The sequence below is a fragment of the Simochromis diagramma genome, unplaced genomic scaffold, assembly GCF_900408965.1.
Source record: "Simochromis diagramma unplaced genomic scaffold, fSimDia1.1 OVJJ01000463.1, whole genome shotgun sequence".
Taxonomy (NCBI): domain Eukaryota; kingdom Metazoa; phylum Chordata; class Actinopteri; order Cichliformes; family Cichlidae; genus Simochromis; species Simochromis diagramma.
Genome location: NW_024386941.1, coordinates 2,306,466 through 2,450,644, shown reverse-complemented (window position 1 = coordinate 2,450,644; position 144,179 = coordinate 2,306,466). Strand labels below are relative to the sequence as shown.

General features: G+C 39.5%; 4 protein-coding genes across 9 annotated transcripts; 1 reads left to right on the top strand and 3 right to left on the bottom strand.

Moving 5' to 3' along the window:
- Nucleotides 1–63,433: 63,433 nt before the first annotated feature.
- Nucleotides 63,434–71,925, bottom strand: treh (trehalase (brush-border membrane glycoprotein)). Of its 4 annotated transcripts, XM_040037548.1 has the most exons (15): nt 71,657–71,924; nt 70,846–70,946; nt 70,612–70,759; nt 70,445–70,532; nt 70,121–70,221; nt 69,864–69,956; nt 69,563–69,679; nt 69,194–69,316; nt 69,040–69,089; nt 68,416–68,616; nt 68,109–68,326; nt 67,486–67,597; nt 65,889–66,001; nt 65,743–65,796; nt 63,434–65,413 (listed from the first exon to the last, which is right to left on the bottom strand). In XM_040037548.1, exons 1-15 carry the CDS (start codon nt 71,737–71,739, stop codon nt 65,327–65,329), a joined length of 1,689 nt encoding a protein of 562 aa, XP_039893482.1. In that variant the 5' UTR covers nt 71,740–71,924; the 3' UTR covers nt 63,434–65,326. The 4 variants fall into 4 exon arrangements, 3 of the variants coding, with proteins under 3 accessions (XP_039893482.1, XP_039893483.1, XP_039893484.1); XM_040037549.1 differs by lacking the exon at nt 65,889–66,001 and having other exon boundaries at nt 71,657–71,925; XM_040037550.1 differs by lacking the exons at nt 63,434–65,413; nt 65,743–65,796 and having other exon boundaries at nt 65,895–66,496; nt 71,657–71,925.
- Nucleotides 71,926–72,275: 350 nt separating this feature from the next.
- ddx6 (DEAD (Asp-Glu-Ala-Asp) box helicase 6) lies at nt 72,276–83,772 on the bottom strand. Its single transcript, XM_040037551.1, has 14 exons — nt 83,642–83,772; nt 82,341–82,908; nt 82,172–82,235; nt 81,868–81,972; nt 80,776–80,905; nt 79,706–79,852; nt 78,470–78,564; nt 78,226–78,348; nt 77,992–78,120; nt 77,766–77,882; nt 77,279–77,342; nt 76,924–77,025; nt 76,610–76,789; nt 72,276–75,163 (listed from the first exon to the last, which is right to left on the bottom strand). Exons 2-13 carry the CDS (start codon nt 82,532–82,534, stop codon nt 76,614–76,616), a joined length of 1,446 nt encoding a protein of 481 aa, XP_039893485.1. The 5' UTR covers nt 82,535–82,908; nt 83,642–83,772; the 3' UTR covers nt 72,276–75,163; nt 76,610–76,613.
- An 8,784-nt stretch (nt 83,773–92,556) lies between these two features.
- LOC120737079 (C-X-C chemokine receptor type 5) lies at nt 92,557–96,109 on the top strand. Of its 2 annotated transcripts, none has more exons than XM_040037546.1 (3): nt 92,557–92,607; nt 93,407–93,582; nt 94,865–96,109. In XM_040037546.1, exons 2-3 carry the CDS (start codon nt 93,550–93,552, stop codon nt 95,966–95,968), a joined length of 1,137 nt encoding a protein of 378 aa, XP_039893480.1. In that variant the 5' UTR covers nt 92,557–92,607; nt 93,407–93,549; the 3' UTR covers nt 95,969–96,109. The 2 variants fall into 2 exon arrangements, with proteins under 2 accessions (XP_039893480.1, XP_039893479.1); XM_040037545.1 differs by having other exon boundaries at nt 92,577–92,988.
- Nucleotides 96,110–96,260: 151 nt separating this feature from the next.
- On the bottom strand, nt 96,261–127,203 carry bcl9l (bcl9 like). 2 transcript variants are annotated; one of them, XM_040037544.1, is made up of 9 exons: nt 127,081–127,203; nt 108,233–108,306; nt 107,718–108,131; nt 102,246–102,368; nt 101,656–101,830; nt 101,489–101,573; nt 98,570–100,952; nt 98,196–98,450; nt 96,261–97,914 (listed from the first exon to the last, which is right to left on the bottom strand). In XM_040037544.1, the coding sequence occupies exons 3-9, from the start codon at nt 108,043–108,045 to the stop codon at nt 96,755–96,757; spliced, it is 4,509 nt and encodes a 1,502-aa protein (XP_039893478.1). In that variant the 5' UTR covers nt 108,046–108,131; nt 108,233–108,306; nt 127,081–127,203; the 3' UTR covers nt 96,261–96,754. The 2 variants fall into 2 exon arrangements, with proteins under 2 accessions (XP_039893478.1, XP_039893477.1); XM_040037543.1 differs by lacking the exon at nt 127,081–127,203 and adding an exon at nt 125,761–126,240.
- Nucleotides 127,204–144,179: the final 16,976 nt, after the last annotated feature.

The following is a 144,179-nucleotide window of genomic DNA, read 5'->3' as shown; positions in this document are numbered from 1 at the left end:
CAGAAGTGATAGCAGAGCTGTGTGTTTTACTTTTTCAGAAATCCCTCAATCAGAACATGGTATATTATTTAATCTTAACATTTTTTGGGAGACTCCCCGCGTACCACAAGAGGGAGCAAACATACCAGCAGTACGTAGGCTCCCTCTTGATCTCGATCTCACCAAATATTCTTTATATAACCTACTTAACCTCTATTTAACATATACATTTTCAAGTAATTTCAGCTTGACTTTAGTATTTCTCTGTTTTCTTTAACAGTTTTAAGTGTTAATCTTTAATTGACAACTTATACATTTTTTGAAATTTCTATATTAGTTTAAATAGGGTCCAGTGTTGGGAGAAATATCACTCAGATTGGATCATTTCTAATTCCTTTAATTCTTGGGTGGAATGTATATCACTGTTATCTCACAGAAAGATGGTGCCGGGTTTAAACCGTGGTGAGGGTTTCCTCTGAATTCTCTGGCTGCCTCCCACAGTCCTTAATTGTACTCAACCAAAGTGAACTGAGAAAAATATGGCTTCTTTGCTGAGATTACATGAATATACCTTATTAAGGAAAAAACAAACAGTGTCTTGTGTTTGACCAAACACAGATAAAGATAAAAGATTTACATTTATTATTATATATCGTTGTGTAGTTGATTTAATTTCTCTAAAATGTGTTGTGATAAGGTTGATTTATGTTTTAGTTCATATATTCTGTGCTCACTTGAGTGTTGTTAATCTGTCTGCTTCATCAGATTGTTGTTATTAACTTTAAGATTTTGCTAAACGGAGCTTAAACTGAATGTCAGAGAGGACAGTGTTTACATAAACAACTACTGATTAATAAATTGGATTTATCATCTCTGATATTATGCCAGCGTTGTTAGGCAATGTGATTTTGTCACCCTAAAATAGCTTGAAAATGGATACTGTCTCTTTAATTACTGGAAAGGTTTTTCATGCTAGTTGTTATTATGTCTCCCCTAATGGTAGTGGGATGGAGCCTGCCCCAGCTGTAATAGGGGAAAAGATAGGTCACCAGTCTGTCTATTGTGATAATTCAGTTTTAAAGTAAAGTCACCTCCACTGGCTCCGTGAGGAAGTTGAAACCATACTGAGGCTGAAAAAGGAAGTGCCAAAAACTGCAATTTCTCTAAGTGCCACTTGAGGCTGGATCTCATAGGTTTCCATGTAGAAATAACCAATTTTATAGCATTAAATTCATATTTGCAGCCTTGTAAAAAAAAAAACAGTTTAGGGGTCTATGGATAGCTTTCCCCAACTCTGAGTGGGGTGAATTTTTTTATAACTCATTCACCTGGATACTGGAGATAGGCGCATGGCTGCCTTAATTGGCAGTTATCCCGACACAGCCAGTTAGAGCCCACTGTTGTCTACAAAGTGTCATTCACTGCTCTAAAGACCTCTCTGCTGTGTTTGTGCTGTTGGTGCCATTTGGAGCATTTTATCTGGCTCTTAATATGCCTTATTGTTTGGCATTGACCGTCCAATATGTTTGTATTTCATTTTCGGTGAGTGAAATTCTATTATTTCCTGCACTGCAGTCATTAGCCGATATCTATGTCTGATGTGTTTGTGCACATATAGAGTGTTGTTGACAGTAACCACAATAACCAACTTGGTGGCAGCCAAAATATCGAGTCCAAAACCAACGAGTGACATCTTGTCCATTTTTCATGGTGTCTGTGCTTAAAATTGATTTTTAAAAACAGTATATTAACCCAAGTTGTTTTGCAATCTAAGCATAACCAAACAACAACAAAGAAAACCAAAAAAGAGTGAAAGCAAAACATAAAAGAGGTCCCAGACAATATTCAAACTCCAGTCTACTGTGTTTCTGTTGCATCCATCAGATATGAGTGTACACGCTCATGAATGTTTACCTAGTCCTTATCAGGAAACGGTAATAAATAAGTGCTGTTACTATTAAGGTTTAAGGATTCAAGAGACAAAAGTAATTGTAGGTTTAACCACATTTCCTTGTATGTCTAGTATCTTAATTATCCCTTAGGTAAAGTTAGATTTTGAAGTGGAAAAAATGAAATATCATTATGTTCAGAGCATTTCTTAAAGTTGGTAGTATTCTATGAATAATTTTGTGATACAGAGGTATTTTATTCCAGTAGTAAAGTGTATATCTAGCAAGTCTCCTTATTTTAAATTGTAAAATAAAATCGTAATGTTAAAATTCAGTGTACCAAATAAAAAAATGATTTACCAACATTATCTACTTAAATACCTATGACCCACTTTATTATTATTATTTTTTGCGTGTAACTTATTCCTGTAATATACAACACATGTTCTGTGACTGTGATGGTGATTTCTTAAAGTGTATTCTTCCAGATGATTTTTTTTGCATAAAGCTGTCTTGTATTAGCTCTCTTTATTCAGGATCTGAATGGCAAATTATATTCATGGAGATACTGCTCCCCAAGAGAGAGAGAAAAAAAACGATTTAAGGGGATGCGATAGCTGCTGCAGTCCATTACTGCAGCAGAAATGGAAGAGATGCACTGACTCCTCCAAAGGCTTTTTCATTTATGTGCAGGAGGCTTATTCATTTACACAAACTTATCAAGTGGGTTTTGTCTTACACTGTTTATGTGCACACAATCATTTATGCCCCAGTGTGGATTATGAGAAGAATTTCAGTAAGCTGTTTAAATGCATTGCAGTGGAAGTTAATATTTTCACTCAATCATCCACACTGCAGTTTTTAATTCAATAGATTTGTCGCATAATGTCTGCCTTATAGCACACAAGCCCTGTCAGTCATTTCCCCCCTCATATTCCATTGCATCACTTCTTTCTGTGCAACTTTTTTCTCTCCCAGAATTATTTATTGCTCAGGCTCCAGACTAGAAGTGTGGATGTAAATACAGATAGTGGCTATAAAAATTAACAGCCCGGTGAATGTTGGGCAAGTGTCGCAACTTGCATGATCGGTGTGAGTCAGAGTGAAACATCAACATCTGTACAAACTGTTCAGCACTTGATGTCTTAATGCTTGAGCTAATGCTCTGAATATCGCCTTAATTGAAGCTACATAATTAGATTAACATGTTCACGTGACATAAAGCGAGTCTACCTCATCATTCTCATAATCACATTAACATCAAAGCGTTAGTGTGCGTGGAAAAAAAAAAAGAAGCTCGGATTTCTTTATCGAATGCCTGCTTCTGTTGAATTTAATATCTTAAAATGCCAAGCTTTACCTCCCACCGCCAGGTTTTCCCTCAGGCAAGTTATTATGCAACAGAAAGTGGACCGGCTATGTGAGGCACAGTGCGCTTTATATATATCATGTGCACTTTAATTTGAAGCTTTAGAGACTGCAAGAGAAAGACAAGGCCACTTAAAGACCCTTTCACCCTCTTCTAACAGCATTCTGTTTTCCCTCCACTACTCTGAGCTGTGCATTCAGAGGCTGCATTGGTGACCCCACTCAAAACTGTGAGAGAGAACTGAAAACATGAAAAAAAGCTTCTCGAAAATTCCTTCATCCACGGGGAATATTCTGCTGTTTTTTAAAGTTTTCTTTAAGCGAACGGAGTAACAACAGCCTCAAACTTTCTAGTGTTTCAGTTTCTCTTCTCTGTAAATTTCATGTATTTCTGTTTGAAACTTTTGTGTGGAAAAAAACAAGACACTGAAGTCGCCACCATCACTTTCTGCAAGCTCATGTAGGCATCCTGCTCTCCTCGAGTCTGCACCTTCACACTTCATTAAATTTTGTGCTGGTTTTTTTTATTCTTTATTGGAATGTTTAAGGATGTGTAAAATACACTCACTGACCACTTTGCTAGGTACACCTATTCAGCTGTCTATTAATGCAAATATCTAATCAGCCAATCACATGCCAGTAGCTCAGTGCATTTATGGATGTGGACATGGATAGAAACAGGAAGAAAGGTGATAAGTGACTTTCAACTTGACATGATTGTTGAAAGTTACACACGAAATTGGACAATAGATTGGAAAAAGGATCAAACTCTGCTGCGGCGTTCAGATGTTAGGGTCAGAATTTGGCTTAAACAACATAAAAGCCTGGATGAATTCTCCCTCCTATCAACAGTTCAGGTAGTTCAGTGGGGTGGTGGATGGCTCCCTGGTCCACTTTGAGCCCCTTAATACCTACTTTGCGTTTTTAAATGCCACAGCCTACCCTAGTATAATTGCTGACTATGCCCACCCCTTTATGACCACAGTAAATGGCCTGTATTTGTATAGCTTTACTAGTCCCTGAGGACCCCAAAGCGCTTTACACAACCAGTCATCCACCCATTCACACACACATTCACACACTGGTGATGGCAAGCTACATTGTAGCCACAGCCACCCTGGGGCGCACTGACAGTATACCCATCTTGAGGACACGTGCACAATAACATGCATGTGTACTCCTCAGTTTAATCATCTCAGAATGCTTGCTCGAACATGACAGTGTTCATGATACTCAAGTGGCCTCTAAAGTCCCCTGATCTCAATCCAACAGCACACTTTTGGGATGTGGTGGAATGGAAGATTGCAGGCAATCGGCAGAAACTGTGTTATGATACACAGTTGTCTTATGCTTAGGAATGTTTGCAGTGTTCTTACAAACCATCCTACTTTTGGAAATTGTCCTACTGTACGTAGTTTATGCACATGTCTGCTGTCACACAATAATTCCAGCATAAATTTAAGTAGGTAGAACAGTCTGCCACTTAATTTTACCCATCAGGTTATGCTTCCAGCTCATATTCACAAAAGTAGGACAGTTTGCCACTTAATTGTGTGTTGTGCGCATGCAGGCAGAAACAATGGGTAGGGTGGTTTGTGAGGTAGGTTTGTGTGTTGTCTATATCACATAGACATAAGGCACTTCTGAAGGCAAAAGGAGGGTTCAACTTAATACTAGCTATGTGTGCCTAATAAACTGTCTAGTGAGTGTAAAACATCCCACAGTTAGAAAATGGTAGCATTTGGGGACTGTTCTAGCTTCTGCTAATATTCATTTAATCCAATATAACTGTATGTAACTGCTCTTTCAGTGGTTACGCACAACAATCATGACTAGAAAATGTCTCAATTTGCAGCTTGTAAACAAAGATTTCTTTTTTACATCTGTTCTGTACGACTCTGTGCACGTCTTCCAGAAGCAAGTCTCACTTGAGATAAGCAATTTAATTCCACTAGAACTTAGCTAGCCTGCAGTACCATCTTTGCAGATGCAGAATTCTCCCATGCATTTTAATTCAGGATTCTTTTAAAGCCATGTCCCTCTCTTATAAGTCTGTGTTTATATCTTAAGTCTTACCCAGAATGAACAGTTCCATGTTCATTCTGCATTACAACAACAAGTCCAAACATATAGCCTTGTCATAATGAGTCACAAATCATCTTCAGAGAAATGAAAAACAAGAAACATTACAACAGATGGTTTGCCCCACACAGAGCCTAATCTCAACATCATGCAGTTACTGTAGGATTACATGAAGAAGTAAATGAAGACTTAATTCATTACTTTTAAAACCTTTAAAGTGGATAACTGATTTCTGTACCCCCACAAAATTAGTAGGAAATCGCACTAATAATGATGAAATTCTTGCTTTTTTCGATTTACAATACTTTGTGCGGTGTTTAGATATACATTCTGTTGTGTTCTACTGTATTCTACAATCTCTCTTGTACAGATTTAATCCAGGCTCAAATATTGGCTGTGGTGCAGCACTCAGTTACCTCTGTGTAGAGTGTTTGTATGTGTGGGTGTTTGGTTAGTGGCATTAGAAGAGGATATGAGAGAAGCTGACATTGTAAACCTGGATGTTGTTTTTACCAGACATGGTGGTATTAATCATGCGTATTTTGCCAGCCTAAGCTCTGCTACGTCATATATTTTTTGCTCCTTATTTTGTGAAGCTGGTCTTGGCCTTTGCTGTAAGTGCACCGATTTCTTGAATGTCAAATCCAACTTGCTTATTTGCTTATCGCAGGATGTAGTTTCAGTTTCATCAAAGCTTGTTCGATGAGACAACAACACCTGTTGCTAATATGTATTCTTATCATTCTATCTAATAATTTATAAGTGCTTTTATTGATGAGGCTGTTGGGTTTCAGCTTACACTCAAAGAAATCTTAGTTTTTTAATTAGCAATTCTCACTCATAAAATAATCTTTTGAAAAAAAAAAGAAAAAGTTTACAGCCTACAGCAGATTCTTTTTTGATATCTACACTGAAAAGTCAGCTTTATCTTCAAAACAATTCCTCAAATATACTACCTAAACAAAAATAATAATAATAAAATTATAATCATAATGTATTAGATAAAATATATAACATTTTCTAATACGTATGTGTCTTCCTTAAGCTCAGGTCCCTTACCACAGACTCTTAGCTGTTCCTATGACTGCAATCTTCTGAATAGGTCTGGAATATGCCGGAGCACCAGTAGACCTAGTTTTAGTGATACAGCTCCTCTTTCCTATTTTCTCATGCTCTTTCTTTCTGGTGTTGCTGGGGAATTGAAACATCTATCACAACTGCAGTCTTCTGCTCCTTGTCAACCATCACTATGTCTGGTTGATTGGCCAGCAGTTGCTTGTCTGTCTAGAGCTTGAAGTCTCATGGGACCTTAGCCCTCATCTTTTTCAACCACCTTGATGTTTCCCATTGGGAGCTGGGACTTCTAATCCATATGCAGCACAGATGTTCCTGTATCTACTATCCCAGCCACTTGGTTGTGCCCCAGTGTACACTTTCACAGTTCGCATATGACATCCTGCTTCTATGCGGTGGACTGTTTCCGGAGTATTTTTGCACAGCCTGCAATTTGAGTCCTGTCAGTCCTATTTGAGTTCTACTGCCTCTTTGGATCTGGTGCTTAAGGCATGTTCTTGTGCTGCCATGAGTGCTACCAGAGCCTTTAGGCCAAACATTTCAAGCAACTGATGTCAATCACTTCCTCTATCTGTCATTGGTACTGTCAGTGGGAGTTTGAGGGTCTTGCACAGTATCTTTGATGTTCATAGGACTGCGCTCTTCAGGACAGAGATCTTAGGTGTCATTCCTGGGATTTGTTGGAGCCACTCACCCAATTCGGAGGTCACTGCCCCGGTTGCTCAGATTACCACAAAGACTACTGTTGCTTCAGCCAGCAAATCTTCTCAAGCTCCTCTCCGAGCCCTTAGTATTCCTCAAGCTTCTCGTGTTCCTTATTCCTGATGTTGCTATCACTTGGCATAGCTACATCTATCACTTTGGTCGTCTTCCTTTGCTTCTCCACCACTAATATGTCAGGTTGGTTAGCCATCACCAGTTTGTCTGTCTGTATCTGGAAGTCCACCAGGATCTTAGCTCATAGCCCAGGATTCTCAACCACCCAAAGAGGTGTGTCCCATTTTGACCTGTGGACTTCCAGGCCATACTCAGCACAGATGTTCCATATATATGCCACTTGGTTATATCCTGCCTGCTAGCATTCTGCACCTGGATTCTTGCCTGGTGTGATAGACCCCAGTCTCTATGGATCTTGTGCTTAGGGCTTGTTCCTGTGCTGCCATGATTAGTACCTAGATAGATAACACCCCACTCACAGAATGTACATTCTCAGATTTCAACTGTAAATTTCCAGATTGTTTTATTTTATTTTATTTATATAATGTATATAACTCACTTACTGCAGACAATGTCCTCTTTGTACATATTCACTCACTGTATATAATGTTCTCTCTCTTGTTTTCTTGTTTTTTTGCACAATCGAGGAGCGTATCAGGTCACATTTCACTGCGTGTTATACTTGTATGAACAATTTTGAATCTTGAATCTTGAATCTTGCCTCTGCGCTGTCTTTCAAGCCAGCTTTGCCTAGCCACTAATAGGATTTTCCAGTATCAGCCACTTCTTCCATCTATGCCAAATGTTTGGACACACCTTCTCATTTAATGTTTTTTCTTTATTTTCATGACTATTTACATTGTAGATCCTCAATGAAAGCATCAAAACTATGAATGAACACATATGGAGATATGTTGTAAACTAATAAGTGTGAAATAACTCAAAACACATTTTATACGTTAGCACATATTATGCACACTTTTGGCATTCTCTCAATGAGTTTCATGAGGTAGTCACCTGAAATGGTTCTCCAACAGTTCCCAGAGATGCTGTTGGCCCTTTTGCCTTCACTCTGCGGTACATCTCATCCAAACCATCTCGTTTGGGTAGGTCAGGTCACTGTGGCGGTCAGGTCATCTGGTGCAGCACGCCATCACTCTCCTTCTTGGTCAAATAGCCCTTACACAGCTTGGAGGTGTGTTTGGTATCTGTGTCCTGTTGAAAATAAATAATAGTCGAACTAAATGCAAAATGGATGGGATGGCAAGTCGCTGCACAATGCTGTGGTATCCATGATGGTTCAGTTTACCTTCAATTTTGAATGAATCCCCAACAGTGTCACCAGCAAAGCACACCCACACCCTCACACCTCCTGCTCCATCCTTCACGGGGGAACCATGCATTTAGAGACCATCCCTTCACCTTTTCTGCGTCGCACAAAGACAGGTGGAACCAAAGATCTCAAATTTGAACTCATCAGACAAAATGCACAGATTTCTACTGGTCTAATGTCCATTCCTTGTGCTTCTTGGCCCAAACAATTGTCTTCTGCTTGTTGCTTTTCCTTAGTAGTGTTTTCTTATCAGCTATTGGATGGATAGATTGATTTCACAAGGGGAATTATTGTGTTACAATAAAACTGCTACAGGTGCACAGTTTTAAATCACATTTAAAACACTTTGCAAATTTGGTTTTATTCAAAGTTTGCATGAAAATACTTTGCAGTTTCATAATTGCACTGGTCAGTTTTCAGTACTCTGCTTGACTAAGCTTTACAGTGATGCTCTGATGTTGTACTAGACACATCTAACGTGCTATTCTTTCGCTACATCAAGGGTAAAGACATCGGTTTATATCTAGGGTACTGATGCTGATTAGAGTCAGTTATTGAGTTCTACCTTTTACATTAGCTTTATATTATCTAGTGGTTGAAAAAAAAAAACTAAAGCTCATGTAACATAATGTTGAATTCAGCTGGATAAATCAGCAAAGAGCAGTGAAAATCAGAGCAGCAGCCCAGGTCAACTGATCACAGTCTGTATACTAAGAAAAATCAAATGGAGCTCACAAAACAAATTATTATGTGCCTTATTTCTAAGTAGTTTGTTTCCCTATGCTGCACTGCTTTGCCCATCTGCCGAATCTCACTATCTAACCCCTGCTTGTAGAGTCATGGAATAAAACTAGGGAGCTTGAAAAGGGCATAATAGGTCCATGTTAAGTGATACTCCTGAAAAAAAAAAAAGGTGTTCGTTAAGTGTTTTTCTAAGAAAAAAAAATCTTGGCTGAATGTACTTTAATTCCCTGAAGGGTTCACAGGTTTTAATATTTAAGATTGTTGATGGATGTTGGATTTAGACTTGAAACTGGAAGCTGTTTTGTTGCTGTTTAAAAGCAAAGAATAGAACAGACACAGGAGTCGACTTCATGAATCACTAATTTGGACTGTATCTTTTCGAACAACGGGAACATAGTGTAAAAATGTTGTGACTTTACTGAAGGTAAAGTAGTCTATTTCAGCAGATGGGTCGTGGCGTGCCCTCTTCAAACATGTTTCACTGTGATTTTAAAGTCGGCATCAAACTAAATTCAAGTGCCTGGATCTAGATCAAATCTCCTTGGCTGATGATCTGACCCTGCCCCGACATCTTTTTAAAATGTTAAACATTTCTGTTAGATATGATAAAAGACAGGAAAAAAAGATCCAGAACAACTCCTTCCAAGAGCTTTATTTTCTCAGTGGTAGATGTAATAAATTAAACCATCTGATGGATGGATGGATGGATGGATGGACGGATGAGTCGTGACTAAAGAATGCCAGGGCCACATTTTGTGCCCAGTCTGGTGTTCCTATAGTAACTCTTCTACAGGGCTCTTATTGCCACACAGTTTCTGCTTTTTCTGTCTGGTTTCCCTCCAGTTCACTCTGTGTGAGGGGCTCTTACTCCTTATTTGGCAGTGCTGTAAATTGTTTCTGTCAGCTTAGATAAACGGACCCCTGGGTTTGTCCATCTCCCTTCAACACATACACCTTTACACACACATCCAAGCACAAACATTCACACAGCAACCCTCTCCCACACAGAGACACACACACGCGTATATAGATTATGCAGTAATCAACGAGCAAGGGTTTATTCTTTACACGCTTGTTTTCGATGCTTGTTTACTTGTTTTCCACATTATTAATATTCCACCCTTCTGCAAGGTATCTAAAGGTTCACCTTCCTGAAGCAGATAAAGATGTTATTTATTCAAGCATTGGCAATGTTGTAGGACGCAAATCTTTTAAAATACTCTCAAATGGCCATGAATTTACCTCCAAAATATGAAAGGAGGTTGTAGATAATTATCTTGAAATCTTCTTCCATCGTGATCAGAAATGTCTTTACTGCAAATCGGGTGAGATCAAAAAGGAGAAAAGGCATAAGTCTTAAAGTAAGATATCATGGCAGCTTACTCTGACATTGGCAGAAAGAGAAACTGAAACAGAAAGTATTTGGGATGCAGAGTTTCCCAACTCAAAGTATCCTTCAGTTTTGTCATTTTCAACCGAAATTGATTTTCTGTGAACAAGGATATCATCTTGCTTCATGGTTTGTTGCCGTAAACCATTGTGCAAACTGATTTACCTCTTCTCTGGCGCAGTGCGATGGCAGTGATAATTTCTTTCCTCGCTTGTTTTTTCTATTTCTTTAGGGACTTTATTATGTCATTTCTGCTGAGATGCAATTTAGGCAGACAGTTTTGTTCCCTGTTGATCTGATATAATGAGATGAGGTGGCATTTCTCTTGTTTGTTGAAGCATTCGGCTTTTATCCCAGATGTCTCCAAAAAAGGAAACATTTAAACAATAAAAGCACCGATGCAGATTAAATTTCATATGGAGAAAGTGAGACGACATAAATTAAGGTATGGCATGCCGTGTAAAATGCTTCTAGATGACAAATATATTTTAAATGGTCTTATGAAGATCCCTTTTTCACGTATTGAGATTTTTTCAGTTACATTTCCTTTCTGCAGAATGTTTTCTTGAATGTAAGATAGAGATGTGGATGAATAGATAAAAACAGATGGAAGGGAGATGAATAAATGAACTAAAAGCTTTAGTAGCTGCGTTACATTATACAGTACTCAGCTGTTCTGGGAACAAGAGGAAATGACTTTTTATTTCCTTTTTCTCTCTATGATTTGGCTTTCAAAGAATGAATGCAGCATGCAGCTTATTAATTAATGCCCAATTTGAAAACATTGCTGGAAGAAGAAAAGGGTCAGCCGTAACATAATGATCGCCAGAGGCCACGAGTTTTCTTAATCATCAAGTCCCTCGTCAGCGTTGGTCATAGGAAGTAAATCCTTCATTAAGCTCGAGTTTCTCGCAGAGGTAGCATATTAGCACTTGTTTACCGCAAGCCTCAAAGCATTGTGTAGGAGAGGTCTTCTTCAAACAGGAAGTGCTCGTAGGATTGCAGGGCGCTCCGTTTCTGAGGGACTGAATTGGAAGGGATGAAAGTGCTGTTTGTTGTCTTTTGACTCAGTGCGGCTCGGTGTATGCAGTTCAGTGTCTGTCACTGTCTTTGTGTTTCTCACTTTGCTTCTCTCTCATACATACTTAGCCACATAAACACTGACACTATGATCTGCTATTATATTATACACAAGCGTACAGGCTCGTGTCCTCACACGCGCAGCTGTTAGATACAGTGAAGATGAAGCAGAATGAGGGAGTGGTTTCTCCTGTAGAGCTTAGCTGGGCCAAGTGTAATTGCATAGGTGGATATAAGCCTAATAACGGCCTTATTGAACCAAATCTGTGCTGTTCTGCCCGCAGAGATACTTCTGAGCAGTCTTTTTCATGTAGTTGTTATGTTTTGTCTTGAGGGTGTACAAGTCACCATTTTCTACCTCTCTCTTTGCCGCGGTTTTGGCTGTGCTGTCCTCCACCCCCTCAGACAGGCACTGTGTTAGAGCTGAGATGAGGAATGAATTGAAAGAGGTGTGAATACTACAGCGTGGGATCATTACAATGATGACTTCAAGGTTTTGTGCCACCATTCCTTTGGATCCCTTGTAATATGAACTGTCCTATTACAACAGCCCGGATTTCTTTATTTTCATCGTGTGTGTGTGTGTGCGTGTGTGTGTGTGTGTGCGTGCGTGTGTGTGTGTGTGTAGGTCAGTGATTGCAAACAAATCCTCTTACATTTTTTTTCCAGTGCAGCTTCTGTGCAGGGGTGTTGGTTTGACAAAAGAACCAAACTGTGGACTAGATTATGCATTCTAATGGATCATCAAGGAATCGGGATTGTCAGTATTTGAAGATATCAGCATGTCCTTGCGTGGGGAGAAAAAAAAGGGCATATATTAAAAATATATATATTTTGATGATAGTTTTCAACTCTTGAATAAATGTTTCTATTAGCATAATCAGGTATTATAGTATGACAAAGTAACAGCTTCCAAAAGTTGAACATTTTCGTTAGTTATAAGCACAGCACTTTATATATCTGATATTGTGCACTTCAACTGACACTAAAGATTCTTTGGTACACCCACAAACTGGTCAATAAGGAACAAATCAGGACATTGTTTCTGAATGACCTCAGATATTCAATTAATGACCAGCATACACACTCACGCCAATATCTCTTCATTATTATCATCTGATATATTGAGCTGACCAATTTATCATAGCTTTATGATAACAAAGAATTAAATGAGCAGCAGGAGAACCACATGAAAGATGTGTTGTATAGCTTTGCTTATAATAATGCCAGTCTTTCAGTACAGCAGGTTATTAAATAAAGGTCTAGTCTAGTCAAGTCAAATCGTTTCAAATAGGCCAATGATAGGTTCAATAAACAGACTAAAAAGACAATATTTCATCATTAAATGTTCTTACTTGCTTCTATGATGTAAGATTCATCCGGTCTGTCCAGCAGAGACAGGCCAAAACCCGTTTTAAATGCAGCCCCATTTCAAATGGGGAAACACTAGAGCTTTTTCAGATGAGTGAATTGAGTCAGAGGTATCGACTGGTAAACGGGAGAGTGGAGGAGACCTAGGGGGCCACTTCTAATCCACGGTGACCTACTCTTATCACGCACAGCCAAGGTCAAGAGTCTAATGAGGATGGAACGCCATTAGAGCAATTAGACCAAACTACCTTGTTTCTGGGGCATGCAGAGCCATGGGAGAAGAGGGAGAGGAAGAGAAGGAGGGAGAGAACTACAGGAACGACAGACTGATGATCTGCCCAGCAGCTGCCTGCTTTCTGTCTCTCTCCCCCCACCTTTCTGCAGACAAACAACGGGTAAGCACTCAGCGGCACAGCGTTGCAACAGTGACACATGGTGGCAAAGGCACTCCCTGACAGAAGTGTCAAAAGAGTGGCTGCAGGGATGTTTTACATGAACAGAGCACTTTGGAGTTTATGGAAAGATGATAGTCGAGAGTCACAATCTTACTGGTACATTTTGGTGATAACAATTCAAACTAAGGTGTCTGTATTATTGTCATTTACTGCAGGAAATCGCTGTGTAGAAGAAGGAAAGTGAGTAGTTTCAGATTTTTTAGACCATTTATTTCATACTTCATATGCAGAGTGGGAATAAACACTCTGCTGTATATCCAGCAGACATTTTCACTTCTTCCAGCTGTGTATCATCTCATTTCAAACTGAATATGCTATGATTTTGGATCCTTAGTCATGTAAAAGAAGGTTTTTGAAGAGGACATTTGTTCTGAGAGACTTCAGTTCATCCATCCGCTTCCCTAACTGGCAATTAAGGATCGCGGGTTGGCTGGAGACTACTCCGACCGTTAAAGGGCAAGAGGTGGGATACACTCCGGACAGGTTGCTAGTCCTTTGCAGGGATATAGAAAACGTACTAAGAAATATTTTAACTGTTATTGTAATACTCTAATGATATATGGACAAACAAAATCATCCTATCATTATCCCATAATTAAAAGCTAAATTATAATTATGTATTTCCTAAAAATTTACAACCACCTCTGAAAAAAAGCCCAATTTTCAGAATCTTCCCAAATATTGTCTATATGCTAATGTATGGCAAATGAATATTTGTACTATTATGCTTTATAACAAATTTTTTTTTAGACTTTCAGAGTGCATGAATTTCTACATTAGCTACTTTTATTTTAAAAAAACATGTGTTTTTTTCTCAGTCATTTAGCCTCAAATAATTCCAGAAAAACTATGAGCGGTTTGTTTGCTGTGAAGCATAGTTGTGAAGCACCCTTTTTTGCTTCTGACCATGTAATCAAAAAAAAAAAAAAGCTTACAGGCACAGACAAAAGTATCCCGGGGACATGGGAATACATTTGCAAGATTGAACTGAATAGAACACAGTAATTTTCACCTTGGGAGGTAGATCTCTGAGGGGACATGGAGACCCCAATTCCAGGCATCATGTGGAAGAAGGCCAGCACTCTGAAAACTTCAAGAGTGACTTTGATAGAAAACTGGATTACTGACAGTGCATGAAATGTTATATGTAAAAGGTTATTTAAATACTACTTAGGGTTCAACACATGCCTATTGCTTTATTTTACACAAAAACACCAGTAGGTCACAGTTTTGTGTTGGATAATATAAGTTTTAATTTGGATGACAATGCATCAGGTCATAGTGAAGGTGATTGTAGACTAACCACAAAAATAATGTGAGTAGTGTAAGCATAAAGTTCTAACTGAATAAATAAGGTAATGTATTACTTTTCTTAAAAAGACAGGTCATGTGTAATACATGACCTTTTTGAGTCAGAGAAATACTTTTAGTATAAATATTTTATTACTAAATTCTAGAAGGATCGACTAATACGCTATATTCAGCTTTAAACCTCTACCTGACCAGCTATTGTGAAAGAAGTCCATAATCTTTCTGACAGGACGGAGGGTGTTTGTTAGTGAGGTGCACTGTCACTTCAGGGGACACACACATTTCTGAACAAGTTGGTAAGAATTGAGAAAAGCCAGTGCTGCTTGAGGGATGAACCAGAATCACTCGGGGTAGTGGTGGAGAAAACGATGTTTGCGGTCTGCTATTATGGACAATGTCCTCCACCCTCTCGATGACAAAATGTCAATGCAATGGAGCACTTTCAGTCGGCAGCTTTTTCCACTGAGGCGTGCCAAGAAGCACTTCAGGAGTCCGACTGACTGCCTTCCACTACAATGCCCCCTCCCTAGAATCAGCTGCTAGCCTTTCGTTCCCCCTTATCTACTTGCCTGCAGTCTGTCATTTACTTATTTCTCAAGTGAGCTGCAATGACATTTCATCCCCTCACATATATGGAAGGCCAAAACTGCCAAAAAAAGAAAGGTTGAGAAAACTAAAAAAAATTCAAGGCAGCATCATCAGTAGCTTTTTTTAATTTTCTCAACTTTTAACTGTTGTTGTCAACTTTACTGTGATTTACACAATTAGACAAGTTTCTCAATTACTTACTTTAACCCTTTAAAGCCGGTCGGGGCAGACACGCTCTGTTTTGCATAACTATTTTTAAATCCCGGTAGCACTGCAACCACGCAAGCTAGCGCAATAATTCTTTTTGCATATGAAACGGAGGAGTTGTACTTACATCTTATGCCATCAGCTTGTCCTAGGTCACCGTTTCCTTCCACATATAGCTTTGCAAAAACTGCATAAAAAGCACTTGCAGCAACAAAGACATAATATTCCAGAAATATGCTTTGCCGATCCGATCAGCTGTTTGTAACACTTCCTATGTCCATCAGCGCGAACTATCACATGTCCGCCATGACCTGCCCGAAACCGGAAGTGACGTCATTTTGCGGAAATGTAGTTTTTTACCATCAGGGCCTTGTGAGCCTATACTGGTGTTTTTAAAAGTTATGTTTGACTTTGTGACTTTCTGTGTCATTTCTGGGATGCTTAGGACTCATATTGCACTGCTGGAAATAGTTTATTTTGATGCATATGCTGTTTTTTTTGCAAATTTGCATTATAATATTTATTTTCGTTTTTCATGCAGTATATAAAAATTGGTGTATTTCAAAAATAAAACTATGAAGACACTTAAAATAAATTTCCTGTGGTGGGAAACTATTTTGTGCAACTTTTTTGTATTTACAGTTTTGAGGGATAAGCCTCTTAAATTTTTCCAAAGATTTCTCTAAGAAATATATGTTAAAAAAAAAAAAAAGCAAAAACGATTTTCAATTTTTTTGTAGTTTATTGCACTTTTTTGCAATTTATGTAATTAATATGCACTCAATGCATACATATTATTAAAATTTGGGCTATAATGGTTGTATTGATGTATAGCAACTTGAAATGCTCCCAAAAATGGCTCCACAAAATGTAAAAATATAATATAAGCTCTGGCGGACTTGGTTCTATGGTAGGTCTTAAAGGGTTAATGCAAAAAAAATGACAAAGCTGTAAGTTGGTTGAAGGATGCTTATTCTGTGAAACATCCCATGGCTCTGAATAAGTCAGGTTTACAGTAGCCTCAAATATAATCTACCTAAATTAAAGACTGCTTCAACTGCTCCAAGCTAAACATAAAGTAATTGTTGCATTTTTGCACAGTGCTGTTGACTTGTAACAGCCAGAACAGGTTTCTTAGGGTAAAAGGTAAACGGGAAATACATGCAAATAATGCAGTTATTGATCAAAAAAGTGATCAGGCTGTGATTAAATAAATATTTTTTTCCATTTTTTTTTCTATTTGTTACTACTCAAGTGAAATGTTAGTGTTGGACAAAATGTAATAATTAATAGTGCTGCGAATTTGTCTTTCAAAGGCATAAAATTAAAGTGTGTCCATATATTTTTGTATGAACACTGAACACACCCAGTTAAAGCTAGCGCATACATCCACTTACGTTTTAGAAATCAGATGGGCTGCCACTGTAAATATAAAGTGCATCCTCGTACACTAACAAGAACTCGAAGGAAAATTATTCTACAAGTTTAAAATTCTTGTTATGCAGCTTTGAAAAAACGTGTTAGGGCAACTGACAAGCTTTTATTTGTTGCCCTTGGGAAATCTTTCAGTCAGTGTCTGAATGAACTGAAGGAGCAATTTTGCCTCAAATTGCATCAAAATGGCAAAAAAGACACACTATTCCAAACACAGAATGAGGCAGGAATGGACCAAAGTTACTGTTTTTGTCAACAGAGTCTGACACAGTAGCTTTAAAAAAGATGACATAAAAGTTTGAGTTTGCTGATGGAAAAGGGCGAGAGATGTTTTTAGACTGCTCTGCCTGTCACAATTTATAAATCAATGAATAACAACATTTTTATGTTGTTTATTTCTTTATGCATCTTTATTTCTTTAGTCATTGATTTATATTTTGATTGTTTTTTGGCAGTTCCGGTCCTCCATACTGATGCAAGTATCCATATAAAGCTTCTCCACTTCATACAGAAGCTCAGCTTCATCTGTTGGATTTAATCCTGCTCTTGTTTTTGCCCCCTTTTTATTTGTCTTTGTTTTTTGATACAAAGCTCCATGGATCTATAAAGTAATTCGCTCACATAGTAATTTATTTATTCACTATTTCACAAAAAGAGGATTAGTTAATCTGCCCCCTAGTGCCCATTAGAAGGGATATGGTACATCTACAGAGAGCACACTGAACCATCAGTCACTCTGTGTGTCTCATCTGTGACGCTGTGTCCTTGTTTTTTTATCTGTGTTTACTGTCTGTGAAGCTCTTTGTCACAGATGTTTTCCTGGAAATTGATTTAGAAATAAACTTGACTTGATCAATCCCACCATTTTTCTTAACCATCTGGAAGCAGTTGAGGACTCTTACACTGCACACACTGCCCACCTCCTTCTGTCTGTCTTTCTCTGGAGAGAAACAGATCAGCTGATCAATAAGGATAATGCTAATGATTATTCATCAATTCTGTCAGTCCGTTCTTTCTACCTTCTATCTAATCTACAAAGTCAAACAGGACTCATTCCAGTGTTAAGAGGGACATTAATACTTATATAATAGTAATAATGCATCAATAAAAACAGAGGAAAAATATGTCAATTTGTGTGACATTTTACTCAAAACAACATATTTCTAGCTGTGCCATAGAAAGAGTCGGGGGATGTGTTGCATTCACAGCCTGGGAACCATTAACGTCTGTACAAACTTTCATCAAGAACATTTTATTTACTTGAGCTGACCGAAAGTAAACACAGAAATTGGCCACCTGGAATGACCACTTGGCTTACTGAATTAGGGATCTCCATCTGGGACTCATTGCTGTATGACTTAATCACAGGCATTAATCTGCTCAGGTTGGTTTGTTTACATGTGTAATGCGAACTTTGTTGAAACTCCATAGTTAAGTGGTCTATTACGCCATGGTCACACGCCATTTCATTTTGATGGTCAGCCATAGTCATCGGCATTGGAGTCAATAAACCAAGAGAAGAGAAGGCACAGAGATGAAGACTGAGGCCCAGAGACAATGGGACTGTCCTGAAAAACAACATACAGGTGGCATTTCTCTGTTTACTGCACAGCTAATCTCAAAGAGGGGAAGAACCTCTGCTGACTAGTGCTGAATACCAATAATCTACAACAAGAAATGATCCGACTAGCTCAGTTAACTGGCAGTTTTGTTTTGTTTTTTAAGTATAAGGCTTCAACAGTGACGCCGTTACAAGTAAAAACTAACTTTATATGTTGGACAGCTCGTTTGCTTTAAGCTTTCGGCATGAACACATAAACAAACCACCTTAAGTGAAGAAATGTGTGGACTGACCTAAAACAAGGGGTAAGTCAATAGGTTACTCCTGATGCACAAAATTGCTATTTCAACAGCTAGCTTCCATTTATCCTGCCGGTTACACTCAAAAACATCTTTAAAAAATGATCCATGTTATTTTGAAAAAGCCAGAGGAAACTCCAGTTACCTGTCACACATACACTTTTACCTGCTTTTCTGAAATGTCCCCAAGGCGGTGAGCGTGACCTATAAAGCCACACTAGTCATATTATTATACTAGAGTGAATTAAACACACATTAAAGCAGCTGGATTTATCCCCTCAAGACCATTAATATTTGTAAATCTTGACAATCCATCCAACAGTCTACAGTGGACCACAGCCGTGGGTTAAATGATCACCAAACAGAATGACTAACATTTGCCTGAAGCAAAGCCAAAGTGTAGCTAAGACAAATGAAGACAAATGGACAAAAGCTACTTGATTATGAATGTTTGATCAATTTTGTGGAAAAAGAAAAGTCAGTCATACTTCTTTTAATTCATCAGGGGGTATTATTTTATAGTCTAATATTTCTTTATAAACAGCTTTCAATTGGTTTGCCTATCATTGTAAAAGATTGCTTTTTATGATTTTTCTGTTTCAGTCTGCTTCGAAATGGAATGAGTGTGTAATTTTGAATTGAAAAAAATATTATTATTATTATTGTTGTCAGTATCTCCAACTGGGATTGCTCCACAAATGGAGTCAAACTGTCAATAATAAACACTTAATGACAAATAGATCATGTGCAGAAATATGCACCTGATCTGCATCATCAATTCATGCTTAGTGGCAACATGTAGGGCAATCATATGAGACAGTCAGTGAGGAAGATGATGTTTTCACAGTAAAGGCTCAGGGGTCAATGCTTACATTGTCACTGATGACATTTAATATAATCAAACTGTGACTATTTTTGATAATTGTTATTTATTTATTTATTTGTTTTGTCCTGTATGGTTTTTAATGACTTAATTATAGCCTAGACTTATAGCTAGATATGTTTTTGCATATGAATGTATTTCTTTAGCCCTTTTCAGATTTGCAAGAAAGCATCTTTTGACATTTTAAACAAACTTTACACCTGCTTTTATAAATTTGCTGTATTTATGAATGATACTGGTTATATTTAGTAAAAGCAAAAAACCTCCACATGACATTGTGAATGGTCAGCCATACAAACTTTCTCCTCCGTGGACCCATAATCAGTGCTCTTTTTTTCCCGTCCACGTGATTTTGAAATCCTCTTCTTGTAACACATTTGCAAGGGAGAAGAATCCAGATCGTGGGTGGTGCCAGATGTTCCCTGCGGCAAACAGTGCTGAAGCTAGACAGTCTCTGAACATCTGTGGAGGTGTGCTGACTGAAAAGAGAAAATGTTCCACAAAGTTCGAACGTCAGCTTCACATTAGCTATTGTTACATCTGATTTGTGAGTGAGGCTTTATAGCCGCTGGTAAAAACAGCAAGTGTGGCTGACTTCTGTACCAAGCAGCGTGCTGTAGGTTAATTACAATACTGCTGTCCACCCAGGAAAGTGTGCGTGTTCAGAGTTGCATGTCTGGAAAATATGCAGAGAAGAAATAAGAGTTGATACCTGTCTGTCAAAGAGACTGAGAAATATCCCTCTGTGTTCAGAGTGTGTTCTGTCGTGGGCAGCTGGCCACAGGCAGTTGAACTAGCAGCAGCATATCTCTCCGGTTCATTGGTGTTGGCCTTTGCCTTCCTGGCTCTGCATATTCTGGCAGCGATTCAGCCCTTGTCCCACAACATTAGACTTCTCAAATTAACATTTCATGTGATGGCATCGTGGTGTGGGTGTGTGACAAAGCTTGCCAGCACAGAAATGAAGCAAGCTGGCACCAAATGCTCTGCTAGCTCTCTCCTTCTCTCTTTCCGTCCCACTGCAACAACCTTGAACCAGTTTGTTAGCATCCCAAATGAACAGCATTGGTGTTGAGATTTGAATAGCATAAATAAATGAATGAGCAAACAAACCAGCACAAGCCCGACGCTGCTCTAGTGGCAATCTAGGGCTTGCACTCCCTGTGTAATGATCTGCAAATAGCTGGCTGCTGAGATAAAATTCAATTGAAACTACAAACTGCCACTGTCGACCACATGGCAAATAGGCTGTTATAATTTCAACCAAGAGATTTGCCATGCACCTGTTAAAATCCAAACACTTTAAGTCAATAGGACTGCTGGGTAATATCATAACAAGGCCACATGTTGCCTTGTATTTTGCATCCCTGTAAGGGTCTCATCTCATCACCAGTGACACAAAAGCTGAAAACATTAAACGGTAAGAAGTGCAAAGTGGATGGATTCTCTAGTGGGTGCATTCAAAACTGACAGGGAGATATAATATCGTCTTTGTTAGTTAATGTCATGGAAATTGCCATAAATCTACATGGCATGTAATCTCCATTACTTTCTGTGCTTTGCAGTTTGTGTTTTTTCTGTCTTTTTAATCATTAGGCAAGATCTTGAAGGTGAATACCTTTAAAATGAAGAAAGAATAGGCCAAACCCGAGGCACAAACAGTTATGTCTGAGTAGTTCCTGTTCTGCTCAATTAGATTAAAAAAAAAAAAAAAAACCTTAACCTAAGGTAAACTATCAATCCTGTCTCTGGAGCTGTACTTGTTGGTTGTTGAAGTTATCTTAGACACCACTGAGATGGATTCAATGCCATACATTACACTAAAAGTCAAATTTTAAGCTTTCCACTTGGCTAAATTAATTTACCGCGTGGACATTCGTCCACACTAAACACTGATAATACTCTTACATCTAATAGTAACATGTTGTTCATGGACATCTGCTACACACAGTAGGTGAAGCCAGCCTGATGCTGAAGAAAAGCTCAGTTATCTCAAAAAAAGCGAAGCTCTCTTTACTGCAAACCTTCTGCTTCACCATGACCTCAGCTCTCCATCACAGTGCAATAACATAAACACATTTCGTGTTATATTTAATCATGAAATGAGGTCAACCTTCCCATCGCTATTTCAAAGTAACTGAGAAAGAGTGTAAACACCATTACTGTGAAGTATATACTTAAAGAAGGTTTGATACTGATTGGCCAGTGTTTTAGGTCAAAAATCAAATGGTTAATGTTCGGTTAAGGAGGGCATGTCAATGTGAAGTGACCGAAAACAAGCAGGTTGCATTTCCTTTGAATACCAGCTATTGTATATTACATTATTACAGTGACTCTCACCGCACTGTCCGCTTAAATGGCCATTTCTACCTCTGACAGGCTCTTTAAAATACACAGTTCTGGCTGACCTTGTGACTCACTTGGAGAACGACACAGAGATCAAGCATGTGAATGAATGTTTATCCCAGGAACACTAAAGTAAAGGGGCTCTCAAAGGGTGATGCTGAATGCAGCTAGCTTTTTTTGTGTATCAGGCGGATTGAGGGTAGATGTGTGTTGGAACAAACAAAACTACTCTTTCAGCAGTGGTCAAAGCTTTTGGTTGTAGCAGTACTGCCTTTCCATTAGACACAGCATATATAAAGTGCAGTCCTCTTGCATTGCTTTGGCTGCCGCTTTTGCTTTTTATTCCAAAGCAAATATTATGTCTCATCTATTTTTTCTAATCCCATTTATTTATTTATTTATTTATTTTTATTTGGGTAATTTTTTCTCACCCTATTTGTGTTTACACAGCTACAGAGAAAGTAAATTGGATTTCACTTCCTTCACAGTGAAAAACCAAAGACCACACAGAACAAAATGGTGATTGAATATCTGGTAATAGGAATCTCTATAAATTTGAATGTGTAAATTTCAGCCTCTCGCTCTGATGACAGATTTAGAATTTATCCTTCGAAATGGGCTCCGTCATTATCTGTTGTTTGTAACTCATCACTTTTCCCATGACAGTGCTGTGAAAAGGACTTCGCTTTTACAGCTGAGCACTCAGGAGAGGACTGATACAGAAAAGCATGTAAGCTTCAATTCTAGGTTGACATGCATACAATTTCTGGAGTGCTTTAAATGGGTTTCTTTGTAGGGAATGTTTTCTAGGGTTACAATAATTATTCACAGATGGAAAAAAAATAAAAAGTGGTGAAAACCTCTGACAAAAGTAGCAAAAATGATTAGGTTTTATTATAAAATGAGGACATCCTGTTAATTATTACCTAAAATGTGTGAACAGAACTTCTCGTTTATTTAAAATTAGAGGTGATGCTACTCAGTCAACACCTTGTATTTGCACAGGGCTGTGATGTGAAGTTTAAATTAAAAAGTGTTGCTGACGAGAGATCTCTTCCTAATAAGGCGCAGGTGATTGTTTTTAACAAAACATTGGGAAATTAAAAGGCACCCAGAGAGTGGATCCACCCGGCAAAGCTAAAACCTGCCTCGCACTTTTAAAGTGATCTGCACCTAATTTAGTGAGTTCTCTTTCCTGTCAGTGCTCCAAGTTTCCAAGTCTGCTTCATTGCTTTGGCTTAATCTTTCTGATAGACATATGGCACTGAAAATGTACCTCTATCCCAACTTCAGCCTCGGTTTAAGAGAAAAAAGCTTTAGCTTTCCTAAATCAGCTAAACCGTTCGTCCGACTTTAAAGCAGTTTGAAGCAAACGTGAAGTCCCGACCTCACAATGAATACTTTTAGTATATGTCTATGTTTAATCCTCAACAACTTCAAGAATTACCAAATCTAATTATATGTAAAAACGGAAATGATGTGTCAGCAAAATTTGAATGTTGGCTTGCTCTTAATTAGGAGAGCATCTTGCAGGGTGGCGTGTAGTCTCCTTAATTATCTCTGCGCGCGCTAAGTGTACTGTGAGACTAAATCTTAATAAGATGGGATGAGATTAAATTTTATTGATCTCTGTGGGGAAGTTGCAGCGAAAAATAAGAGGATGGTGTGCTCATATATGTGATATGTTAAAATAAATAAGCTTAAAGGATCATTCAGATTTGTGCCAAACTGGAATTATAATAGCTCTGGTGGCTGATATTACTAATTATGTGGCATTCACTGTTTTCATTTCTGAGAGTGTCTCCGCAGGTTGGTCGAGGCTACTCCAAAGGAAAAAACATTCACATGGTGGAAACTGGAAAATGTGGATGTGGTACTTTAATTATTTGATGGATTACAGGGAAATTTGCTCTGTTTTCTTCATGTATTTTGTTTTATTGTCATATTTCTCACTGTCCATTAGCTTGATTCTGCCAGAGGTTTTGTCCCGTTATATGCAAGGCTTTCTTCCCACTCCCCCAAATGCTCAGTAATCTATAATTATCTGTGGTCTTCACCCTAATACGTAAAAAGTGCTGAAATTCTGAGAGAACTTATTATATCATTTTTATAACATTAGCAGCCTCAGACACCAAACAGCTAGACAACATCAGTGTCAAGAAAATGTGCCAGCTGCTATAAAACTGTCTGCCTGTAGTTTAAAAAGGTCTGAAAAGAAATATAGAATACCCAAAGACATTAGCTTTTTATGCCACATCAAACCTTTATTACCTGCATTACCTTCAGTGCAACTCAACCTCTAAATGTTAAAAGTCAGAGAAGTCAGAGATTTGAGTGTTTTATGCAAAGAAGCCTTAATGTAGCCTTAGCCTGCTAGCTTGCAGCTTAGGGGAGTGTGTTGCTGAGTTTTTCTTTCTCTTAACCAACAGCTTCTTTCTTCTTTTCTAACCTATGCAGCAGCGTAAGACCTGATGGCAGGTGTTTAAATCAACATACTTTCCCTTTGACATAGCTGCTGAAAGTGGCTGTAGACTTTTAATCTTGTTAAATGGATTATGTAGCTTAAGAACTAGGAATTTTCTCAACTGGTGAAGAAACTTGATATAATATATGGAAATATTTAAAGGAAATACAATTCAGGACTGTAAACATAACTGATCAGTAATGAAAAAAGTACCCAGACAGTTTAGCACATAATTTGGGCGTAGCCTTCTAATTGAAAACACCAATCATATCACTCTATGTCAGACATTGAAATCAGTTTTTTTCTGTCCTACTTAATCTTAATCAACATAAAGCTGCCTGTCATTAATCCTCTTTTTCTTCATTCACTCAGATCAATGTTTCCTTTTCCTGAGCAAAGATGGTAATTAATCCCCAGTCCAACAGAGCCTTCAGGCATGACTATTTGACAAAGACCCTAATCAATGCTTCTGTCTATTCTTCTACCTTTAGTAAATGAATAGCTTTTCTTTTTTTTTATCATGTTTTACATTCCATCGAGGGAATCGATGATTCATATAACAGCCAAATAATTAATGTTTGAGCACAATCCCTGAAGAAAATCTGAACTGTTGCAGAACAGTTTTAGAACTTCGACCTGGGAGCTCATAAATGTGGTTGGAAGGGGTTTGAATTGATATGCTTCCTATTATGCTTATTAGAATTATTTCAGTAATAAATGGTCTATACGGGTGTCTTTTCACTTCATTGCCCCCCCCACCCATTGACTCACCATTAATGACATTTCTGAAGAACGATGAATAATTGATGTTATTACTGAAGAAACTTATATGGGAGAAGTGGAACTCGGAGGAATCAAGCAGGCTGAAGACTGGCAAGGCTAGAGTAGCCTGGGCACAACAGATAGGGAAAGGGCTAAAGGAGTGAATGGGCTACTGCCTATTTATCAAGAGTAAGGTGCATGAAATTGGCTCTTAACCTCCCAGTTAGAAGGTTTAATTAGAAATCATGCTTTTGCTACAGGAGGGGGAAGAGCGGGGGTGAGTTGTCCAAACACGGTGATAAATGACTTGTGGGACAGGAGGCTTTGGAGAGATGGGAGGAAACAGCTTGGTGAGAGTGAAATGTGGGTGACAGCTCTGGTCGAGGTAGGTGGTGAGACAACGGGTCGAGGCAAGCAGGAGATTGCAGCTGAAGTGCAAACGGCACCTCAAGAGCTGTAAGGGGTGTTATCGACACAAACAACCCGCAGGGCTCCCAACTAAAGAAGCTGAAATAGTGGCACACAATTTGGATGTAAGAGCAAAAATATTTATATTTCACATGAAATATGCTTTCAGTTCTTAAGAAAAGGCTTTGAAAATGAACTGAAAGGTCTGCTACCAAATATTTTGTGGACGCTGGAATGTAGTTTATGGGTATGTTTTGCCTCAACTATCTGAACCACAGATATGCTTTAAAATGATAATATTCAAGAGCTGTGACAATTATTGCTTCCTATAAACCTATACCAGTGCGTGAGTAAGGCTCTTATTCAGACCCAGTGATAATAATGTGTTACAAGGTTACCTAACCAGGTGTTGGTGTGAGCATGGATTGCAAAAACATATGACTCATCCCTTGTACTGTGGCATTAAAACAGGCAAGGTGGCAGACAGCAGTGTAGCTGAATGCACACGTCTGACCCAGGGACACAGATGCTCAATAAAATTAAAGCAATGCAGACTGCAAATGTTTTATTCAGTCTTTACAGGGCCACCTCCCCATCAAGTAGCCATGTACAGTTGTGCAGTGTGTTTCTTTTTCGCTTTTTAAGCCTTAAGGGTCATAAAATTTCTGCTGGCAACACTCAACAGTTATTTCTGCTGATTGATTTGGCGTGACATTTAGACACACCCTTTAAAGGACTGGAGCTGTGTGAGCTAAAATAGGTCACAGCCTTTATGCCAGCACAGTGAGACTTTCTGCTGAGAGCGAAGAGAATGAGCGCACTGCTTAAACCAACATCCTGTTCAAAACCTGCTCTGTGTTTAAATCTTGCCTAGGGCTTAAAATCCTACTAATGGAGCAGGCTCATGTCAAATAGATGGAGAAGACAGTATGAGGGATTAGAGGGTCTGATGGGAAAAACGTGGTGCGCTTCTAGATACTTTGTCTACACGTTGGAGAAAACTTTTTTTTTCACTTCTTGGAAACACGTCCCAAATCGAGCCTCTCCAGCACTCAGCGAGAGACGCCTCTGATCTTGCCACAGTGTGCATCGTGTGAAAAGGTCGGTGACTGCAAAAGGGCAGACTGGTTTCAAAATACAGTGAGAATGGGAATGACTTTTTGTGCCTCAAGAAGTAAAGCTCCAGCATTTCTGTGTAAATCTACCTTCAATACTAAAGTATTTATCAGATAATAATTCCATCTTTCTTTCTTTTGTTTTAGTCAGTTTCAAGCCATATGTACAATCTGCCTGATGATTGCATCTGCAAATCCAAGCTGATATTCTCTCATTTCGGGTAGGGATTATACTCCCTTGAGGATGTCCTTATGAACAGCTGCAGACACTGCTAACCCCTTGTTGTTTTTTGCTGTGCTACTTTCTATAGTGTGCATGGAAAGTGTAGTAGCCACGAGTCCCCTCGGACGCCTGTGCGCTCAGAAAATAAAGATTTCATTCAAAACTGGAAGCTCCTAACTGATTCTACTTGGGCTGTTTTTCTACCTCATTTGTTGTCATTTGATATGCAGAAGTGCCTGAAGTTTTTTTTTTGTAATTATAAATGGACAAACCTGACCGTGCTTATTTTTAATGTGAGGACCACGTCATGGTTCATCAGTTAATCTCTGCAGTGTGAGCTTAAAAGTCAGAGGCTGTGCAAAAAGGCTGATAGTAAACTTGCAGTGCAAGCCTTCACAACATAGAAGGTTAATAAAAATGCACAGGGGCTCCCGAGCTTTAATAACAGGAAGCAAATGTTGTAAATTACATAAATAGCACAGCTGGTTTGGCATCCCACTAATTCTCCTCCAACCTTGTTCCGCCCATACTTAACTCTACCTTCACCAAAAAATAAATAAATAAAAATAACTTAATGTGCTTCATCATTTAACGGCAGACATATCCTTGAATCAATGCCAAACAATAATCTGTGAGTCTCATATCAAACAAAACCTCCAGCGGTTAACTCTGGGGCAGCGATGACTAGGAGGAAAGCTGATATAAATATCTGACTCCCTGAACTTCACCACTTTCTAATTATATTAGGATTAATTGGCATGGTTCTGAGGGACTCTGGTTAGTGGTGTTAGGGTATTAATGTACAGCACACCTTGTTGGATGGACCCTGGACTCTGTTGAAAAGCCTGTTAATTAGGCCTGTGGTTAGGTGTGATAAAAAAGGGAGCAGTACATAAACAGGACCCAGCAGAGGAGGGATGCATAGGTCACCTGCTACTGGACCCCCGACAGCCTCTGCCTGTATCACACAGGGCCACATGCTGCTCCTCCGTCTCCAGGAAAGGCTGACAGGGAAACTTCACACAGAAGAGCTACAGCTACACCTAATCTTCTACCTGTCCGACTGATTTAGTTAAAGGCGTATTTCCCCGCCAACTTCTTCAGTATGTATCTGCACCGTGCAGAGATCTAATGTCTGTCATAAAGTTAAACATCGGCAAGCCACATGGAGATTTTTAATGAGACTTTTGTGCTCATTTCACGCACAATATCTGTCCTTTTTCCTTTTTTTGTCCCTGCTGGTCTCTGGTCTTTTCCTCTATCCTTCAACAGGGAGAGAAGCTCTTACCATCAATCAGCCTTTAGCTCCTGTGGACTGAGACAGTGTCACGCTGGGCTCTGTGTGTTGCCAGATAGGACCACTGTGCCCTCAGGTTACCCTTACACTTCCAGTTTGACACCCCTGATATTTACTCGCTACAGAGAAAATTGAAAAATACATGGAAGTTTGAAGTGGGCACACAGGAGTCAAACTTTTGAACCGTGTTTTCTATCAGGGTTAGGAGCCAAAGAGGCTGTTTCTGTCAATCATTAATTGCAGTCCTTTACAGCCAGAACTTTTCAGATGCAGTCAGCGAGAAACTGTTTTATCGAGAACAGTCATCTGGTCCGTAGAGGCTGTCATGATGCATCATTTAAAGTAAAAAAAAAAATTGGATTTTAGTTGTTGTCACAATGAAAAGCAGTTAGTGGGATAAAGTGAAATTGCCTTATTGTGAACAAGAACATGAATGTCTCACGATTAGAGCGCAGGGACAGAAATCTGAGGATGGAAAAATGTATGTCTATAATGTCAGTAAGATGAGTTTATTTTTGCGTATGTAACATATTTCCTTCGCATATGGCCAAGCAAATGCTGTTTAGTTGAGTTTGGATTCAGAATGATTAGCAGATTAGTGCCAGATGGTCTAAGAGGCCAAGTGAGTTTCAAAGGTAAAAGAGAGTAAAACATGCACATTATTAACCAACACTGATGCAAATGCACTTTGACACTGGACACAATCTCCTTGTGATTAGTTGCCTCAGAATGCAGTCCAAACAGTTATTGCATCTCAGTCCACTGATTATCCCGGCTAATGTCTCTGTCCCTCAACTTGTGGAGGAAACTATCCAAAACTAGACATCACCATCATCGATCTGGGAAGTACATCAAGCTGTAGTCAAGCTGTTTTGGTTTGAGTAATGCTTCTAGTACATATACAGCTGGATGCCCAGAGAAGTCAATACAGGGGGCAGTGGTATCAGAATTTACTTGCTCAGCTACTTAACTTCCCAGCCTCTGCTGAACCCTGTAATGTTCCCATCAATACATACAAAAGCTGTGCAGCCAGACCAAGAGATTCTTATTTTAACCCATGTATTTGAAATTCCATACATTCATTTTTTAAATTGCAAGTATATCAGGTTGACATTTGAGGAACAGAATGCAGGTTATGAATAAAAATAGTAAAGAGGATGTAAAATCTTTCCCTGTTCAGTCTTCTGGTTCAAATCTTGCTTTGTTTGTTTTTCCTTTTTTCCACTTAGTTGGCCCAATTTACATTACAAGGCACACATGAATCTTGGATTTACTAAAAACATAAGCTTCCCCTTTTTTGCTCATTTGATTTGGTTTTTGTTTGATTAATTTGGCTTCATTTTGCAATATAACTAAGGTAAAATATCCAACCTTGGGTTTATACATGACAAATCTCACAAATGCACGATTCTGAGGATGTGCAAACACAGCTGCCAACCTTTCAAATTATTAGAATGAATTCAGTGCCAGAACTCATCCACTGTGGAACGGCTCCATGAATGCTTTCCAATGGTAAAACCTTTGCAGCATGTTTGTCCAAGGTGCAACTTGAAAAACTGATTTGGCATCAGTTTTCCAGGGCAAACCAACTGGAGGTAATCAGCCCCCCACTTGTCTTCACACAACATGCAGCCCACTGATTGCTCCTCCTGATCCGCAGTTATTTTCAGCCTGTAGAATCTCTCTGTGGCGCTGTTGATGGGCCTCCTCGAATGCACATTCCTGATTCTGGATGGACTATCTGTGGTGCTTATGTGTCATCAGAGAGGGCCGTGGATTTTCTGTCCTTCCATTTACGGATGCTGAGTTCTAATTGAAATTGTTTGTCACACTCAGGAAACTTTGGATTTTGTTTTTTCTCAGTGTTTTACACAGTGTGAGAGTGAGCTTTTATGGTTGAATAATTATATATTGGGTGGGGGGGGGGGGGTCACTGAATAGTTTCAGTAGTGCCCACCCAACACTGTGGCTGTTAAAGCCCTTTGTTTTTTCCAAAACATCCATCCATTCTCTTCCGCTTATCCTTTTCATGGTCACGGGGGAGCTGGAGCCTATCCCAGCTGTCTTTGGGCGAGAGGCAGGGTACACCCTGGACAGGTCGCCAGTCTGTCGCAGGGCTAACACAGAGAGATAGCCTGCCCATGGGCAGTTTAGAGTTACCAATTAACCTATCCCCACTCACTGCATGTCTTTGGACTGTGGGAGGAAGCCAGAGTACCAGGAGAGAACCCACACAAACACAGGGAGAACATGGAAACTCCACACAGAAAGACCCCAGCCTGATGGTGGAATTGAACTCCGGACCTTCTTGCTATGAGACAACTGTACTAACCACTGTGCTGCCCCAAATTTTGTATGCATATTTTGTACTGCACGGTTCATCATAGGTCATTATTTACATTTGCAATTAACAATAACTTACCTGAAATTAGCACAAAGTGCGTGTCTGTCTCTGTGCAGTTTCTTAGTTCTCTGAGACATAGTTAAGAGCTCTAAACTGCATTTGAGTGAATCTCTGGCAGTGGAGACTATTGTAAAGTGCACTGCGACAACATTCTGGCTGACAGGCTTTATTCTTGCTAAAGCACCACTCCTGCGACCTGTCTTACCCACCTACACAGTGACACACATTTTTCACAGCTCAGTCTGGCTTCTCTTTTGACTGAATTCAGCAGGCTTGAGTAATTCCTCGCCCAATGTTCATTCACACACACGCACACGCACACACACACACACACACACACACATTTGTATGCAGGCAAGAAGTGATCATTAGCTACATCTGGTGATCCTTCCAGCTGAACAGAAAGTTGTTTATGGGAATACAATATCCCAAAGCACAGACACCAAAAGATCTTGAAATGTCTTCCTTACTGTGTAATTTGAAAAAAGACACTGTTTTAAACTTATGTGTCTGCCCCAAATATAACCTCAAACTATTCAATAGTTCTTCTCCAACTGTGTTTTCTTGCTTTTTACAATCCTCTGAGCTAGAAGTCTTTCAAGGTTAACTATTTGTTTCTTCTGACCGCTCTTTTCATCCTTCTGTCAGAAAAAAAAGTTTTTTCCTGCTCTCTGGATGTATTTCAGAGCAGCTGAAGAGATATTACTTTGCAGTCTCCCTATAATACAGTATATCATCACATTTTCTTGGTTGGCTTAATTGTACTTTTACTTGGTGACCACTGTGTCATTTGGATTTTTTCTATTCTATGCCTCGGCAGGTTGTGTGTAACAAACCAGCAATCTAAGTTACATGCACATTATAAATACCAAACTGAAAGTGTGAGGGCATTAAAGAAAAGATTTGTGTTCTACTCATGCGCCTCTACTGGGCAGTCTTTACACCGACGGCTGCAGGACTCAAAATAAGCAGAGACACATCTGGTGATAAAGGTCATGGAGGCAAGGAAAAGCACATGAGGGATGTTACTTACCAAAAAAAGAAAACAGCTTTCAAAAAAACTTCATACAGGGCTGATCAGTAGATACAAATTTTGACACTCTAGTATTTAAAGGATTAAAAAGACAATAAAAAAAAAACCTAGCTGTATTCAAACAGCTCTACCTTATCCATTTCATGCAAGCAGTTTAGACTTTCTCAGGGGTACCGTGGTTTGGAAATCTAATTATAGAACAACACAGCTAGTTGCTGCAGGGAAAGGGAGCTGCAATGTCCAGCAGACATACTACACTAATATGTTCATAATCCTCACTGAAATCCCAAATGGTAATGGTACAAACAAATTCAAATTCAGATACACTGAAGGTGTCTGTTTTTTTCATGTCTCATAAAACATGTTCAGCGGATCGACTGTGTTGTTCTGCTTGCTCAGTTGTTTTCAGCTCCATGTTCATGTAATGTGTTAATGGGTTTTATACGTCTTTTGTGTTCTTCCATTACTGTGAGCTTGCACAGTACCACCAGTAAGACTTGTTATTTCCAGGGTACATGCAGTTTAGTGTACATGGGGAAATATTTCATGTGAAGAAACAGCCAGTGGTTCAGACGTCGGTAGCATTCAAACTAATTTAACTCTGCTCCATTCTGCACACACTTGTTTTTTGGGAAGGAGTGGGGAAGTTCTGCACAAACGCACACTTTTCCTTTATATTTGTGAACAGTGTTTTGTGGGGCTTTGTCTTTATTGAACCATCTTTTATGTTTCTTCCAGGCAACACGTGTTGCAAAAGCAGTACTTCACGTTTGATCCTGTCACTTGATTACATTTCCTGCTTTAGTGCACATTTTAAATTTCCATTTAAAAAAAAGAAGAAAAAAAAAACAGTCAATGCTGTCGGGGAAAGTGGTGTAATTTTTCTGCCCTTGTCAATAAAGAAGCGATGCAATAAAAGCTGATGGAAGTAGTTCTTTTGAATGGACTGCTTCTTCTTGTACAATAAACGTTACCACAGCCATTGCTTTACCTGAAAGACACACACACACACATGTATATATATATATATACACACATATAAAAAGAAAAATAACACAGACTTAATGGATGACGCAGGCCTGTAATCATCTCCCCCTGATGACCTTCTGTTCGTCAGCCTTCTCTCTTTACAAAAACCTTATAGAGTGCACAAGGATACAGAAGCCATATAAAATACTTTCAAATCCCTTAATGTCATTTTAGCCAGTACACCAGACAGTGATAGAAGGTTTTCCCAATGTATTAAATTCACCATTTAGAACTTCCGCAGCCACTCATAATCCACTCCTGTGTTGTCCATCTGTGCTCACTATGTTCCAAATTCTCACCATTTTGCCAAAATATGACAAAATGTTGCTGCTTACATGTCAAGCTATTGCTTTGATCAAAGCTCAAAAGCTCAGCCAGAAATGGGATATTTAGCCATATTTGAACAAATCTATGAGTATCTGCAACATACTGAGATGGAAAGCTGACAGGTTCTGCATCTGATAACAGCTTGAGCTTGGTTTTAATTTCAGAAATGGATTTCCCATAATTTTAATGCTAATGTCACAGCTATGCAGACTTTACTTGCATTGCACCGATAAAGTCTTAATAAAGGCAAATCAAGATAAACCTGCTGTGCAGACATATAAGCATGCAGTGAGAGTGAAAATGGAAAGCCTTACAGACACTATAGCAGCCAGTCCTATAGCTTTACTGAATTTTAATTCAACAGCTCAGACTCATTCTTGCTTTAAGCCATGTGGGATACCACGGGGTACCACACTGGCTTTGATCAAACAGAGAAGGAATTAGCCTGAGTTAGCACTACTTGGCCTCAAGTGAAAACACATAACAATGATTACACTTTATTTAAACAACTGAAGGGATTGGAGATGTTACTTTATTTGGACCTGGACTGATTTCTTTATCTTCTCAACTTCAATCTCTTGCTTTGCTGTCATGTTTGGAGCCAGAAGGCTTGATCTGCCTCAGTGGTGGTGAGAATTATTCTCTTTGAACAGGTTCTACCTAGTGTCAGTAGCTACAGTGCATGGATTTGCTTATGGCTTGACTTTTTATGCTTAAACTTGAGCTGTGATCACTAACGTATTAGACAAAAAACAGCATGCATATTATTCAGACCATTTTAACCAACCTGAATAAATTTTACGTTGGCGATAAGATTCTTGTGTGTGTGCACTGCCAAGTCGATTAAGCTGAAACTTCAGTATAATGAATGCAAGGGGAAAAAACGACTTATGACAATAACTGAGGCTAATCCAGGAGACTAAGAATAATTAATTTGTACAGAAAATCCATAACGTCAGTTGTGGGGAAGATTACTAAGACTTCCCATTTATTGGTTGTCACTCTTATTTGGTGTCTGTTTGATGACACTAGATTGGCACATCAGCTGTTTACAGATGCATGTGTTTTATGGGGTCATGTGGCTTACAGTTGCTGTTCTTATTGCAACGAGAAATCCTTAAGAATTCAGAGCTAGCCATATCAAGCTTTCCATCTTTACTCTTACAATACAAAAATAAAGTCAAACTAACAAAGACTGTAAATCATGTTTAATTCCAGGCCCACACCAATATTTGTTTATCTGTTGTGTCAAATGAATACAATGCTGGCTAAATGCTCATATTTACTGTGATGGAGTGCTGAGAAGAATGAGAAGATAATGAAAAACAATACGAGAATTTCTTTGATTCTCTGGTACAAAGACGAACATGAATAACAAATACAATTAAATAGCAAACCAAAAAACATTAGCGTGGGTTAGAGTTAGGTAACTGTTGTTTTAAACATGAATAGTGACGCATCATTTCATCGGTACATCCCTAAGATGTTCCATTTACCCACATAGTGCCTTCACTTTTACCATTGTTCATCAGATTTTCACTGCTGCTACATTTTCACACCTCTCCTCTCAGTTGTTTGTATCATTGTATTAATTTGCATTAACTTGCATGCAATAATAATATTCTGTTTCTGCTTCTTCTTTTCTTCCTCATTAGAGGGACAAAAATTTTGTGAACATAAAGACTCCTTAGAATATCCTTACTTAAGTAAATCACGTTTGGTCTTCAAAATGCTCTGAAGCTGTGTACAGTAAGCATGTCAATGTTTTTTTATAAATACAGGTTTGGCAACTGTGTACTAGTTTTCAGCTAAACACAAAAATGGATGACTTTAAATATAATAAAAAATATGGACATAAAATCAGCACATTTTTAACTGTACATGTTGTTGTTTGAAGAGAAAAATACAGCATTCTTTTATTTTGGCTCATTCTTTTAGTTTTGATTTAGCTTGCAGTCAACCAGATTAATTGTTTGCAGTCCCATCACAAATAGGTTGCCAGGAGGGTTTGTGTATTGACCCATCAAGAAAGCATCTCTCAAATGTAAGCAGTGAAATATCAGAGTTCACTGTGCAGATGAAAAATTGGGGGATTTCTTCCATCAGTCAACTAAAGCTAGAGAGAGGTGCTCTGGTAAATGAGAGGTAAATAAAAGAAGGATATTTGCTCAGGCTGTTATTTTTTCCTCCTTAGTAAATTACCAACTAGAGGTTTTTGGGTAAAGTCAAACCTTAGCTTGGTTATTAAAAATCGTTTTTGCTCTCTGTTTTATCTGTTTTGCTTCATAAAATTATTTTAAAACATTATTGGCTTCAGGAAAACATGGACCTGTCAGCAGCACTTTTCTTCAATATGATACGGTCCTTTCTCTTTCCTGTCTCCTGCTGCTCCTTCCTACACCTACATCACCTTTTCTTGACACTAGATAATACACTGACAGCCCATTACTGCTTATCACATTCTGTCCTCCTTAATCAGTGATGCCACAGCCACATCAGAATATCTTATAATGAAATTTCAGCCCTTTTCTGATAGAAGCTTGGTCACATCATTAAAGCACAATCAGAAGTTTTGCCTAACCCTTTGATAAAAGTGTGTCACTGACTTACCTGATTTTTGCTGAATACTAACAGCAAGCAGTCGTTTATTCCAGACAGAAAATTTTGATTTTTTTTTCTGGAAATTTGACATTATAGCTTAAAAAAAAACTTGGATAACATAGCAGTGCAGAGAAATACATAATGGAGGCTCGGTATGGTGCTACCATTGACTGTCAATGGGTGCTACACATGCAATAAAGTTTATTATCCAGTGCATGGAGGTAATAAAATGGACAAGCACTGCACAGCATCCCTAAAATAAATAAAAGAGCTGCCTCACAGCTGACTGCTGCCTACTGCTACAATTACATGAATGGGCCCCATAGCAGCTGCTAAACTCTACAAGTGGTCAGAACGGTTGCTAAGCAAACACCAACTAAAGTAAGGCATAGATATTATTTTTGCGCAGTAGACTAATATGAGCAAGTCAATTTGCAAAGTGTAAAAAGGAAAAAGGCTGAAGAAGGCAACCCGTAGGTCTGTTTCTATCTATGAAACACAGGCTCTCTTCTTTGTGACCATCTCTGCATGTATGCTGTATGCTGTGACACATACTAGCAGTAATTTCCAAAGAAAGTGCCAATGAATAAAACTGTGCCAAGAATCTTAGATCTTTTCTTTTTAGGACTTGTAAAGACTAAAACATATGTTGCATTCAGGAAAGGTTTTCGTTCAGTCACGTGACCTATTGCGCCAGTCCGCCAGCTATACCCTATCGCTACCTGGTCTTTATGCTGAGCTGTCTCCTTTATGTGTTATTTTAAGGATCCCTCACTGTGAGCATGAGACACGGCATTGCGAAGTAAAAATGTAACAATGTTTCATATAATTTGTGAAAACATATATAAAAGGAAAAGTACAGTGAGAAAATAAATAATCTTGTGGTGGTTTTCTATCTAATTTATTAGCACTTGTCTGATATCAGTGCCTCAAAGCGACAGTCATTAGGCTGCCAACTGCTGTCATTTAGAGTCACAGTAGTTTCTCCTTTTTCTCCCTTACACACAGGTGTGACGCTGACAGGAGACAGCTGAAGTGACAATAGTAGTGAAATAGTATTTAGCTGTGTTGACAACAGCAGCTTACGTTACATTACTGTGTGAAATGAAAGCTTAACAACAACTGTTACACCGAGCCTGCATCTACCTCGCTTCTCAGTTGAGGTCTCTGACCGAAAATGGGGAGGTTGCAAGTAAACGAGCGAGCGACCTAGTGAGACAGAGAAAGCACGTTGTTGTTGGACCCTTTCAGTTATGTCAACTCTCTTTGTCCACAGTTTGCACCTAAGTAAAAGCTTTTGTAAACATACAAACAGAAGCTGCTAGTGTGAAAATGCTGACATTCTGCCGTTGGCTTCGTCCATGATACGTTAGCTCTACTGCTAGCTGCTGCTGTTGAATGGAGCTATAATTACAGATCTGAATGGATCACCTCATTGTCCCTTGAGTCAATGTCCATCCATCCACCCATCCATCCTAACTCCTCCCAGAGGGACTATGTGAAAGAAAGGGAGCTGCAAGAAAAGTTTTCAGTTCAGTTCAAACAGTTGATTCAAGTTGATTTAAGATCCTACAGTAACAGAGGAAAAAACTCAAATAATCAGACGACCTCCTTTGAGCAAACGCTTGATGACAGAGGAAAGGAAAATCTCCCTTTTAGCAGGAAGAGATCTCTTATGTATCCACTACCCTGTCAATCACAGTATATCCTGCACTCACATTGGTAATCACTCACCTCAAAGCTACGGAACATGTATCCCAAGACCTGTCCGATATAAACACTAGTAGTTCTAATACTACTTTTAATTAGTATTAAAAATTGGTTTCTCACCAGTAGTCAATTAAAGTAGTCTCTAGTCACTATGTCACAGATCTATAGCCATACTTCCTGTGTGGAAGTAGGTTAAGCTAACTGGCAAGTCTGCTTGCTCCTCTTCTCCCCATTGTCCATTTGAGGCATTGAGAGATAGATTGTAATGACAAAGGAGGGCTGTTTTCTGGGTCATAGTAGAAGAGAAGAGGTGAGGAAGCAAGGCAACATAGTCAAATGAATTACACAACAAGCTTTTTTTGTCCACCAGGAGGCAGAAAAACAGCAAAAACATATAATTGTTAGTGACTTGTTATGTTCTTGTCTCATCATAGATCGAAGAAAAGGTTTGGAGTACTGCCATGATGTAACCAAGTATGCAAATTTGTGCTGTGGAAAGTACAGTGCTAAAAGAGCTGAATGCAGATTTTGTAGTAGTATGACTAGTAACTCTCCATTCAATACCAAGATTGTTAAGAGAATTATATAAGGATTTTACAAGCACAGACATTTCAAATAAAAGTAAATAGCTATTGTCATTTTTTTTCCTCGACTTCTTCGTCACAGCTGTTCTTGTTATGCTTTTCAGAGCAGTATGAATTGCACTGCGTTTTCTAACTCTTTCTAAACCCAGCATTGATCATTTTACAAAGAAAATGAATAAATGTAATGAAATTACTGTATTTTGTGGTGTATTGAAGGCACTGCAGTTACACAGGCATAAAGGAAGAAAACAAGGAGCTGACCTCAAGACAATTTCTACTGAGGCAGAATTGGCAAATCAGTGAATGCGGGGAGAGTAGGTTGTCCTTTTTTTGAAGGCTTGCAGAGAGTAAAGTGAACAATTTCAATCTAAATCCTCAGTTTTGCTGTTGGTCCACTTTCTTTGTCTATCTCACGCTTTGTATCTTCCATTATATGAGATTTTGGATGTGACTCACTGCATGTGTGTAGCCTGTAATCATGTATGAAGGGCGTTTTAACATCAATCAATCTGCTATGAAATTGTCCGTCGTGATATCGGCAATAGCTTGTAATCTACAATAGCTTCAGAATTTGGGTTATTTATTGTTATATTTAAAAGCAAAGATAGTAAGTAATTCTTTTTTGCAATGTGTCTGTTCATTTATAAACCATGTAATTTTGTTTTGTTTTGTTTTACAAAATTACAATTACAATTACAAATTACAGCAACAGTTATTTACCTATACATTGTATAAATAAAGACCTATACAATGTATAGGTCTTTAACTATACATTGTAAGGTAAAGACTAAACAATAATACCAAGAAAACCACTACAATCAAACAACGCCTTTTTAGCAAGCATGTGGTTACAGTGGGAAGGAAAAACTCCCTTTTAACAGGAAGAAAAAACAGGCTCAATGAGAGAAGCCATCAGCTGCAACCAGTTGGGAGTCAGGGGAGGAAGACTGGACAAAAGAGATGCTGTGGAAGAGAGCCAGAGATTAATAATAATAACTAATGATTAAATGCAGAGTGGTAAATAAACAAAGTGAGTGGTGAAGAAACATTCAGTGCATCATCTTCCCTGCAGCCAACGCCTATTGCAGCGTAACTACAGGAAAAACACCAAAATGTAAAAACAAGTCATGGCTAACACATTTAAAGAATGTATACATACATTTCCCATTTGGAAGTGTATTTTTAATGAGGAAAAAAAATGTGACAAAACTGGCCCAACAAAGAGCAAAGAGTGCTTGAAAGAGCAGGTCTAAAGAAATGTGGATCTTTTTAGCTTCAAAGTCACAGTCTTAAGCCTGTGGGTCTTAAGTCACACCTTTGTCAGCCAGAAAGCAGCAGTTCGTGTCTCATTTGGGAACTTTATGTTTCCACTTTACTTTTTACTTTCTCTTGTTGGTTAGGTTTATGCATTTAAAACCGCTTGGTGAGGTTTTGGCACTTAGATGTATTTGGCAAGGATTTGGCACTAAAAAGCCTGCCAAGATTTTTAGGACTGAGGTTTATGCAACAACAACTTCTTAATAAGGTTCAGGAAAAGATTGTGGTTTGGGTTCAAATATGCCCCTTCACAACCTTAACCCACATGAGTTGCATGTTGAAAAATGAGACCCATTTCACTGCTGTCTAAACAGTACAGTGCTACAGTACAGTCACCAAAGGACAAGTCCCCCTTATCAGCGAGGTGCCAAATGTTTTGACAAAGCAGCTGTACATGATGCCCTGGGAATGAGAATGGGCTGGAATATGGGATGTTCCACTGGGTTTTCCCTTCAAACTGTCTGCTGTTGTTTTGCATGAGCGCCTTTGTTGACCTGGTGTTGCTATCAATAATGGAAATGAATTCAGTCATACAGATGTAATTTAAATGAATGACCAAAACACAGAGGACATGGGGGAGAACAATAGAGAGAGAAAGAGTACATGTGATTTATTCCTGAACCGCAAATGAGTGATTTATATGCCTAACTGTAATGAGCTCACAACCATGGAGGCAGGCAGACAAAACTTATTCTTGAAGCATTAATTTGAGTGTTTGGGAAAGCAATGACACTTTAATGAAAAGTACTTGCAGAGCAAAGTTTGGCAAGCTCTTGTGTTAATAAGCAAAGTTTAGTGGGTGCAGTTGCAAATTTGCTTAGGTTAAGTATATTTTTGGAATATGGGAAACAAAGACTGTTCAACTTAGAAGTCATTGTACTTGAAGCAATTATAACTACTGAATAGATCAAGTGATACTGCATCTTCATTTGAAAGGCCCTCATGCCTGGGTGAATAAGTGGCCTTCATACTGAATACAGGGGACGGTATATCATTTTCAAAGGAAGACTTTTTCAGTAAATCCTCCACTTTCTTCCCTGATAGGCGGTCCATCTGTAGAACCTGGGTGTCTATCAGCACTGCCTCCTCCAGGACTCAGATGGGTCTGAAACTCTCCGTGAACCCTCATGAATTATTCATCATCACATATAATGTTGGCAAATTATTTTATGTAGTGGGGAAAGATTCATCTTAGGAGCAGGAATTGGGTAGGGAGAAGCTAATGTGTTTATTATGCCAAGATAATGGCATGAAATAGAGGCCAGGGGTGGAGAATTTGGAGGAGTGTTTATACTTTATATTCATTGGAGGGTAGCATCTGAATGCCTCGTGGTCACATGATGGCAGATGTCTTTTGAATGCAGCGGGCGAGAGTGTATTTGCGTGCATGTGCGCACGTATTCACTCGTAGTCAAACCTTCGCAGACGCTTTAGATGTTCGGATGTGTGTGTGCAAGTTTTCGTGTGCGCGCACGTGCAGTGTATGTTTATGTAACGTATAGATTTGCCTAATCGAGGTTTCATTCCACAGCCAGCGTTGTCTGCTTTTATGGCTGTTGTTGAGAAAAGAGTTCAATAAGCATTACCCAGGCTCTGCTCTCCAAGTGGCAGAGAGCACCATTACAGGGAGAAAGAAGGTTGCTCTGTAACTGCTGTTTGCCTTGCTTAGCTGAAAGGAGCTGAGATCTATCCATACAGAGCTAATATCTGTGCCATAATGACATTGCGCTATCAAGAAGATAGGCTGCTTTTGAACTCAAGGCTGCCTGCTGTGTTGAAAAAGAGAGACAGAAACCCCATACAGATGTCAGGAGTGTCAGGAAGGAGATGGTATCTTGCTGTTTCGTTGTCTGGAAATAAAAGCTTAATGAATTTATCTTTAGATGCACATTTTGTCCTGTCTTTTTGATCCAGGTTACAGTACAGTTTCTCTGACCAGGCGCACAGACAACTGTTTGTCCACCGTTTTGCATCCATATAGACTACTTTTGTCTTATTTAAGTGAAGGCTGTTTGGATTTCCGACACATCCTTCAAATATAATTCTCAAATCCCGAACACAGGGCAATGTGGGATGATAATATATTCATATTGTGCTGCAGGAATGTGTCTCTTCTGTGCCTTTCATAAATTGGGGTCAGGTGATATCTGTCACAGCAGAGAATGTGCTTAGTGCTGACAAAGTCATGTTGACATTTTTTGGAGAGGAAAGCGCAAAAATATATATATATATATATAGTCTCCCAGGAGGCAGGAAGAAGAAGAAATTAAATTGCCTCTCCACAGCCCTTGTTAAAAATGAAAACCAATCAGCCAGCCCTCAATTCACACTCACAGCTCCACAAAGATTATGGGGAATATTGATATTAATATTAACAAATGCACTGTCCTTTTCGAGTCTGACGCTATGGGTCCAGTTGCAACTTCACTGATAAGAATTTTTTTTCCCCTCATTGAAAAAGCTGTTTAAACTTGATGGATTCATGGCTTTTCTACAAATATGACCATTAACTATGCCTGAATAGGCTGATATGTATTGTGAGGCAGAAGAGAAATGGCTGTAACGATGCAAAAAAGGTTCGTCAGTGTTATTTAAATTTGCGGATGTCATGTTGAAAGGATCCAGATCGTCTGTAAACCAAGAAATACCCTAATTGCAAAGCTTTGTTTGGGCATTTCTGTTTGAAACCACTATGATGAGTCTCATTTAAGAAAGAAGGAAACTGTCAGCACTTTTAACTGTATCCCCAGCGGAGAGCTTTGTGCTTTTGTTTGGCCTAATTTGGGGGGTTCTCGGGCTTATTTCCCCATGAAATCCCTTCTAGTAACATGAGCACACATTCAAAGCAGTGGGAATGGGGAATAATGAAGTGTACGGACAGAAAGACAGTCACGTGGCCTTCGGAAAGGAGCATTAGCAGGAGTTATCACAGTTAATTTCACAGTGATCAGTTCAGAAAGAATTCTGTACGACTGAAACTGTATGACCGTCAATAGAGAGTATGGCGTTATATGGCATGTTGATAGAGGCCCTGGAGTTTGTTTACAGTCAGGACCACTGAGGAACACTAAGCTAGCCAGTGATAGTTAGGAAAGCATAGCAATGAGAGGATCTGCCATTTAAGTTTAAAAATAGTCACAACATGCCAAAGCCTTGAGCTTCTGACCAGTAACCATGTTGGTATTTAAAAATAATACACGAAGAGTGGATTTGACTGAGAAACCCAGACCGCACATGCTCATACAGTGGCAAATTGTCAATCAAGTTAGATAATTTCCCTTTAAGTCTTGCCATGCCTTTTTTTGGTTTTTGCAATCAAGTGTGTGAACAGGCACAGTGTTTGCATGCTGTGTGCTGTTTTATTTGCTAACAACTGAACATCTTAAACTTTATTTAAAGCACTGTAGTTGTCACTGTCACTTTTTAACCAGTAAGGCCAAAGAATAGTAGACTGACTGACTGTGACTTGTATGAGTGTTGAATGAGTGTCTTCATATACAACCAGATTAATATGAGAAAATAATCCATTTGTCTTTGGTCGACCATTCAAGCAGCAGTCAGCTAGAGTCAGATAATTGCAGACTGCATTACCTCTCAGATATTCTGTATGATAGCAACCAAAGCATATTAGCAAAAAAATAAAAATAAAAATAATATGCACCTTCAAGCACCGCAGCTCTCTAAGGCCCTCTCAGCTGTGCATTTCCAGAAGATCGCCTGCTATTTTTACTGTCAAAAAAGGTTCCCGTTTTCGTCGTAGCCTGCTTTCTCCTACTTTTTGGCTCTAATGGAGAATAAACCTCATGCTGTATTCAGTAATATATGACACTGAGACCAAGAACCAATCAGAAAAGAGTTTATTGAGGTGAAGGGAGCTGAAAAGCATTTTTTCCATAGACAACTGGACTTTTTTTCTTTTCTTTTTCTTTACCCCCTGCTTGCTACTATAAAGAATAGAGGTGCACAGCACTTCCACGGGGGCTTCACTTTTCAGCTGTAGCTGAAGGCTGTGTCCATCTTTCACATCTTTGGTGAAGATACAAACATCTTGCTTTTAATTTTTAGTCTTAACATGTAAATTAGATAAAAATGTAATTATCAGCACGAAGCACAAAACACAGTTATCACCAATGGATAATTCGTTTGTGTGGGTTGCTTGTCAGAAATTGAACTGTTACAAAAGTTCTCAAGAAACTATAGCAAATTTCATGACAAACCACTGAATAGCTGTCAAAACATGTTCCTGAAAAACAAAGTTCTTTTGCTGAAGTATATCACATAAGTTGATTACTTCAAATATGCAATTACTTACTCCTCAGTCTTTCTCTCAGAAAAGTTAAACTGGAAATTAAACACATGCATTATACTAATATCTTGATGAAACGTCAAAGAAAAGAATCATTTGAAAGAAAATTGTATTATACATGCAAGACTAAAATGCTTTGTTTAAAACTGATGCCATGAAAACACAAGCTATCATATTAAGATGCTTGTTACTAGTCATAATATGTTTATTTTTATATTAATGTTAATATAAGTTAATTAAATCTTAGACTTTCAACAAACAGATAACCTGCCTTCAGTATGAAGTATTATAAACATGCCTCGTTTATAAATTCATACACATTTATATAAGCACTTTTTTCTATGCCTACATGCTTTCTATCAAAAATTCACACTCCAGTGGATGTATCGGAGAGCAACTTGGGTTCAGCATCTTGCCCAAGGATATTTGGGCATGCAGACTGGAGCAGCCAACCAGATCAAACCACTAAACCTTCCGATTAGTACATGATGTGTTCTTCCTCCTGGGCTACAGCGACACCATTGTGGCTGTAGCCACAGGATCCATTGTCTTAAAAATGTTTTTATGAAAGCAGTTACTTCAGTTAGTAAGTTAAGAGGTTAAGAAAACGTACTATATACCAGCTAAGTAATGTATTTGTATATATTAATAAGATGATAACCCCAACCTTTTTTTTTCTTTAAATGCATTCATTTCTTTATTCACACTGTGTTTGTGCTTCAGTATACCATCCATAACACCCCGGGGAATCCTCAGGAGTGGGCAGGATGTGGGAGGAAGGCCAGGTCACCATTTCCATCTTCTCAGCTGTACAGATCATTAATGTCAGTAGCATACTAGCCCACTAATAAACAGGTTACCTCCTCAGAGTACAGATGCGATCATGTTCTTGAGATCAGGTCTAACGCTGATCTCAACAAGCAAAATAAATTCCAGTCAAGCACATTAAAATTAACCAAACCTGAGAAAATGTCTTAATTTAAAATGTATCCAAACTAGGCAGGGAAAGTTTTTAGCTCTGGGATAATAGTCTTTATTCTCTGAGGAGCATGAATGACTCTATAAAATGATTAGTCTGGACCAACATGATAAAAACATCAGTTGTCAATAAGAATGACCCCATGCCTGGATAAGAACCACGGCCATACTTGTTACAGAGCTGAGCAGGCTTCTCAAATATTGTCCTCAGCGAGAGTCGATGCCTCTGCTGCCGATCTTGATTTAATGTTTTATTTCAAATTAAGCTATTTAATTTGGTGCCGATTTCTGAGTCTCAGGAGAACCAGCTGCCTGTGATTCGATGAAAATCCAGCTTAGTTGTTGTGTTAGACCTGATGGTGTGCACATTACTTTGTACACAGATCTCATCATCGTGCTCATTTGGGATAGCTTAGGCAAATTCCAAACACAGACGGCTGTTTGAGGCTGAATAATAACTGAGATGTTGTGTTGTGTTATCTGCTACAGCAACTAAAAAGAGATGGCAGGGATAATCCATTTTCTGGTATGTTTCTGAAAACAACAAATGGATACGCCTGAAGAAGTTCTTTAAGATTAAATTTATCAGTTTACAGCTCTGCATCAAGTACCTTGGAGAACAAGATTGCATTGTGAAAAATGTCTTCGTTTTTTTTCTCACCTGGAGCGAAAATAGCACCCTCACTTGAACTGGGTAACAAAAGCAGAAGTCACTGAAAGTCCTCTTGATATTAGACTACAAAATATGCAGCAAGGACTCGAGTGAAAGCACCCACCCTTCAGGTACTCTACATGGTACCAGACTGGGCTAACAATGGGATATAGGAATAATAAGGAAGATGGGAGGTGAGGTTTATTACGGAGGGTGGTTGAGAGGTGAGTGTGCTGATATCTACATCAAGCAATTTAAACAAGTTCTGAATCAGAGCACTTGTCAATCATAATTGATCTCGAGTTGCGGGGGTGGTGAGAGATGAGGATGAAGACACGCAGAGAGCGAGAGAAAAAAGGGAGGGAGAGAGCGAGCATCTTCCCTGGAGGCTACAAGCACCTTTTTAAGAAGGAGAGGCCCTGAGGGCCCCTACGCCTTTTCCCCACTTCAAGATCAAACCCATTCGTTCCCCATCTCGCTCGCCTCTCCTCATCTTCCTGATCAAAATTCGTCTTCATTAGAATCAGTGAAAAAGAGCCTCTTAACAGCTGGATACAAGAGCCCTGCATTAGGAAGCATACATACGGACAAACATCTATTCAGAATTTATTCTGAAGTCGCAGGGGGGGGGCATGGTGGAATACACACTGGCCGGCAGTGATTCACTTTTATCTGCACATTGAAATTCTTCTTATTTTCCACCAAGAGAATTTCTTGTACAAAATGCATTAGCAACTGCTTTTGTTAAGCTTTACTTTGGTAAAAGGGCTTATTATCCGAGATCTTACACTGTCACTGTAATTATCTTTAAGAGAAACTCTGTCAAAAGCTTTTACCCCCTGTGTAGTCACATCTGAATATGAATCCAGCAGGGCAAGAATGCACTAAAACATCATTTTAATGCATTTAGTTACTGTGCAATTCTAGAACATTTCTTTTGTCAGGAGACCTCATAGTGTTATAGTCTCATCATATGCAGAGTAAAAGTGACACTATATGGCCCAAAGAATGGTGTGGGTGTGGGTGTGGGTGTGTGTGTGTGTGTGTGTGTGTGTGTGTTTCCCCTAACCTTTAATTATTTTATCCCTTGCAGAATTTGTAAGTTTGCTCACTTAGAAAGAAATGAACAGTCTAATTGTTATGGTAGTTTCTTTTTAATGAAGAGAAAGAATATCGCCCACAAATCGTGAAAAAACACATTACATATAATTTATAAACTGATATCCATGTCATTAAGTGAAATAAGTATTTGATTCCCTACAGCTCGGTAAGAATTTTGGCTCGCACAGACTGGCTGGCTGCCCATGTGGGACATAGCTAACAATCAGTATTGCTCCTGATTTCATCTCATTAAAGCACACAGAAGCAATTTCTTCTTTTCTGACCTCTCTACCGCCATGGGCAAGACCGAGAAGCTGCCAAAGGACATCACTGATAAAATTGTAGACCTGCTCAATCCACACTGGCTTAAATGGGGGTAGAAGATCCTCAATAAGAAGCTTAGTGAGAAGACAACTGCTGGAGCAATAGAAGAAAATGCAAGAAATATAAGATGACCATCCTCAATCCCCACAGTCAAGCACAGAGGTGGAAATATTATGCTTTGGGGCTGTTTTTCCTGCTAAGAGTATGTGATTTCACCACACTGAGAGGTCATGTACTGTGAAACCTTGGATGAGAAACTCCTTCCCTCAGCCAGAACACCAAGCATGGGTCATGAAAGGGTCTTCCAGTGTGGCAATGACGCAAAACATACCACCAAGGAAAACATAACACCAAGGCAAGAATGGGGTAAAGAAGAAACACATTAAGGGTCACGAAGTGGCTTAGTCCTATATTCCTGAACTCAGTCCTATAGAGAATCTGTGCAGAGAGCTGAAGCTTCAAGTTGCAGCTATGAAGCTAGAAGAGTCAGACAAAATCCCTCCTCAGATGTGAGATATGTGCAAACCTGGTGACTAACCACCAAGTACTAAACCATGTTTTTCAAATACTTAATTCACTCAATGACATGCAAATCAATTTAATTTATTTCCTGGATTTTTGGTTGATATTCAGTTTCTCTTCAATAAAAATAAATAAATTAAAAAAAACTGCCATAACAAATAGACTGTTCATTTCTTCGTAAGTGAGCAAACTTACAAATTAAACACGGGGTCAAATGATTATTTCTCCCACTGTATCTTAACAGCTAGTTTCTCATGCCATTGGATATTCATTCTCCCAACAAGACTGATTGTAGCTGATTGTTGACATTGATATTAACAGTTGTGTTCAGTTCTGGCATCAAGTGAAACATTTTGACTGCAAATGGATGACTCACCATCTACATTTGCTGCAGAGACCATTGTTGACTCTTGGGGTTTAATTGCAATTTAATTAGTTTAACGTTAGACATTCAATGTATCCAGTACACTGGTTTATTATCAAATATCATATTATAAAGGCATAGCTGCTAACAAGCAACAGCTCATATGAAATTAAAGCACATTATCATGCTAAATGGCTAAACTAAAACCCAGAAACTACAAACATTATGACTATTGCTTATTTGTAGGCTGCACTATAGTATCGCCTTCTTTGGGATTTCTTAGCAGTTCTCTGAAAAGCCTTCAGTGGAGTGTACTAACAGCAACTTCAAAGATTATATACATCTCATATTTTCATCATTCGCTCCCTTTAAAGTCCTCCTTAAAGTCCTCAGTGATCACTCTCTATCACGTCTTATAGACCTTTATAGTACATTATTATTCTGAAGGAGCACTTTGCTGTAAGAGTGTAGGCTTACTTGTGGTGAAGTATAATGGGAGACCGAGCCCTTAGCAGGTAATCTCCTGACCTGTGGAACTAGCTCACAGTTTGTGACACAGACAGTTTTGCTGCTGTTTTGACAGTTTTACTTTTTGATCAGGTTTATAGAAAGTGTATCATGAACCTGCAGCAGCAAAATTAGGGACAGGTCAAGGTCACTGTAACCCTGAGACTACAGCTGTTTCTCTGTTCATGTATTTCTATGCCATTTTTACATGCCATTAACTTTATGTCAATCATCGTCCTTAGTTTTTTCATCGGTTGTTTTTTTTCCTCTCATTTTATTCCTCCTTTTTCCACCTCACGTTCCACTAATTGTTACAGATGGCCACTCGCCCCAAGCCTATTATATGTGATGTTTGTGCTCTTAAAAGAGTTTTTTCCCTTCACATAGTGGTTAAAGGGGGAATTGTCGATTTCCATGTACAATGCAATGTTGTGGTCTTACAATATAAAGTGCTTTGAGATGTCAACTTAATCTGATTTATGGCTAAAAATTGCACTAAACCACCATTTAGTCCCAAATAACAGCTATACCTAAAAAATAAATAAATAAAAGCAAGAACACAGAATACAGTGCATCAGTGCCAGATATCCAGAAGCATAGGCAAGAGGTGAAAAGCATCATCGCTATTTTCAGACGCAATCCTGAAGGTTTGATGAATCAGTGCAGCGCCTTGTGTCTTTTACTGAACATGCACACAAAAACAAGGATCCTTGTGAACAATCGAATGCTGCAACAATAAACTAGCTCTTTGTCTTTGCCATGGTTTGGGCTGTAAAACGTCCAGAATCTCTTGTAATGGACAGCATTACTGTTTAGCTAATAAACTGACATTTTACTGTAAAGTCATTTATAAGCTGAGAAACTGCTTACAGATAGAAAATGTCTAAAAATAACTATCTGATGTTATTAGCGCATATAATTTGATTTTGCCAAATGTTCTTTCACTGGCACGTTGCCTCTACTGACCTATGAAAAATTTAAAAAGCACAACCACATACCATGAGCTGTTTGCTTTTGACACTCTGGAGAAAGAGGGTGCTTGTTTTTAGCCACAGTTTGTATTCTTCTGAGCAGGTATGCTATGAGTCATAGTTTGTAGCTTTTACAATGCTGCTGTCTTTGGAAGTGATGCTGTGCACTTTTTTTTGCATTTGCTTTATTTTAGAATTTTTTCTTAAATAACAGCCGTGTCACAACTCCTCTGTGGCTGCACTGAGTCAACATTTGCAATTCAGCAGCACATTAAAACAAAGTATGTGAGCCAAATTTGAAAACTGTATTTTCTTTCATCTCTACGAGATTTGTTTAAAGTCACAGACGGCAGGTTGCTTTCTTTAATCAGAGTGTGCGATAAACTCAAAGGAACTGCTAGTGAAGTTGCTGGCTGAATTTTATTTACCTCTCAGCCACTTTGGCTGGTATCCAGCACGGGTTTGGAGGTTATTTTTAATCCAAAAGGTCAAACTTTGCTCTTCAATTTGTGATTCTGAAAGCTGTTTCGGCCTGTGAGCAAAAGAAGAAAAAAAAAAAAACAAGGTAATTCTTTTTCTTGCCTGGTGTGAATGTTCATGTAAGGTTCAAGTCCAGTTACTCTGAGAAAACTACACCAGGAAAAAGACTAAGAAGTAAAGAGAGCCACAGAGAGACTTAAATTTCACTCCTCAGCTACCCTTCACATTCCCCACATAAAATGACCACAAGCAAAGATCACAGAGTAAGTCTTTTACCAACAGGAATACTGTTAGAGCACAAAGAGTATCGCCCCTCCCCAGTCTCTTCTCCTGGTTAATTTCCTTGGAGCCTGCAGGGCCAGCCGGTAGGGGGATTTGACAGAGGACTTCTGACAATCCTGAGGAGAGCTGACACTGAGAGCACCAGTCTCTCCAACACTTGAGGCCAGATTGGAAGATGCTCAGCATGTAGAGAGCAGATGAGACAACCAGAGGAGCCAGGAGGGCTATCCATGCAGAGCTGGCTAAACTTGAAATGCCCGAGTGTGATACAATGAGCAAACAGTGCCACACAGAGGCTGGAACTAATACTTCAGCCACAGTCTGCAACTATGTGGCCAAAACGGTTTTTAGCTCTGTGTTATTCAGAAATTAGATAGTGATGGTGAATGGATCACCACATATCCAGAATGTGCAGCAGATCGGTATGTGATTTTTTTCCCCCTGCATCCGTTTATTAAAATGGAGCTCTGCAGAAGTGTCTTTATCACCCTAATCCAACATCCACGGCGATATATGAGCTCAGTAAGTGTGTTACTTTGCCTAGAAAGGAAGCCCATTTGAAATGCAATAACCAAATGTCAGCCTTGAGCTTACATATTTCAGTCACTTATTGTGACCTTTCTAAGAAAAAATTACATTTAAATTTATATAAAAAGCAACTTCAAACATCCGAAGTGAAATTCAAAGGCAAAAAGGCTCTTTACCCTGTCGTAATTCTCCTCATTGCAATATAAATGGAACGAAGGAATATGCATCCAGCCATTTGCTACTATCAAATCACAGATTCATGGGAATACAAGCCACTGTTTGGTACAGATAAATGTGTAGCACTCAAAGAACAGAGCGAGGCAACCTCAAACAACAGCGCCAGGAGATGCTGAGGGTCTCTGGGCAGAAAGAGGAAAATGTGTCACTCAAGTTGTTGAGTGTGATGAATTTTTAGTGCGTTATTGAAGGCTGCCAGATCAGAATCTACATGTAACAGAAAGAGCTGTTTTGATACTTGTGAAGGAAGAATGGAGAAAAATCCTGGAACGTTTTTATTATGCGTGTCGCTAAGCTGTGTTCGGGATAAAAATTAATCCAAATAAACAAAGTGAGACCTTCATCAGTCCACCAGCTGTGACACTTCAATTATTAAAATTATTGCCAAGACAAGGACAACTCTATTAAAAATCACCCCAGTCTCTAAAAGCACTCAGAATGAGAGACATGTGAATGAGCTTTCTATGAGCACAGCAAACAACAGTCGCCTTTCAGGACAGCACCGTCTGTTATAAGCAAAAAAAAACAAAACAAAAAAAGATTTCAATGATATTTTATTTTTGCCGCAGTGGTCAAAGACACCGTAGGGTCACTGGGAGGCCTGTAGGTTTAATTAAGTGGGATCATGCATGTTTAAGCTTAATCACTAGATAAATACTTTATAATAGAACAAACCACTTTGCAGGTCAGGGTTCAGATATAATTGTCTTTTTATAATATTTCATTGTTTCTCATTTCCATAGGACTCAAAACCTGCTTTAGCTGTATTATCCATCAAGTCTGCATTTCTTTCTCATATTGTCATACACTCACTCCTTATATTCAACTGCTCATTAATGAAAATATCAGCCAATCACATGGCAGCATCCCAAAACAATTAGGCGTGCAGACATGCTCAACACAACCTGCTGAATTTCAAACTGTGCATCCAAACTACTACTACTGGGATCTTTCCACACACCCATTTATCGGTTTAACAGAGGGAATAATATGAATTTAGCAGAGATTCCTGGGTGTTCATACCTTGAGTTTGATGTCAGAGATCTGAGGAGAATAGCCAGATGTTTTGAGTTGATAGGAAGGGAACAGTAACTCAGATAGCCACTCATTACAATCATGGTATGCAGGAGAGCATCTATGAACACTCAACATGTTGAACCTTGTAGCAGATGGGCTACAGTAGCAAACGATCACATGACACCACTCCTGTCAGCTAAAGCCAGGAAGCCGAGGCTGTGATTCGTTTGTTTTTTTAAACATGACAATGAGTTCACTGCACTCAACCGGCCTCCACAGTTACCAGAACTTAATCCAACATAGCATGTTTGGGATGCAGATGGGAGAGACCCGTCACGGATGTGCAGCCAACAAATCTGCAACTTTCTGATGCTCAATTATCTCAATAAGGACAAAAGTGTTGAAGGCAGAAGTCAGATCAAGTATTAACAAAACATTAAAATGAAGCCAAAGGATAAATGCACTGTTTCTGCCCAAAGTAGCAGCCAGGGATCCAACCACCAACCTTCTAATTAGCAGATGACCTGCTCTGCCTCCTGAGCTACAGCCACTTTACTATTTGAAGTATTCTTTCAAGTCATTTTCTGCACATACATGTAGAATTCATGATAAAAACAAAACTCCACGCATAGGGATTACAAAGCCGAGACGCCAAAAGTTTCAAAATGGGTATAGTTTTTAAAATTGCTCTAACATTTCTGAACTTTTTGGCAGAAATCTTTTCTAATAATAGAGAAAATTTGCAATAGATTAAAAGCAATGGTTTGTAATTGTCTATTATAAAACTTCTTTTGTCCTGACCTACAGGAGAATTGCGCAGCTTTGTGCTGAAATGAGGAGCTGATTAAATGATCAGTCACCCAACTGAAGTCGGCTAAATTGGTACTGATGCCAGCTTCTCTGTTTAGATTGAAAGTCTTGAGTGCTGGTTGGACAAAACTAGCCAAGCTTTGTAAGCTAGCTTTTGCATTAAATTAAAGTTTACTGACATCTTTAAGACTGAAACGGTTAAAACAACTGATATGTAAGAAAAGGGGGGAAAAACAAACTGAAAAAAAAAAAAAACATACCTTGGACCTATTTGGATTATGAACAATGAAAATAATGAACAATGATGCAGTAAAGTAACTGTTCTGCTGAAAGAAAACCTGCATTGGGAAACTGCATTGAACACGTGTTCACAGGTGTTTGCTCACTTTTGGCTACATATCTGTAAATGTGTTGTTACTTTACTGCTAAATTACTGTCATCACCATTAATGGGGAAATAACAGGCGTGATAATGAAACCGCATTAGAATAGTCTAATACATTTTGCTCTAATTGTGATGATTTCCAGTGAATCGAATTTAATTCCTAATTTAGCCAGAAACCTCCTGGATTCCCCTCCAGGATCCCTCATGGGGCTCTCTGGATCCCACTCAGGGAGCAGCTGCTCTACCTGTGTAGCAACGCTTTCTCTGCACCCCCTCCTCCTCCCTGCTAATCTGTGACACTCACTTATTCATATTCTAACCTGATTAAAAGCTGAGCTTGTTTCACATTCGGGTAGCAGTTAGTCTTGCTATAAACCCCCTTGAGGTTGTGTCCCTCCTCTCTCTTTCTCTCTCTCTTCGGATTCTGTACATTCACACCTGGCTTGAAGGTGAGGTAGCTGAAAAGATAGCCAAATAACGATGTGTGGGAGTGAGAATGTGTCCAGGGCAGCCCTGGCTGCTGTTCCTTCGACTAATGGTGGCCATGTCCAGCCACTGATTAATTAAACATCCCTTGGGGTCATGGAGTCATGGAAGGCGATGTAATTTATCATCTGGCCCATGTCTAATGGAGTGTGGCCTACTGCAGAGTCTCTCATTAAGAGTGATAAACTCAGTAGCTGCATCCAAGGCCTCTTCGCAATTCAGCGAGGCCAGAAAGGAACAATACGGGGACGTGTCTTCTGTAAGAGCTGCCTCTATTTTGTCCTGGAAACCAAACGGGTCCGATTGTAATCGCCTGACTTTCACCTTGAACTGAGTGCTCTGCCCACTTGAGGAGGATTTAGAATATGCTGCAGATGGTTTGGGGAAACGTTTTGCCTTCAGTCTCCATTGTCAGTCAATGTAAGAGATCATTCGAGCCCTAAATCCCCCATTAGAAACAATCCTACCATGGGAGCAATATATGTAAATCCCAACTTGTCAGTACCCATGTTCTTTGATGCAATTTGAGTTTGGCTTTCATGATGCGTGGATAGACAGTGTACCGCCCGCAGATTTTGAGTAGCCCAGAGGTGTCATATATATATTTAAGAGGGGGGGAAATATTTGTGTAAAGCCATTTGTCCTGCAACACAATAAAACTCCAAGTAATTTGTTAATTATCAGTAGTCTATAGTCTGTGTTGTTCACAAAAATCACATTTGCATGTAGTCATTGCTGCTGTTTTTAGCAAACAACGACATATGATGCATCTAAATACTGTGTACAAATAATATATACCTATTTTAGTTATTTATATTAATCACTGTGTATTTTATACCCGAGTGCTTTGGCAGTGCATTTATAGTGCAATGCTACTTTATTTAAACAGTAACAAGGTCACAACAGATGATAGTTTGCATGCATGATGCATGTGCACTATAATGATACAGTAATCATTACACATATACAGACTAATCTTTTCTAATAGTGAAATAAACATTGTTCTATCTGCTGTTTACTAATATTTTAGTTTTTAAACTTAGTTTTAGTTGATTTTGGATTCCTGTTCCTGACTGATCCTCTTTGTATCAAAGTTGTGAATCATACATGGATCCTATGAAGTTGCAGTGTAATAAACTGAAACAGCTAGAAGCAGGAAACAACAACTTCAGCTCCTGTTAGCATTTTGATAGATCAGGATTAGGAAACATTCATTGTTGTCTCATTTATAAATTCTTACTGACAGGTGTGTGTGCGCCTCTGGAAACTCGCACACCTAAACTTTAGTTTTTGCTCTTCACTGTTCATAGACCAGTGTTGGTGCTGACACATGCTCGGAATTTGCCCTGCTTGGGAAAAATAAAGCATGCTCTTTTTCTGGCCACTCTTTGAGACAGGCCTGATTACAGACTTGTTTCGTTTTGTTTTTTTACTTTGAATTCATCAAAACTGAAGCACAGACTTCTTGGACCAGTTATCGGCGTGGAGTTTAATTCAATAAATGCTCTAAAACAGGGCTGCCCAATCCCAGTCCTCGAGAGCTACTATCCTGCAGCTTTTAGATGCATCCCTACTCCAACACAGCTGAATCAAATGGTTTGATTACCTCTTCAGCATGCCATCATGTTTGGCAAAGGCCTGATAACAAGCCATTCATTTGATTCGGGTGTGTGGGAACAAGGATACATCTAAAAGCTGCAGGACGGTAGCTCTCGAGGACCGGGATTGGGCACCCCTGCTCTAAAAAGTAAATTTTAATGACTCAAATTAGCAGAGGTGAAGCCAAGCAGACAGTCAGCAGCTACATATATCAGCACAGCTGTTACATCCCTTAATTTTTCAACACTGGAGATTTCTGCTTCATACACAGCAGACAATATGAACACAAATCCTGAATCGACATGTGTCCCATCTGCACAATTATGCACCAGTTTAATGCCTCCCAAGACCAACCTGCTTCTAATACCAAAAAAAGCTAAACACTGCCAAGAATCAAGTTGTAATGCAGTCCTTCCAATATGCATAAAAAAAAAAAAAATTAAAAAAAACTGTCCTGACTGCCCCTGTCACACTTTTTCTGTAGCTAATACATTTTGCTAATTGGCGTTCAACCTAACCTTGGTGCCCATTTCTAAGGCGCTCACATTATTCTGTTGACAACCTGTATTTAGATGCTGTCTCAAAAAAATGGTCTCTCTCACTGCGGCTCGTCTTCTGCCTAAGCGGCCGCGTGCAGTTCCATAACCACAATCGGTCCGTTTTTCCCCGAGACTGAGATTTACAGGCCCCGAGAAGCTGTCTAACTCGATTAGCGACAGCTGATTCTGAAAATCCGTCAGCTGATTAAATTTGCGCGCACTGATCTGATGCTAGTCATAGACATTTTTCCTTCACTTTTCAAATCCTGGCTCATTTATTGTAACATAATGAAAATTAAACTTGATACTTCAAAAGAGATGAACTGGGACCAATATTGTGAAACTATTACAAGAAACGAGACTTTGAACTCTGTATAATTATGTGATGTGAGGGAAAAGCTCACTCTGGATGGGCGGTTTTCCCAGGTTGGACTTGTGTGGTTTAGTAAAATATGAACTACTGAGAATATCTATTCCACTGAGACTTTTACTTTGTTAAGCAATTAAGAGATTCACAGTGTCAGCAGTGGTAAACTAATTAATAGGCTTGAGTTTCCACTCCGCCTCTTCATGTCTCCTCAGATCTAACTGGCCTCTAATGAAACTAATTACTTTGTTGTTGTTTTGAAGGGTCAAAAGTCAAAAACCATTTGCGTTTATTGTACATTTGAAAGTACTGATCAACACACACACCCTCCCTAACATTGTCTGAATTATGTAGTACAGGCTGTGATCAGTTCTTCCCGTTTTGCTCTCATTGGTAAATTCAGCAACGTGACCCGAGAGGCATGCCACTGCTCACCGCCTGCCATTTTCCCCGGCTTCTCCCGCTGAGCAGCGTAGGCGTGACTCAAACGATCTTCCCCCTGCTAGGCAGAGAACAACCATGAGGCCCCGCAGCTACACTCCTGCTGGAATATCAGAGCATCTGTCCCCCCTGCGGCTTGCCTTTCAAACAGCATAAGGCCATCTTCTCCCAGCACCAGCATTTTTCAAAGCCAGAGCCAACGCTTGGGGAATATATTATCATTGCATCCTAAGCCCATCTGGTAGAACAACACCTGGGACAACGTTTGCACCGATTCTCGAGCCCACACCCACCGAGAAATGCTTGCCTCAAACACCAACACAGAATCTTTGCCATCGCATGCTATTAATTATTAAAAGTCATTTTTGCTCACCTCCTTTCTGCTGACTTTTTAAATTGACAAGATGACATCTGATAAGAAAATAGCTTTTTTTCTAAATCTGCATCTGCATATCAGATATTAAAGTAGATGAAATGAACCGAGGGCTATTTCCTTGTGGACAAGACAAAAAGAGAAAAAAAAAAAAAATCACCAAGATGCAGCAGTGAATGGCACGCTGGGGTATAATATATCATAAGACCCAGCAAATTTTCCATTTAGAATAGATGACAGTCAAACACAATAAAAGCTGTGAAGCTCCAATATTTCCTTAAAATGAAATCCTCTTTTCTTTCCCTCCTGAAGGCTGTTCTGGAAGGATTTGCTGATTACATGGTTCACACAGCTTTGACAAAAGAGGAAATTGGTTTCTTTTTATTATTCCTTTCCAATGGGACGTAACAGGTCTCCAGTGGACAAATATGGTCTTGACCTGACCTTCGTGAATATTCAGATGGTGCACATTCCTAATAAGGGGATAGGAAAGGGAGAGAGTGGCAAAAAGAGCCTCCTTTGTTTTGTTTATGCAGAGAGAATGAATTGGCTTCATCATCAAATACAGAATTTGCCAATGTGTGCATGTTAATCACAGGATGACACAGCTTGCACTCGACTACAGATATCTAGTTTGTTCATAAACAGGTACAATAGAAAGAGAGAAGCAACTGCATACTGATTAACACGACTGGAACGGGTATTACAATGTGCAGCCTAAGACAAAAAATAAGGGATGTGTACACAGGTATGCTGTATGCTCATGTGTTGGAATCATAAATCAGATGGTAGCAATCCAGACTAAATCAGAAGGACCACTTTTGATTTGCATGTTTAGACATAAAAATCTGTGCAAATAATTGGTCCTGTTTGCTCTCGCCGTTCCTGCTATTTACTCTCAACCAATGAGATTTTGTCAAACCTGCTGTCAACCAGCTCCGATTTTTCTCTGACAGATCTACGCTGCAGTTCTGTGACTCACATCCACCACCTCCTGTGCTCATAATGAGCCAAAGTGGAATTGAGCTCCAGGAGCTGCTCAGCATGCCTCTCAGGAGGTTTTGCTCTGGGTCCATCCGACCCTCGTGAAAAGAACACCACCACTACAAGGATCGTCTTAGGTCACCAAAGGGTCATTTCAGTTATCCCACACCACACTCGCACATGAGTTTTAATTTAATAGGAAATTCTACACACACGATTGTGTTTTTAGTATTTTTCTGCATGTTTTAAAATGAATATTCCTTCAGTGCATGTGACTGCAAACTTAAAGCTTTCTTAATAATCCGTATTCAACTTTGGCACAAGCTTCATACTTTCAAAATGGTTCCATTTGACTTCCAAAAAAAAAAACCATAGTAACCTAAAACTGACATTTGCATATTTGACTTATCAGCGACAAAATACTTGCTGCTGCACAGGAAGACATGCTGAGTTTCTGAATTTGTTCTGACACTTATTTTTTTCTTCCTTTTCCACTCTTCCTGCTGTTGTTATCCACTGTTGTCTCATTAAATGCTCACTTTTTCAGTTCAACAGACTATAAAAACGTTAGTTCTTGGTTCCGTAGTGTGTTGATGGTGCATCTCACCCTACTCCAGCTTTTGGGAAATTTCCAGTTTTTTGGTAAGTGATGAAAAGTGACAAGGAGGCTCCTTCCTACAACATAAATTCAATGGAAGGCCAATTAATGGTATACTATTGTTATTATCAATGATGAAGTTCCAGATTAGAGAACTTCCAAGTGAAAAAGTCAGTCATCAATTAGGTGAATAGTAATGACCATGTTTGGGAGAACCTGGCAGAACCTCTGATCCCATTATCTCACTTTCACAATCTCCAAGAAACTGTTTTTATGTAACGTAGAAATAATGTGCGTGTCATGTATCAGTAAATAAAAATGAATCACTTAGTTGTGAGTCAGGACCTGTAGAAACTAGATTTGAACATACGCTGTGTCAGAATGTGAAGATTACTATTATTCATGGTGTAAATTGACGTGTTTAATCAACATTGTCAGCATGATTTCAGATGAATTAATTTCAACAGAATGTTATTTTCAGGTTGTAGCTTGAAAGTGTAAACATCAATCAGTCAGTCAAAACTGTCTCTCTTCAAAGTTCAGCTGCAAATTTGAAGTATTTGCTGTTCTATCAACTTTATTTACTGAATCTAAACATCTCAGTTCAAACGTTTTAAAAGGATCCAGACTATCACTGCAGACTGCTAAAAATGGAATAACAATGCATTAATTAAGTATAATCTATCCCTGACTATCATCAAGCCCTAAATCTTATGTTTGAAAATTCTTCTAGTTAACAGAGCCTTCGCCCATGTCTGCTGCTGTATGTTTAATGCTTATTTATTTGAGAGTATAGTCAAATGGTCAGGGGCAGAGTGCAGACTCAGACTCCTGCTGTGACCTGTAGGTCACGTGCTCAACCAGGTGAGCTACAGCAGCGTCTCACAGATGCTTATGCTTTTAAAAGAAACGCATTAATGTCATTCCCTAAAAGAAACAGTGATTCCTTTTGTTTTCCCATTTAAGAGCATCAATTCCACATAAAGAACTTGACACAAAATGGTCAAAAAAAAAATTGCCTGGAGCACTGAGGGGGAATATCTCATCTAATAACCCATATGTTATATAGTTTAATAATAAACCTCTTCATTTGGTAACTTTATGAAGTGTGCATTAGTGTTCCAATGATTTCCCAGGATGTGCAAGTCTTATGAAGGTGCATCTTACTTTAATTAATCCATTTTGGTGGTAATTAGTTATAAACTGTACCAGTGGTTTCACTTCTATTAGCAAGGGCTTTGATAATAACTCAACTGCATGTGATAATTAATAACAGGCAATTGAAGAAAAACCACTGCTTAAACCCTGATGATAATGTCTAACTGGTAGCTCAGGTGCAGTGGGCTTTGCAAATTTTGTTGATATTTTTTTTAAGTAGGACCAGTTCACCTCAATAATCATAACATACTTTGTGCTTAAAATATACATGTAGTATTCTAATTTTGCCACACAGATTCATTTGGAAGTGTCATGTTTGTAGTTTAATTACTGGAGTGTCTACTGTGAATTTATGCATGCTTGCAAGTGCTATATACCAGATATACGTTCAGTAATACTCCAGTGAGCATATGTATGCTGAAGGAACACTTGGTGCTAAGAAAAAACATAAGGGAATCGGAAGTAACACAGTAGGTGCCAGAAGCTCAGTCTTTCCTCCACTTCCACTGAGCTGAGATCATGAATTGTGAGCATTCTCTGATTACTGAAACGCATACTGTATATGCTTTAAAAGAAGCACAATCACTTATCATTATTCATTGCTGATTGACATATAATTTAGAATCAAATCTTCTTTAATAATACTTATCCAGACTGTGCTCGGTCTAAATTTCAATGTATAAAATCAATCAAAAACGGGAAAGTAGTGTGAAGCTTTATTGCTGGTTTAATACGTCTTTTTAAATACACGTGTGAAATGTCTTTTTTGCTCTTATTACTTTGGCATTTATCTCTGGGAGACAGACAGGGTGAATATTGACTGCGTGTGGAATAATAGCTTGCAAAGCACAAAATCTGGGCTATTCAAATATGTCTCCCCTGCAGTTGCAGACTCATGGGCTTCACTAAATCCTCCTCCCAATAATTTAATTTCCTTCCTTCTCTTCCTCCACTGCCCATGTGTCCGCACTACTTCGACCCTTCCTCGTCTGTGGAGTTTGAACCCTGGCATCCCCCTCCCCCTCAGGATGTTACACCGTATGCCACTCTATACCTTCTACCTTTAGTGCTGCAATGAAATTAATATTTCACCGGCGTTTCCTCAGCCATTTTTCTTGCTGACGAATTGGAGGTAGAAAGAAAGTTTCCAACTGGCCACAGCACAATAAATATTTAAGTATTTCCCTTGGAAGTCTTCCAATTGGAGCTCCTTATGTACACTGTCAAGCACGTGCTTTGCTGCCATTTCTCCCTTTCCCTGTCTTACTTTCATTCCTCATCTATCCATCTATCCCTCCCATCTCATCTGCTGCACCATCTGTGCAGCTGTAATAAGCAGAGCTCCTCATGTGCTCTCTTTCACTCCCTTGATTTCCATTCCCTCCTGATTCTGGCTCACCCCCCTCTCCAGGCATGGCTCCCCTGCTTGGCTGTTTGACTGACTTGTTTGCATCCCGCGATGGCGCTACCATGCAGTCAAACCCACTGTGTACAAAAAAAAAAAAAAAAAAAAAAAAAAAAAAGACTCAGCTTGTGTTGTCACACAGTACCTTCTGCAGTCACTCGGCCCCAGTTAGCGCAACACTGCTTTCATCTCCGGGTGAAAGTATTCTGAAAGCAGAAATGTGATGACCTTACACCCTTACCACGTACAAAATGCACGATCACTCAACTCCATCAAAACAAAAGCGTCTCCCTCTCAGAGTGAAGAGCATGCAGTCCAAATCGAACAATTCAAGTCCTCAACGACAGCAGACTATTGATCTGAGCCAGTAATCACACGGACACCTCACTCAGCTGGGTGATGGAAAAAGATTCTATATGCTTATGGAGTGTGGGATTAGATATTTTTTTCCTACTATAAGTTCCGGGTAAAAATGGTCAGTTAGGAGGTAAGGACTCTGTGCCACTCTACAAATACTGAGAAGCTTTTGTGGGGTCCATATTGATTGTATGGCTACCAGAATCAAAAGGGCATAGCTGAGTAAACAAGGCATCCACTACAGCAAAGAGCTCTACTACCTCACAGTGGCACATTGGGACAAAGGTCCTAAGTGTTTTGGATAGGAGAGAAGGAGGGAGGGAGGGGGTATCCAACAGAAAAGAAATGCATTTATCCTTCTGAGATGTCTAGAAAGTTACTGGAAAAAAGAAGCAGTTAAAGCACAAACACAAGCTGTGCTTTAAGAGTTCACCAAGTCCTTCCACGAATTTATCAAAAATCTGTTTGTGTACAGTTCTATTTTATAACCAAATTTTCCAAATTCATAAGATTTTTTTTTTTACTGACTTTTCTTTAAATTCAAGCAGGATTTTCTTACCCATTTTAAATATGCGAAACTCAGTTACATGTTTCTGTACGCCCATCTCTTTAGCTACATCTGGATCAACATGCAGTGACAGATGTGGAGCTGTTTGCTTGTGTTGCCAGCTTTGCTGATTAAATCCATTCTAACCACACCCACACAACACTGGAGACATCGCTGAATATTTATTTTTTTTATACCAATAAGTTATTTGTGCATATTTAGTTTAGATATTTGGACATTAATTCGACACTTTAAAATAAAGTTTTTAAACAGCCTATAAAATGTTGGCCAGTTGGCTGTAGTTAGATGTGGCTGTAAACGTAACCGGTTGTAAGTAAACCAGAATATATCTGCAGCTGCACTAACAACAAATGTGTGTGAGTGCCAACAAGAAGCCTTTTATTAAAATTTATGGAATTCACAAGGAAGGTCAAATTATTTTGAGCTCTCACTTGTTGAAAAATTCCTCGCTAGATTGAACGCTGCAGATGAGCCAAGACGTTAAAGTCTCCCACTAGAAGCTCTTCGACTGTTAGACTGAATTTTAAAATCTCATGCAGGAGAAATTCTATAGAAACGATTCAAGAGTTATTGATTATAAAAAGTCAGATAGCTGGACAGTACAGAATCAATATTACTAAGCTGTCCCTTCTCTATCTGTATAATGCCTCCAATTTAGCCAATCTTTCCAGTTTAGAGGTCAAGGAGTTGCTTTCCTCTATAAACAGTTTAGCTACCAAGCTGGAGACAACATTTCTTGTGGAGGCCGCAGTCATAATTAAGGTAATATTACACAGAAAGACAGGCGTGATCCCTCAAATTAGTGATTGATTAGAGCATGCTGAATAGGAGTCAGTGGTGGCCAAGGAACCACGTCTGGCTCTTTGATTCACCATCAGAGGACAGACAGCCTCCCTCCCAGCACATCTCCACTGTGGGTCTTCACAGATTGCAGGGATGTAAGTAGGTAGGGTGGGGATTATCCTGGCAGAGCAAAGCAGGGTTCTGCAGCACAGAGTGGCACCATGAGGACTCAGTGGATAACGTGCAGTCTGTGATGTGTGCTGTAGAGGCTAGTGAAAGCTGAGCCAGGAGGCAGCACTGAAGCATGGGCTTCCATTCAAAGCCACGCAGACACATCTACCTCTATTGTCTGCCATGCCTACCTATTTTATCCCCCCACCTTCGCTGCCATTTGATAAGATTTCACACATTTTTGCATATCACCCTGCATCTTATTCTCATTATGGAAATCGGGGGCTGCTTCTGTGCCACTAGTACTATTAACATATCCAAGGCCAGAGGTGCACACAGTAGAGAAGATTAATGGGATTACATGTGGAATTTAAAATAAAATAAAAAAAAATAATCCCCAAATCCATCACATGGCTTTAAGTGCACCTTTTCTGCATCAGGTAAAAACATCACAAAAATGTATCAGATTGATAAAAAAATAATAGAAAATGTGAACTTTAAGCAAAGTTAGTATGCTGCTTTTGTACACAGGGGTTGTTACTGGATGAGTGCTGACAAGAAGACACTCTGACCTTTGCTTCCAAAACATGTAATCCAGTTGTCACCAGTACTTTACAATTCATGCACCACCCAACGAGTGGGCTTCTTAAAATAATGTCCTCAGGTACTTGTAATTAAATGCACATGCTTGTGTGCACACAAACGCACCGCCTTGTCACCTCATTGCCGCTTAACTGCCGGACGACTTTTTTCCCCCCACACTTTAGAGCTCGATCTCATTAACTGAGCACAACCCATTCCTGCTAAAACAGCATGATAATGTGGGAGTTATCAAATAGAGCAGGTTCTACTTGAGTTACTGCTGTCAGCAAGGGCTGAAAACACAATGACTGCTGCCTGCTGCTTAAACATCTCTAAACACAGCACACATGGCTGCCACTGTATGAGATACATATATATATAAAAAAAAAAAAAAAAAATAAAAAAAAAAGAAGCTGCCAGCTATATGCCTTGTCGATTGAGACCAACAATAGGACATTACTACAGTGTGATCTTTGGGGTTGCACGGACTACTGCACCTATTGGCCTTTTGCCTATTTAAATTGCAGTCAATCTGTTGTGTTCACTCATGCTAAAGAGAGGGATGCAGTGAAATCCCTGCTTAGGGCTCACATCTTCACACCAAAGGAGGATGCAATTTCTTCTTTAAAAAGGCAAATTTCTCATTACTTTTTTGACAACCATTTGAATATCTATATAGACTTAATTTCATGCTTGACCAGGATGTCACCATAGATGTAGGCATAAATGGCAAAAACAGAAAGAGTTCCTTTGTACAATCAGACCTAGGAAAAAAGGTTTGATTTGTCTTTGTTTCTTCTTCAATTATTGACAGTTTTTGTTTGAAGTTATATTCAGCAGAGTACAATGCCTCTGCAGGGTTTAAGATTTTTTTTTATTGTCTAAACGAGGCCAAATTTAAAGCCCCATAACCCATGATGACTAAATGATTTTAATGTAAAATATTTAACAGTACTGTGGTTCTTCTGGCAAAATACAGCAAAACAGTTCAGAAAACAAAGGAAAAGTGCATTGTTTTAGATTGTCATTTTAAAGAAACAATTAACAGACCGTTGGGTTTTTTCCCCACTGCAAGAGCCATTTAATTAGTTCTCTAAATAGTAGCTCGCATTGTTAGCGATGCATTCTCGTGTTCCCACGGTGGATTTAAATAGCCTTTTAAATGCACCAGGGATGCACTGAATACAATGCATGTATGTAATTCCACTGCTTTCTGTTTTGTTGTCTTGCTTTGTTGGCATATTCACTTTTACTGTGCATATTCAAAAAGGAGCAAAGGTCATTCTAACATTCAGTTATTTTTCTAATGCACAGCTGGTAGATTTATTCCCACACACTTTAATAACACATCTATTAAAACAAAAAACAAAAAACCCCCAACATTTAGCCCCCCAATCATGCATTTATAATTTTATATATTAAAACTGTCATCTAACATTTATCGGGTGCCTTGTATATAAAAAAAAAGAAAAAAGAAAAAAAGAAAAAAAAAATGAATTAAAGCATTATGATGGTTTAAAAATATTTAGTGCAAGCAGACCACATTTTATTTCTCACATGGACTCATTTCCATTCCAACTTCAGTTTACATGCAAATAAAGGGGCTCTGTGGGAGTTGAGCTACAGTACAGCAATAAACTCTATAACTGAATTAGGTGAAAAAGCCGTTTGTAATGTCAGTTCAATATCTAGGACAAGTTAATGTTGTAATCTAAGCAGCAGCGAGCAACAGCCTGCATCGCTGGAGAGAGGCCAGAAATGCCAAAATGTTCTGCGGCTTCTGATAACACCATGCATCACTTAGCTCTGAGGTTACATACTAAAATATTCAGCAACGTAATCCTTAGTTACAATAAATCATAGCTGGTTCCTTGCAAGTTATCGGGATTGTAAAATGTCTAGAAGGCGTGCAATATGCGCTTAAGTCTCATTGTCAATTTGCGTTTAAAGTCTGTCAGTAGCAGGGGTGAAACCAGGAATAATAAAAATCCAACGGGTCCTTCTGACACCTCTGACTCACTCAAGCATGATCCTAGCTAAGATGACCAGGGGCAGCAGGAGGCCAGATCAGACACGTCTCCCTCCTGAGGTGAGAGTCGCCCCATATTGGTCTAGGAGCTGCAGCGCCACGCCATTGGTCCAACCAAACCCCAGCTGCAGAACAGGGCAACACAACACAGCATGAGGGGTATTTATATATTCACTAAACCAGCAAACGACAACAGAATAAATACAGGAAATGCAGCCATTGGTTTTCTTAGTATTCCCATCTCATAAACTAAAGTAAAACTGGATGACAACGATTTTCTATCAAAACAATGTTACAAAGAAGAGGAGGAGTGAGTGTGTGTGCATGAGCATGTAAATGTGTTCAAGTTAAACAGGAGAGAAGAGGAATTTTCTGGGCTTTGCATGGAATTAGAAAGACTTGCGTGACTATAAGCACATTAGTTTTACACTGTCAACACATGAAAGGGAAATACCTGAACTTCATATTCTCCTCCACCACCAGGTTTTCCATCTCCGTTCACATCGTACTGTCAGGAGGAAGAAAATTGCACATTCTGAGCCAGCTGTGTTATCACACTGCAACATGAGCTCCAAAGTGCTGAAGCCTTCAAAAACTCACCTTTTCAAACATGGCTTCATACTTAATGTATGCCAGCCAGTTTGTCTTGATCCAGCGCTGGGCCAAATCGAATGCGAGTTTTTTAGCATCCTCTGAAGGTAGCTTGGAAAAACCTGGGTTTTTAAAACATTTAAAAACTATTTAAGCTGCTCAAAGCAGAAATCTGTTAAATGTTTGTAATGTTTCATCTTTATGTTGCCAGCTAATGTGGAATTAAACGATAGCTACATTTACATGCACACTAATATTCTGGAGGTAAACAGCATAGTCAGATTCGATACTATGAATCAGGCCTCACTTGTAAATGAGCCTTTTTCTGATTAAGCCACATGGGATGTGTTGACTTTAGTACCATCTTTTGGAAATTGTTTGCATCTCAGGTGGGATTTTTACTAGAATTAGCAGGGAAAAGTAAAATACAGTGTCACTTTTATACCATTATCCCCCTTGATGATTGGTTATACATGGTTTTGTTTTTGTTTAATTAATGCACTGAGGTAATTCAACAGTAATGCCAACAATTAAAGGGAGTAGACAAACCAAGGAAAGGTTTATAACCCAGTAGTGCAGCTGTCTTTACCGGTCCCATCAGACGCCTGATTTCAATGCTGCCGAGAAAGCATTTCAGGTGATGAAGACGTATATATACACATATAAATACATATATGAATGACAGAGAGATCCAAAGGAAGGACATTTTGCACACCGTGTCTGATGTGCATAAAAACACTCAATTATAACCAAACGTTTATTGCACTGAATTTAGTCAACAGGCTACAAGCAGCCATTATTATTTCTATTACCAACACCGTTTGTTCTCAAGGAGGCTAGATCACTAAAGCCACTGCACAATAAGTCATAAAAAAAACAAACACCTCAATTTTTTCTCCTCGTCTAAGAAATACTAGTACATTATGAAACTGGTCTTAAGAAAAATAGGTGTAATTTTAACAACAGATCTCAGTTTTTCCATATTCAGTCTTCACAAAGAAACGCCGCTATCATAAATCAGACGCGGGTCAGGACGGCTCGGCTTCTCAGTTCAGCCATCTCGCTTCAGTGTGGTATGGAAGGCAAGAAGACGGTAAAACTAAGGATGACTCAGACCTCTAGCTTGGATGATTTTAACAGCACAGACACCTCTAATGACATGAATCATTTTTAACCACTTTTAGCACAATGTGTCTTCCTCCCCATCCCCCCCCAAAAAACAGGAAAAAAAAAAAAACCAAGTCACCCTATACTGCAGTTTGCACACTTTCCAAGGTCATCCTCCAGGTCTAATTGGACCATTTGGATGGCGCACCTTTGCCATGTGTTCAATTGTTTGCTGAAAATTGCCTAAATCAGCTGAGGACACTTATAATCCAAAGCTACAGATGAGCCGCTGAGCAGACCTGATGAGAATGTTTTATCGGTTACAGATAATCAATAGTCCTAGAAACTGTATTGTAGAAATCCACTGTGCAGAGCTGAGCCTATGTTTAGAATTTGCTGTTCATTTTAAGAAAGAATTACCCACTGACAATAGAACAGGATGTTCTGTTAAGTGCTGAATCATCACTGTGGGTTGGCAGGTGAAGTTCATGGTACCTACCATCGATAAGCATGTGCTGCAGAGGTGGCCACGCATTAGGATAGTCCCACTGCTGCCCAGACTCTTTCAGTGATGTTGGAACTCCATTGGGAAACTGGAGAGCTCCACTCCCCTGCACAGACATTACAAAGCAAGAGTGTGCATAGATGAAAGCTCTGTAGTGCGTTTGTGCCATCTGCTGGTGTGGCTGAGCATGATTTATAAAAGCACGTTGCATCCTGATGGAAGTTGGCTTCTGAAAAGAGTTCATGGCTAAAAATCTAAATGTCTCTGCTCCCTCAGCGACTGTCAAGAAGCTCATGAGCCGAGTATTTAAATGCTCAGTTTGCCATCAGAGGAGGGGACTAGTCATGTTGGACATCTGCTTGACATTTTCACAAATGTAATGGGATAAATATATTTTAAAAGGGGTCTTTCACACAAATGGCATGATGGGGTCATATAAAACCATCTCTTCATGGTTTTATATGTCAGTTCTTTGATAACAGCGACAACAAAATTATTCAAGGGCTAATAGTTTCAGTTTCTTGAGGAAACTAATTTGAGGTAAATGTGTATCTTTTCTAGTTTTGATGAACAAAACAGGCAAAATGATCTATTCTTCCAGGAAAATATCAACCAACCTTCAGATACTGTACCGCCTTCTCTCCCATCTCAGGCTGAGAATAGCACTGTGCCCAAATTGGTCCCAGGTTGGAAGGATAAAACTCAAAGTTTTTGGAGCGTGTCATCAGGTTGTAGTCAAACCAGGCTCCCCTCTCAGCATCCCAAAGCACAGACTCTATCGCCTCCAGCCTCCTCGCTGCAGCCTGGTCGTATACTGCAGCTGAGTCACTATCACCTGTCAGGAAGTAACACATCACCGTTATGTAACACCAGTTAGGAATTAAAAGCCACGCACAAGTTAGTTTCAAGGTTAAAAAGGCTCACCGAGCAGCCGATGAAACGACGCAAGAGTTTTCTCATTGCGGCACAGCAAAGCGTTGAGGTCAGCGGGCAGGATCTGACTGGTGCGCGTGTCTCTCAGGGTGCCACTGTTGTCGCCGCCATCAGCTATATACCAGCGGGAAGTAAAGTCCCAACCAGACTCTGCACCCGTTTTCAGATCCATCCACAGCTGCTCTTTCTTGCCTGAAGGAAAGAAAAAGAAAACACTAGTAGAGCCACAACAAATCAGCATCTAAACTGTGGTACTTACTCGTTAAATATGCAGCCTCATGTTGAGCCATGTTTGTTTTCTAGCACTTTTGTCAGAAGCTTTGGTGATTAAAAAAAAAAAAACTTGTCAAAGGAGGAGAAACTTAGTCTTAAATATACAGCTCCAGTATTTTCCCTTCAAACAGGTTCTCTTTTAAGTGTGGTAAAGTTGTTCAGTGAATGAATGGGTTTTAACATTAAATATTCATTACTCAGGTACTTTCAGAGCAAATTTGTTTTGCACAGATGATCCTCGAGTCTCTGAGAATATAATATTATCCCTTTTCCCACTTTCTCAACTGGAATAAAATGACCATCAGAGTGCAATACATCCCATGAACACTAATAGGCCATTACCATCAGTGAGTCCCTCAGCTAATTCCAGATCGTCCAGATAAGATTCAGGCCTAGAAAGACAGACATGGTGGTTGTAGGTGAGGACATGGAGTATAGTCCCACAACCTAAATATCCATTTTTTATCTATACCAAGTAAACTTCCTTTAAACATACCTGGGCAAGCCCGCCTCTACATAATACCGGTTCAGTACATGCTGCTTCCCGTTTAATTCTAGATCCACAGAACGGTTCTCCATCCAGAATTGGTACTCCACCTCCAGAACTGGTAAAGCCGCTCTAAACCGATTGTAAAGACAGCAGGAGGTGCTTTTTAATTCACAGTACTTTTCACATTGCTTAATATCCTTAAACACAAAACTTAAAGTGTCACATTCTAATTAAGTATGGTAGGAACAACATAACACCGGAGGCACAGAGAGGCACGAGCACGGAGGTGCTGATGTTTAATATGCTGAAAGAGGCAGAAGGCAGCTAAAGAATGATAATGTGTCTGGCAGGACGTCAGCTGGGGCTAAATATCACCTGAGGAACTCTTTATCCTTGGTTGCTTGATAGTAGCTCTCCACCATTAGAGTGAGGAATGGAGGCTGACTGCGCCTTTCATAGTAAATCCGCCCACCATTTGGAACAAAGCCATATCTGTAGGAGGGAAAAAAAAATCTTTTATTCCACAAATCTTGAATATCCCCTGAGAGCTCCATTTCCAAAGTGCACAACTTGGGTTACTAAATGACTTATTGAAAATTTGCACGGTACACTACCTGCAGCGAGGTGGACATGTTTTTAAGTGCTCTGAATGATGAAAGACGTTTTAAAGGCTTACCTGTTGACAAGGTAGAGGAAGTTTTGGATCATTCCATGGGCTGTATCTGTCATCTCTGACAGCAGGAGCCCGTTGATGACCCAGTAGGAGTCCCTGTTGGGCACAGAGACTCGCATCACTTTCTGGGTATGGCACGTAGGTGGGCTATCAGCATAGACCCCTGCCTGGGACTTCCTGTGATCTCTTTTCTCTCTGACCTTGTGATACTCTACCACAGCTGCCAGACAGCTTGGTGAAAGGCTTCATTGTTCACTCACCAATAGTAGAGCTCCCTGAAGCGCCCCCCTGGCACAACAACGGGATGTGGGGTGTAAATCTGAGAGTAGAGCTCTGGGTGATCTTTAACATCAGAATGGATCTGGATGGGAAATCATATTTAATTTAAAATGTTTGGACTGAAGCGTAGGTTAGAGGTGGATCCAACAGCAAAACAAAACTAGAGGAAATAGTGCATCAATATTTCCTAAAACTCAAGAAGAAACTGAAAAAAAAAAAAAAAAACAACGCGGATAAAACAAAAGCATTAATTTGTGAGGAAGGTTGGTTGGATATTAAAGTTGTGTTAGTTTGCTACTCATCACCTTTCTGCCAAGAGATTTCCACAGACCATGGATCTTTTCTGCCCACTCGCGTAGTTTATCATCTGCTATCCCACTCAGGAAGTTTGGCCTGCAAATCAGTCATGTCATGTGGGTACAGTTAAAAACACAGTATAATCTGAGCAGCAAACATAAACACTGGATCTCACTTCTCATGCCAGTCCGGCGGAGCCCATGACTCAAACTCTGTCCCTGGTTGATCAAAGCTTGTATTGAGAAACTCCTGCAGTTTCACAGGCGGGATGGTTGTATTTGGAAACTTGCTTGAAAGATTGCGAAAGGCCGACAAAACATCATCTGCAGGGAGAGAGAAGCAACGCAGGAAAGCACATGATTCAGAGCCTTGAATTTTATTTTTTTATTTTAAAACCAGACCGACTTACCAGGAGCCGACCTCAGCTTCATGTCAACAAAATGCTTATCATCGTCAAACAGTTTTGCTTCTTGGACCTGGTGCAAGATGGGCCCGGTGCAGTATATTTCACTGAAATAAAAGGGGTATAAATTATTAACTGTATCATGAAGGTCATGTCTGTATTAGAGCAATACACTCAGTTGCTATCAAAGTCCTGCGGGGAAGCAGTAAATCAATAAAATATAAATATATCATGGAGAGGGGAAAGGTAAGCCTACAGCTTAGTGTGGTTGCACACCCCCCCCCTCCCCTCCACAAAAAAAACAAAAACCCAACACTTTAAACCTGTCAAACAGCCATCTGTAGTAAGTTAAAAAGTTGGCAACCTATCAAATAAGCGACGTTCTGGCGGAAGGATAATGCACAACCGGCTGGGCATAGCGTAAAGATGCACCGTATGCAACATTGCAGGTAATAGTCAATATATGTAACGCTTAGGGTAGAATAAAGGGCCAAACCAATTTTTTTTTTAATTACAGGGGACGCTTCGGCTAAAACGGGACAGTTTGCAACCCTAGTCTGTAGTCGTGTCATCACTGCCCAGATGAAACGCAGCAAGCCATTAAGCGGAGACCTTTCAGTAGTTTAGATTTCAATCACTGCAGTAATTTGGCATCATTTTAAATCAAATTTGTAGATTTAGGATTGACCCAAGGTTCCTCTAGTTCTTTTCCTAGACCAGGACCTGCCCCCCCTCCCAAAAAAAATAAATAAAATAAAATAAAAATAAAACGCACAAAGAAGTTGTATATAAAAGTATATATTAATATAATCCATACCTGTCACATGGTGGAGGAACATCTCCCTTTACGCTAGCGAAGAGAGCCAAAGACAAGAAGCACAACGCTTTCAAGTTGCTCATGTTCAGCTGTAAAGTCAAGTGACGCCAAAGTACAAGCAAGAGTGCTATAAGAGAACTGTCATAAGAGAAATGGCTCCAGGTCAAAGTTTATATAAAGACACAAGATCTGAAGAGGACAGCTGCCTGCTACATTAGTGGCGCCAAGCTTTGAAAGACCCATTAGTCAGGCGAGCAGCAGTGTCCAAGTTCAATTTGCAATATATTTGGAGGAAAAACAAAGAATATATATTTAAAAAAAAAAAAAAAAAAAAAAAAGAAAAAAAAAACCCACACTTCAGACAATAAATTTCAGTGAGCTTTATTGAACACAACTTTTAATCCAATCCAGTAATATTTATGACATTTTGCATCACTGAAAAATCTGCCAATTAAGCAACCAAATTCAAAATAAAGAAAATTTCACTTAAATTTGGAGCCTTTTTCATGAAACGTGTACTCCATTGAACATTTCATTTTGAAAAGAAAAAAGCGGGGTAACTCTTTCAAACCTTTTCGTACCCATTACCTAAACTTTGGATCTTTAGATATCCTGTTTCTGAAGTACCCACAGGCCCCACCCCACATATTTTACTGATGCATAAATTCAGAAAGAAATCCTAAAAAGGACTCCTATCGTCTCTTTGACAGTTGAGAGATGGGACGGCCAAATTGTACACAAAAGTTGTGTTATTAATGTGTCACAACAATCAAGAGGACGGACTTATGCATCAGGGCAGCAGGCGTACCAATTCAACCTCCTCCCAAATTTAAAAAAGAAAAAAAAAAAAAAAGACCTTAACAAAAGAGACAATTTTACTAACCAATTAGATGCCCAATCTGGGGAAAGATGCTCTTGTCTCAGTCGTTAAGGTTCTCCATGACAGCCACTAGCAGTAAAACTAGCTCCCACATGAAGGCAGCCATACGCTGAACCTCGAAGGGTCGTCAATTTTAGCCTCAAAGCATTTTGCTGCGTCAATTACTGCCAGTGGGCTGATAAGAAAACAGACAGCTGCCAAGTGCCTGCACAAACAGATCCCTGTCGACTCCACTAATGCTCAAATGTAATTTTGACTTTAAACGAGGAAAATTCCCCCCACCCCCCCAAAAAAAACAAACAGCCTAATTATCAGTTTAGATGTGCAAGTATTTCTGGGACAACAGCAGAAGTGTGAGAACAGGGATCAGAGTCTAACCAATGAGAAATACACGGGTAACTAATCATCTCTGCTACACTTATCTTTTGAAATGAGCTTAAATTAAATGAGCAATACTTCCCATTGGTTAAAACAGTTAAGAGAGCATCTCGCCATATTAAAGGGAACACCTCAGTTACAAAAAGGTTTCAGCTGAACAAAGTGATCAGAGGACCTCAATGCAAATGTAAGGTTGTCACGTTGCATATAAAATGCAGAGGTAAAGCCCCAAAACCCAAAACAAAAAGCAATAAAGGGCAGAGAAATTAGCCATAAACTCAGCAGGCTGGGATGCCCAAGTTATGTCTTAAACAAGCAGTCTGACAAAGTAATTTTCTAACCCATCTTGTTCATTCCCCCTCCCTGCACTAGCATGCACTTTACTCCCAAGTGGGTATCTAGTGTGTAAAAAGTAGTGCAGTAAGTGTAGCTGCATGAACCATCTGTGTTTTAAGTGCTGATCAACTTGCTCATGTTTGTTTTTAAAGTATCTTTTGTTAGCTGGTTTCACAAAAGCCAGCCAACTTGCAAAGCACAGAATTTGTTCCTGCTACATTTTAGATTGATTTCAGATGGTTCGTTTTGATGCAGTCGGCCAACATTCTGCAGAAGGAGGGGGACTTCCTGCCCCTCCCTCAATATTAGGAAGTAATGTAGCTGTGCTTAAACAGGGCATAAATCAACGTAACAGCTAATACCGTCGCCACAAAACAAATTATCTGCCAATTCAGCTGCACTGCAGCGAGTAATAAGTAATAGAATATTTTCTTTTCCAACACCAGCACTCAGTATAAGAGATCTTAAGAGTGTTTCAAGAGTTTCACAAGTCAAGGCTGGTGACAAAGACTTCATTACTCAAATGCACAAGCTTCGGAAAGCCATCTGTCAAGACTCGCACTTGTTAACACTGGAAGCAAAAGAACAAGGGCAACAATTTAAACAGTTAAGTGCATCTTTGAAGAAACATTCCAACAAATATGCATGGGCTAAAAAGATTTTCAGCAATAACTGTCTCTAAAAACATTTCATGAACTACGCCATTTAAATGTTTTAGATTCCGGTAAATTCTGCAATTTCTAAAATTATAAATAAATTCACAGGCCAATATTGCAGATCAAACAAACTGGCAGTTCGGGAAACCATCTCCAGTGCTAACAAGAGGGGAAGGGGCGGATGGCTTTTCAGTTTGTCAGGCAGCCTTTTTAACTTGTTTAAAACAATCTTAAAATGAAGGTATATACACAAAGTGTAAGGTGCACCCCAAACGCTGGCTGCACGTCTCACAGAATTAAGTATGGCCACCCATAGGAAGGTGAAACACAGGACGACAAAAGACCGACCGAAGAAGAAAGGAGGGAGAAAAAATAAAAATACGCGTCAGGCATTCGCTCCAAATAAACTCCACCAAAACAGGAATCCTCATGACTCATGGCGTTGCAAGGCTGCTTAATTATTTTTAGTGTTCTGATGCTGAAGACAGAGGAAAGAGTTTGGGTCTCTCAGAAGCACAAGTTTTTTTGTTTTTTTTCCACCAATGACTGACAGTCTGGCTGCATCTTGGAGAAAGGGAAAAAACAAAATCAAAAAAAATCCAGCATCTCTGTCCATGGAAATCCAAGTTTGTCCTCATTTATCAGCCAGACTCAAGTTCAGCTTAGCCAGCAAGAAGATAATTCAGACCAGTCTGCCTCCAATCATCTCCAGTTGCTGTGAATGGATGACCCAACCAAAGACGGGTATGAATTCACCTATTTTGTCAGACATTAAATTAGTGTAACAAATTTTCAATTAGGTGAACAGAAATATGTAGCGTGGAGTGGAGAGAGATGACCGATAATGAGGGGTTATTACTTTAGAACAAGCTGAACTGTTTAAGGCACTTGATATTAATTGGATAAAACTTCTGAACTTAAAAGTGGAGAATGGAGGGTGTCCTATCGCTCTCTGTTGGTGCTGGCTTTGTGTCAGTGGTGGATATGAATCATCACAATGTGCACTGATAACGTTTCTGACTTGGTCCCATTCTTTCCTCGTGGTGCCCATGTCTTCAGGGTGTGGTGGTGCAGCAAAGAGCCTTAAAAAGGCAGATGAGTTCTTCCAATAACACATCCATCAAAGCACGCATTCCTAATGGTGGCATCCAAAAAAGGAAGACATACAGCAACTGTACATTTAAAAAAAAAAAAAAAAAATCCAAAGATGTGGGGGATGAAGTAGAATACAGAGGGGAGTGGAGGATGGACTGGTCTCTAGAAAAAGGAGAGGGGAGAAAAAAAAATATCACATTAGACCAGACTGTTCAACAAAACCCCCACTAACAACACTCAGATAAAAACTGTATTCTACACATTACCGAAATTCTTGATTTACAGTGGAGTTACAGTGTAGTGGTCTTTTTTTTCCTTTATCTTTGTTAACAAACCGGCTGATTTTTCATAGATCAGATGACCATTTGGGTTATGTTTCAGAAACTAAGGTACGATTTCTCTGTGCACATGCAAGAGGACATTCCTGACACCATGATTGAAATGCCTAAATAATTCTTATCATCAAAATCAAGACAGATTCGCTGGAAGCCACCTGTATAAATGTATCAACTCAGGGGTCATTAGCAGATATCCAACTTCTACAAGGATATATTAAGGATGGTAAAGACATTTCATCTTCTGTTACCTGGAAACACTGTACCCAAGAGAGGAGAAAAAAAAAAAAAAAAAAAAAAAAAAAAAAAGGAAGCCTCCTTGTCCTTTTTCCTAGCTACTTTTCCTTGATCTCAGAAACTCTGTAAGATCATAGCAAGATTTGAAGCAGAATTTATAAGGAATTAAGACGACAACACATAAATTTGGGACTGAGACGTGCATCTTATTCCTAACCAATATATTCCTGTCTGAATGTTCAATGCAACTTATCCCAGCTGACCAAGGGGAAAAAAAAAAACCCTAAAATGTTGGCAATGAAACAACTGCTACAGCTCATGATTTATAGGACTTATGTAATTCTTTGGTGCATTTAAAAAAAAACAAAAAAAAAAAAAAAAACATGGTATCAGCTCGATAGGCTTTTATTACAGCAATATTAATGTTCATAGTTCACATGTGGCTTTAACCGCCCGTTGAAGCAGCAGCAAACAGAAAGCACTTCGGAACACTCACATGATCTGCTCTGCTGTTTCAGTGATCGTTTCAATGTGTCCTCTGCTGAAGGAGGTGATAAAGGAAGCACTGAAGTATCTTTTTAGTATTTAGAGAATTTGACTGCGATTATGGCCGACACGCTGATACTCTGCATAACAGCAGTGACGTAGCAAAATTGACCATTTGAATACACACCATTTTTCACACTGCAAATATACACACTATATTATATTGAAAAACCTTTGTAGATTTCTTTTGTCATCTTTAAAAATAAAAGTAACAGACTTGCCTCACAGGATATATGTTCACTAAGAGCAGCAAGAAAAGCACAGTCCAGGTAATGACAGTAATCATGGCTAAATTGTATTTAGTTGTGTCAGCAAGGTGCCGAAGTATCCAGCATACCAAGCAGCAAAGCACTAGCTCTGCAACAGCTCATATCCATCAGCTCGTTTGTAAAACTTAGTCGAACCGGCAGGATGAAAAAGATTAAATCACAGGAGATAAATTATCTTCCGACCATCTATAAACCAGCTGGTCGCATATCTGTGTACTCACTGGCTCATGGCTTGACTTCTTCGCCACTCTCACTGTGGTACTCTGCCACGTATAGGCTCTTGTCAATGATGCCAGGGATGGGCTTTATTTCTGTTCCAAGCTGTTCCTCAATCCCTTTCAGGTTGAAGCGATCGTCATACGTGATGAGGTTGATAGCTAGACCCAGGTGTCCGAAGCGGCCTGGAAATTATGGTAGTCAAGAGCTTAAATAATTGCTTTAGCATTTTTTGCTGCATAAAATGCATTTATATTGCAGACAAGAGTGAAACAGTCAAAGCAAAAAGGATGAAAACAGTCCGAGTCATGGCCCTTACCAGATCTACCGATGCGATGAAGGTACGTTTCTCCCAGCTTAGGAAAATCAAAATTGATCACAACATTCACAGCTTGAATGTCGATTCCTCTTGTGAAGAGGTCTAGAGGGGGAAAGTAATAAAGATCAAACCACGCAGGATAGAACATTAAAGAAAATAGGCTTGCGCAAATCAGTCACTACAAAAAGAACCAAAAACTAGAGATGTACACAATAGAACAGCTCAGTTTTACCATCAAAAACTAATAATAATAATAATAATAATAATAATAATAATAATAAAAAAATCCTCTCTCAGTTTCTTTCAACTCCTACTGGTAAAATGCGGCAGTTGTACACACGTTTCTTTCACTTACCAGTGCAGACTAGATTCCGGCACAGGCCATTTCTGAAGTCGTGGAATACACGGTTACGATGTTCCTGGAAAACGCATTTTTAAAAAAAATGCATTTAGAAGCAGATTTATTCACTTCAGAGCATCATTTAATTACATATGGATAAATTACATAGAGATAATGCATGCCTTTTTACTCTCATAACACTTGTCCACAACTGATGTAAACCATGTTAGGTGAGGTATAAGCACATATGCTGAGTCAGTAACTAAGCTGTCATCTCAGGTATTCATAACATGCAAAAACAAATGACAAGTAAAGCAGTGGAAAATCTGTTTGTGCAGCAACCCAAGTGTTAACAGTTATATTTTTTTTATCATGTAGTCAGTCTGGGGACTGGCAGTGCCAACTCTCCATAAACAGGATGTTGGAGTGAACAGCAGTTCTTGCAAAAATCAATTGTGCATTTTGGTGAACAAGCTTTTCTGGGGCAGTACTTTAAGCTGACCTGTCTCATCTTTGCATGAATGTAGAAACATGAATATCCAAGCTGGGAGATCTTCTTGGCAAGGAGCTCCACTCTCTGAGACGAGTTGCAGAAGATTATGGACTGGTTGATCTGGAGCTAAAAATAAATGATGCAAAAAAAATAAGTAAACAATTGCATGTTCATCAGACTCTTCCTATTTAGTACATTTTTTTATTATTTACACGTGCAGAGAGGCAAAACTCACCCTGGAAAACAAGGTGTTGAGGCAATGGACTTTTTGCCTTTCAGTTACATAAGCATAATACTGAGTCACACCCTTCAGTGTAAGCTCCTCCATTAGGTTGATTTCATAGGGTTTCTGCAAGTGTGAATTCTACAAAAATACATAGAAATGATTATATACAGGTTGAAATGCAAGTTGTAGCATTGTAAAGCTTATTTGAAATCACAAGTTCATGAATAAGGAACCAAAATGTACCATGAACTTCTGCACGCTGAGAGGGAAGGTTGCAGAATAAAGCAAAATCTGCCTCTGCTTGGGCAAAAAGCCCAGGATCTCCTCCATCATGACCACAAAGTCCTGAGACAGGAGCTTGTCAGCCTTTTGAACAGGAGATGGGGGGGAGGGAAAGACATTTAGCTCCATCACCTGACTGACCCAAATTATCTAAATGCACTTATTTAGAAAAAAAGGTCTAATAAAAGTAAACAGCTTCACTCACTTCATCTAGAACGATCATCTGCACTTGACCAACTTTGGCCACTCCTTTCTTGATGAGGTCTAAAATCCTTCCAGGTGTGGCAATGACCACATGTACTGAAAAATAAAAAGCAAAAAGGTAACAATAATTAAGGTCTACCACATTTTCTGAGAATGGCAGCGTTATCAAAATTTACGTGTCCACATTTCAGTGGAGGAATGATGGTAAATGATCACGATTATCATATTGCTGATATTCAGCCGCTGAGGAATGTTCAACAAAAGCTATATTGACAACTTTAACAAAAAAATCTATATGCATTTGACAGTAATCGGATCAATACATGTGTTTTCATTAGTTAACATTTCAGACATCAGCATTGACTGCCTGTGAAATGTGTGTGTGTGTGTGTGTGTTTACGGGGGTCTATTTTTTGTACTGGCTACAGATAAGATCAGGCAAAAACTTGAAAATTAAGCCAGACTGTGCTTATCATCTTTTCTCCTTTGCAGATCTCAGTGCAGTTTATAATACCTTCCTTTGATGCACTCATGTTTGTTTGTTTAAGTATAGATGAAGATTTTCATTCACCCCAATCAAATGAGCTTTGGTAGCAATCATATAGTATACAATAGCAACATTTAGGATTCAACTAGAGATGTACCAAAGATCCAGGAATATTTCAATTTACATCTTCTTAAAAAAAAGAAAAGAAAAAGAAAAATCGTCACTGAGACAGACAGTAAAGCAGACGATTCAGATCGCCCCTGATTTCAGACTGTATGAAGAAATCCATGCAGGAGATTGCACAGACTTAGACTTCAGTGTGAAATAATCATGTTGACTCCCACCAAGAGTATTTAGCATTAACTAAAGCTAAACTTACAAGAAGAGTAGCTGAGGGAGGAGGGGAAAAAAAAAAACCTTAGTTAAATGGAAAAAATAAGCTAAACTGTAAATTTGCAAATCAAAATTTTGTTAATACAGATTGAGTTTCAGTTTTAGTTGGTTTGGTAAAATTTGCCAGTACAACTCAAAGATTTGTTGTTTACTGGGAGGGGGACGCATTACATTAATGCAAGTCAACTGTCACTAACTGTTGTATTGTTAGATTAATTTCCAGTTTTCCTAAATCTTACTCCTGGAAAATACCTTCCATATAATAACACTGAAACCAATAAAAATAAATAAAAGATAAGATATTACAGTCTTATATTTTATAACACTGCCTAAGTGATGTTACGTGTGAAAGGTTACCCGTTTCATCGAGTCTCATGATGTCATCACGGAGATTGGTTCCACCTGTGGTTGCCATGACCTTCACACCACCCATGTGTTTGCTGACCTGGATACATATTTGGCTTACTTGCAGAGCCAGTTCTCTGGTGGGCACTATGACCAAAGCTGGAAAAAGAGAAGACTTATTTATTATCATTTTATTAAACATTTGCAAGTAATTAAGAATAGGATCAAACGCAATGGTACTACTACATTTTCAAGAATCAAAAACAAATTAAAACATGCTCCGATCAGTAACATGTCTCAGACCTTGTCCCACCACTTTCATTTTTATGAGGACACAATGAATCAAAAAAAGATGTTTACATGTCTTTATCAGACACTGTTGTATTCATAACATAGTCAAAAACAGTCTTCAGAAAAGAGAATAAAAATGTAGTTGCATGTTAAATGGAGCAAAACAAACTAGACCATCAATAACAGGAAACCTAGCCTCGAGCAAAATAATGCATTTGGATGAGGATCTGATTTTGTGCTCTTGAAGCAGAAAACTCTAGAAGAGAAGCTGACATTTAGGGATCGCATGTGTAGCACGATAGTGTAACACGTGATTTGCAAATTAAAATGTTTTTGGTTAAACGTGAGTATGTTGTAAACCATTTCAGCAGCACCGTTGTGCAGAATTTACAGTGTGTATATATATATAGTTGCCATTTTATTTTGGAAACACTGAACAGCAAATGTCAAAATATATCAACTGTTTATACAACTACAGTTTGTTTCTCCTGTTATCCTAAGTAAGTAATATTAAAATTGGCATTAGAAAAAAAAAAAAAAAAAAAGGTTGATGACTTTTGCATTTCTAGTTAAATTTCAATACTAAAGCAGTTGTTTTTTGGTGTCACTGATTTGACCAAATCATCAGTAAAGGCTCATTATGTGTCGAGGTTTATCAAGGGCATACTGATTTCATTTTCATCCCTCCCCCTCTTTTTTTAACAACCCACTTAATGACTTTCAAATGAGGCAAGCTAAAATTCAACATTTATAATAAAAAAATAAATCTTATTGAAAATGAGCTCTCTCACCTTGTATGCAGTCCTTCTTCAGGTCAATGCGTTCAAGTAAGGGAATGAGGTAGGCTCCACTCTTTCCCGTGCCATTCTTGGCTCTGGCCAAAATATCTCTTCCTGACAGTGCAATGGGGATGCTCTCCTCCTGCAGACAAAGAGAAATACAAAGAATACTTTTTGCTTCAGTCACATCACACATCTAACGAATTTATTCTAGTGCAAACATGTAATACAATTGTTCTGAGTGGAAGGTAAAACGTTAATTTTTCAAGTTCCATTTACTTTGTCTACTAACAGCCCATACACACCATCCACCCACCCTGCAGTTTGCCTTTCTGAAATAGGCCACCACTCATTAGCATACTTTGTTTACATCGTTCCTTCCGATGGATAAGTGCTGAGAAACTGAAACTTATTCTGTGCAGCCGAGAGTGATTCTAAAGCTTATAAATGAAGTGTAATAAACCAAATTTGCCAAACAAGCTACTAAAGATGTTAAACTCATGAAAGTGCATAAAGACAACTGAGGAGATGGGCGCCACATGTCACATAGCCCTGGGTTCAAGTCTCTCCCCACTTTCCTTTCCTTACCATTGTCACTGTTCCACTTTCCAATAAAGGCAAAAATGCCACAGAACAAACAAAAAACAAACAAGCCAATCTTTTTTTTTTTTTTTTTTTTTTAAGATAACTGATAAAAATCAAAGCTGAAATGCATAACCTGGGTACAACAAATGTACAAACATTGTGTGTCAGTCCACCCACTAAGTAATAAGAAATATTATGGTATGTCCAAGAGGGTTCACCAGAGTTTTTAGGACACATGCTAACAGGCACTACCTAAACAACCTAATAGGTACTACAATGCCTCCTGAGCCATACTGCAGGAATAGCAATTTTCACAGGTTTGAAGAACTGTTACATTTAACCTTTAATAGTCAACTAAAAACTGTTGACTACATTTAACACTGATCGCGTGTCAATGTCAAAGAACTCGTCTGTCCTTTCATGCACTACAATCTATTCTGTAAGTGCCAAAGTATGCACTTCCTTATGCACAAACATGCCTTCTTGTTCAGCCGTCAAATCAAAGCAGTCTTAACATACCTGGATTGGAGATGGCTTTTCCCAGCCCATCTCAAAGATTCCCATAAGCAGCTCCCTCTTTAGGCAATAATCTTCAAACTCATTGCCTTTAGTTGCAGTCACATCCTGTAATTGTCACAGAATGATTGTATATGAAGAAGAGTACTGACAGCTTGTGTGGAACACATTAATATAACAGTGATTGTAGGCTTGTATAAAAATGACTTATTAAACACAGCACTGAATATTTTTATTCACAGCCCAAAAAAAACAAATGAGTAATAGGATATATAAGCTTCCAGGTCAAAAGAAACGTGTTACCAACCGAAGTTTTCATCCTCATGTCCTTTGGGGGCAATTTCAAATTTTTCTTCCAGTCATCTCCAGGCCTGTGGAGGCCAGAATAATTATTAACAAGCAGTATCACATTTAACTGACAGCAGTAGTTGTAATGAGAAGTCAAAATTGTTTAATTTTAGTATTAAATAACTTACTTGATGACAGCATTTGTTGTAGGGGCTGGCTGGGAGTTTCCATTGTTGATTGTGCCTTTCATCTGGTTAAGCTGCTGCTGTGGCCCTCCTCCACCTCCACCTGGTGCTCCAGCAGGCTTCACTGAGCCTCTGAGCTGTCCATTCTGGTTGGGCAAGCCCAGAATCACTGGGTTCTCCGTTCTGGCGGTGCTCATGTTGACTTGGCTCAACTTTATTCCAACAGCAATGAAACCTTTAACAGTTTCCAGGTGAAGTGAGTCCACTCAAAACGTAAAAATTGCCCTTGCCTTTTTAAATCTTAATCAACTAAAGGTAAATACTAAATCATTTACTCGTCAACAATGTCTTTTGTGATATCAAGTGTCCAGAAACAAATTCCTCTTCTCGTTTTTTATAAGACTTCTATGCATGGAAATTAAATTAGGGCTTAGCATAGATAAATTTTGTCAACATTATCTGGAATACTCCAAGAGAGCTTCGCAAGCGTTCAAGCATTGGCCGACTGTTCAGCTAGCCATCTTGATTAGCTAAACTGGGCCGCTGTGTCCTTCCTCGGGGCTGTCCAAACCTAAAACACACAAGACAGCGTTAGAAATGGCAAAATAGAAACATCGGTGGAATAACAGCTCCCCAGCATGCAGTCCTCGGGTTTGGTGAGACTTAAAGTCACCATTTTGCTAACGGACAGCAGAAACACTTGACGGCTGGCCTAATGTCAAAAGTTAGCCGACACAGCGCTGACAGCGAATGTTATTTAGCTTCGCAAACAATGAATAAGCGGCCTTGATAAATTAAACAGCATTGGCAAATTAAGTGTACAGTTGGATAAGAATGTGCTGCGTGTGATTTCTACTGGATGTATACTTTAACTAATGGTTCAACGGTGATTAGTGTACTCGTTTAATAAAAAAAAAAAATCTACCCTCGAAGGAGGAGTGGGTAGGCTAGTTACAGACATGACTTTCTGGTACATTAATTTCAGTCATCTTTTCACGTTAATCAACACCACAATACCGAATTCATATACATTTATTCCAGTCAATATTACACGATTAAGTCATCTGACCATTTTAAATGTCAGCCCAATAACAAGACTGACTGGCTATCCGCCATCAACCAGCATTAACTTAGCTGCATAGCTGCAATGAGATTGCCGTGCTAGGTCTGCTAGCAACCTAGCAAGGCTAGCGACGGTAAAATAATAAACACTAAAGCCTAGTGTTATCTACAAGAAATATCAGCTGAACCTAAAGCAATGATCTATTCGTGAATTGAAGCAGATTCATTATAAGGACGTTTACCTTGAGCTATTGAAATAGCCGGTGCCGTAAGCGGTATTTGTGAGCAATCTTTAGCTAACTACCAACGAGTCTCGTCAGAGTCAAGCAAACGTCCAAGATGGCTTCCACCCGTATTTGAACCCGCCCCCATCCAACGAATCAGCTGATTTCATTTCAAATCAAGGAGCTGTGAGGTCTCCTCCTAAAATAATCCTCTCTAACATTTAAATATTTTATCTATCTGCGATGGTACCAACGCGGCCGGTGCAGCCACATCGTCTCTGTTGATAGTGTTTACCATCCCTGCTCTCTGCGCCTCATGTTCATGCACATGAAAACACTGCAGCTGTGTTATTGCTCTTCAAAAATTGTATAAAACGAAGCTGCTCTCCTGGGTGTCATGTGGAGAGCAAGGTTTCAACTTCTATACACTCTCAGTGATTCCTGTGTGGTTGTTGATTCTTGCTTAATTAATGCAGCATCAGCAGCTGTGTGTTGTTGTTGTTGTTGCTCAGTTTATTTTGTATGTGAGTTTTTTGTTTGTTTGTTTGTTTTTTAAAATTATTTTAATGTGAATTTTAATGTGATTTGAACAGAATGTCTCATCATTTCTCAGAGTGCTCTAAAACCCATCTATTTGTAACTTTTAGGCTGCACTATTGTGATTCAGTGTCACCAGGCTGGCCTAAAAGCTTTCTGAAAAGCTTTCAGTTGATCTAAAATGTTACAGAGAGAGTACAAACAAAGATTAAAAAGAGAGATCATAGTTTCACATATTAGCATCTCCTCTTTGGATCCCTTTTTATATATATAACTGAATGTAAAATGCTTCTTCTCACAAACATCATCACAGATCTTCAGGCACCATTCTATCACAAACAACACAGATGGAGTTACTTTTAACTGCTCCCCTAGTCACAAGTTGCCACAGCCCCAGATATTTGATTTGACAGATTTTTATGCTAGATGCCATTCTTAACACAATCCCAGCATACCAATATCATATGATCTCAATACACTATCAGAGTACTCTGATCTCAGAGTGTAGACATTTTTTTGTTCATAGTGAAAAAGCAGAATGGGATGCAGAGCATTCAGTTATCAGGCCCCTCTCAAGATAAACACACATCCTTTCTACCTTAAAGTTTGGCCTTAAATCTCCCACCTGTTACAGACAGACAGTGTTGTGGTTGTTGTGATCAGGGAGAAAAGATCATACAGAAATCAAATAAATATTTTTTTAATGATAGATATTTGTCTGTACAGTAAGGCATAGGTGTGGATGTAGCGTCATCCATGTGTTTTGGTGCATCACTGCCACCTGTTGTACAGACACTGAAGGTATCCTGTAATAATGTGTTGGTTAGGGAGAACATTAAAGTTTACCAACCAGAGGTCTCTGTTCTACACTCTTTGTCTTTCTTTTCTTGTGTGCCACACATAAAACTAATGCCGCATTAGATGATGTAAACTTTTTTGATGCTCAGTTTATTTTGTGTGCGGAGAACACTGTGACTCATAACGAGTGTAAATTAATATTTGTGACATCATTTTGCTGTGGGACAATATTTTAGGTATAAGCCAAAGGGTGGCAGTGTGGGGTTTTGGAGAACATGCTTTTGACTAGCAAGCTGTAACAGTTACATCTTATATACTGCCTTCTAAGACTTCTAAGACAGACTCCAAAAGGCTGATTTTCATGTGTTGTGTTATTACTTTATATAAGTTTTTTTTTTACATGGTGTTAGTACTGTTAAGATGCGGCTCTTTAAAAGAGTTGGAAACTGTTAAAGGATAAAGCAGTGCAGACTTTATAAAGTTAACAGTGCTTTACTTAATTACCCAAATGGTTATTCTGATACCTGCACAGTCTTGCAGCATGTAATCATATTTGGTGCAAAGCAAACAAACTCAGTGTGTTGTTGTCGGCTAAATTCTTTACAATTACAGTTATTATTCTTCCTCAAACCGACAGGTGTAAGAGTGAGATGAGTGGTCTTACATTTTTTCACACATATTATTGTTCTTAAATTATTTGAATTTTACTGCAACAAAATCCAACTCTATTCAAGAGACTGTGATGGCTAGATGGGATTAATTAACCATCAGAATGGGAAATTCTTCTTCTTTCAAGCAAAGTCTACCTGAAAGCCAACAGACTCCTACTTTTTGATCTGCAGAGATCTGGATGTGAAGATGTAAATGTCCCAAACTTTTGTTGAGGACTTTGGGAGAAATACCGAAACAATATCTTTTTCATCTTCCTTATGTGATCACAAAAAGACCACAGATTTATAGAACAACGTCTTGGAAATGCCACACGTATTAAAGCATTAAAGTGCCTCCTGACCTCAAACACAGCTTATAGGTATGTCTTTGTCCATGAAGGTTACAATCACACACTGTACTAACCGTGGATAGAAGATACATAATTTGAACACTTTTCAACAAATTTACAACTACAATTCCACTTTTTTCATTATATTTAATCACTTCTAGCATTATATCTGTATGTAAAACATAATAATAATAAAAACAACTTCCAAAAATAGTAGTGTTTGCATTCCGGTAGGTTTCAGTCAAGACAGTGTGAAACAGAAAGTGAGACAGCCTTAGCTGATGAGTCCGACATCCTAGTGATTTAAAATTTTACAAGTTTTTCAGTTTTGTTTTGTTTTTTACAATACTTTAATTTTTTTTTACATTATTTTTTCACAATTATGGTAGGAAAGTATCCAGCTCATTCATGAAATGCTATTATTCAGTTGTTCACACAGTTTTAAGAGAGCCAGTGCTACCAACACTCCTGCTATGATTTTCATTTTTCAAAAACTCTAGCAAATGCTCAGTCATAGAACTTTCTCTTTAAATTGATCAGCTTTTCAAATGTAGTCATTTCTTTTGTAAAAGAACCAGCTGCAGTATTGTTAGGAATGAATGTACATGTGCAACGCCAAAAATCCCACACACGTTTCTAGCAAATAGCCTGCTCTTCAGGATCACCTTGAATGACTGAAAAACAAACATTTCTCATGTTTGGGACGTTGGTGAGTCATCTGGATGTTTACCGTGTGTAGCATGGATGAGAAATGTCACACCAACAGCTTCTATATTAATTTGAAAAAAAAAAAAAACATGCTGAACTTTTCAGCACATTTGACAACCTGGTTGTTCAAACAGGTGCTGCATGCATGCCATCGTTGATCCCTCGTGGGTGAAACAGAGTATCGATATGCATGGTAGCCTGTAAATTCGTGTTAAGAGATGGAGTTTGTGTGGTTTTGATGTTAATGCTGTGGTCTGGTTTCACAGTCTGTTTAGCTGCTGTCTTCGCTGCCACATCTGCCCTAGAGCTGCCTGGGGATAGGGAGTCTTTTGAGTAAGTGTGAGTTTCACATGTACAAACAACTATAATCTTGGGGAACAATAGGGCATCCAGCAATGCAGCTACAAGCTCAGTATGTGCAATCCACTCCCTGGGGACTGTTATACGCTGTCACTGTTTCCATAAAGTGCTGAAATCATGCACCACCCCAAATGCATGGCTTTAATCGATAGAAATGGTGACTCCTTGACCCTTAGCGATTTCACACGCTCGTGTTAGTCCCACGAGTTCAGCAGCTTGATCTGAAGAGTGAGACGGTCCTGTGCCTGATGCTAAGATGTCATGTTCTGTGACCACTGCTTGTCAGGTTAGTTTTAGAAACAACTTCTCTGTAATTGTGTGGTTCGCCATCTGCATCTGTGGTGAGAAGTGAAGCTGAGTTTAATACAGGGCCACTTTTAACCCTGACATTTGGGATTTCCAGTAATATAGTGTGTACATTGCTGTTGGTTACCTTCTTGTTAAAGGTCTTAGCATTTTTGTTGTAATTTACAACAGAATTCTTTTTTTTTTACTTACCTTGACCAACAAGCAGCTGATAAATGTGTATTTTGTTTTTCTCAGTGACACAGTTAGTACTAAAAGCATTAATTCTGAGTAACCCGCATGGTCATGTCAAGTCAGTACCACCTTTTTAAACTGTTCCATATATAGAGGAAGATCTGCTGCTAGTAATTCCAGTGAGAATGAAAAAAATGCTATTGGTCTTTGTCTTTCTCTATGCGGCTTTAGCAAAACAGAGGTCATGCATCCACCCTTTTTGTCTGCAGTTTGTTGGGATTTCATAATCGTAAAGTAATGGAGGTCTGCAGTATTAAGTCAGTGAAAGCTGTTCGTTCCTGTTCAAGGTGGCAAAGATCACAGTCTGTTTTTAAGTATTGCAGATCGGATTTATTTCCCCTCGCAACTGCTTAATCTGTGTAACCGTTAAAGGGTGGTAAGTTGGATCCTCATGGGTAATTTGGCTTATAGCAGGGTGGAGCCTGGATGACTGTGTTCTTTCTTGTGTTACAGGCCTACGCACTGCTGCTGCTGTGTTGTTGCAGCCTTGTTGTTGCTTTGCTGTAGTTTACTGACTGGCATTGACTGGTTCTTTAGAGTTGTCTTTTTTGGTTTTGTGCGTGTTGGTTCCTGTTTCTTTTCTATCTCATTTACTGAGTTTTGTTCTTTATCTCTTAATTTATAGTTTGTTTGTTTGCCACCACTTATTGTGGGGGCTAGGCATGTGTGGTGGAATTCCCTCTGATGCATGCTAGTGTACACACTGGAGAAGAGGTATAATGCATCATTTAAGTGGCATTGAGAATTGCAGAGAGTCCACGGGTGAGTAATTGGTGGCACCCTTGGGCACTTCTCCCTGTAGGTTGCCTCCCCAAGTGGCCGGTCTCCACCATTTTGTTTAATTGTTTTACTGATGTGCTATTTTAACTAGGGCAGCATCGTTGCAGCGAACCTTGTTCGTTTGTTAATAAAGTGTCTTGATTGACAGTTCTGTATTGCCAGCTCTGCTACCTTAGAAGTTTCCTTTCTGCAGGACTGTATTTGCAGTTATTGTCTGAAACCTTGTTTTATGAAATTGACCTGCTTCACCTCTGCTTGTTAATAACAAGCCTGTGTGCCTTTTGTAACTGTTAAAATGTTTGCACTGGCTATTGTAATCTCTCCTGGGGTGTAACTTTCCTCCCCAGGAGAGGAATGGGCTCTTGCTCCTTCGCGCCGCCACATTTGCTTGTGGTTTTTTGGGAGAGAGGGACGTGCCTCCGCATAGGTGACTTTCTCTGAAGCCCATCACCTTGTGACCGTTCTCAGTGAGGAATTTCAACAGTCGGTCTCGCAGGCCTGCTTAGAAGGAAAACACATCATTAAATCATCAGCATATTGTCACAGTGTCAGCCCCTCTGGAGAGATTAAATAGAGAGATTTTTATTTTATTTTTTTTCCACTGCACTGTTGAGCATCATCTTGAATATCTTGTTCAGCTTTTGAAAGAGAAGGATGTGTACTGGTATCATGGATACTGTAAAAACCTTGGCATTTATCAGTGAAAATCACTCTGACTGCACATTTGGGTTTTTTTTGTTTTTGGTCAGCTCTCTCAGACACATGTGCTGTCACTTGTATTGTGTGTGTGTGTGTGTGTGTGTGTGTGTGTGTGTGTGTGTGTGTGTGTGTGTGTGTGTGTGTGTGTGTGTGTGTGTACGCTGTTGTGGAAACTTCACCTGTTTATCATGAAATGCAAGCACAGCAGTCTGTTGGAGTTTCCACTCCAATGTGAAAGCAAATTCAAGTTGTATTTAACAATCGCTACATTTTACTCACTCATGTCATAATCAAGCTATTTTCCCCTGACACAATGACAGTCAAAAGTTCACATATTGTTGGGATTAAATAATTTAGCATCAATAATGATATGCTTTTTTATTAATAAGTGTTATAAAGTTATATAGTGTAGTATTAAGTGGACACAGCCCTGCAAGTTGACAGGACAACATGGTGACGGCAGAAATGCATGTTTGAAAGATTCGTTCATTGTCTTCGGAAATCTCTTTTGCGTTGTTCAGTCATTGGAAAGTCTCCTGGTCCTGCAGATTTTATGGCTCTACCACTTAGTCTGTTTACGGGTTTACTAAAAAGTTAACATGTTGTCCTGCAACCCAGATAATTCATTGTAGCGAGGGTTTGTAAACACCAGATGAATTCAGTCTTTGGCCGTAATATGCCCCTCAGCTTTTTCCGTTTTAGCAGCAATGTGAGAGATGGCTGTGTTAACACGCTTGCATTCATTGCACGTGCATGTCTCATTTTCACATCCCCCTCCTTCCCCTTCTCATCACCCACCCAAAGTCAGATACCCCCAGTTTCCTGTTTTTCAAGATAATCCTTAACCCAACTTAACTTTCTCTCGCTGATTTTTGCTTCATACAGCAACATTTTAGGCATTTTCAGCTACATACAGAAAACAGCCTATGTTATTGCTGCCTTCACATCCTTTCCTCTTCCATGTCCACAGTAGTGCATGCTTGTGTCTTGTGCATTATCAGCTGTTGTATCTGGACTTTTTGCTTCAGTTTTGTTTTCTTGTTAATTTTCTCAGTCTTTTCTTTTTGCCATTTCTCTCCATGTATGGCAAATTTCTCAACGTTTGACCACCTTCCCAAATCCCTTTGCACAGAGTGTTTGTTTTTGGACTTCAGGGCCTTTCACAAAGCGATCTCACAGGTGAACTTCCCAGTTTGTGATTTTGGGGGGCATCTCTCCAACTAGCTGTTGGGTGGTCTAAGCAGCTGTGCTTTGGACATATTTCCATTAGGTTTGACTTATTTTTCTGTTGAACAAAGGTGTATATCTCAAAAAAGCAGTCTTGAACAACAGTTCTCCAGACTTTCCGAACCCCCCCCACCCCTTGTTGGACACTGGCGGCTTTGTCAATCATTTTCAGTCCAATCCTTGTATCTGGCTATTTTCAAAGAAATGTAATTTGTTCACTTAACACTGATCTATGAATCATTCAAGCAACAAATAACTCGAGGGATGAACCAGGGTTGTGTCTACACATCACAGAAAACTTTAAAAAAGAACCAGTTTGAAATTGTATCTTCTGGCACTTCATTATTAGCAGCCCTTTAAAAAAACAACAACAATGAATAAACTCATTAACATTTGTTGCAGTTTCTTTAGTTGAATACAGTGACTGTATAAAATGTTTTCTACAGTCATTGGCTGAATCTGTAAAAAATGCCAAACATAACACATTTCTGCACATAATTTTTGCCCCAATAATGTGATTCCCACAGAGCTAATAGATGGCATGGTATGCAGTATGTTCTAAAAAATTGATAAAAGTGGAGGACAAAAGAAGAGGCAGCAGGCCTAAAACAAAAAACAACAACTAAGGTGGATGAACAGCATCTGAAAAAAGATAAAGTCCCGTCATAGAACTTGAGAGATGCGTCTGTCCCTCCTGCTGATCCATCTGCTGTTCACTGAAGCATTATCAAAAATGGTCTCAGTATAGGAGCGGCTGTGAAGTGACCATTTTAAGGAAAGGAAACATGGAGAAAAAGCTGAGGTTTGCCAAATTACACAAGAACTGGACTGAAAATCAGTGGGGTTTTGGTTCAAATCTTCATTAATATTGATACTATAAAGAGGAAAGAGGTGCAATGTTTACTCCCATTTCTGAAATAAAGGAGAGGCTGTGATTAGGGCGACATTCAGCTTGTAAAGAAATTAATTGCACACTTGCTTGTAATTAAAGACACAAAGGTGGTCATACCAAACAATGACTTTCGAGCTTGTTAGAAATACAGTATATAAGGCGACTCAATCTATATTTGTACTTTTTGATAAATCACTGCAGTCCTAGTAAAATATAAAACATGAGGGATGGCTAAATACTTTTGCACAACACTGTATATGATTTTGTGCGGTGAACAGAGATTTATTTACATTTTACTTGTGGCCTTGTGTATTATGAATGTATCAGGTGGTTGTGAATCAGTTATAAAATGATTCTGTATTTTGTTTTTCCTTCATATAAGGATGTAATATCTGACAGCAGAAAGTATATTTCAGTATCTTTTAATAAATTCTGCTGAGTGAAGCTTCGCTGAGCTGAAGCTGGCTGACTGTCTCACTCGTTCTCCTGTTTATACAGAAACATACTGTTATCGGTAGATTTCGCGAGTCAGATCAGTAACTTTTGGATAGCAGACTTCACTGTGGACACCATGCTATTTATTATTTCATATTTTAATTATTTATTTAATTATTTATTTGGTCTAGTTCAATTTAATCAGTCCAAGTGGGGACATTGGCAGTATATTATAACTGATTGGACCAAAACACTTACTATTCATATGGTTTACAAAGAATATAAAACTTATGCAAGAGAACCCCAGAAAAACTGAATGGCTCCTTAGTTTGGTGGAGAGCTAAAAGGGATGTTTGTTGTGTAAAGAGAGCTAAAATGCAAGGCTGGTTCAGAGCACAAACTGTAAAGGGCACAGATTTGCAGTGTTGCTGCTGGCTACAGCCCACACTAATTGTTTTTGTCATGCAGAGTCTCGTCGTTCTTGTTTTTGCAGCAAGAATGTACTTTCCTGTTTTGGAGAAATTCTGCATCTGTAGCTAAGCAGACATGAACGGAAATCACAAATAAGTCATTTTAATCATCCTGACTTTGATCACTTGTGTGGAGAAGCATCCTGTCAGCTGTTAGGCATGTATGCACTGTACTTCCACATTCGGATTTACCACAGAAACCATGTCCGTGGCCCCCACCCCCACTTCCTTTCTATCAAAAGAGATGATAAAATTTGAAAAATAATCTTGTGTAGAGTCTAAACTAAAAGATGACTGAAGTAGATTAAACAGGGTTTGTTATCTTTCTAAGAACAATATGTGTCTCTATCAAAGATATATGGTTTACTATTTGTTTTCTTTTATAGTATTTTATGTTTACATCGTTAAATACCCTTAATGAAATAGCCTTATTTGATTAACCCACGTTTTATTTTATTTTTTTAATTTAAATTTGATTTAAAAAATGAAACCAATCACATTTCCTGTTGATATTTGTGGTTAAAGTGATGCTGAAGCTGTAAGTAGCTTTTATGGCAAGGTCTTTCAACCTGTGCAGTCACCATCCTGCTTGTTATGGCTCCTGGCCTTGGAAGAAGTGAGCCAGCCTTCCTTCAAGCAGACCTCCAGGGAAAATCTATAGGACCAGCCGAGGGATCCCAGACCAATCAGCAACTGATTGGGCACACCTGTGTCTTTAAAAGGCTGAAGCACATTCATTTAGGGGCTGCTGCTTTGAGCTCAGTGTGCAGTCTGCCTCGTATGCTTCTGTCTGTGAGCCTTGCTTGTAAAACCCTGTCTCAAGTGTGAGATTGTGGCTACTTTAAATTAAAAAAACAACAACAAAACAAACCCAATCACATTTCCTGTTGATATTTGTGGTTAAGGTGATGCTGAAGCTGTAAGTAGCTTTTATGGCAAGGTGTTTCAACCTTTGCGGTCACCATCCTGCTTGTTAATATTAACCTTAAACTGGACCATGAACATAAAAATGTTCAATTCAATTCAATTTTATTTATATAGCACCAAATCACAATTCAAGGGGCTTTATATTGTGTTGTCAGTTGTCAGTAAAAACATAAATCTGGTACTAATGACCGAGCTGGATGATCTTTCCAAACTGTCATTAAACAATTTAGAGGAAGGATGTATATAAGCATGCTGAAATAATTCTGTTCAGTTTAGTGCAGTTGCAACGTGCTGGTCAAAAGCTAGAATACAGTAGTGCAGTTACTTGGAATTGCATTACTGCTCTTGTGTGATTAATATAGATAACACTGCACTAAAGCTTTGATTTGTTTTTGTGTCTTTCCTTCCAGAGACGCCCATGAACCCAAAAAAAAAGAAAAAAAAAGAAAGACATTAGCATAGCGAATAGAGCCAGCCAGCACTGGGAGGAAGTGCAAGCATATTTCAGTACTGCAGTGTGACACATGCATTCAAGGGGCCAAGATTTATCTGCATGGCTTCAACAATGACTCTTATAGCATTTGAGGTAAGACTTAAAATAAGAAATGGTGAGATGAATGGAAAGTTAGTGCAAATATTCTGTATGACAGCACTCTTCAGCAGAGTTTTGTTGTAATAGCGCGTATAATGGGAAATTCTGTCTAAATATTTTAATTTAGAACTTTTTATTTGTTTTATTGTTGTTTTTTTTTGTTTTTTTTTATACACAACCATAAAGGAATACGTAAGCTCTATTGTTATTTCCTATCCGGTCACATATTCTGTAACTCCTCGTTAATCGTTATGAAGCTGAAAGTCTCATATAAGACATTAACATAATTCTGTACCTTCATTTTCCAAACCTCAGCCTCAGTTTTAAACTGAGGTTTTAGTTTAAAACAAGAGATTTTAAATGGAATGAGCAACATGTAGCTGCTGCCTGTGACTACGGCTCAGCTGGGAGTTTTACATTCTTCCTATATGAAAAGAGAATGAATGATGTAATTTTTTCTATTAATACACATTTGATGACACACAGATTTGGAGGGAAAAGGAAATTGAAGTTAAAATAAAACCTGTATGGTTGTTATGTTATTTCTTATTACAATCATAATCCTTTTATCAGTCTACATTACTCGCAATAGAAAATAGATGTGTAATCAAATACCATAGAGAAGATTTCTTTATGAAAATATGACATTTCATCAAAAGGGAGAATCACATCTGTAATATATTATAAAAATATTTGTACGTGACTTTTTTTTCCACAGAAGTCCAGCAGTACAGTTAACATTACATTTGAATAGGATGCAGCTTTTGGTGTAACGGTGTTATGATTATTACACATGTTTTGCATTTCTAATGATTTTTCTGCAGATATTTTTCCCGCAGACTTCTTTTCATATTTAGCAACATTTGATTAAACACTGAGAAACGGCACACTCGACAAGGCTTTCAGCTAGTTATTTAAGTTGTGTTTGTACCAGCTACTATTTTTTTTTTTTTAATATAATTAGCCACGGTTGAATCACATTTGTCAAATTTAGCTTGAAATGCCTTCTGAGTCATCATGAGAGGGAAGTGAAAACAATCTGGTCTATTCAGTGTTTCCTGCCTAAACATTAGACTGAGAAAACTGCAGTGGAAAAAAAGAAGTATTTGATCATTACATAAATGAGTCTGTTCACACTCCTGTAATGAATCTTATTTCACTTCATCATGAAACAAAACTATTAGTCTGATCACTATCACATATACTGCATACAACAGGGAATCTTCATTTGAGATTTGATGATTAAAAGTAATGCTCTCTTGTATGTGTTTTCAAGTTGACACCTGAAGAACTTAACTTGACCTATGACTCCTGCAACTTCACCGATGACTACTGCAACTGCACCGATGACTACTGCAACTTCCCCAGTGACCAGTGTGATGATGTGGTCCTGCAGAGTTTTTATGGCCAGTTCCTGCCTGTGCTGTACACTGTGATTTTTCTCCTGGGTGTGGCAGGGAATGGCCTGATGATAACAGTCCTGGTGACACGATGGCGCCAGCTCCGCATCACAGAGATCTACCTACTGCATCTTGCCCTGGCTGATCTCATGCTTTTGTTTACAATTCCCTTCGATGTAGCCGACAGCGCCACCGGCTGGATTTTTGGAGATTTTATGTGCAAACTGAATGAGTTCTTGAAGAATCTGAACCTCCTTTGTGGCAGCGTCCTTTTAGCTTGCATTGGATTTGATCGGTATTTGGCAATTGTTCATGCAATTCCCAGTATGCAAAGTCGCCTTCCAAGAACAGTGCACCTAACTTGTATGATAATGTGGCTCATCTGTTTGTTTTTGGCATTACCGAACGCCGTATTTGCCTCAGTGACACAGAAAAATTCAACGACAGGCATACCTTTCCTGGCCTGTTACCACTACAGTTATGGTGCACACGCAAGCAACTGGGTTTTGACCAACAATGTCTTTCATCATTTGTGTTTTTTCTTATCTCTGGTTATCATGAGCTACTGCTACACAGCACTAGTAATTACTCTGTGCAACAGCCAGAAAAGTGAAGCAAAAAAAGGAGCCATTCGAATATCACTGCTTGTCACACTTGTGTTTTGCTTCTGTTGGCTGCCATATAACGTCAGTTTGATCATATATACCCTGCGACAACAGAATGTGATCGAGGATGACGACTGTAAATCAAGAGAAATAATGCTGCAAGTGCTTGAAGTGACAAAGAGCCTGGGTATCTTGCACTGTTGCCTGAACCCTTTCTTGTATGCATTTGTTGGAGTGCGCTTTCGCAATGAGATGATACATCTGCTTTGTAAACTGGGCTGCAGACGAATCTGCCTGCCTTTCCTCAGAGTCCATGGCCACAGTCGGGTATCAATTTCTGATGGAGCAACCACCAACAGCACAGTGCTCATGTAATAAAGTCCTCTAGTCCATGTGTACATGCCCTGAAAATACCCCTCTGTACAGTGATCTTATAATACAATACTCATTGCTACTTTTACTGTATTTTGTTTTGTTTTTTTATTGTCCAGTCAAAGAAGAAAAAAAAAAAAAAAAGTTGTAAAGCTGGCCAAATATCAGCCTTGTGTTGTTTTGTAGCTACTGCTAATCCAATAAAGATTTTATTTTATATATTATACGACACCCGTGTTCCCTTGTGAGTGTTATCAGATTACACGAATTGACAACACAAGAACCAAAACAAAACCATGTTAGAGATCCTTATTATTCTTTTTTAAACTCCTATTAAAACACAGTTATACAGAACAACTGCAAACAATCACAAATTGCATCTTATATACAGCAAGTATATATATTATAATATATATATAATTCCTTTGCACAACAGTTTGGTAGTTGGAGAAAATAAATCAATGATATTAAAACAAATAGAAATTTGAGGCACTCCTCTCCTGACTGCTGCGCTGTTCCCACAACAAATACACACATTTCTGAAATATACACATTTTACAGTTTATATAAAATGGCTTCAAACTTGTTATTGAACAGTGTTATAGTGATTTCATTTTTAATCAGTTGTAATCCTTTTTTGCTCTCTCTCTTTTTTTTTTTTTTTTTTTTTAATTCCTCCTTTTCAAAACCACTACAAGAATAACAATGAAAAATTCTGGACACAATGGGAGGGTAACCCAGTGAATGCATTTTTTTTTTTTTTTTAAAAGAACTGTTTATTGAGCTGGATCAGAATGGCATATTGGTCATACCTCCAGGACCATAGCCAATGGAACTGTCCAGAGACATTCCCCGCTGTCTGAGAGACTGTGGGCCCATCATACCAGACTGTGGATGAGGTGGGGCCATCATGGGACCCTGAGGGGACATTAGTGGGCCCTGGGGTCCAAAGGGTTCCCCTGCAATTGACATGCTTCGCTGCTTAGCCTGCATCATCATAATATTCTGCTGTGCCATCAGATTCTGTTGGTGCTGCTGAGAAGGCATCATGCCAGGTCCATATGCATTGGAGGGATGGTGGAGAAGGCTGTTGGCCATCATGGCTTGTTGTTGCTGGAGTTGCTGTTGGGGTATCAGCCCTGTCCTTCCCATCATATGACCAGGGGGACACATGGGGCCCATGCCCCCAGTAGAAACCATACCCCTGGAGACCCCCTGAGGAATGACCATGCTCTGGCGTATTCCACCATGTGAGGGGTGAGGTGGCAGCTGCTGTTCAGCCATCATATTCTGTAGGCTTGCCAAGTGGGGGTTAGACGAAGGGCCACTGATATGCGGAGGCCCAGAAGAAGACAGCTGTTTAAGGAGCTGCTGTGGCTGCTGGGATGGCATCCCTTGATGTGGATTCTGATGTGGCTCACTCTTAGGGAAATACTGAAGAGTGCTACTCGGCTTATCGGAAGGAATGATGCGGGAGAGATCAAACTCAGGAATCCCTGTGTGAGTGGGGCGTATGACTTCACTTAGATCAGGTCCTTCACCTATGGGAAGTGAGGGAAAAGAGTCTGGTGGGTGAGGGGGGCGTTGGTGAGGATGACCTTTGTTAAGAAGATGTAACTGCTGATGTGGCAGAATATCTTCATTAGACTGAGCGAAATTCTGTGACATGCCTCCAATAGGTGAGTGCATGGGCCCATGTGGTGGTGGCTGCATGCGGGGAAACCCTGCCGTCTGGGGTATAGGCGACACATTGCAGGGCCCCATTCCCTCAGGTGCTCCTCCCATCATGGCAGAATTCATGGCAGGCATGCCCATTTGGTTTGGGGAAGAAAGGACAGGTGCTGAGGAATCGTGGGACAGGTGCTGCTGACCTTGGTTTACAATACCCATCGGGCTTTGGGGGTCACTGTGAGGACCAATCTGTGACGTCTGGGGATTACCCATATTTCCTGGTGATAAAACAAGATGAATACATGAAAAACCCATATTATACCAGTTAATAAACACAAATGTTTTCTTAACTCGTTAAAATTACAAAGTATTAACTGGAGCATTATTTTTATTCAAAAAACTCACTACTTTAATATAAATACTTAAACTTTCTTTTTGTCATGTTTTTTCCTGTAATGGCATAGACAAATTGCCTTACATCAGCACAATTTAAGCAAATCCTCAGTTTAACCACTGTAAAAGGTATTTTCTGTCTGTAATGATATCCCTATTTTCATACCTCCGATGCTGACACCAGATAGAAGAGGGCGATCTGGTAGCATCTCATCATCAGAAGTAGCGATTGTTTTGATTGCATCATGGTAGAGAGGAGTTGAACTGGGAATTGCGTACTTGGACATTTGAGACATGATAAGAGATAATGGATTCTGAGATGTTGGGACATCGGGAGAGGACGTAAATGGCATACTAGGATTCATTGAGCCTGGCTGGGAAATAGGGGTAGAGCTTGAACTCCTAGGGGGAAGTGATTGGCCTGCAAAAAGAACAATGAAAAAAATTAGTAATCTCACAGCAAGACAAGGAATATCATAAACCTCAGAGAAGCCAATACGGCATCTATGATGTTTGTTTTGAGCTTGGATTGGAGTCTACCTGTTTCAGTAGAACCACATCCTCCATTGCCCACCATCTTTCCACTGGCTGGACCACCCGGACTCGGAAGTGGAGGTTTAGGAGACGTCCACCCTGGAGAGTTTGAAGCCAAGGCGGGGGACTTCAGTCGTGCAGGGGAGGCAGACGGAGAGTGCATCCCAAGGCTGGAAGATCCCATTACTTGGGGAGACTTCATGGAAGAAGACGAAGGAGTCCCAGCACCAGATGCAGGTGGAAGAGGGGGATGATGCCCAGCAGAAGAAACCTGTGATGGTGACTTCAGCCCTGGAGCAGAGGGGGAAGGTATAAGAGGAGATGGCTCTTGATTGAGGGATGGAGACTTTAGTTGATGAGGAGGAGGCACTGAAGGAGATGTCAGAGGGTTAACATTTACTGACAGGTCAGAGGTTTGCCTAGAACCAAGGTCTGCACCCCTAAGGCCTCCGCCCATCGGCATATGACTAAGACGTGATGTACTTCCCATTTGATTAGGTCCTTGATGATCAGGCCCAAACATCTCTGGGCCACTTTGTTGAAGATATGGTACTTCCATCTGACCTCCAGAAAAATGACCTTGGTTTGGAAACTGATAAGGGCCTTCAGGTCCAGGGATCATTCCTTTATTTCCTCCTCTTCCATTTTGAGAAGCCCTGATTCGTGAAATCTCTCCAGTGCCAAACATCTCCACTAGAGGTCCTCCTCCATGGCCTCCTCTGAGCTTCTGAGACATCATCTGCTGTTGCTGCTGAACATGAATTTGTGGGTTCATGTTCATTGCCATGTGGCTCCCCAGAGGAGAGTCTACTAAGTCTCTCATTGGAGGACCCCCTCCAGGAGAGCCCATAATATCACGTGAACCAGGAAAGTCCATGGGATCACCTCGACCGGAGGGTTGACCACGGCCCATTCCTAAATTGGGAAGATCTGGGCCCCCAAGATTATCCATAATTCTTGAGCCCATGTTGCCATGCTGTTGCTGTTTAGCCAATCTATCAAGTTCAAACCTGGAAGCACCCTGCATGTGCCGTTTGTCCATGATGCGAAACAGTTCCTCGCGTGTTAGCAGATGCTCTGAGTCACCTTGCAAGTGTTGTGGCGGCCCACCAGGGTAGCATCCATGGAAGGGACTTCCACCACTTATATTGTTAGGCATATCATCTAGCCAAATCATGCCTGGGCGTGAGGGCCTGTGGGGTCCTAGACCTTCCATTGATAAAACTCCTCCTGGACTACCAGGGAAGCCCCCTCCAGGCGGCCCTCTCGGTCCAAGAAACCTTGGGCCACGGGGTCCCTCTTGCATTTCTATCATTCGTCCATTTCCACCCATTCCACCTCCCATCATATTGGCAGGACCCCATTGCTGATCTCCAGGCTTGCTGTGGTATGGAGGAGGGGGTCCTCTCATCATCATAGGCATGCCCATGTCACTCATGATTCTAAAGTTTTGGGGATGCGCAGAAGGGTGCATCTCCTGTTGTCGCCTCTTCTCCTGGTAGAATTCTTCTTGAAGTTTCCTCCAGGCCACTTGCTCTTGGGTCAGTCCTTCTTGTCCAAGTAAAGGACCCATGTCATCCCCAGGTGACAGATGGTGATGTGGAGGTTGTGGCAGGTTATGATGAGAGTCCATTTGAGGGCTGTCAAGGGCAGGTCCACCAATGGATTGTGTATGAGAAATTATTGACTGCAGGGGTTCTTCATATTTCTTCATATCGCCCATTGGAGCCAAGGCTGATGATAACATATTACCACTACCACAATTTCCAGAGTTATTAGTACCACTGTTACCTTCCTCCAGAATGCCACCCCTATCAGTATTATTATTATTTGGATTGGATGAGTTATTAAGAGCATTGTTGTTAGAGCTTGCAGGGTCTCCAGAGCCTCCACCTGATCCACTGCGCAGAAGCAGCCTCTCTATGTCTCTCAACGTCTGCAGAGAGCGCTCCCTGTGTTCCAGTTGCTCTTTGGAAAGACCATCTGTGTTTCCTTGGCCACCCCTCTGTACTGTATCACTCTGTAGGTGTGTAGCTAGGATGGAGGGACTTCCCGAGGGAGAGACGCTAGAAACAGGAAGAGGCATACCCCCTGTACCTTTCCCATTTCCAGTTCCTGGGTCTGCGCCAGCAAGTGCTACCACGCTTCCTCCCTCTGACCTATGAGTGACAATACTGTTATTGCTGGAAGCTCCGCCAGGTCTGGTCTGAGGGGATTCGTTATCAGAGTGCCCTGCTGATGACGGTGTCCCTGCAGTATGCATCGGACCCCCAACGCCTGCAGAGGCTGGCCGTGGAGTTCCACTTTGGGATTTGGGGGTGCCTGTAGGTGGTGAGCTACTGGTATTTAGCTTCTCAGATAAATTAGAAAGCTTCCCTGATGGGTGGCCCTGTGGCAGAAAAAAGGACAAAGAACACAAGGCTGAACTTTTAAAATGTTATTCCTGCAGTCGCAATTGCTTTTCATATATTTTCATTAGTAGTGTGATCATTTATCAGGCTAAATTGTTTTCTATATGTGAACTTTGTCACTTTGATGTGATTGTCTTCTGCTCGTGTAGCCTACATTATCTAGCCTTCATGTATTAAATGGGTAACTACTACTAGTGTGTCTGTCTTCTAGAGATAGACACATTACTAGTATTCATCGCTGCACCTGCAGTTTTGCTGTTTGTTGGTACCAGACAATTAATAGCACTACATACCCTTCTAAGTTTTTTTTTAATTTTTTTTTTTTTTACAGCAGTCCAAAGAAGTGACAGACAGACAGAAACAGGAACAGAGAGGCATCCGAGATTAAAATAACTAAACAAATACAAAAACCCTTCACACATAGTTTGCACCTGTGGTCTTTAATGTGGAAAACACTTTTACTCCCATGTGGTTTAATCAGTTTAGGAGAAAAAAAGAAAAAGAGATGACTGACCTGCTCCAACTTTGAATGTGGAACGTTTTGCTGGTGAAACAGAAGGATGGAATCAGCCTGCCCTTTTATTACTGCCTCTGCAGCACTGTCAAAAAATAAAATGGCCACTTTTAGAAGCTGATACTCTTAATCTCCATATGAATCATTGACCTGCAAATATTTTTCACCTGTTGGCAAGGTTGGTTGTGAAAACATAGACCACTTGCTGTGAAGCCTGAGGGGGATCTGCTTTTAGCCCTGGTCCCACCCCACATCCCATTGCTGGACCTCCAGATTCGGGCATGGATCCCGAAGTCAAGCGATCAGAGCGTCCCTGGATAGGACCAGCCAGCCCTCGCTCCCCTTAGAAACAACAACAATAAAACAAAAAATACATAAATAATTAAAAAGCCCCACAGTGGTTTCATTTCTCTAAAATAGCTTTGATTTTTATTTAAAGACCAGCAAATTCATGTGGCTACAAGAAATCAACACCAGAGTGCGCTAAAAAACATAGTCCCATCAGTGGAGGGGATAGTAAGGCATTCTAAGCAGACATCTCTATTTCTTAGTGTTTTGTGCGTGCAGGAACTCCAACAGCAAAAGAATTTATCAACTGAACCTCAGAGAAAATAAAACAGACGTGCTGGATGGAGCGCGGGGGGGGGGGGGGGGGGGGGGGGGGTTGACTGTTGTGGTCACAGTAACACTATTTCCATATTTAGACAAAAGCAAATGACAGTGTGTTTCACCACTGTGTTGAGGTATTCACACTCACGGTGGGCTGTAGTGTGTGGCTTGTCTTCATCTTCCTCTGTGTCAGGTCCAGAGCACCATTCATCTCCACTGTACGGCTGTTTCTTTTCCAGAACACACCGCCGCTTGCTGCGCATAACACCCTCTAGAGGACAGACAGACAGACACATCCACATTCATGCATCTGTTATACAATTTCTTCTTTACTGTTACAACTAACGTACAAATGTATTTTCCAGAATCACAAGTTAATTAACTAACTTTGTCTGTTCACATGCAATGTGCTTTACTTGCTGGAAGTTCACAGGGCTCCAACTTACAGCTCAGAACATCATCTCTAATGGCAGACTCACTTTAAAATCATAATATGGTCATAAAAATGGTAAATTGGCTGCACAATGAAGTTGTGAGTAAAATGTAGGACGTCAATTAGTGATTATTTTTAACTAGAGCTATGGTATGCATCTGCAAGGTACGTTTTAGTAAAAACTGGTGAATCATGAATTAATTTGACCATGTTTAATCCTCTGAGGTAAAAGTAACCATATGTGCCAACCCCAACTCCAATCCTTTGGGAGAGCAGCACCAACCATTGCTAGTAAATGTTGCTTTGCAATATTAAACAAAAACAAATACCCGAATCCCAAATATACTTTGAGATTTAAAATATAGCACTAAATGTGATGTAGATTAATTTTTGCTTTCGTATCCAGCATTTTACATATTTTAAGATGTGATAATGATGCTGTTAAACCATCTCAAACTCTTGTATATTATTTACATTAAAATGTATCCACAACATGAACATAAGCGCAATTATTTTGGTGGCTTTAATTCATTTTTGTGGTGTAGGCCTTATATACATCAAACTGTCAATAAAATCCACATAAATGGATTGTTAGGATTGGAAGGAAAAAAAAAAAAAAAAAAAAAAAAAAAAAAAAACCCGTATAAAGGTTGAAGTCTGAGCTTTCCACGCAAGTTGAAATGGCTGCGTTTTGCTGCTATGTCATCTTAAAACAGTCACGTGATTTGCGACGGCAAGATTGTTGACTCCAGAAGGTTAAATCACTTCTGCAGAAATGCTTCAGCTGCTCTTGCCAGAAGGTGCACATACCTGTTCACTCTCATTCATTTTCTAAGATGAAAAAAATATCATAAGCAGCACATGAAGTCTTTCTGCTTGTGCAAAGTTTAAAATGTTGTAAATACTGAACTATGTGGTGGTTCTGGGATCTGATAGGAACAGCACCCGAACACCTCACAAGGTATTCCAGGCATGTCCATCTGGAACAAGAACACAAGATACTGAAAATACACTGGATTATATTCCCTGCTTTCCTTTGACTGATACTTTCACAATGCACATCTGAATTAGTGGCACCGGATTCTGCGCCAATGACTTGATATAAAAAAAATTAATCAATAAAAAAAAAAAAATATTACAGAGTTGGTTTATCAAAATAACTTGCAGGTAAACATTTCACTGGCATTTTGGCTGTATGTACGTCATTTTTTTAATGTAACTGTGTGCCAACTTTATTCATCTCATCTACAGTGGTTTGAAAAAGTGTTTGCCCCCCCTCCTGATTTCCTAGCACTTTGCATATGTGTCACACTTATGTTTCAGATCATCAAACACATTTAAATATTAGACGAAGATAACCGGAGTAAATATAGAATGTGGTTTTTAAGTGATGATTTCATTGATTAAAGGGAGAAAAGTCATCCAAACCTACCTGGTTCTCTTTGAAAAAGTAAATCCTGAATTAACTGATTAACTGAAGAAGCTTCTCGGATGAGAGGTGAAACATCTTCAAGCAACCTAAAGAAGTCCAGACGCTTTTCTTTCCAAGCTCCTTAGACTACGATGGCCTGGATGACTGAGAACCTTCACAGACAAACTGTGATTATCTACATTTTTTGGAAAGTTGAGTTCAGTTTCACTAAACACATTCAGGCCTGATTACAGGCACACCTGTTGAATCAGGAAATCGCATAAATAGAACCTGTCTGACAAAATAAAGTACACTAAAAGATCTCAAAACGCAGCACATCATGTCACTATCTAAAGAAACACCTGATAAACAAAGTAACTGACATCTATCCATCAGGAAAGGGTTACAAATCCATTTCTAAGGCTTTGGGACTCCAGCCATTATACACAAAGGGAGAAAACTTGGAACAGTGGTGAACCTCCCCAGGAGTGTCTGGCCTACCAACATTATTACAAGAGCACATCGACAACTCAACCAAGAGGTCACAAAAGAACCCAGAACATGTCTCTGTTAATATCAGCGTTCATGGTTCAACAGTAAGAAAGAGACTAGGCAGAAATGGCATCCATGGGAGAGTTCAAGGAGAAAACCTCTACAGACCAAAAAAAAAAAAACCCCACAAGGCTCATCTCACATCTGCATGAAAGCATCTGCATGATCCCCGTGACTTCTGAAAATATTCAGTGGACTGATGAAGGTTTGAGTCCCACTACATCTGGTGTAAAATTAACACAGCATTTCAGAAAAGGAACATCATACCAACAAAACATCTCGAAGGATAATGTCCAGCATCTGTTTATGACCTCAAGCTGAAGCACACTTTGGTTCCGCAGCAGGACAATGATCCAAAACACACCAGCATGTCCACCTGTTAATGCACGGGTGGGGAACTCCAGGCCTCAAGGGCCAGTGTCCTGGTTTTAGATCTCACCCTGGGTCAACACACCTGATTCAGATGATTAGTTCATTACCAGGCCTCTGGAGAACTTCAAGACATGTCGAGGAGGTAATTTAGCCATTTAAGTCAGCTGTGTTGGATCAAGAACACATCTAAAACCTCCAGGACACCGGCCCTTGAAGCCTGGAGTTCCCCCACCTCTGTCTCAACAGCTTAAGAAAAACAAAATATACAGTTTTGAGTAGTTTAGTCCTGGCTAGAATCTGATTGAGATGCTGTGGCATGACATTAAAAAGGAAGTTCATGCAGAAACCCACCGATGTGGCTGAATTACAACAATTCTGCAAAAATAAGTGAGCAAAAATTCCTCCACAACACTGTAAAAGACTCCCTGCCAGTTATCACAAACATTTCAGTGCAGCTGTTGCTGCTAAAGGTGGCCCAATCAGTTATATGGTTAAGGGGCAATCACTTTTTCCACACAGGACCATGAAGGTTTGGATTTGTCCCCCTTAATAATAAACTTTTTCATTTACAAACCACATTTTGTGTTTACTTGTGCCATCTTTGTGTAATATTTAAATTTGTTTGATGATCTGAAACATTTAAGTGTGATAAACATACAAAACAAAATTAGGAAATCAGGAAGGGGGCAAACATTTTTCACACTACTGTACGTGTTGCTTGTAAAAACATCTGAGCCAAAAAACACAGTTACGATTTTGTGAGAGCACGAGCTACTGTGGTTCAGTCGGTCCAAACTGCTGTGGCTGGCCTAAGATTTCCACAAAGAACAGAGAACCAAAAATAGACAGCAAATTCAAGAGATGAATAAATCTCTAGGGGTTAAAGAAAAGATCCGCACACTCTGATCTCTCTGATTACTGACTGCACATGCTTCCAGATAAGCTTTATGACAATTCATTGATCATCTTTTTGACTTCAGAGTAAAACTACTTCCAAATAAGCATGAGTTTGGGTAACCACAGTCCTAACCTATAAAGTTAAAGTGAAAAAGGAAATTGAAATGACAGTACAGACAACCCAACAGCAGAGGGAGGACTGGTACCTTTTTTCAAAGTAGTAGTTACAGATTTATCTAAGAAAAACAGTTAGTGAGGCAGTTTTTCATTGCATATTTCAAGGTCTGGCTAATATAACACATGTAGGATAACCAAATGAATCTGAACATTTGTGTTTGTGTGAATGCATAAATGATGACAAATTAAAGGGAAACTTAAATGTTAGTGTTAGTTCTGTTCACCACCATAGCACTGTTTTACTCCTATAGCAAAATCGCAAAGAATCAATGCCAAAGCCGACTTAAGCCGCTCTAGTGGCACACATTGGCACAATACCTTACTAAAGTCCCTGTGCAGACATGGACTCCTCTCTGATAACCTGATAGCGCACAAGAGTCAGTTTCATCACCATTCGGTCGGCCACTTTTCTTTAAGAATCACAACTGCAATTTTCCACAATCTTCATGTACCACTTTCAGAATGGTGCAAGTCAACCCATGCTGCTAAATTAACTGGAAGACTCGCACAAGATTATGATCATGTGTGTATTATGCATCTTAAGTTGCTCAACAATAAACATCACAGTTTAAGAGAATGCTTTAAAAGTATCAACATGAGTGTATCGTTCGCCTTGAGGCTCACGCTTCTAACTTCACAGTCTAACACCAGCCGAGCTAATCTCTAGAAAGATTAAGTTTATTCCATACCTGCTACGTCAGAAAGCAGCAGAAATTAGTTAAAGTTATACCCAAAACTGAAACAAGATATAGCATCTAATTACACCGTGCTCACCTCTTAAAACTAATCTGTCCCACATAGATGCAGCTTAATAATTCTCAAGGCATGGCATATCCCATGTGAAGTAGCTATCAAAGTAATCAAAATACAGCTACTATGGTTAGGAAACTCTTCTCTTATAAAAAACATCACTTGATAAACTGTCAAATTGTCAAAGCGTAATATTGCAGTAGTGCTATGGATCAATACTGTGGGTCTGAATGAATCCACCCAATCTTTCATTCTTTCCTCTTAGCCTCTGCTGCTCTATGTGCTGGAACCACACCTCATCCCTGAGTGTTTTTATGTGTGTTTGTGTTAATTATTAATGTATTGATACATTATTGTGTTTGCATATTCATACTGTGGGGACTCTCCACCCTTTTTGGGGTCAAAAAGCAAGTTCCCATAATGCAAATCATTAACTTTGATAAGACAATTTCTGTTCTGTGCATGTGCGTGTGGTGTTTGTGTATGTGTGCGTGTGCAAGGTTCGAGTAATGCACAGGAAGCCCAGATGAGTTTCACAAAACACATGATGAACTCTTAAAATAGCACTAGCAAACAAATGCAAATCAAGCACTTTGTACTGAACCACATGAACAAAAATATTTACACTCATCACCTCCTGTTTTAATAGTATCCTCTCTAGTATTACTAAGTTGTCACAACCACATGAGCTTTCTTGCTCTAAGAGCACTACAGAAACCCCAGATGTTTTTTCATCTGAGACACGTCACTGCTGTGAAGGCATGGCGAAAACAATCAAAAGCCAGGGGGAAATTCTGATGCTTCAGTGAAAGGTCAGGGCATTTCAGCATGAGAGAAAACAAGTTCTTCTGTCCTCGCAGTCCTTGTATTCACTTCCTGCTGTGGAGGAGGTGAATGCACGTAATCTGGTATTTCGGGTAAAGATCTGGCTGATAGGGAGGTAAAGGAAATGAACTTATGCATAATTAGAAGAAAGAAAAAAAAGAACTCACTACAGAGCACCCTCTATATATCGATACATGTCTTACCCCCTTTGGCATCTGTCTCCAGGACTGGAGGAACAGCATTTCTTAATTCACCAGAGTCAATGGAGACGCTCCGATCCCGCTTGGTTTTGGTTTTCAGCATCCCTCCAGTGCCACTCACTGATTGGCTGCCAACTTTGAGCCCAGGGTTGCTCAGAGACAACTGGCTGGTTTTGACTCCATGGTTGCCAGAACCAATGCCCTTTGAACCCAGGTGGGTAGCAGATCCTGGCTGCTGCTGCTGCGCCTGCTGATTTACGCTGGGTATTTGGGATCGGCTGTCACCGGTGACCTGCTTGCCATGACTGGCCAGTTTATTGTCTGGGTGCATTTGAAAGGCTGGTGATTGAGGTGAAGGTCTGGTAAGGAGAACTGCTGGGCTGTTAGTCAGTGGAGTCACATTGCTTACAGGCGACACTGATGGAGAAAAGAAAAAAAATAAATAAATCAGTGATCAGTATTTTAGAGGCTGGTTCTGGGTTAGGTGTTTAAACCCAACTTAAGCAGTGTTCACTCACCTCATCTCACCTAGACACTCAGCTGACACATCGCCATGCTGGTTTCCAGGATGCTTCACTGACCACACATAGACCTAGGGGACAGTAACAGAGGAATATCATTAGCAGAGGCAGAGGGCGACCTTTACAGCTAACACTGTTAGTTATGTGTCCTCAACCTGTGGGTCAAAGTCAACGTCTTGAGACAGAAGAGAGAGAAAAAGCCAAAGACTGATAACAGAGTAAGGCCAAAAACACACCGAGGTAACTGTCTCTTTAAGGCAAAGAGTGCAAAACTGAGTTTGAGCTGGGGGAGGGACCCGAAACTCAAAAGTAGCTCAGCAGCAGTGTTTAAGGTGCCGCCCTCTTCTAAACACTTTGCAAACCGCAAAAACTCCACCACATACAATGCTGTTTAGCAAAAATCCTGTTTCCCTCACTTAGACACACTCATTCCTGTTTCACACTTGTAGCACAAAACAGATAAACTAACTACTCGATACTAACAGATTTTATTTTTGGACTATTTAGACACGCAACCAAATCTCAAGACATCATCCGAACTATCTACCTTTGCTTTAATGTAATTTAGAGTGACCAAAGATCCCAGGTAATGAGGCCCTAATCCTAGACTTTCAATTATTTTCTTTACAGAAAAGGTTAAGGTATAACAACAGCCTTTTCCCAAGCAAGAATGAAGCTAAATATTAGTAATGGAGGACTTCAAATCAAATCTGCTGCTGCAAGCTGGCACCCTTTTGACACCACCTGCCTATGTCCATAACCTCAAGTTTCTGTTTTTAATATCTGCTACTGCAGTGAGCTGTTTTTGGTGAAAAATATTTTTATGCATTCTAACAACTAGCTCTAAACAAGCAGACTGAGCTCATCCCATAAAAGATACCTGCGCAGAAAACATTAGTTCTTCAATATTTGCAGGTTTCAAGATTAGCTGGTCAAAAAAACAAAAAAAAAAAAAACAAAAAAAAAAAAAACCCTGTTTAAAATAAATATCTAGGCCAGATCTTTGGCTGACATCAGGCAGATCGCGTGTAAACACTTCTGACTGATGACACAATCCTAGTCAATCAGGTCAGCTGTTCCGCTCCAAAAGAACCATCTGTAGCACTCACTCACCTTCACAGGTAATGGTAAACACAATGCTCCCATTAGTCATTAACCAACACTGGCTCAAGTCAGCACAGGAGGGTGCCTTGTTCACTGGCTGAGGATTTCATCATTCATTAACTCAAACAGGGACAGTCAGACGTTGCAACTGTTGACAAAGTATGACTCACTGCTTTGTGCAACACAAAGGGGAGGCAGACTAATCATATGGTGACAGGCTGACCTTCAAGTGGACACTTATGAAAAGAAAGAGCCGGCTAAAATGAATACCCGTCTAGTGGTTATCAAGCCAACTCTGTCATTTATGCTACTGTTGGCATGTTGAGGGGAATCAAGGCAATAAGGGTGCAGCTTAAATTGGAAAAAGTGGAAGAATTGAAGAGTCACTGAAGTAAATCTTGTGTTTCACTTGAACACTGTAAACAGTTCAGCCTCATGCTGCCATTATCCACCACTTCTTGCAACATGTATGGATGTCTACTGTAATGTTCTTTGTGAGTGGCTGCTTGAAAATGAAGCCTATCTCAGAGTGAATGGAGAGAATTGAGTTTACATTACATTTGCATGTTTAATATACATCACATTTGTTTTTGGTTTTTTGCAACAAAGATAGCGATGGTGGAAACGCTCAACTCGAATCTTCAAAATGGGACTTTACAAACCAATGATTTACATCACAGTGGCAGTACACACTCTGTACTGCTATTTGTGTCTCTCGTTTGTTCTCCGTTTTATGCAGGAGATTGGCATGCATCTCGTCTCCAAAACACACAAAAAAGCAAAGCAACATAGGTGAAGTAAAAATCAATGTTATTAATGTGGTCTTTTATTACTGCAAGAGCAATTAAAGCTTCCTACTATGGTGGTAACCCTTGTGGCTGCTGTGTTTTTTTGTTTGTTTGTTTTTTGACCTGCCAGGACCCATCTTTTTTTTTTTTTTTTTTTTTTTACATATACACGAGGTGCATGTTTTAGCAAATCTAAGAAAGCAATTTGGACTGAAGCAAAAAAAGCCTTGCAATTTTATATATTGTTAAGGATTCAGTGTATGCATGTGTGGTTTTACATTCCTGTGCATAGAATTATATAGAATCAGACAGTATAGAATTATACTGACTGTAGTTAACTGCAGTGAGTTTTGGTTGGCCTGATTGTTTTGGAAAATGCTCATCTACTGGGATTTAAACACACACCTGTCTTCAGAGTTCATAAAGAAGGGTCAGAAGAAGAGAAACTATTCAAAGGGCGACAGTTCTCTGAAATTAAATGCCTTGTTGATACCAGAGGTCAGAGGGGAAGGGCCAGATTGCTTCTAGTCAACAGGAAGGCAACAGTAACTCAAATAACCACTCGTTACAACCAAGGTATGCAGAACAGCATCTCTGAACATGCCTCAGATCTGGAAGGACTACACCAGGTGCCACTCCTGTCAGCTATGAATAGGAAATGAGACTGCAATGTGAGCTTGGGCTCACCAAAACTGGTCAATAGAAGACTGGAAAAACATTGTGTAATAAAACAAGTGTTGAATTCTGCTGTAACATTCAAAAGGTGGGATTAGAATTTCTAGATGGCATGAAAGCAAGGATCCTTTCTGCCATGTATAACTTGTTCAGACTGGTAGTGGTGGTGTAATGGTGTGGGGGATATCTTCTTGGAACACCAACTGAGCATTGTGTAAATTCTATAGCCTACCTGAGTATTGTTGCTGACAATGTCCATCCCTTTATGACCACAGTGTACCAATCTTCCTGCTTCCACCAGGATACAAACCATTTGTCAAATCTTAAATAATCTCAAACTTGCTTCTTGACTTCATGAAATGACATGGCAACAAGTTAACTGTATTCAAATGGACTCTATAGTCATCACATGCTAATACAATAGGGCATCTTCAGGATGTGGAGGTACAAGAGATTCACATCATGGATGTGCAGCCAAACAATTAAAATAGACTAAAAGAAACAAAACATTCTCAAGAGAAATATTTCCAGCAACTTGTTTATTCTAGAAAGCAACAGGGGTCCAACCCTGTACTATTGAGGTGTACCTAACAAAGTGACTGATGATATTAACAGTGCACCATGAAGACCTGAACATCACAGCTATTCAATATTGTCAATAATAGCTTTCAGTCTTTGATTCTCTGAGTCTTTTAATGATAAAGAGCTCAACTTTTTTTTTTTTTTTTTTTTTTTTTTAAATCACTTCTCAACTTGCCCTGTGACAGACTGGCAACCTGTCCAGGGTGTACCCCGCCTCTCGCCCTACGACAGCTGGGATAGACTCCAGCACCCCCTGCGACCCTGAAAAGGATAAGAGGAAGCGAATGGATGGATGGATGGATCGCACTTCTCAACTTATCTAGTCTTTTCATGTCCTGATCCAGATTTAGAGTCAATTCCGAATTAGTATTTGTTATGCTAAATAAATAAATAAATAATCAATCGTCATAATAATAATAATAATAATAATAATAATAATAATAATAATGTCTAAAAATGTCCTGACAATGCCAATCATTGCATTCTATTATTTACATTTTACAAAGCATTTCTACATTTTTGGAAATGGGGTTATAATCCAACTCTCCAAAGTTCAAATACTGACTTTATTTGGTGTCATCTGCATTGATTACATGGCGACCTCACCACACAAGCATAATATTTTTAAAAGTCAAGCTTGAGATATGATAAAGTACTTAATTATAGTGACATTTGAAAAGTACAATAAATCAGATCAACCTGACATCTGTGCAATTAATGAAATAAAGAAAGTAAAACTCAAATCCCTATCGGGTCCCTATTCATTTAATTTCTGTCAGGTTTGAAAATTCTATCTAGCCGTCTAGCTTTTCTGTTCATGTTGACAAGATTATAGCTCTCCATCTGGTCACACAGACTGTGGCTTTCCTGATCAAATACGGTCTCCTACAGTTATTTCTGGTGTTTTCAAATATGGTGTTGTCATATGCATCTCAAATTCTAAAATATTGGCCCTTTAATGAAAGGTGTTGATAAATTTTACACCCAAGTTGAAATTGGATAAGACTCAGCCTCCCATAATGGGTAAGAGCAGAGATGATGGAGTTTCATTATACATTCAATTAAGATTCAAGTCTTAAGTGCGCTAAAGAACATGCTGACACACTCTGGAAATGTATATAGACCAATACACTCTAGCCTCTAGCTCGTTATGTAACCGGGGAGTGCTTCTTTATAAATTGCACATTACCAAACTAATAGATCAGTCATACTGACCAATTACATAGCCCCCCAAAAAATAAGAAACTAATGCAGAAGTAACTTCAAAAGCTGCACAAATTGATACACTCTATGTAGCAATTCAGATACATGTGCCTTAGTAAATGACAACACACTACACTGCTAGCACACAGCACAAATGCAAGCACAAGGTGCATAGTGGTGGTGGTTGGAGGTGTGGAGGGGGGAGGGGGGGTTACAGGCCTGAGTATTTCATTGGCTGACTGCAAAAAGTATGCTCAGCCTTTTGAAAAGTCAACTGACACACACACAGTTTTATAGTACGCACTGTTTGTATACAGTAAAACAGGACACATCGTCATGATGTAGTTTGTTTTTGTGATGCAACAGTCAAGCTGTCAAAGAAAGAATTAATACAGAGAACTAAATGTATATTTCTTGGTTCAAAATGGGGATTTTGGGTGGTGACACAAAATTAAGCATAAGCAGGCATCAGCTCAGAGATTCCCTGATTATATTGAGAGAGAGATGCTGCAACACATGTTAAAAATGACTCTGTCGCATGGCGGTATAAATAGTTACAGGGCCCTGCCAACTTCATAGTTAGCACATGCAAAAGCTAATGCGGTGACCGTGCACGGGGTTTCAGCTTGGTAGTTGCTCCTCAACGACTCAAGATTACACACAAGTACATGCACTTTCCTTTCCAATGTTGTGGGGGGAAAAAAAAAATTAAAAAACCCAAAACAAAAAAAAGGCATAATAGTACTCATTTTACACTTTCCATAAAATACAACAGTAATTAAACAGAAAAGAACACTTTGGTACACACAATCAAATAAATTCTTTCAGCATCTAAATATCCAAATCATTCACCCAACTTTGAAATTCTGCTATTCATAAACAATTCTGCTCAGTCATCCAAGAATGTCAACAACTAAGTCTGTCTAGGCAGCTATTTAAATGAAATGCTCACTCAGTGGACTGATGGAGACTGACAGGAAGTGTGTCTATATTTGAACTGCCTCTTTTCAAATATGCCAGTGTTCCAAGACTCTGAAGATCCCAGCTTCAACTAATGCACTCTGTTATACTGCAATACTGCCAACCAGCCTACCTTCATAAAAGCTATAAATTTCAGCTTGTGTTTAACCTGTCCTCGTACTGTAGCTAATAGAGGAAGTCATTTATAGTGTTGATTTGCATCAAAGTAATGTGTTCATAATATTTAGCAAATGCTTGTGTATGCAAATAGATTGAGTAAAATATTATAAACAGCTCTTATGTTTTATCCCCAGCATAGGAAATGTACATGCAAGCAGCCAGGGGGGGTAGTACTTCATAAATGGCATCTCTTGTTTAAAGTTACAGATATCCATGAAGTCATGCGATGCATACTGCAGCCTATGACATTGCATGCCATTGTTTCCGAGCAAGACAGATGAGATGATAACTTTCCTGTAAAGACTGTTGCGAGAACAAAAGTTATTGTCTTGCGCCAAGCAGAGCAGGGTGTGTACGGTTAAAGGATTTATACTCATGTGCACAATATTTACTGAGTTAACTTGAAGTATCTACTTAAGACAAACAAGTTCAATCGGTAACTGTTGATTAAATGGAGATGATTCAATTTTCCAAATACGAAATGTAAAATAACATCCAATGATGTACAGTATCAACCTCAGTCATACACTGTAAATCTCTCGGTGTAGTTTTGTATTATGAGCACATTCACTACCAGTTACTAAGTTAGAGCAGCTGCTCATTCTAGCCCACATTAAAACTTAATCCTCAGGAGCCAGTTCATAAAAGTTTGTCTTGTGCACAAACCAACATTTTTTCCCCATTGCTTACATTCCTCACTTTTATAAACATTAAAAAAAAAAAAGATTTGTTTTCATGCACACATGTGCAGCAGAGAAATAAAAATAACAGCTGGCATTATCGCGTTAATTTCCTCACGCTGTTTGGCTTACTATCTTTCTTATTAATGCAATTTCGATTTAACATGTTCCTTGAGTTGCTGCTGCTTTTAAAGGCAAGTGTCAGCTGGACACGTGCAAAAGCGAGGTCTAATGTGGTAAGGAAAATGTTCCCCATTTGACATTTGCACAACTTGTTTGAGAAGCAAATTCAGTTTGAAAATTGGATCTTGTCCAGCTGCGTCCAATTTGTGCTCCAAACAAGCAAGGGGAATAATTCAATGAGTTTTAAAATCCACAACACATGATGTTTACATGTAAAGCCAATATATGCAAGATAAATGCACATAACGCAGGCCATCACACTCACACATATGCTCTTACATTCTTTCAGAAATTAAGGGAAACAAACATCATTTCTCTCAGTTAAGGCTCGAGGTTTGCTGAGTGTTTTGAATATATTTGCCAAAAGAAATTTGACTGAGTGTAGAAGATGCTTGCCATATTCTATTTTTCAGCATTTTTTTTTTTTAATTTATTCTTTTTTCAGATGCTCTTTGCTATACTTCCACGCTAAATTTCACCATAACACAAGTTTTTCTGAGTATACAGCAATCAGAGGTAATGTATTGTGTATATAACTAAAGCTAGTGTGGGTCACAAGTCTTTCTAGCTGCTAACTACTTTTGATCACTGTACAATCAATTAGATCTGAAATGTCTAAAATGTCTAAAAAAAATAAATTAAAAAAGGAAAAGCTTAAACTTGGCTTTACTATATGAGCTCAGCATAGTTTAACATTTTAGCATCAGTGAAATATTTTACAGTCAAACTGCTGTGTCTTGCTTCATGTTTGGTTGTTAGCTGTCAGCTTAGTACTTTTTGCTCCTAAGACAAGTCATCTCATTGCATCAGAGGTTTAGCTGCGTGTCAAAAGGTTTATGTTATCAGTTCAGTAAAACAGATGGCAACACTAGTTTCTGTTACACCGAGTTGCCCGTTTATTGCAGACAGTATAAATTCTGGTTTTTATTTAGATCCTTGTGTTTGCTGTATCAGCAGTTGATCCGCTGTATTACTACTTTTCACCTGTTGTGTTCACGTGCCCAGAAGATTTAACACACCACTGCAAGCGGCCACAAAAGACAGTGTTGCCACTGTTCTGCAAATTCTACAAACTTCTGCTCCAGCTGATTTTCAGTTTCAGTTTATTCCAGATTAGGCAATAAAAACACAAGGTTGGGCTTGGGAAAAGATAACTGGGTTAAAATACAACCCTTTCAATAACGTTAGCCATTTCTTGGAGAGTCTGGCAGAAAGCCTCAATGCAATCTTCACCCATGTGCAGCCCTGCAAGGTCACGGAGAGAACTAAATACGAATACACAGTGCTGCTCTGTTGATCACCAGCAGTAAACAGAGGCCAAAGTGTTTAACAGTACTAATGAATGAATAATGTGTGTGAGGCAAGAGCACATACAGGGAGTGCAGAATTATTAGGCAAGTTGTATTTTTGAGGAATAATTTTATTATTATTGAACAACAACCATGTTCTCAATGAACCCAAAAAACTCATTAATATCAAAGCTGAATGTTTTTGGAAGTAGTTTTTTAGTTTTAGCTATTTTAGGGCGATATCTGTGTGTGCAGGTGACTATTACTGTGCATAATTATTAGGCAACTTAACAAAAAACAAATATATACCCATTTCAATTATTTATTTTTACCAGTGAAACCAATATAACATCTCCACATTCACAAATATACATTTCTGACATTCAAAAACAAAACAAAACAAATCAGCGACCAATATAGCCACCTTTCTTTGCAAAGACACTCAAAAGCCTGCCATCCATGGATTCTGTCCGTGTTTTGATCTGTTCACCATCAACATTGCGTGCAGCAGCAACCACAGCCTCCCAGACACTGTTCAGAGAGGTGTACTGTTTTCCCTCCTTGTAAATCTCACATTTGATGATGGACCACAGGTTCTCAATGGGGTTCAGATCAGGTGAACAAGGAGGCCATGTCATTAGTTTTTCTTCTTTTATACCCTTTCTTGCCAGCCACGCTGTGGAGTACTTGGACGCGTGTGATGGAGCATTGTCCTGCATGAAAATCATGTTTTTTCTTGAAGGATGCAGACTTCTTCCTGTACCACTGCTTGAAGAAGGTGTCTTCCAGAAACTGGCAGTAGGACTGGGAGTTGAGCTTGACTCCATCCTCAACCCGAAAAGGCCCCACAAGCTCATCTTTGATGATACCAGCCCAAACCAGTACTCCACCTCCACCTTGCTGGCGTCTGAGTCGGACTGGAGCTCTCTGCCCTTTACCAATCCAGCCACGGGCCCATCCATCTGGCCCATCAAGACTCACTCTCATTTCATCAGTCCATAAAACCTTAGAAAAATCAGTCTTGAGATATTTCTTGGCCCAGTCTTGACGTTTCAGCTTGTGTGTCTTGTTCAGTGGTGGTCGTCTTTCAGCCTTTCTTACCTTGGCCATGTCTCTGAGTATTGCACACCTTGTGCTTTTGGGCACTCCAGTGATGTTGCAGCTCTGAAATATGGCCAAACTGGTGGCAAGTGGCATCTTGGCAGCTGCACGCTTGACTTTTCTCAGTTCATGGGCAGTTATCTTGCGCCTTGGTTTTTCCACAAGCTTCTTGCGACCCTGTTGACTATTTTGAATGAAACGCTTGATTGTTCGATGATCACGCTTCAGAAGCTTTGCAATTTTGAGACATCTTGCATCCCTCTGCAAGATATCTCACTATTTTTGACTTTTCTGTGCCTGTCAAGTCCTTCTTTTGACCCGTTTTGCCAAAGGAAAGGAAGTTGCCTAATAATTATGCACACCTGATATAGGGTGTTGATGTCATTAGACCCCTTCTCATTACAGAGATGCACATCACCTAATATGCTTAATTGGTAGTAGGCTTTCGAGCCTATACAGCTTGGAGTAAGACAACATGCATGAAGAGGATGATGTGGACAAAATACTCATTTGCCTAATAATTCTGCACTCCCTGTACAGTTAAACTGACTTTTTAGACATTAGCTGTTTAACAAACTGCATTTGCACTTGGCGCCAGTCAAAATGTAGTCTAAGAGAAGGAAACTATGTTTAATGTGATTTGCCGCTCTGTGCTCCACCTTACAGCAAGGTCACGACTAACACAACCTGTGTGACTTCACATAACATCGCTTCTGTGAAGGACTAATTCAACTTAAAACCTTGCCTTGCATGATATACTGGCAAAGGTCTAGAAAAGGGGAGGTTAGAAAGTATAAATGCAAGTTGTAAGGATCATGTCAGTAACTCTTTTGGAAGTGGAAATGATTACTGTGGCTTCTCCTAATGATAGATTCTCTCTTCAAATAAATTCTCACCAAAATACATAGACTAAATCTAATCATCTGTTCATATTCCTTTACAATAACTGGATTTAAAGTATTTTCTAATATGTTTTTTTTTGTATGTTGGCATGCTCTGCTGGAGATGGTGCTTTTAAGTTAAATATGTGTCACAAATGTGGGTTAATGTGGCTCCAACATGCACAACTCTATACACAAAGGTTGTAAACAAGCCCCAAATTGTCACCCTTATCACCACTAACCGCTTTCCCCAGAGTTAGACACGGTGTCTCTTTCACAGGATTTCTATTGGTGAATATACCGCTGAGCTCTATAACGGGCCGTGAAAAATTTTATTAAAAGCGACATAACCCAGACAGCCTTGAAGGCATTTAATTGAGTATGTGTAAATAAGTATGACACCCAATCATTACAGTGAAGGGGAGGGGGGGGGGGGGGGGGGGGGGGTGCAGGAACAGTTTGACTGGGACATACTGTGATGATGTTTGAAATAGTGAAATTGATATAAAAAGAGGAAAAAAAATATTGCAGATACAGATAATATATAAAGTGTTACTGTGGATAGCAAAGTATAGGATTTCCAAAATGCATAAGATTAAGTTACTAGAATAGCTTTGCATTATTCACACATCAAAAGTACTATTTATTTATCCTGCTCTGCAGGTCCTCAATTCGTCTAAGCTCTCAACCAAGCTGCAATTTTAATTCTCATTAAACGTTTGATTGGCTACCTCTCAAAAATGGAAGGTTTGAACAGCAGATGGGTGGGACTATTGCGTTCAGCATTAGGTGACCTTTTCATGATATTTACTCTCTTTGATATCATACACTTCCAGTAGAAGAAAAACCAATGAAGAAGCAATACATGGAGTATTTGGAGAAGTCTGAAATCCAAGCTTTTGGCTCACAGAATTACTTCTACATATGATGACTTCATTATATTAAACTTTGGTTATAATAAATCGTTTAATATGGGCACTCACCATTGTAACAGTGTGCCAAATGGCCTGTTAACATCCCCTTTGGCAGCAAGAATCCATTCTGGATGACACAAAGAATCCACCAAGCTATCTTTATCCTGTCTTCCTTCTCTCACCCCAACCGGTCGCAGCAGATGGCCCCGCCCCTCCCTGAGCCTGGTTCTGCCGGAGGTTTCTTCCTGTTAAAAGGGAGTTTTTCCTTCCCACTGTCGTTGGGTTGGGTTTTTCTCTGTACCTATGAAGCGCCTTGAGGTGACTTTTGTTGTGATTTGGCGCTATATAAATAAAATTGAATTGAAATCTTCTTACTGCTTTCTCCTGGTTTGTGGAGAGTTTTTTCTTCTTCAGTGTTTGGACAACTACTTAAGGGAGCCTAAGGTGCTGATTCCTGGAATAATTTGAGAAGTCATTATATTTATAACACTGGCCTTCACTAATGGCAACTGTGAAAAAGCCATAGCTTTAACAAAGCATGTAAGAATGGAAATCTTTGTAAACACTGTCACAGAGTGACAGTGAAAGGGGTACCCATTCAAGACTGTGCACAATAATAAAAAATTAAAAGAAAAGCTTCTCTAAAATTTTGCAAAGTATAATTCCTTTTTTACTTGATGCCTTTTGGAGCCATGTTCCACCTATCACAACTGATACTCCGATTAAATGTTGGACAATTAAATGCAAAAAGAAAGAAAAAAAACAAAAAAAAACAAAGGGACGACACAAAGCTGAAAGGCAAATACAACATTGCTTTGTCAGCCTCCAGCAGCCAAATTGATCTGCAAGCCATGCAACTTTAGAAAATTAACAGGGATGATGATAAGTGCTCTCTTAGGCTTAAATATGTTGAATCAGCCATCAAGTTCCTGCCAATTTTCACTAAAGGAAAATCAAGTGTGACCAGTAATGTCAAACTACTTTGAGTGACAGCGATCAGTGCATGTTAAATCTCAGCCTTTAAACTTTCTCTAGTGAATGACATTTCCAATTTTGCAAGCTTCTGCTGCAATACAAACCAAGTTAAAAATGTGTTCATATACATATTACCCTCTTGGATCTCAAACATTAAAAGGTTATTTAATTGGAAATCACTATCCATATCTGATGATGAAAAAAAAAAAAATGGCAGCATATCATCAAAGAAACTACTGATAATGTTCAAAAAAATTTAATTAAAAAAAAAAAAAAAAAAAAAAATGTAGTGGTGATGTCGCTGATTTGTGTGTGTTCTGCACAGAGGCAGGAAAGTCAGATTTCCTATTTTTGAAGGACACCATATTTTTGCCATATGGCAATGCATGCAAAAAAGGAACAAACGGAACTTATTCAGAAGTTTGCCTGGAGGAAACAGGGATAAATGAACACTGCATTTCTGGAATTTCTGTTTAGAGCTCTCCCCAATAATTCATAAACTCCCCATTTATGAATTACTGACCATATTCAATGGTATTGGTATGCGTTTCTTTCTGTTTATAGTCTTTGCTGCAAAAGTCTTTCCATTCCTCCTCCTGCCCTTATCTCCTGTTAAAAAATGAGGATACTGCTTGTCTAACCTTTGATTAAAAGGGGAAAAAAATAGACGTGTTTACATGTGGAAAAAGTTTATCCACAGATTTTAACTCTGTGCTATTCAGTGCTGCATTCTCAACTGTCACTCTGCTTATAGTACTTCTAGCAGTAAACTGCAGTGCATTGTGGGACAGCGCACAGGTGACAGCCACTGTTGTGGCAGATTGCCATGGAAACAAAACATGTCACAGCACAGTATAAATATAGACTAACCATGTGCAGAGCAAAGGTCCTGCAATAGTGCAAAGGCTACACAAAAAAAAAAAAAAAAACAACTGTTCACTTCAACGGAAGTTGTCTGAAGACAAACACTTCCTCTTTTGTTTTCTAACTTACCGTGATGTAACAAGTAACGAATTATATGGGGCAAAAAACATATGGGTTTTAAATAAGATGTTTAGCCACCACATGCTGCAAAAAGAGCTCCGGTGCATATTGACATTGATTCTTAAAGTCTCTGGAAATCTACTGCAGTGATGCAAGACAATTCTCCCAAAAGATATGTCTTCCTCTTGATGATAGCAGTGGTAATACAAAGATCTTCCATAAGCATTCAATTGGACTGAGGTCTGCTGAATGCAAAGGCCAAATGATATGATTCACATAATTTTCAATGCTAAACCCATAAACATGATGCTCTCTGAAGGAGGGTAATGTCATCCAGGAAAAAGCCACTCCCATCAGGATAGGAATGTTTCATCATAGGGTAAAGGTGAATACTCTGAACATGTTGTATTGCTTTGCAGAGCCACTTTCTACAAGGACAGTTATTCTACAGAATAATAGAGCAACCATCCCTATCAATAAAAGGAATGCAAGAGTTCAAGTCTTTCCTTTAACTTGTCTCCCTTATGTGTAAAGATACACATGTGCAAATGTATAAGAATCCATGCATCCAGTTATTATACACACACCAAAGGATTTCTGCAGCACTAAGATTGGAAAACCCCAAAACAAAGCTTTAGAGTTTGAATAGTTTAGCAGTTAATGGATTAGACCATCTAAAGAACATTAACAGGCATCATCTGAGTATTCAATGGAAAACCAAGTTACTGGATGATAGATGCTTTCAAATAACAGCCCACTGTGTACAAGTAACTTGTAAAACTCTAAAACATTTGGTTAATGTTTTGAAGAAAGCTAAATTCATGTAGGGATAAGAGAAGGTAGTCTCTGCTATTTTAAGCTTTTGGTCAGTTTCTAAAATAAAGATCAAGTTTCATTTTCTCAATCTGTGAACTCAGAACTGTTTTGTGTATTGCAGTTGTAGAAAGATTAATTTCATGGATTGGCTGGTGATAATTTTGAGGTAGGTGGAGTATTTGTTAGCAATCCCCTGCTATGCTGCATTGCTGCCTTTTGATATAACAGGCCTAACTGAACAGTGACAACAGGAAGGATGACCCGAGTTCATGTGCCAGAGACAGGGTGGATATTTCACATGCTTGATTCACGTGTAGTCTGAGCTGCTAATGCCTGGAAATGTAAACATTTCACACGTAGATCTGACAAAGAACTTCACAGTTTGGAAATCTTTTCATGGTTTTCAATTCGCAGTTTTTCCTTAGCTCACGGATAAGGAAATTCTGGGCTCATTTTGTACAGAGGGTCAAGGGTTGTATCCTTTCCAGCACATTCTGGGAAGAAAGCCAACTGGAGCAAAGAAAAAGGCTGAACTGCAGCCTCAGTATAGACAGAAGGCAGGCATTACAGCACAGAAGCAGCTGGAAATGGAAGACTGAGGGACAGAAGCCATTCAGTGTCTAGCTGAACACACATTTCCCAGTCTGCACAGAAGAGGATGGCCACTCTGTGCAACCAGACACAATGTTTGTCCATGCAGGTCAAAGACGATCTAAATGAAAATAAGTTTTATGCAACAAATATCATGCAGCATACAATAACATCTAGCTTTTTAGATCTGTTGAATTCCTTTTAAGGGTGTCTGAAGGATTGCACTCTGTGGCAGACAAAGACACAGACTGATGGAGTCAGTCATGTCATTCCTGATATACTTCTTTGACCTCCGCCACCTGGTAAGCAGGTGGTGCATCGTAAGATAAAGTCTCGGTGGATAAGTCAGAGCAGTCGCGTGGAGGTCCACACAACTCTTACACTCACCATCTTGATGATAAGATTTACCCAAAGAAGAGTTCAGTCATTCAGAAGAAAGGCAGGCAGGTAGTAGACTGGTACTCATCTACACTGAAAGGAGACGGTTGAGGTGTTTTGGGAATCTGAGTAGAATGGCCCCTGGTCACCTATTAGATGAGAAGGAGAAGACTCGGGACAAACCCAGGAGACCCTGGATTGATTGCGTCTCTCTGCTGCAACAGTCTTGATGTCCTCCCAGAAAAGCAGAAAGAGAGGTGGCCTAGGAGAGGGAGGCCTGGGCATCTTTGTTTAGACTACTGCCCCCAAAAAGCCAAACTTAGATAAACAACAGAAAATGGATGGTAACAGAACTCAAAGCCAACCGGTGTCCCTCTGGAGACCATTAGAAGATTTATTCCCCAAAAAAGCAGTGAACCAAAAGTATACACTAAACAAAACACGACCTTAACAATTTACCCTTTAACTAAATTAGTACACAGAAGTTCTAGAATGAGAAATTTTAAAAATCGTATCACTACAACCTTTAGCTGGTCAGAGGTAGAAGCAGAAAGGTGACTGTCCAGAGAAGAAAGAAAGAAAACCCAGAGGAAAGTCCACCTGGATTAAACAAGCCGATGTGTAAATACTGGACTCAAGGTGGGAAATTACCTCCAGATCATCTAAGCTTTTGCACATGTTTGGCTTTTGCTGTCTAAATTATAGTAAATGTTAGATCTGGCTAAAGTTCAAGAGTGATTGGAAAAGGAAGCATGTAAGCTCAGCAATGATGAAGCGTGGGAGCACTTCTGCAATTGGTTTTGTATCACAAATATTTAGTTTGATTAAAAAAAAAAAAAAAAAAAAATCTTCCTCTTTAAATCATCCAGAATATCACTGACCTTATAAACTATGTTTCTGCATCAATGCAACAATACAGTTTAAATCATCTAACCTGTAGTTGCTTCAAATTACCCTGTCACGTCTAAGTGGCATCCCAGGAAAGGACTAACACATTCACACTCACTGTTGTTATGCTGTGCAGAGTTCAAATGGCATTGTTTTCACCTGACCGGACAAACTAAAGTTAAAGAGCCTGAATGCACAGCTCTGAGTGTGCCTGGTGTAAGCAAAGGGTATTGATGTCATTTGAGAGCTTTGAGAACCAGCGCACACTGGTCAGTATGATCCACTGACAGGACTGTATGCAAAACATGCAAAAGATAAGCACAGAGAAAAGGCACAGAAACAACAGCTCTGTGACATTAACGTGAACTACACACCTGAGTCGTAGTGCACTTTTACTTAGACTGAGGATTTGCCCAGTTTTTCCCCTACTAGTCTATAGATTCTAGTACTAAAGTGTCTTAGTATATTCAGTGGTGTGGAAATGTTCTCAATGTCACATTATTCTTTCATAGCTCACCTTCGCAGCGCTCCCTGTAACTCACCCCAAAGTTCTCAGATCACCTAACCAGATAAGAAACACTTTGTCAGCAGCTCACCAAATCTGTGTCTGCTTGAACGCATTCATTCAAATCAACTCTGGACTAAAAGGGAGACAGGAAATAGACTTTTCATTCATGCCTAGAATATAATCAATGAATGCATACATGCTTACTTATGCTTTCTTTCCTTTCTACTGTTACAGAAAGACTGCCAAATCATCACTGGCGCTGTCACTTGTTTTATGCGTGTGCTTCTAAGTGTGCCCGAGTACCAAAATGTCCATGTATTTTGTCAAGCGCTGCGCATGTAGTGAAAAACAACACCAATAATATTTTGTCCATTATGCCCTTACATAGTGGATTAATTGCCTTGCACAAGGTTTCCATCATTATCCACTACAGCCTCATTTAGACAGCCCCAAAGGACAAAACACATTTAAAAACAAAAAAAAAAAAACAGGCTTGAGTCAATGAAGGTCTACAGGTAGGCTGTGGACTAATCTTCAGGTAAAGACATATATAGCATTTTTTTTTTTTAAAAAGGAAAAGAAAAGATGCTGAGAGATGTTTCACTTCCAATGGAAAGAAACACAGAGGGTACTGAAGCCCTGAAAGACAATTCGGATCAAGTTGCAAACTCTGTTAGGTGCTATATATAGCTCACCAGGATATTGTAGATACACACACAGCATGAAGCGCCAGTGCACACATGAGCAGAGGCTATGTACCAAAAAGAGAAAAGCTTTAGTATGAAGTAACTGCTTTACTGTCACCCCATATTCAACAGGCTGAACTGGCAGGACCATGGGATGCTATAAGTTTTATACTTGAGATCAAGCACACATGCATACAGAAATATATATGACATATGCGGACATACAGAGAGAAAGAGAGAGAGTGGTGAAGATAAACAGGTGAGGGGCAAAGAGTGTGTCCCTAAACAATTATGCAAACACTTGGCACCCGCGTCAACGCAATTAGCTATAAAACTAGAATTGCCCTTGTGTTTTTACCATGGCACGCCTGTTGTAATTGCATTAATATACAAATCTTGTTATAACACGCTTCTGTAGCCGTTGTGTAACTGAATCACAGCGCAGCAAGCGTGCCTATTAAAGTACAAACATTTTAAAACAATGGTCATTTTCCTAAATTAAAATAACGCTGAATGGGGTAACAGTAAAGTGACAGACAGTAATAGTTGAGCAGCGGGGATATTAGCGGCATGTCGTGCTCTACATGCCCCCGCTGAGCCTGTGTTTAAGTGACAGGTATCGTTACGCAGCCTGTCACCCACTGAAACGGTTTAGCTGTTTAGCACAAAAACCATTCAAATGCAGCTTTGGCTTAGACTCTCAGATTAGCTAGCGGTCAAGCTAATATTGGTAATTTACACATCTGGATTAAAGTGTCCCCATCGGCACACGGGGACCAGTGAAACATAAAGTTGGCCAAGCACCGCATTCTTGTTAGGAGAATTTAAGGACACATGCCCCTGATGTGAACCCCAGCCAGAGCTCCTGAGTGGAGACTTGCTGCGCCAGCCAGGTCCACGGGCTAACTTAGCATGCTAATTCATGTCTTCGCTAGGCTACTTGCTCGTAAGCTGACGTTGCCGTAGCACACATCTGCAAGCGAACCAGTGCTAGCTAATGGGATTTGAACTTTGTTATTGGCTTGCTAGCGACCCGAAGACTTCCTAAAAGGAAGGGAAAGTTATGCGGGTCCACACGTTACGAAGACAGCTCCGAAATATGTGCGAACAGCTAGCATGTCTCGGCAGTGACAGTGTTTTGAAATGCTGTGTACTCTACCCCATTTGGCTGCTGTCTGAGATCAGAAGAGGCCGATGTCAGGACTGACGGCCAATCGACATTCCCCGGAGTGGCCGCCACCGCTTGCTCCGTCCGCCGTAACACTGCGCAAGATGGTCCCGATCCTGCTGTTTGATAGGAAAAGGAGCTGGTGCAGTTTGACGGCGTTTCGGGTGATGATTAATAACACGCCGTGTCTAGGTTGAAGTTTCGGTGGAAATCAGAGGACGCGTCACCTTGCAGCGGTTCATGACTCCCACTATTCAAGATGTAGAAGGGCAGGACGTTGCATTTCTCTTCGAGTCCATATCACTCCCAGTCGCTGACAATAATTAGTGTGGCCACACGGGCATCCGTATGTCACTATGCTGATATGTCATGCTGGACTTCTGTGCTGTCCGAGGGTGGATTGCTTCCCATTCTCTTCAGATTATCTGAATATTTATATTAATTCGAGATGATACTGATGTAAGATCCCTGAAATAAAATTTTGATTTACGGATTTCAAGCGCACCAAGCGATGAAATCCAAGAATCACTCAATCAGTTAAGTGTTTTATTTCCATTTGATAAGACCTATGCCGTCTTGGAAATCACCATTTCCATCTCAGCTCCTACACCACTTTTCTAATGGACACCATCGTGCAGTAGAAAACTGTGATTTCATCCACCCACTGCATAAACAGTTAGAAAGAGATGTTTAGTAACTGAATGTTTGGGAGAACCATTATAAAGTTGCTCAGAGTAAGGATCCAGTTGTTGCACTGTTAAACCCTTCATCTTTTTTCAGTTGAATGCTCCCTCTAGTGGTTTGGGTAGCAGAAGTAGGCTTGGTAAAACTGCCTCAGGTGAACTTCGAGGCATTTCTTCCCGAAAGCGTTGCTAAACTGAGATTGGACTTCGGGTACTTTCATCAAGAAAATAGGGGGTTATATCCAGGAGCAGCAAAGGCATCCACAATTTCCCCGTGATGGTTTCTGCCAAACCTCACCCGAACTAAGTGCCACAATCAAGAGACATTGTTCAGGAGCAGAGCACATCACACAGTTTCCTTGTCCAGATGTACTGCATTCACTGAAACTGCATCATTGACAGTTGCCTCTTTTTTAAGCAACTAGCAATGCAAGAATTTTCTGAGGGTGAGTAAGAAATCCTACCTTCGTCTTAAAAGACAACTAGTTGAATGTTAAGAAAGGGGACACTAAAAAAATCCCAGAGGAAGGACTAACCAAGACTAAGTGGACTAAAACAGATTGGCAGTGGAGTGGAATCAGAATTGAGATGAAGAAAATAATCACAAATTAAAAAAAGAGAAATTGACCTGTTGTGACTCCCGCACCGGCAGACGTGGAGTGAAAGGTGGCACACTGGTGTGCTAGAGGCTCATCGTCTTCTGCTTGACCTTCTCTTTCCAGACAAGACAGAAAGGTCTGGCATTAATCAGACGAAGAAGTACCGTCACACCTGTTGTCAGCACTGAGAAATCAAATAGTTGGAGGTTTTTGATTATGCCACTTGGTAAATTCCACATTTTTTTCATTCTATTACAAATAAAAAAAAAAAGTAGATTTGTAGTGAAATCAAGTAATTTAGAGTCATTTGATAGTGGCATCATTCTTTCCTTCCTATTCTCTTTGAGTCAAGCAGGTGTAATTTATTAATCAGCGAAAAAAGAAAAACCTCGGCTGCACATTGTTTTTAATTCAGTTCATTTTAATCTCCAGGCACCACCAGCCCAAAGATGTTTAACAGCCTTCAGGCAGAGCATGCTGCGTTTGTATATTATGATGAAAATGTAAAAAAGATGCTCTGAATTCATCCCCCTCCCCCCATGAGACATGTTTTATCTGAGTCCATTATTCTCTGCTTGTATATGGCAAGCAGAGGAATGAGCTCAATTAGGTGAGCAAGCGAGAGGAGAGGAGGAATTTGGGTGCTGGTATTTAGAGAGAAAGAAAAAAAAAACATTGGAGGAAGGTCAAGAGAACATAAGAAAGGAGCGGTGGGAAATGAGAGAGAGAGAGAGAGAGGAGAGAGACTGAGGGAGTAAGACAGAGAGGATGAAAAAGTGAAACTATGTTGTCATGGAAACTGGCATGGATCTGAAGAGCAAAACAAGAATGTAAATTGGTTTACCCTTAGGGAATGTGATGGCGCTACAGAGAAAAATAAGCAGGGAGATGTATTTAAGGGGGAACCTTCCATAGCATTATATTACAAATAAAGGATCTTGAAACAAAAATAACAGTGATAATGATGACAAAACGAGGATCTTTACATAGAGCTGCTTAAAGCATATAGCAGTCGAGAAGATCCCTCTGCATTTCCTTAGGCTGAGCAGTTGCTTAATAATGACTAATTAAAAATGGCATCAGTTTGGGAGGTGCAGAGGTCAGTCTGAGTGGGTGAATTACTAATATGGGTAAACAACTAGTGGCTCGACTGCTGCTGCACGCCAGGAATGTTGCTTTACTTTAATAGGTTGACATTTATGATGGTGATGATGCATGCTATCCTTTTAACGCTTATCATCCGAGACCATTACAGATGACAGGTCTCGAGCCTAAAGGTCCAGTTGCGAAACACAAATGAGCAGCTGCTAGAAAGCGCTGCATTTCTTTTTCTTTTCCATTATTATTATTTGAGACCTAAAAAGCCAAAGTTTTCTGTGCAATATCATTTTTCCCCTTCACACATACAGTATATCTTTTTATATGCTGCCAAAGCCATTACCAGCACTTTGCTCGCCAACATTCTTATTTCACTCAAGTGCTGAAATGCCGTCATTAGATTTGATTTTAAACTCAGTTAGAGAGGATCGAAATGTTGCCAAGAAACTAATGGTTTCTGTGGTGACAAAACGCTACCCCTGCCATTGTGTGTAGCAATGTAAGGAGTCGTGTCCCTCACCTACGGTCTGTGCTGATGCTTTCAGAGGTAAAACAGAGCACATCTGTGAACACCAGGTATTCAACAGAAAGAACTTCTATTTGATCCGTGGGCTCTTCACCAAAAATATCATACAGGTTGTCTTTTGTAACAAATTCACATAAACGGAACTATTGTTTATGCAATAAATGTTCTTGCACAAAGTACGTATGTTGAAATGTATACGCACATCTTAATGAATTTTGCGGTTTCCTGTGTTATGTATGCATAACTCATCACTTTTAATATAGGTAGTCTAAACATGCCAGAAAAAAAAACACACTACCCTTCTCAAAACAAATTTCTCAAAAACATGGCTGAAAGTGAAACTGTGGTGCTGTGGTTAGTGCTGAGACCTCACAGTGAAAGATTTGGGGTTTGATGCTTTTCTCCCTGTGTTCGCATGGATTTCCTCCAGGTGTTCCTGTTTCCTCCAAGAGCCCAAAGACATGCATGATAGGTCAAACAATGATTCAAATGAGCCCTTATTAGTGTATCTGAGGGAGAGGGGTAACCCTCACCACGGGGAACAACAAGCCAGTGCACTCCTAGTTCCAGTCCTAAACCTGGATAAATGGGGACAGTTGTGTCAGGAGGGTCGTGTAGCATAAAATTTTGGGATGCATGGATGAAAAAACTGCAGCTGTTTTGGCATTTGCCTCCTGCCATACATTGATCTTCATTTTAAATATTTCTAACAGATAAGGTTCTATTTGAAAATGCAGTGAAGCCCACAGTGGAGTTTTGCATCAGTGGCTGACACTGGGAAACAGCTTGAATAATAGTCAGCAGCCATACACAGATTTGTTTTTGTGTTCACTCTCTCTAGCAGTCTGACAGTGGTGTGTGTGTGTGTATTTTGGCTGGAGTGTAAATGTAATTGGGGCTGTAAGTGGTTGCCATGGCGGCTGGCGCAGCAACTGATGCACAGCACTGGTATCTCAAACAGGTGGATTCCCAGATGGGCAAAGTCAGCAACAATCATGTTTTCATCTCTCTTTTACTTTAAATTTATATTTACATGTTCAAAATAAATAAACTCTATTCTATTCTAAAAAAAAAAATCCTGCAGTTTTTTGGTGGAGGGCAGCCAGAAGACACAGAAATGACAGGAAAAGGAGAAAAGATATATATATATAGAGAGAGCTAAATTAAGCAGTTATAGGTCCTATGCTGGAAACTGGGACGTGTTGAGCTTTCTGTTTTGGAAATGTTTTTATTTATCTATTCTCTAGGGATCGGATGTATATAATTGACTCCCTTGTGAGTGCAAGGGATTGTGGTTTATTAATAAGAATAAGGTGGTTTTAAACAAACACAGGTACTATAAATGAGAAAGTATAAGCAAAACTAAATTGCAAACACATAACCTTTTGGTTATTTGACATCTTACTCTCAAAATAAGACAAGACTTTCTAATGTTCAGCTGTGAACAGCTCATACCTAGATTGTTTAGAGTCACCTAAAAAACTGAAGGAGAACATGTTTCTGAAGGGGCTCCTGAAGCTCACTGAACAACTTAAGAGTGCCATATACCCATGTTTCTTTGCATATAGGCTGTTATATCTGATGAGCTGGAAATACTCAGTGGCAGCAGTGCCAGAATGGGAAACAGGTGCAGTGATTTACTGAAATATGTGCAAACACAAATGGAAAAAAAGTATATAAGATTTTTTTTAAAAGAGTTTATACAATTCTAACAAGCTTGAACATCAATGTTTGGTTTGACCACCTTTATTCGCCAACTGAACTCTCTTTATACCAGCTTTATTCTCATTTCTTTGAGTAATCTTCCGATATCATTCCCCAGGCTTCGCTCTTCTTTCATTTATTTATTTATTTCACACACTTGGTACAACAGTTTCCACAGTTAGTTCTTTCAGACAAACCAATCACACTTTCTATCAGTAAAGCACTGCAACCATGTGTGAAAATGAGCAGGAAGAAGAAAATATTCTTATTAAACCCTGCCCCCTATCTACAATCCAACTTATATTGCAAGTGGGCACCAAAAATCAAGGAACAAACTAATATTAACACTCTCAACTCAAACCAAACAACAAATTTACAATCAGAATATACCAATCCACATAGTAACAAGGAGAAAAGGTGAATAAATAAAATAAATGAGGCAAAAAAAAATAATGGATCCTTTTTCAATTAACTCCAATTTCATTCACATTCTTCATATTGAGTTATCATTTTAGACATGTAACACTTTTTAAAACAATGTAAATTTATACAATTCTTTAGATTATAATGAAGAGAGTCCCACAGTCGTATACCCCTAACTGTTGGACTCATTAATCTTTGTGTAGTCCTAGCTAGCTGATGCTTCAAATAAAATTTCCTTCTGCTGTCTTCTCCCCCCGAACACATTAAAAATACTCTTTGTAACTTAAAAGGCAAAATATTATTTTTAACCTTAAACATAATTAATAATGTCCGTAGTTTCACTAAATCTCCTAATTTTAATAATTTTGATTTTATAAATAATTTATCTGTATGTTCTCTATATTTAACATTATGAATCATTCGTATCACTTTCTTCTGTAAAAATATTAGAGGTTTTATAGTATTCTCATATGTATTCCCTCAAACTTCAACACAGTAACTAAAGTATGAGAAAAACAATGAAAAATATAAAATGCGCATTGTTTTGTAGTCTAATAAATCTCTTACATTTCCCAAAATATAAATGTTTTTAACCATCTTCTTTCTAATATACTCAATATGTGATTTCCACGTCAAATTGTCATCTACTATTACACCCAAAAAGCGAAATTCAGTAACTCTTTCAATCAATTCTCCATTAATGGACATAATAACTTCTTCCTCCTTTACATGATTGCCAAATATCATGAATTTCGTTTTTGTCAGATTCAAAGATAATTTATTTACATCAAACCATTTTTTTAATCTCAACATCTCAGAAATCATAATTTCAACCAAATCTTTCAAATTCTCTCCAGAGCAATAAAACATTTTTGTCATCTGCAAATAAAATAAAATGTAACCTTTTTGATACGTCACAGATATCATTAATATATAAATTCTTTGGATGTTGGCTGACTTTTGTCCTGTTCTCTGTAAAGAAGATCCCACAAAGCTTCACTAATGTTGAGGTCTGAGCTCTGGGGAGGCCAGTCCATGGCTGCGTGTTTGTCATCGTTAAAAACCGCTGTCGGTTATATACTTTACAGATGTTATCAGATGATGAATTAAAATTGAACAGTAATTTTCTGCATCCACATTTCTGCATCATTTCAAGTTTTGACAAGATCCCCAACACCACTGACTGAAATGCAGCCCTAAACCATTACAGAGGCTCCAGCTTGTTTCACAGGTGGCTGTAGATATTGAGTGTTATACTTTTCTCCTGATGTTCTCTGAACACACTGACTAATAAACTGAAAATTTAAAAGTTGCTTCCATCCCTCTTTATGACCCATTGCCACTGATTTTCTTCTGTAATTTGTCTTACCTCAGCCTTTTCTCTCTGTTTCCTTTCCTTAAAAATGGTTGACTCTCACCCTTGTACTGAAATGATTTCTAATGAGGCTTTAATGAACAGTAGATGAATCAGCTGAAGTGCCAGATGCACCTCTCAGGACCTGTGTCAGATCGTTTCTCCCCCCGTAGTTCGTAAGGGCATAACTTTCATATACTGTTATGTGCTGTAAATGGTTTTTAGTCCTACCATTTCTATTCTCTTTCTCTTTTTTTGGCCAAGATATGTCCATTTTTGAGCTAAAAACCACCTTGTTGGTTCAAAATTACTATTTTTTGCCTGGCATTTTTCAGAGCTTGAGCTAAAGAAATTGGGGGCAAAATATGTGTTTTTGCAACAAGCTGCTAGTAACAAAATTTCTAACATATTGTAAAAATAGGCCCTTTTCTAAGTTTTCACACTGGTGACCAGAGCGATGCTTCACGGCTCAGGTTTCAACATGAAAGTAGACAAAATTTGCAGACTAACTTTCACTGTGGGGGACAAAGACCCAACAGTAGATGGCAGTAAAGTTACTCTGATGAATTTTAATCACCATTTCATTCACCATTCTCTTCCTGCAGTGACACCATTCAGCCTACACAAGTATTGTATGGTTCATTGAAAAGATAAAGTAAAGAAAGAAAACATAATAAGAAGTTAGGTTCCAGGCATTTTTTTAAAAGGCTATTTAAATATGTATATTTTTGTTTTTCACTGCATGTGGAATTACATCTGTAATGCAAAGTGCACAAAATGATCTGATCTTCAGTTAGAGCATTATTTATGTATTTAATTGTAAGCATTCATTCCCAAACATTAATTACCTCTTTATTTATGAATAATCTATGTCCTTCGGAGGTGGGGTGCCCCCGGCCTCTCGGCCTGGGGCTTGGTCACTCAGGCACAGCTGGCTGCCGGCGGAGCTCACGGGCGCGTCACTGGAACTCCCCCTGGCTTCTGCTCGGTGGCTGCTGAGTGAGCCCTCATCTGGGACTCTCCTCAGCTCTTACTGGGACAGTGGCGCGGCTGCCCCTCTGTGGGTCTTCCTTGGTCTCTTGTGTTCTGGGGGCCTCTGGATGTCTGGAGTTTTGATCTCCTCCATACCTGCTTCATACCCTGGTGGACGGGGCTGTGGCTCCCCACACTCCCTAGCAGATCATTACATGGAGAAACCTTTGGAATACAAGCATACTGATCCACACAGGTATGCACACAGGTGTACACACGGGTATTCACAGACGCGGACTACACCTTTCTTGGCTGCTGCCTCAAAGCACATTGTGCGCTGTCTATCTTGCGTGCTGCACAATATCGTTTATTATTTAGTATCTACTGATATCTACTGCTAGCTAGTTTATTGTGATGGTGCTGTTTTTTTTTTTATTATGTTGCTCTTTGTTGTTTGCTTTCTCTTCTGTTTTTTTTCTCCATACAGGTGATCCAGGTGTTTTGTTTGTTTTTTTGGTTTTTGTTTTTTTCTTCCCCCCCTTCTCACCGTCTCTTCTCCCATTTGGTTTTCTTTCTCTCCCTCTCTTTCTTTCATTCTTTCTCCCTGTCCTATCCCCCAGTTATGTCTGTCCCGTTTGTAGCAACTGAAAATAAAATAAATTCATAATTATAATAAAGGTCAATCAAATGGACCAATATGGCAAGGCCATCATGATCCACTTGGTAAAATAAATCCGCTTGGCATCTTTCTTGGCCTTAAGACAACAATTCTGATGGCTAAAGATCCAAACGGGACACAAAATAAATAAATAAATAAATAAAATAAAAAATAATCTATGTAGAATAGGTAGAATTAAAAGTATTAAAGAAACAAATACTTGTTATTAAAACTTGGAATACAATTATAGAAGGATCCATCCTTTCAGTGTGATGGGACAGGAAAAAAAAATCCATCCATCCATCCACTTATCCTTTTCAGGGTCGCGGGGGGCGCTGGAGCCTATCCCAGCTGTCATAGGGCGAGAGGCAGGGTACACCCTGGACAGGTCGCCAGTCTGTCGCAGGGCCAACACACAGGGACAGACAACCATTCGCACTCACATTCATTCACACCTAGTGGCAATTTGGTTTATCCAATTAACCTATCCCCACAAGCTGCATGTTTTTGGACGGTGGGAGGAAGCCGGAGTACCCGGAGGGAACCCACGCAAACACGGGGAGAACATGCAAACTCCACACAGAGGGTGGCTGTGGCTACAATGTAGCTTGCCATCACCAGTGTGTGGATGGGTGGATGACAGGTTGTGTAAAGCGCTATACAAATACAGGCCATTTACCATTTATTGGGAGACACAGAGCAGGCTGTGCCTATGAAGTTTAAAGGGGCCACATGAGGTGAGGCCCTTCACTCTGTGTGAATTGAAGCTTGACCCTAAAAAGGGTTATGGGGACTGGACGTGTTGCCGTGACCTTCTGTAAAGCTGTGAACGCCTGGTCCTGTCTGCTTAGGCCTTAAAGAATCACGGCATGTGTATATGTACACATGGCAGCGTGTTCCTTTGAAACAGTGCAAACTCAAACCAGTCTGGATCCTATTAAATCCTTTTGTCTTTCTCCCATTCTCCCTTCCTGGTTGGCCTGTTTTTACTTTGTGCTGTTCATATTCATTCCATTACAACCCTCCTCCCTTCCACTGTGTTAAAAATCCCACAATGCATTTCGCTGAGACTGCTGGGCAGATGTGTTTGTGGTGCTGAATTTTGGATACAGACATGTTAGAGAAATCTGGGCAGTGAACATAAAGTTGGAAAATAATGCTTAAAATTGAATAATTTGTTGTTTGTTTGAGTTTGATCCACAGTATGAAACTACACAGGGCAGTGAAAGAGACAAGTTTATTCTATTGATCCTTGAAGAAATCTTTGCCCCGGCCCACATGACAGAGCAGCTGGCCTAGAGTGGCCTCATCTGGAACTGCAAGTCGCTTGTTAAATGCAGTGTGCGAGTGGGGCGGGAATGTGGCAGCATGCGGTCTCAGCCAATCCATAACCAGGCACAGGGAACTGTGCGCACAAGCTGCGGGTCACACAGCAGTTTTTTTAAGCATGTGTGTGTTTGCATGTGGGTGTATGTGGGTTACATGCCTATGCTGGGCCCAGCCATGATATAGAATCTGTGCTCCCTCGTTTTTCCCTGGATCCTGTCTATGTAATTGATCCCAGACTGGACATTTGAGTTGCCAGCAGCAATTCATATCATTTTTATCTTTAAGACAAGCACTCTACTGCTTCCAGATGGCAAAGGCACTCCAGGGTTCAAGTTTGTTTTTGAAAAAAAGCGTAATGCTTTAATGTCTTTACCTTACAAAAAGCATGCAGTTAGTGGAGAAACCTACATGAGCGAGACACAACTTTTAGGAGATATGCATCACTCTCTCAAAACTGGAAAAGGCTGCTCTGTGGATTTTTTTTAAACCTTTGTTGATGTTTGTTTTTGTTGCCAATCTGTGCATGAATGAAAGCTTTGTACACTGGTGACACTGTCTGTGGTTTAAAGCTGTGGAAAAACAGCTTGTGGAAAAACAGAGCACGGCTTCATATCAGACGTTTGCTCTGACTTCCTTCTGTTCTTCTAGGACATACTTGACAAACAAACAAGATGTGGTTGTGTCTGAAAGCTGTTCTGTACTTGGTCTGTCTTTCAGTGTGGATGTCAAACTTGGACACCTCATACTTAAAATTACTGATCCAAATAAGGAGAGAGAGACAGGGGTAAAAGGTACAGGCAAATCCCGCATGGCCACTGCCCACCTAAAAGCCTTTAGCGACTGCTTCCATATAAACGGCAGGCCCCACTTAAAAATGAGCAAATATCCATTTATGAAGTTTGTAAAACAACTGAAGGTACAAGAATAGGACAAGAAGCCTTTTTGTTGGTGGACTTTAACATGTCCATGTAAAAAAAAAATAAAAATTGTGTGCTGAGCTTGAGTAAAACTACCAGTGAAATTTAGGAAAACAATACATTTTCTGCTTTTAAGTGTGATGAACAAAGTTCGTTTTAGGTGCGTGCGTGGATACATTTACATCTCAAATAAGTAGAAGAAAATAATTCAGTGTGAATACTAATTGACCTCATATGGGAGCCTGACCAACACGGAGGAACTATCAGACTTCCTTTCCAGCTGTGAGTTCTGCCAGTGTTGAATAAGCTAGCATCGTGCCAACCACCATCATGCACGTTCACACCCCTATTTGCCCAAATTAGTGGCGTGCTCGTAAATTACACAGGGTATATTTTTGCTGAAAAACCATGGAGTTAAACAACTTTTGACAACTTCATTACCCCACTGCAAACAAAATAGCAATTTCACTGTTATGTTCAAAGCAGTTTTAAGTTAATTTTTGGCTCAGTGGACACATTAACATGCCATATTGCTGTTTCACATTCTGCTGAAAGAAACTGATAATTTACTGTTGTGCATCTGTTGAAAAATTGGATAATGATACAAACAGATCCCCAAATGCTGCAGTATAATCAGTTTGAACAAGGGAATAACGGTGATGTATGTCATCTGTCTTTGAAGAAAAAGGAAGTTCTGCCCAAAGCCACAGAACATCTCATTGCATCTTATAATTACTGCAAATTATTTTGGAAAGTATGCGACAGTTTGTGGGTTTAGAACCGTGTTCTTACCAACTTTCAGATTGATTCAGCTTCTTTATAAACAGTGAAAATGTCCAAATGGTTTATAATTGTAGTTAAACAATCACTGGGTAAAATATATGTGATAGTTATTATAAATAGGACCGTATTCCTTTAGCAGATAGTGAAGCCTTTAACATTATTGCTGGAGATGGGATAAGTATCCTCTGCACTACCCTGTACTATAAGATGCTATGTGCTGGCTTATTTCTTGACTGTATGCAGAAATGAATGGTTTCCTGGTATTGGTAATTCAGAGGTTTCACGCTCCTTACTGAACTCTTTATGATAAGGCAAATAAGCACATTTTTTAAAAATGTCATCTTCCAACAAATCTCAGTATTTTTCATCTAATGTGCATTAAATCATTAGAGTTTACAAATAATCATTTGTAGTCATGCCAGTTCCAGTTTAGCACAAATATGTTAAATATGGGAAAAGGTAAAGAAAATAAACAAAGTGGAAGGTAATCATTTAAATCACTAAGTCATCTGATAGTTTAGCATCTTGTGAAAATTATTTTGTTTCTCTTATTTTGATCCTTTTTTTTAAAAATCGACCTTCCAAATGTCTTAAATTTCATCTCTGGCAGGTTATTCTTGAAGACTGTGTTTAAAAATATTAGTAACATATAACATTATCCATGATTAAATAATTTTGTTGTCTATTTTACAATAAATGCATTTAATATTTGCTGTGGCAGCATTTAAACTGACCTTGCTGCTTCACTACTCCCTCCAGTATTACTCTATAGGCATTACAAAATAAAGTAGCTTTGTCAAACCACAAAAAAAGAATACTCACTGAGCAAAGCACTGTGTCGGCCTCACTCATCTCATCTATGATGACATTCAAACTAAATCAATTAAACCAAACATTTTTTTTTAAATCCCATAGATCTAGATTATTGCACGTGTCTTCTATTCTATGGCCTCAGCTGCCATGGGAGACTCTGGAAAACAAAGAGGCCTATGGCAGACCACCTGCTCAGAGAGGATTGTGGGTTTGAGCTACTGTACAATAAACAGCTGAACCAGGAGCAGCATGAGTGTCCCGTGGGGAGAAAGGCAGGAGAAGGGGTGGTGGAGGGAAGCTGGTCTGGATGAGGGGGTCTTGTGGAAATGGTTGCTGAGGTCACGGATGAATGTGGCATATCTGCTCCTTGTATCCTGATGGACAGTGGTCAAGTCTTTGCTCAGTACATAAATACTCCACGCTACATTAGCCACCAAAGCCTTTCCACATGTTGTTTGCAGAAGGCCTCTATGGTCCCTAAATCCCAATCCCCATCTGGTTCTTTCCAGGTCAACTAGTCGAGGACTTTGCACGTTCCCTGACATGGACCAAAGACATGGATCTCTGTAGTTCTGCGATTTTCATACCCAACTTAGCACCTTTCAAGCACCACTCAGACCAGCACACTGTAAAAAATGGCCTCAGCCAGACAGTTTTTAGCATTTGGCTGAGCCTGGTTTCTTCTGTCAGTGGAATGAAACTACTTGTGTTCGATCCAGAGTTGGTCCTCATGTTACAGGACTCAGTGTGTGTGTAAACATTTTGAAATGAGGCAGAATAAGCAGATCTTTCCACTAGTCTCAAGAGAACAACACTTGTTTCAAGTAAATCGTTTACACAAGTTATGTTGTTTTGCAATCTTAATATTTCAGTCTACTTGAAGGCCACCCAAATAACATTTGTTTAAAAGAATTAATCGCAGGCTGCAAAATCAATAGATGGCAGTTGATCTGAATGCCAGCCCACATCAGTGATGTTCAGCTATTTAGTCCACCATATTTGTAAATCTCCTTTAGAGGACACAGTTTAAGTTGTTTTAGCCTGCCTGCAGTTTCCGCTTACTCTACAACTTCTACATTTAGGAGCACCCCTCAATGTCATATCTGTTATCATTGATGCTTTGTTCTATACTTGGGAGGCATTACTGATAGTCTTACAAAGTTACTGGCACACATTAACAAAATGGGCAAATGTGGCTCTACCACAAGGTAAAGTATTGCTCTAGTGTTAGTTGACATCATTTCTGGAATTGTGTGTGTGCAAATGTAGAAGTGTACAGTGAGTAATGCTTGACAACACAATCCCAGAACTGAGAAAAAGGATTATGCATTATGCCTGAGTGCCGTGCATTAGTTTGTAGCTTCAGATTGTTCAAATTCATTTCCAGACTACATGTAGCCAGTCTCTTCTGCTCCAGCAAGTGTTAGGGCCATCCAGGTATGCTTCGGAAGAGTCCACCATAAAATACAGGCCTTAACATAAAAATGACTGAAAAATTTCTTTTGACTTTGTTAGTCTTGACTAAAGTCAGATTTAGTGTCTTTGTTTTCATCAGTTAACATTTGTGTTATTTACAGCTAACCTTCAATCTGTCTAACAATGTCTCACCATGACATCAGTCTTTGCATGTTTCAAAAATAAAAAGAAGTTTCTGGGTTACTCATTCAGCTTTATCTATCCACCCAGCAGTTATGGGACTGATTAAAAGATGAATCATTTCAGACATGCAAAATATCTCGCTTGGTTCAAAGTCAAATGTACTTACGCACCTCTGAGCCTTGTTATTTTACTTTGTGCAGCTTTAAAATGCTGGTTAAACATTTACATGCATTTTTGTGTTTGGAAGACTATTTACTTGGGTCGAGAGCTACAGACTGGTAACTTAACATAAAGCCACGGCGCTGTCAAGGAGAAATGTATTAGCGAGCTAGTGACATTCAATATTTTATGCATCCCACAAGGAAAGTGTACATCTGCAGACATCCTCATTCACTTGAAACTGTAATCAAAACAAGATCATTCTTCTTCGGTTTCAACTGTTCTGCTCCAGTATTCAAAACAAACTTCTCTAATGGTGACAAATAACGCTGGGGTCTAGAAATAAGCTCTTACTAAGACTTCAAAAAAGTATGAAAGTGAAAGCAAGCTCCTAAAAGACACATTGCAAAGACTCACTAGAACAGTTTTGTTTGTTTGTTTGTTTTTGTGCAGCCCTCAATTATATGGTAGCTCCCTAAATTTGCACTTCAAGACTCTGTGATTAACTAATCAGCTCCTGGAAACAGCTGTACACAGAGGTATCAATCTTCTCATTGACCTCTCAGCAAGGAAGCAATTAAGCTTTTTTTTTAACTACAGTGAACAGCTGTTTTATGGATGTGGTTTATTCTCTACCTTGTACTCATTTTAATTGGTTGTAATATTTGATCATTTCCGTATTCTTGTGTATTTGAATCTTAGTGATCTGTTTTGCTACTTACCAAGTTTAACTTGGATAGCAGCATGGAAACAAATGGATAACTGCAGAACTGCAGATTTAAGATGACATTTTGTGTTTGTGCACTCTTGGGGCTCAGTTGTGGAGAGGACCCTTCCTGCTGCCCTTGTTCCAAGGCCAGTCAGCTGTGCTGTGCTCTGCTCAGTGATTCAGGTGAAGGCCCAACAGGGAGCCCTCTGCAGAGAAATGGTGAAGTCTAAGACTAGACAAATGAGAAGCCAGCCAGGAGGGAAATAGAGGTCATGAGGGATGGGCTTCTGTGTTTTACGAGCGCAAACCTCTGCAAAACTTGGCTTACCTCTTCACTCTGCTTGCCTGGCAGATAGATGATGATAGAGAAGACATATATGGTAGGGTGGCTAATATATGTTAGCCTGTCTACTAGAGTAATACAACAGTCTCGCTCCACCTCCTCAATGTGTGGTCCATGACCCAACCGTCAAGAGAAGAAAAAGCGGGGAAGAGGAAACCTGCCAGCTGCAGCCAGCGTGAGACTCAAGTCTGAGGACAATGAGGAACGGAAGACACAACGGAAGACACAAATAGGAGGAAGTTCACATTAATAAAAACTGGGTAACGCTCTGAAAAAATAAACACAGTGGTTGCACTGCAGTTTTTTATCAAATGGGAAAATAAAGGAATCATTAAATAAGTGAAAACACACACTCCTTACTGTAAGCCAGGCCAGACCTTTTTTCTCATCCAGCGACTGAATCATCTTCTGTTTAGCTTTAGTAACACATTCCAATACAGGTGGTCCTCTACAATGAGAGGTTATCTTTGATTTCAACAATGCCAGTGGTAATGACTGATCTAATCATAGGGCACACTCAAGGAACCCACCTGTTTTGCTAGCTCTGCTGTCTCATAAAGTGCATTATTGCCAAGATCTCACAGTCTGGGAGGGTGGGACATGTTGGGGTGGCAGTAAAGTGTTACACAGACCCCTCTATAGTCTCAGTTATCTGAGTCTGATTTTCTTCTCTCATCTTCTGCCAAGAACAAAAAAAAAAAGCTGCAAGAGCTCGGCCTGGCCGGATCTGCTCAATGGGGCACTGCACCTGAAAGCTTTTACAGGGCTAAGAGGGTCCAGATAAGAAGCCTTCATCACTAACTCCCCACCAAGGCCACCCCCCACAACAACCACCTTCCAAAAAACATTTTGCTTTTAAAAAGACTCACATTTTCCAGTCGCCTGGTCTTTTTCTTATCCATTTTTCAAAAAATTTGCAAGCAGCCAGGCAGCAAATCAGGCAGGCAGCCAGCAGATGTGGCAGCTCCTTGTATGCAGGACTACAGTGCTTCGAAAGGATGTGCTTCACCAGTAAAGAATTTGGTCAGCTCTTTCACCAGCGGAACAGGACTTGCTAGTCTCATTAATGACAACTCACGCTTCTTCTGTCTTTTGCCATAACTTGGACATACAGCTCATAGCAGCTGCAGGGTAGTGGTGTGACCGGAGCTGCACTGGCACAGGCCGAGACTTTTGGCGTGCCGAATAAGTTCGTTTCTTATCTGAAGTCTATTTTATGATGATCAGATACAATATAAGTTTGACTTACTAAGTTGTTCCCAGAGCTTTCAGCCCTCTCACCCTTTCCTCTTCAGTGACTGGAAATTGCTCTTTTATCCTGTGATTTTGGGCCAGTTATAAGAGGTTAATATGATATAATTATATTTAAATAGAAGTGGTATGTAAGAAAATATGCTAACACCTCCTTCTAAAAGGTAGCTCCATGTTAAAAGGTTTGCAAGACAGTGAACTCATTACAAACTTTTGTGATGGAGATATCTCAAAAAACTGCATGTATCAAATAAGATACACATGGAATTAAGGGGTTAAAGTCCTCACGAAATGTGTTTGTTTTATATCTGTTTGTTTTCCAGACACTTTCTAAATTTAGTCCCCCTTTCCCCTCTAAAAAAGAGTTAAAGATGAAGCCCTTAGTAATTAGAGCTTGCTCCACAGCCTAGTCTGGAGCTGTGCACAGTTAGAGCAGTTTTATGGAGTGCAGCTTCAGCCTCTACTGCTGCAGCTTGCAGGCCCAAACATTAGCCAGATGCTCTGAGAAACACAGTTTGCTTTTACTGGAAGCTGCTGGGTGGCTCTGCTAATGATATTCACGTTTGTCTCCCCCCAAATCTAGTCCAAACACAGACTATTTTTGTAACAACAAAGATAAGTGAATGAATGTCCAACTTGAACAAGCAGTCTAAGGATTTTTGGACTAATATCCATACATGAATAATGCAAAGACATGCATTTTTAAGGGTATACTGCTTCCATGAGTCAAAGACTGGATGACACAATGCATGAGGAAGATTGTGCGAATGTGTAGTGATTTATTCAGGTTGCGTGCTTCTCATAGGGTAAATAATAACTCGTTGTGATAGGAGCTAGCGATTTTCTGACCTTGCTAGACCCTCGTTTCCATTTCACGCTGGAAGTGATGGAATTTCTGAAAAGGCTATCTGCACCGGTTTATTCAATAATATATGAAGAGATGGCATCACCGTGACACCCTACACCTTTTACTCTCAGGTCCAGCCATTAGCCCAGTCATGAGTGGAGAGCTGGAGAGACAGGCAAAATGGAGCAACACTGGGGAGGTGGAAGCATTGATGAATAATTTAAAGGGAATCCAGTGTAGTTTGAAAGAAATCTCCCTGTCAGTCCCCCTGCCTCGCTCAGTCACTCTCAGTGTGTACAGCAGTGTAGAGTGGAGAGGGACACACTATCAGCACTGTGATAGGCTTTAAATAGCCCCCTGGCTTGAGATTTCCAGATGAAACTTTGTGGCACCGCAGAGAGACTGAGGATGATTCCTTATCTCTGCATTCTCCTCTGCTGGATGGCTCTTCCGCTACACGGTAAAGGCTCATTGTACTTTAACCTTAAAATTGTTCAGGTGGAGGCGAGTTGAGGCAAGGAGAATTTCTCTTTATCACACACCGGTATCATTATTTTGTCAAATTGCTAAGCTCAGGCGGAGATATCATAAAATGTGATCTATCAAGTGGCCAGAGGCGTTAAGCTGTAAGTGTTTAATTATGTGTTGTTTATGCTGACACGATTCCTTTGCAACAAACTGTGAGGTCTTAAAAAAGTTTTCCAAGGACACCAATTAATGCATAAATCTGTCAATAATGTTGCTTTGGTCTACTTGAGAAAAAAAAGAGCTTTTCTTTGCACACAGTCACAGGCAGGTAACTGACTCTGCCTGTCTTGTGTTGCAGGTCTGGAGATATTTGACCCCGAGGAGGTGGAATACATCCGTTCCCATACCAACGCAACTGTGGGAGGCTCGGTCACCTTGGACTGTGGCTCCATTATGCCGACCATCTTCATCTGGGGCTTCACCAAACCAGGAAGCGATAATAATATAGCTTTGGCTTATAACTACGGGCAAGGCCCGAAGGTTCAGTCTCAGTCCAGCGACTTGGGTCGCATGCACGTGCCCGTGAACACCTCCGCTTTAGTCATAGAGGAGCTTCAGAGTGAAGCAGCCGGGACGTACACCTGCCAGGCTTTGTACGATACAGAGGAAGGGGCCAGGATAACGTTTTACTTCACTGGACTGGATGTAGAGGACAACTGATTTTGTTGTGTATGTCTTCACATATATCTGCTCTAAAGAAGCGGTTCATGCAAATCCCCCCCCCCTCAAATAAGTTCCCTAACATTTAATAACGCAAATAGTTTTGATGTAATTTGTCTCAGAGTTTACGTTGTTAGAGAGGAGTTTTGCTCTTAAATACAGGTGAAGACAATTTCACAGTTAAAGGGAGCCTACAGCAATTCTACACAACTACAACAATTTCCAAATATAAACTTTTACTTTGTCATATATGAGAAAACCTGAGAAAGCTTGGCCTTAAAGATTGCAAGTGCTTTTCCAGAAATCTATGTTGAAGGTGTGAAGTTTGAAACTTGTTATGGTTTGTAGAAGTTTGATTCATATTTTGAACAAAATGTACCTCAAAATGCGTTCCCTTTATAAACATCATCTTTATTATTCCTGTTTATAAATGACGTCCTGGTGAATCGAGATAA

Excerpts from the sequence above, each read along its gene's own strand:
- treh (XM_040037548.1), bottom strand. The coding sequence starts at position 71,739 with ATGAGCAACTTGAAAGCGTTGTGCTTCTTGTCTTTGGCTCTCTTCGCT. Across the intron at positions 70,222-70,444 it reads GGAAATCTCTTGGCAGAAAG|ATCCATTCTGATGTTAAAGA; the intron begins GTGATGAGTAGC and ends TTTCCCATCCAG. Across the intron at positions 65,414-65,742 it reads GAGGAGAATATGAAGTTCAG|CTGGGGTTTGGTTGGACCAA; the intron begins GTATTTCCCTTT and ends CCTGTTCTGCAG.
- ddx6 (XM_040037551.1), bottom strand. The coding sequence starts at position 82,534 with ATGAGCACCGCCAGAACGGAGAACCCAGTGATTCTGGGCTTGCCCAAC. Across the intron at positions 77,883-77,991 it reads TCAACACCTTGTTTTCCAGG|CTCCAGATCAACCAGTCCAT; the intron begins GTGAGTTTTGCC and ends ATTTATTTTTAG. Across the intron at positions 76,790-76,923 it reads TCATCGCATCGGTAGATCTG|GCCGCTTCGGACACCTGGGT; the intron begins GTAAGGGCCATG and ends CATAATTTCCAG.
- LOC120737079 (XM_040037546.1), top strand. The coding sequence starts at position 93,550 with ATGGCTTCAACAATGACTCTTATAGCATTTGAG. Across the intron at positions 93,583-94,864 it reads TGACTCTTATAGCATTTGAG|TTGACACCTGAAGAACTTAA; the intron begins GTAAGACTTAAA and ends TGTGTTTTCAAG.
- bcl9l (XM_040037544.1), bottom strand. The coding sequence starts at position 108,045 with ATGCACCCAGACAATAAACTGGCCAGTCATGGCAAGCAGGTCACCGGT. Across the intron at positions 102,369-107,717 it reads GGAGACAGATGCCAAAGGGG|AGGGTGTTATGCGCAGCAAG; the intron begins GTAAGACATGTA and ends TCTGTCCTCTAG. Across the intron at positions 100,953-101,488 it reads CACATTCAAAGTTGGAGCAG|GGCCACCCATCAGGGAAGCT; the intron begins GTCAGTCATCTC and ends TTTCTGCCACAG.